This window comes from Gorilla gorilla, chromosome 21 (assembly GCF_029281585.2).
Source record: "Gorilla gorilla gorilla isolate KB3781 chromosome 21, NHGRI_mGorGor1-v2.1_pri, whole genome shotgun sequence".
NCBI classification, from domain to species: domain Eukaryota; kingdom Metazoa; phylum Chordata; class Mammalia; order Primates; family Hominidae; genus Gorilla; species Gorilla gorilla.
In genome coordinates this window covers 47,627,811-47,768,845 of record NC_073245.2, presented here as the reverse complement: position 1 = coordinate 47,768,845, position 141,035 = coordinate 47,627,811, and the positions used below count along the sequence as shown (strand labels likewise).

Here is a 141,035-nt window from a genome sequence, read left to right as displayed (position 1 = left end):
GGACAGCTAAGGACCTGACGGACTCCATTAACCTGTCCATTCCTCACCATCCCTGAGAGAGGCTTCCATCAGAGCTGGATCATCTCGGGTCTGACTCCAAAAGTTCTGCTGTCACTACCTGACTTCGCTTCCTTTCCCCTCTCTCTTGCTTTTCCCCTGCCACAGTCTTGCATCAACATTCGAGACATGATCTGATAAACTGACTGGCTGTTTAGGTACCCCTGGTTCCCTAGGCTGTAGACTGGTGAGGTTGCTGGGCCCTGGTTCTCCACATGGATCCAGAGTTCTGATGGGAAACCCTGATTAGGCTCCAAGCCAGGGGTCTGGTGCTGGCCCTGCTCCAGAATGGCCACTGCTACTTTCGCACCTCAGTGTTCAGTTTTGCTTCCATCTAGGAGACTGCGGAGGACCTGGAGGGATTCCTCTCCGCAGTGAGAGCCAGCGCAGGGTTTGGCATAGAGTGGGATCAGTGAGTGTGACAGGATCAGGTGTATTGAGCACAGGGTGGCGGAGAGCGGCCCCAGCTTTACCCATCAATGAAGAAGTGGCAAGCCCCAATGTGCACTCAGGGCCCTGAATTAGTGGCCTGGGGTTGATCACTCATGAGCCTGGGGGCCATGGTGGCTCCAGGAAGCTCACGCTGAAAAGGTCCATCTGAGCCCTGGGGCTGAACCCGAGAGGCCTGAGGACCACAGTGGAGGAGGGACCCAGGACAGGGCTGTGGGCTGGACATGAGTGAGTTTGGTTTGAATAAACCCTGGTTAACTAGGGGATGCCCATATGGGGCTCCCGAGGGCTCTGGGCCCCGATCCGTCAGTCACAATTGCCTTCAATGAGTGGCCAGGATGAGGCTCTGGCCATGGCAAGGATCACACGGAGACCAGTGAGTACTATCACAATCAATAGATTTATCAACCTGGGGCTGGGGCTGACCGAGGAGGCGGAGGGTGGCAGAGGCTGGGGGACAACCACAGGCCAGGGAGAAAGAGGAGACAGAGGAAGCACCGAGGGTGACTACGTTGTCTTCCCTAGATCAATTTTCTTCTGGATGGCTCGTGCTGAGTGGTAGATGAGCGAATCGATGAGTCCAGCCACTGGGAGAGAGACAAGGGCTGGCACTGGCCCAGCGGGGGCCTTGGCTTTTGACGCTGAGAGCCTTGTCACTTAACTGGCCAGGCCAGCATCTGCCCCTTCACCCCCAACCAAACCTGGGGCACCCAGGCTTTACCCTCCCCACCCCACCCCACCCCACAGCTCACAGATGCCCTGGGCCTCTTACCTGTGAACATGCCCCCAATGATGGCGCACACACCTGTCAGGAAGTGGGTGAAGGACCTGGTAGAAGGAGAGGGTGGGCTCAGCAGGCATCCTCCTCCCTCAGGCCCAGGCCCCCAGAGGCCGCTTTGCCCCCATCCTCACCTGTGCTTCTCCGTCAGCTTCACCATCATGGGCGAGAGCTCATAGAGGACGAAGACTCCGGGAAGGCCTTGGTCGCCCAACAGCCCATTGGCAACCTTCTCATGTCTGGTCACAGAGAACTGATTTGTCCTCAGTACCTGGGGTGGGAGGGGAGCCTGGGCCAGGGCTAGGGCTAGGGCTAGGACCTGGCTCCAGCCACCATCAGCCCCACCCCTGCTCCTTCCCCTTTCCTGTTGAGCCTTGGCCGTGTAGGGAGAGAACACAGCACCGTGCTAGTGGCCCGCACTGCAAGGCCTGGCCCGCCAGACCCCCTCTCCTAGTCTTGGCCTCAGCCTTCCCCTCCAGGTGCCAGCTCTTTACAGTTTACCGATCCTGGCAGCATTTGGTGGGTGTTCTCACGGGGGTCCAGGCTGAGAAGCAGCTCTCCAAAGACGCACCAAGGCTGAACTGACTTCCTCTGCCCTCAGCCCCTCGCGTCCTGCCACTCTGCTGAGATGCTGCTCCACAGGCCAGGGCAGCCTTGGGAGCGGGTACACAGAGACTTGCCTTGCCTAACCCCCAGCCCAGGCAGACCACAGAGAACAGTGAGGCAGGCAGACGGTGGGCACCGGAGGAACGGATAGAAGCGGGGAGGGCAGCAGAAAGAGCAGGCGCTTTAAATCTGACAGCCCCAGGCCTGCACTCTGCCTGGGAGGGCAAACCCCCCACCCTCTCTGTGCCTCAGTCTTTTATTCGCCATGTGAGGACGAGGCAGCTTTCACTCCCCAGGCTGACGGAACGAAATGCAGGCACTCCAGTGCTTGGCACCGCGCAGGAGACTCTGGTAGGGAGCTCCCTGACTCACCTCTCCGTCCACCTTCATGTACACAGTGGGCACCACCTTCACAAAGTACTGGAACATCATGGAGGCTGAGGGGAAAACAAAGCACTGGGTATGGGTGCCCGGCCGGCCTTCTGCGGCTGGGGGCTGCCTCCCGGGCTGGTACCTTGGGGCGCAGTGACATTGGTGTGGTCCAGGGGGTTCACAATGCCTGGATAGTCCTCCCCAAATGACAGGTGCTGGATGTAGTGGGTCATGTTGATCTGCAAACAACACCATCCAGAGCTCATCCAAAGCTCTGATGACAGTAGCAGACAGGGACACCCGGGTCCGTCTGCGGAGATGTGGGAGGAAGGGGAGGCTATGGTCCTAAGGGGACAACCTCCCTGAGATAAGAATCCCCCATTCCCTACCTAGAAACTCCTCCTTCCACAGCCTGCAAACTCCTGGGGTTCCAGATTTTTTTTTTTTTTTTTTTTGAGACAAGGTCTCACTCTGTTGCCCAGGCTGGAGAGCAGTGGCATGATCTTGGCTCACTGCAGCCTCGCCTTATTCAAGCGATTGTCTTGCCTCAGCCTCCTGAGTAGCTGGGATTACAAGCATGAGCCACCATGCCTGGCCAGGTTCCAGATTTCTTAAAATACCAGCTTCACTTGTACGTTAGGCACACAGAGTAGCAGGTGCTGGCTTTGCCTGGAGGCCTAGGCTGGAGGCTGTGAACCCCCAGATGCACTCCCTTCCTGCTCCCTTGTGTATCAGACTCAGACACTAGAAGGATCTTTCCAAAAATGCAAATCTGATTATGTCGTGATCCTGCTTAAAGAAGGCCAACAGCTTTCCACTGTTCTCATGAGAAAGACATGATTCCTCAGCATGGCCTCTGAGTCCGGTGTGGTCTGGTCCCTGCCGACTTCTCCAGCCTCACCCATCCACACCTGCCCCGCAGTTCCTTAGAAGGGCCATGCTCCCGCCTGACCTTGCGCTGAGGCTCTGTCTGTCTAAGATGCTCTTATCCAACCCCAATCTTGCCCCTAGCCTGCTCAGAGTTCAGTTCAAAAGTCACTCTCGCTTAACCCTCAGGCTGGATCCCCATTCAGAACATGGTGTATTTTTCTATATGCACTACCCCATCCCAGGATGTTCCTACAAGGAAACGAAGGCAGCAACCAAGCCTCCCACCCCCACCTGCCCTCCACGGTTTCCATCTGGTACGTACGTTGTCAAGGCCAAAGCTCTGCAAGTCATGGACTAGGAGAGAAGGGAGAAGGCAAGGGAGAAGGCGTCATTAGTAGGAGCAGCACTGGCCTCCTCCTTCTTCCCCCTGGACTGCAAACCACCTGTCTTCTCTGATCCCTCATTCCTTCTCCAGCCTGGCACCTCCTGGTCCTGCTTAAGGACAGCCAGAAAGGGCAAGCCTTGGGCCTGTGTGAGAGTTCATGCCCTCCTCAGGAGTCATTAGAACAGACCCTGGTTCCTCCCTGACATCCACAGGGAACTCTATGCCTTGACTACCACCATGGCCCTGCCTGCATCTCCGGAAACAAAACCCACTGACTATGGGCTCTCACTAACTAGAGCTGACGGCAAATCACTGAACCTCAAAGTGAGGTGGGACCTGAGAATGCCATCCACACTTTCCCTGCCTCCACCCTCAAAGCTCCCCAGAAGAAATCCCATGAGGACCCTGTACCAACTGTTCCAGAACAATTTATTCCTGCCCTCTAGCCTCAATCCCTCCTGCTGCAAGGAACCATACTTCAAAGATACATCCCAGACCTTTGTACAGTCACCCAGCAGCCAGGTCAGAGGAGACCCAATCACAGCCCCATCCAACCTCCCCCCATTCTGGTAGGGCAGGCTGCCCCAGAAGTAGGGGCTTGGCCTCCGTGGGGGCAGGGCCACTTACTCTCCACAGCATGTACTGCAGCATGGGGGAGGGAGGAGAGAGAAGAAAGATTCAGAGCTTCACAATGAGAACTATGAGAGCAAGATATGTTGCAGGAGAGAAGACTGGAACATTCAGCCTCAGCAACACAGTCTGGCCCCAGCTAACAAGCCTCCTTCTGGGCCCCTCCTCAAGAGTGAACTAATCTGGCCAGAGAGGAGCAAGATAGTGGCCTAGGAAGGACAAGAGGCATAGAGCTCAAAGAGCCAAGTTCCTGACTGTGTGGCCTTGGGCAAATCACTTGCCCTTTCTGGGCCTCAATGTTCTCCTTTGCAAAGGGCTGTCCTAAGGATCACGTGGGATCTAAGATGGAAAAATACTTGTAAACTTTACACTGTAAGAGATTATTACCCACCCCAGCCCCAATCAACAAGGATGTTAGAAACTCACTCCCAGGACTCTATTCAGCCAGATCTCTGGCCTTCGGCAACTGTACCTTTGCATTTATACATCCTTCCAAATACAGAGCACCCCTGGCCTGGGGATCCACAAGTCTAACAGTCCCAGGCCAAGAGGCTGCCACTCTGGCTGTGTGTCTACTGAGTGCCCGCCAGACCTTGTGCCAACAGCTTGACACTGATCATCTTCCTACCCTCCCAGCAAGACCCTTTTCTCCCAGCTTCCTCCAGAGTGAAGAGGGGGTCCCAGAGCTCTGCAGGGTCCTCCAGCCCCCACACTGGCCCCTCCCCAACACAGCCCCACCCCCTCAGATTGCCCTGAAGACCAGCAGAGCTACCCTCCAGGGGGCCCATTCTTCCTGTTCACTTCAACCATTCTGAGAGGCCATCTTCATACCCTGGGCTCTGTCACTGTGCGGCTCTGTCCATCCTTTACTGTGACACCAACTCCCACCTTCCCCAGCCCTGCCTTCAACCCCTGGGTTCCTCTTCACTTTCTTGCTTCAGCCTGGCTCTTCCTTTCAGGCACTAACTCCCTGGCATCCCCTCAACGCGCGACTATCTTCTCTCCATACACAACCTCTTCCCTGGCCTAAAGAGAAGTCTTTCTTGCTCCTTACTGCCACTTCCAGATCACTTTCCCTTTATCTGCCTTAAAAATGCACAATGGCTCACATCTGTAATCCCAACATTTTGGGGGGCCAAGCGGGAGGATCACTTGAGCCCAGGAGCCTGGGCAACATGGCAAGACCCTGTCTCTGCAAAAAAAAAAAAAAAAAAATTAGCCAGGCATGGTGGCATGTGCCTGTGGTCTCAGCTCCTTGAGAGGCTGAGGTGGGAGGATCTCGAGTCCAGGAGGTCAAGGCTGCAGTGAGCCAAGATTGTGCCACGGCACTCCAGCCTCAAAAAACAAACAAACAAACAAAAAATCCCCAGCTTTGAAGCTCAGGGCAAAGCAGCCCTATTTGTTTCAGTCACCTAGATATCGATATGGAACCTCCAGAACAGTTTTCCCATGCCATTTTTCAACAGCTTGGGCAACTGCTTGTCACTCTCTCCTGTACTACCTCTGTCACACTTTCTAGTGATTTCCATATCCACGTAGATGATCCTTCCAGTACCCGGGCCTCCCAGTTCCTGGACATCCTTTCCTCCCTGATCTTGTGCTCTGCCTACCTGAGCCACTTGCTCTGTTGGCCATTCCCTAAACTTTGTCATTAACAAAGCCACTTCTGTGACTTCAATTTCAAGCAACTCATGCTCCACCAGCTTTCTAATTTCCTCCAGTTCCCCAATTCCAATAACTTGTTGACACTACACTCAGGACTTGTAGTCCCTTTTTCCTCCTGCCCCCTCACTGGCTTCCCCACATCCTGTCTTTCCTCCTTTCCTAGCTCATATGCTGTGGTCCAGAATCAAGATGAGTTCTTTACATATTTGACTCCCTCACCTTTGCAGGCACCTGGCAACACCAAACCCCAGGCAATTGCAATGTTCTGTTGACTGAGTCCATTCGCACACAGACAACCACGCTGACCGCTCTCTTTGCATTCACAGCCGCGGACTCCAGGGAGGCCCTAGTGCTGCATCAATCCTACTCAATCTCCCCAGTCCACGCACTCTTCCACCCCCAAGTGACCAGTCACATCTTTTCTTCTTTCAAATCTCCAACACCTCCTTCCCTCTCTCCTCATTCTCAACTGAGGACCTTCCTTCCTACAACACGGAGAAGACGGGAAGACTCAGAAGAGACTCTCCATGTACTTCTGCCACCCCAGCTACCACCCTACCTGTACCTACAGAGCCTGCCCTTCCTCCTGGTGCTAAGTTTGGACTTTCCACATGTGTAAGGCACTGGATTCTGTCTTCTTTCTCCTTCTCCAGGACTTCACTCCGGTCACTGTCTCGTCTCTGGAGCATCACTTATGCTCTTTAGTCGATAATTTCCAACAGCATATTAACATTCTGCTACATCGCCCTCCTTAGAAAAGCCTCCCTCGACTCCACATTTCCCTCTAGCTTCAGCTCATGCTCTCTCCTCCCCTAGGCAATTTCCACTATAGAGCTGTCAATACTCGCTCCAACTCCTCCCCCATTCCCTCCCGAACCCACTCTAGGGTGGTCCTATCACACCCTTAAATGACTCAGTCAAGGCTATAAGTGACTGTTGCATGTACATGCCATGGTCAATTCCCGCTCGACATCCAGAAGCATCTGATGTGGTATTTGAAACACCCATCCGTGGCTGGCAGGATGCCACACTCCCGGCTTACACTCCTCCTCCAGTCTCCCCTACCAATTCCCCCTGACACCCTTGGCCTCTAATGTGGGAGGCCTGGCACCCAGCCCTTTGAGCTTCCCTTCTTCTCCATCTGCCCTCACCTCCATTTCATCCAGTCCCACGGCTCTATACACATGCTGATGATGCCAACATCTGCATCTCCAGGCAAGTCCTCTCCCTGAACTCCAGGCTTGAATGGAAAACTTACTTGACACCTTGGGTGTCTAGAAGGACACCCAGATGCTATTGGTCTGAACACGTCAAAAGCCGAATACCAGCTGTACGATCCCATTTCCGAACATCTAAACCTGCCCTGAGTCTCCCTCATCTTGCTAAATGGCAACTCCATCCTTTTTTTTTTTTTTTTTAATGGAGACGGAATCTCACTCTGTCGCTCAGGCTGGAGTGAAATGGCACGATCTCGGCTCCCTGCAACCTCCGCCTCCTGGGTTCAAGCAATTCTCCTACCTCAGCCTCCCGAGTAGCTGGGACTACAGGCGCACGCCGCCACGCCCGGCTGATTTTTTGCATTTTTTAGTAGAGACAAGGTTTCATCATGTTGCCCAGGCTGGTCTCAAACTCCTCAGCTCAGGCAATCCACCTGCCTTGGCCTCCCAAAGTGCTAGGATTACAGGCAACTCCATCCTTCTTACTACTCAGGTACAAAACTTTGGAGGCATCCTTGACTCCTTTTTCCTTTATCCCTCATGCCCATCAGGAACTCTTCTCAGCTCTACCTTCAAAATACATCCAGAAGCCAGTCACTTCCCACCACTTCCACTGCCACTCTGGGCCGTGCCCCACCATCTTTTGCCTGGATTGATCACTGCAACCGCCTCCTAATGGGCCTCTCTGATTCTGTCCTTTCCCCTGCCCAGTCTTGTCCACAGAGCAGCTGGAGAGCTTTTAAGTCAGATCATGCCTCACCTTCTTCAGAGCCCTACAATGGCTTCTCATCTCATGCAGAGTAAAGGCCCGAGTCCCTACAATGCCCCTGCAAGCCCTGCATGATATGGCCCTGTGACCTCTCTTTATTTATTATTACTTTTTGAAATGGAGTCTCACTCTGTTACCCAGGCTGGAGTACAATGGCGCAATTTCAGCTCACTGCAACCTCCACCTCCCAGGTTCAAGAGATTCTCGTGCCTCAGCCTCCCGAGTAGCTGGGATTACAGGCGGGTGCCACCACACCCAGCTAATTTTTGTATTTTTAGTAGAGACAGGGTTTCACCATGTTGGCCAGGCTGGTCTTGAACCCGGCCTCTCTCACTTCATTTCTAAGCATGCTCCTCTGCTCCAGCCACCCTAACCTTCTTACTGTATCTTGAACTTGCCAAGCACATTCTAGCCTTAGGAATTTGCATTTACTGTTCTCTCTGCTTATAACACTTCCTCCCCAGACATCCACATGGCTGGCTCCCTCACTGTCTTCAGGTCTTTGCTAAAATATTACCTCATCAAAGAGTTTTTCCCTGACCTCCATATTTAAAATAGGACCCTCACTGCCCTACCCTAGCCCCTCCCCATTACCATCTTTATCCTGCCTTGTTTTGGTCCATATGACTTAACAGCATCTGATATACCATATACAGATGCTCCCTGACCTACACTGGGGTTACGTCCCAATAAACCCATTGCAAGTTGAAAATATTGTAAGTCGGCCAGGTGCGGTGGCTCATGCCTGTAATCCTAGCACTTCGGGAGGCCGAGGCGGGCAGATCACTTGAGGTCAGGAGTTCAAGACCAGTCTGGCCAACATAATGAAACCCCATCTCTACTAAAACTACAAAACTTAGCTGGGCGTGGTGGCACGCACCTGTACACCCAGCTACTCAAGAGGCTGAGGTAGGAGAATGACTTGAATCCAGGAGGTGGAGGTTGCAGTGAGTCAAGATCATGCCACTGCACTCCAGCCTGGGCGACAGAGTGAGACTCTGTCTCAAAAAAGAAAAAGAAAATATCGTTAAGTGAAAAATGCATGTAATACCCATCATGAAGTTAAAAATTGCAAGCTGAACCATTGTTAATTGGGGACTATTTATATTTTATATACTTATTGTCTATTTCTTTACTAGAATGTTCTGAGGGCACAGACTGTTCACTACTGTACCCTTAGCAACTAGACTAGTAGGTGATTACTAAATATTTTGTGAGTGCATGAATGAACAAATGAATGAGAATAAATCTCATTTGTTCACCCCAACAGCCCTGTGAGTGGGTACTATTATCATCATCCCCATTTTACAGAAGAAGCAACTAAATAGGGCCCAAATATGACATAGCTCAGGTGTGGCAGAACCTGTGCTCCAACCTAGCTCTGCTTCTCCCAAAGCCTCATGCACAGGTCATCGTCGGACACGGGGGGCTACCATTTCAACAAGCACCTACCACAAGCCAGGCTCCGTGCTATCATCTTTAACCTGCACACACACCCTGTGAGATAAGTGCCCTCATCACCATTTTATAAAGTAGAAAACAGGAGTCAAAAAGATTAAGAAACCTTCTCAAAGTCACACAGCCAGTAAGGTCTGAAACTGGTATCTGAATGCAGGCAGTCTGGCTCCTCGGCCTGTGCTCTTAGCCATTGTGCCAAACTGCTGCCCTGAGATGAAGGCCTGCTCTGGCCAAATGGTTGCCCAAGACAAATGAGCAGCAGGCAGAAGAGGACCACTCAAGCTCACCAAGAAGGTGGCCAGCAACTAAATCTCCCCGGCTAGTACAGATCACTCACCGTGCACATGGGACTGCTGGAAGCTCTTCCCAGGGGCAAAGTGGAAGTTTCCGGCCACCTGTAAGGAACATTCTCTCTCATTCACTGGCTGTGTCCTCCTTTTGCCTAACTCAGGGCCTGAGTGGGCCCTCGGTTCCCAGTGGAGCTTGCCCAGCCCAGCTGGCCCTATCTTGTCTTGATCCCTCCTGATACCTTATTGACTTCCAAGAAGCCATACACCTGGCAGCCTTCATTCTTCTGCTCCTGCATCTTCTGGCTGAAGCCCTCTCGCCGGCACTGCTCAATAGTATCTGGGTTCTTGAAGGCCCAGCCTCGACGGCGATATGCCTCCCGCACATCTTCACAGGTGTTACAGCACCTGTAGGGCAGGGAGTGATGGTGAGAGTGTTAAAGAGGCATAAGGCCAGTGCTGGCATCTGGGGAAATAGAGCCCGAGAAGCTCTGCCTGCTAATTAAGGCTCTGCTAGCCTCATCCCTGACCACCAAACATTCTCCAAATGTGTTTCCTCAGTGGCAGAAGGACTGTTTTCTTTTTTTAATTTTAAAAATTTTTTTAGAGATAGGGTCTTGCTATGTTGCCCAGGCTGGTCTCAAACTCCTGAGCTCAAGTGATTCACCTACCTCCGCCTCCCAAAGTGCTACGGATTACAGGTATAAGCCATTGTGCCCAGACTAGGACTGTGAAAAATACATATTCCCATTCTGTTTGAGGCGATGACAAGTTTTAGGACAGAGAGTGGTGACTGCATGACACTGTGAAGATACCTAATGCCACTGAGTTGCACACTTAAAAATGGTTAAAATGGTAAATTATATGTCACATATTTTTCCACAATAAAAAAAAATTTAAGTACACATTCCCAGGCCCCACTCCAGACCTGCTGAATCAGTCTTGCAGAAGTCAGGGTCTGGGAAACAGCAGCAGTTATCAGATACTGAGGGTCTAATAATCTGGGCCGGGCCTTCCACCTCAGTGCTTTACACACAGTATACAGCTAATCCACATGTGACTCTTACGAGAAGATGTTATTATCATCCCTCTTCACATAGAGAGGTTACATGGCTTGACCCAAGAAAACAGGGGTAGAACCCAGGTAACTGGACTCCAGAGACCACCTCTGAACCATTTCTCTAGGTGGAAGAGCAGAGACCACTTCAGCTTCATCTCTAGGTCTGCAGCTCCCAGACAGGGCCTGGTTACAAAGCCTCAGTCACTTGCACCAGGATCAATGACAGAGAAACATACCCCGCCCACCCTAGATTCTTGGTCTGACCTCCCCACCTGCCACAGTCTGACTGAGGCTGAGGCTGAGGCTGACTGACAGATGGCGCCTGATGGGAACCCTGCTCCCGCTCCCCCCCAGCTCACTTGATATCTTCTGCCTCAGCACCATAGCAGCTCTCACAGCGATCAGGGTCCAGGGAGTCAGGGTCAAACACCGTCACCTCGACTTTCCCAAGCTCTAAGGGGAGGGGAGAAGCAGAGGCATCAGCTGGGGCCAGACACAGTGAAATCGGTGGCCCCAGTCTGCACAAGCCCTTTGCTTAGGGATAATAAAAGTTATAATAACTAATATTCATATAGTACATGCTACGGGTCAGGCATTAAGCACTTCTACACACATATCAATTCTTTTAATAAAAGAAACAGTAAGAAAACAGTCAACAGTAAATACTGAACATTAGCTGGGTACAGATCACTGTACTTCACAACCATCATCTCATTTCATCCCCACAATGACTCTTTGAGGGTGGCGGTAATTAACCCTGTTTTATTGAGAAGATGTTGAGGCTCACTGATGAGAAGTGACTTTGCCCAATGCAACCGAGGAAACAGATTTCAGCTAATTCCAACATGTATCCCACTAACCTCTTGCCATGGTGCTTCTCCTCACACCTCTCCCTCTGCACCGGCTCCTTGCCTCACTCTATCACCCCATCATAACTGGTGATTTCAATAATGAATACTGACCTCCCGACTCATGATAATCTTTTGATTTTGCCATCTCACCTCAGCTACCCATTTTCATACTCATACCTAGATCCTGTCACTGCCAATAACTGCAAATCTTCCAAAATTCAACTTCAAGTGTCTGAGTCTTCAACTACTTACCCTTATTTCCCAAGTTCACTATTTAGTACCCGAAATCCACCAATTCTTTGACACTGCTGACACTATCACGTCCTCACTTCCCTCCTGAAATCCCATGGTCCACTGTAATTATTCTCTTGCACATAACCACAACTCCCTGTTCCTCTCGTCTTTCATTTACAAATCCAGCAAAACCCACACCCTGGTTCCATTCAACTCTCTGTACCTACTTCTTTCCTGAAGCTCCCTTAGGACTGCCTGGCAATTCCACTTCATTTCTCTAATCAGTTCACTCTCCCACTCTCTAAGGTGACTTAGACCTTCTCCTCTCTCCTTAGGCTCCCAAAACCCCCTCCTCTTTCTTCACTTAGCTGATGTCCTTGCTTTCAATTTCCACTAAGAAAAGAGAAGCAACAGAACTTCACTTGCTCTCACCACCAAACCCACCATCTCACCACTTTCTCCTTCAGATCCCACTCCATTCCTCAGCTCTCCCTTACAGTGAAACTCCCAAGTCACCTATAGGTAATGTCTCCACTTCCTTTATTGCTCTTTGATCCGATTTTCATCCTCAACAGTATCAAAATTGTTCCTTTCAAAGTCTCCAGGAATCTCTTTGTTGCTAATTTCAATGGTCAATTCTCACTCCTCATTTTACTGGACTATCAGTAGCTTCTGATACAACTGCTCACTCTCTCTTCTTGAAACTCTCTCCACTTGTCTTTTGGGACACCTCTTGGTTCTTCTACGTCAATGGCTAATCCGTCTCAATCTTCCTTCCTGTCCTGACTTTTAAATATTGGAGATACCCAGGGTACAGGCCATAGACCTATCCTCTACCTACATTGACTCCCTAGGTTTTCTTAGTCCAGTTGTTTAAACTACCCTGTACCTGCTGATAACTCCTCTAAATTCTAGACTGGTACATCTAATTACCTTTTAATATCACCAGAGTATAAAATAGGAACCCCAAATTTAACATACCCCAAACCTGAGATTCCTCTTTCCTGCAAATCCTGACCTTACTCTGTGGAAGCTAGTTTCCAAGATGTCCTCAATGATCCCCACTTCCTAGTATTCACACCCTTCTGTAGTCCTCTCCCACAATGAGTAAGGCTGACCTGTGTAAGCACTAGTATATTGCAGAAATGATGGTGTACAACTTCTGAGGCTGGGTCATAAAAAAGGTTACATGTTTTTTTGTTGTTGTTGTTGAGACGGAGTTTCACTCTTGTTGCCCAAGCTGGAGTGCAGTGGCGTGATCTTGGCTCACTGCAACCTCTGCCTCTCTGGTTCAAGTGATTCTACTGCCTCAGCCTCCTGAGTAGCTAGGATTACAGGTGCCCACCACCACACCCGGCTAATTTTTTTTTTTTTTTTGTATTTTTAGTAGAGATGGGATTTTACCATGTTGGCCAGGCTGGTCTTGAACTCCTGACTTCAGGTGATCCAACTGCCTCAGCCTCCAAAAGTGCTGGGACTACAGGCGTGAGCCACCATGCCTGGCCAAAGGTTATGGTTTCTACTTTGTTCTCTCAGCTCACTTGCAAGATCCAAGTGGGGGAAGCCAGTTGCCGTGATATAAGGACACACAAGCAGCCCTATTGAGAGGCCCATGTGGTGAGGCACTGAGGCATCCTGCCAACAGCCCTAGAGCCCTTTAAAAGCAGATCCCCTGCTGGGCGTGGTGGCCCATGCCTGTAATCCCAACACTTTGGGAGGCCAAGGCGGGTGGATCACCTGAGGTCAGGAGTTTGAGACCAGCCTGGCCACGATGGTGAAACCCTGTCTCTACCAAAAATACAAAAATTAGCCGGGTGTGGTGGCAGGCGCCTGTAATCCCAGCTACTCAGAAGGCTGAGGCAGGTGAATCACTTGAAGCTGGGAGGCAGAGGTTGCAGTGAGCTGAAATCGCACCATTGCACTCCAGCCCGGGTGACAGAGAGTGACTCTCAAAAAAAAAAAAAAAAAAGTAGATCCCCGTGCGGCACCAACCCTTCTGCCACAGCTGCCATTGGAGAGCAGCAGCCATGGCTCTGTGCTACCCACTATGGCCGTGTGCCTTGACAAGGGCCACAAGATGACCAAGAACATGAGCAAGCCCAGGCACAGCGGCTGCCGCGGGCGCCTGACCAAACACACCAAATTCATGTGGGACATGATCCGAGAGGTGTGTGGTTTCGCCCCGTATGAGCGGCACGCCATGGTGTTACTCAAGGTCTCCAAGGACAAACGGGCCCTCAAGTTCATCAAGAAAAGAGTGGGGACACACATCCGCACTAAGAGGAGGCAGGAGGAGCTGAGCAATGTCCTAGCCATCATGAGGAAAGCTGATGCCAAGAAAGACTGAGCCCCCTGTCCCGCCCTGTCTCTGAAATAAAGAACACCTTGACAGAAAAAAAATAAATTTAAACAACAAATAAGTAGGCCAGGCACAGTGGCTCATGCCTGTAATCCCAGCACTTTGGAAGGCTGAGGCGGGTGGATCACGAGGTCAAGAGATCAAGACCATCTGGCCCAACAAGGTGCAACCCCGTCTCTACTAAAAATACAAAAAATTAGCTGGGCGTGGTGGCACAGGCCTGTAATCCCAGCTACTCGGGAGGTTGAGGCAGGAGAATCACTTGAACCTGGGAGGCGGAGGTTGCAGTGAGCCAAGATCGCGCCACTGCACTCCAGCCTGGGCGAGAGTGAGACTCTGTCTCAAGATAGACAGATAGATAGATAGATAGATAGATAGATAGATAGATAGATAGATAGATAAATAGAAAGTAGATTCTGCAGTGCCCCATCAATCCTTAGATGACTGCAACCTCGTGAGATACACTAATCCCGAATCACCCAAACAAGCCACTCCTAAATTCCTGACCCAGGGAAACTGAAAAAACACATTTTCATTGTATCAAACTACTAACTTTTGGAGTACTTTGTTACACAGCAGTGGATATCCAATAGCCACTCCTCCCTCCCACCAAAAAAACCTTCTCCTCCAGTCATCTCCATCTCAAGTCATTCATTTGCTCAGGCCGAAAGCGTTGGAATCAACAACCATGACTTTGCTCTCCTCCACTCCACATCCAATCCTATAGCAAATTATGTTGGTTCCACTGGTGTCCTGCATTAATCTGCTGAAACAACGAATGATAAAACTCCCCACCAGAGTAATCTCTAAGGTGTTAGAAATCCCAGCTTTGAGGACAGTTTGCTGTAGTGGGAAACTGAGTTAACGGAGGCATTGGGAAGCCACCAAGATAAAGGAAAGGAAGGTAAAAGTGGGTACCCACTCTGTACTAGGCATTTTACACATATGACTTCATTTGATCTTACAGTTCCATGTGGTTGGTACTACTGTTTTATCACCACTTTCTAGCTGAAGCTCACAGACTGCAGGAGACAAAGCTAGATGTGAACCCAGGCAATCTGACTTGAGAACCTAAATTCTCATTAAACCACCTGCATTCCAAAGGGGAAGAGCATTAAGGGCTGAATTAAGCCAATGGGCTGGGAAAGCAAACACTCAGAGAAGCCTGGGTCCATCTAGACAGTTCTACCAAGGCAAGAGCACATAAGACCTATCTTCAAACCTCTGGTATTCAAACTACCATCTGCAGGTATTGAGGACCTCTGAGAATAATAGCCAGGTAGATTACCTGACTTGATATGTATAGAGGATTTTAGCTCACTCTGACTCTTACTAGCTGGGGGACCCTAGGCAAGTCACTTGACTTCTCTAGCTCTTAGTTGTTTAATGTATCACTATGCCTGCCACAGTTCACTTGCTAGCAGATAGGCTTGGGTACGTCCAGCTTTGGGATCTGAGACCCGGCCCCCTCCCCTGGTTACCATGCCGCTCAGCCTCTGAGCTCACGGGGATGCCATCTTTATCTAGTCGTTGCTTGAACAGGTTGTGTTCCACATCCAGCTGCTGTTCTCCGGCCACATCCATGGCATCAATACTCAGATCTGGAAGCAGGAAAATCAGGCTAAGGTACTGGGACCCTAGCGACAAGCGGATGTGGGTTTTGGAGGGGAAGGGGATACTGGGCCTGTCTTGGGGCAGAACGGGATTAGGAGAAGGAGGTTGTCCTGGGGTCCAGTCCAGAACCTAAGGGTGGAGGTGTGAATCTGGCAGCCCACATGAGAACCCTGGGTCTCTCCAGTCCCACCCATGGTGAGGTACTCACAGGCACAAGGCATGTGCGGAAAAAGCACATCGATGTTGATCTTCAGTTTATCTCCCCGCGACTTGTCCACGTAGAGCTCAGGATGCACCTGGGGCAGCGCTACCTCAGTAAGACTTGGCCCCAAACCTCTCCTTCCCCACTCCCACCCCTAAAGGTCCTACTCCTAGAATGCCAAGCCCCGCCCACGCACTAAGCCCCGCCCCTTACCTCCGTGGTGAGGTAATACTGCAGCTCGGACAGGAACAGTAGCAGCATGAGAAGGCCACTGACAATGGTCACTGCAGGACAAGGGGCGAGGGTCAGAATGGCCTCCAATCCGCTCCCTCAGACACCGGCAGGCCAGTCAGAGTCCAGGAGCCCGGGCTAAGCTCTAGGATGCCCCCCTCCACGCGACCCCGGCCCCGCTGCGGCCTACCGGTGGCGCCCCCGCAGGTCTTGACCCGGAAGTCCTCCAAAGTCTTGGGGTAGGCATCGAACTGCTTCAGCTTCCCTAGCGCCTCCATGGGGACCGGCCGGAAAGGGGACGCCAGCCGGCCCGCCCCTACAGACTCCCTCTTCCGGCCTGGAGCCACGCCCCCTCTTTTTCCTCACGCAGGCGCAGCAAACCGCACGCTTGGCCCCACCTTTAGCCGCGTTCTCTTACAGGCGGCCCCGCCCAACGATGCTGCCACGCCCCCTTGCGCGGGCAATTGGGTCTGGAAGCTATTTCCCGGGCCTCCGCTGTTCGGGGCTGGTTTTTTGAGGACCGGGGTGCGAGGAGTTCTCTGCGGGGTTAGAAATGCTAATAGCACCGTTCGTGTGCCTTGTGCTCGGAACTGCACCAGGTGTTTAAGACTCTTGGAACATCTTGGAATATCCTGGAACAGTGGTTTTTCGAGTGTACCGGACCGGCCGCATCATTATCAACTGATTACCTATTAGAAATGCAAATAATTGATTCCCACCTACTGAAGCCGAAACGCTAGGAATGGCATCCGGATGATTCTGATGTAAAGTAAGGGTGTCCGCCCTGAAAGCAGGTGTGACTTATCTCCGTTTTCCAAAGAGCAAACTGTGACCTGGAGAAGTTAAATAACTTGCCCAAGATCACAGCCAATTAATAGCAGGACCTGCTTCCAGCCCAGTTCTTCTGGACCTCAAAGTACTCTGGGAATAAGGGTCTTTTGGGTTGATTTTACCTAAACAGCGTCCCAGTGCTTCTCCTGAGAGCTGCTTTCTGAATATTACCCTAAATTGCTCTCCAGGCCCTGGGATCCTCACGGACACGCTCTATCCCTCCAGGTTTAGATTCAAGTGATGTGGAGCTTAAGCTCTCCCTGACACTTCCCATTGCAGCCCAGTGTCTCTAGAGGGACAGCTCCCACAGTAATGCAGCTGCAATGAGTAAGATACAAAAGCTCATAGGCTTTCATACAGGAATTCCACTTTAGGAAATAAAAGCACCATGTCAAGGTTAATAGAAAATTTTTAAAAAAGAAAAAATATGTAAGCAGCTATCCAAGGTTAACAGAAAAAAATTTTAATATAAGGATAAAAGTACCATGATCTGGGTGGTTGTTACACCTTAAGATATTGAATCTGTCTCTTAAAGATTTTAAGTGCACCACATCATAAAGATGTATGCATGAGATTGTTCAATGGCAAAAATCTGGAACCAGCCAGAATGCCCACTGATACATTAAATAAATTGAATAAATCACGATACACCCATTCTATGGAATATTAGGCCACTTTTCAAAAGAATGAGGTAGATTTACTCCTTTAGGTATACTAAGAATGTATTTTTAGGGGGGAAAAGATGCAAAGTAATGTGCATTCTATCATTCCATTTTTTAATTAAAAATTGGGCTGGGCACAATGACTCACACCTGTAATCACAGCACTTTGGGAGACCGAGGAGGATAACATGAGGCCAGGAGTCTAAGACCAGCCTGGGCAACACAGCAAGACCCCACTCTACAAAAACTTTAAAAACTACATCTGTAATCCTAGCACTTCAGGAGGCCGAGCCAGGAAGCATCACTTGAGTTCAGGAGTTTGAGACCAGCCTGGTCAACATGGTGAAACCCCATCTCTACTAAAAATACAAAAATTAGCCAGGCGTGGTAGTGTGCTCCTGTAAACCCAGCTACTCGTGAGTCCGAGGCAGGAGAATCGCTTGAACCCGGGAGGCGGAGGTTGCAGTGAGCCGAGATCATGCCATTGCATTCCAGCCTGGGCGACAGAGTGAGATTCTGTCTCCAAAAATAAAAATTAAAATTAAAAAATTAGCCAGGTGTGGTGGCATGCGTCTATAGTCTCAGCTACCTGGAAGGCTGGGCTTGAGCCCAGGAGAGTTTGAAACTGCAGTTGTTACCAGGTTACCTGCAGTTGTTACCAGGATAGAGTTGTCCAGGTTCTTGGCGTGTTGAACAAAACGCATAAAGTAACAGAAGGGCAACGAAAGACAAACAGCAACAGAAGAACGGAATAACAAAAGCATAGATTTATTGAAGACAATTCAGAGCGGCAGCTGGTTAGAGCAAGCTGCTCAAGAGCCTCCTCAATCAGGGTTTGTATTAAGCTAAAGGGACCTGGCAACACCCCTAGGTGCCCTTTAGAAGCCTCCAATTGGCTACACCTATGAAGGATTGGCCTGCGACCAAATCAGAGGCTGAAGTGGAGACTTGGCCCACAGCCAATCAGAGGCTGAAGTGGAGATTTGGCCCCACGATCAATCGGAGGCGGAAGTGGAAACTTCTGTCTTGTTATCATAGGATTGAAGATGTGGCCTGTCTGCTGCCTAGAACTGGCTGAACCCCTTCATTTGCTTATGTCTTAAACCCCGGTTACCCTGATTCCCTGTTCTCCTGCCTCATAGTGAGCTGTGATCACACCACTGCACTACATACAGCCTGGGTGACAGAGCGAGTCTCTCTCTCTCTCTCTTTGTGTGTGTATATATATATAATATATATAACTGTTATATATATTATATATATAAACTGTTATATATATTATATATAAACTGTTATATATATTACATATAAACTGTTAAATATATTACATATAAACTGTTAAATATATTACATATATAAACTGTTATATATATTATATATATAAACTGTTATATATATTATATATAAACTGTTATATATATTACATATAAACTGTTAAATATATTACATATAAACTGTTAAATATATTACATATATAAACTGTTATATATATTATATATATAAACTGTTATATATATTATATATAAACTGTTATATATATTACATATAAACTGTTAAATATATTACATATAAACTGTTAAATATATTACATATATAAACTGTTAAATATATTACATATATAAACTGTTAAATATATTACATATATAAACTGTTACATATATTACATATATAAACTGTTACATATATTACATATATAAACTGTTACATATATTACATATATAAACTGTTACATATATTACATATATAAACTGTTACATATATTACATATATAAACTGTTACATATATTACATATATAAACTGTTACATATATTACATATATAAACTGTTACATATATTACATATATAAACTGTTACATATATTACATATATAAACTGTTACATATATTACATATATAAACTGTTACATATATTACATATATAAACTGTTACATATATTACATATATAAACTGTTACATATATTACATATATAAACTGTTACATATATTACATATATAAACTGTTACATATATTACATATATAAACTGTTACATATATTACATATATAAACTGTTACATATATTACATATATAAACTGTTACATATATTACATATATAAACTGTTACATATATTACATATATAAACTGTTATATATATTACATATATAAACTGTTATATATATTACATATATAAACTGTTATATATATTACATATATAAACTGTTATATATATTACATATATATAAACTGTTATATATTACATATATATAAACTGTTTATATATTACATATATATAAACTGTTTATATATTACATATATATAAACTGTTTATATATTACATATATATAAACTGTTTATATATTACATATATAAAAACTGTTTATATATTACATATATAACTGTTTATATATTACATATATAACTGTTATATATATTACATATATAACTGTTATATATATATATAACTGTTATATATATTACATATATAACTGTTATATATATTATATATATATAACATATATATATAATATATATATATAATATATATATTATATATATATTATATATATTATATATATAACTGTTATATATTATATATATAACTGTTACATATATTATATATAAACTGTTACATATTATATATATAAACTGTTACATATATTATATATATATAAACTGTTACATATATTATATATATATAAACTGTTACATATATTATATATATATAAACTGTTACATATATTATATATATAAACTGTTACATATATTATATATATAAACTGTTACATATATTATATATATAAACTGTTACATATATTATATATATATAAACTGTTACATATATTATATATATATAAACTGTTACATATATTATATATATATAAACTGTTACATATATTATATATATAAACTGTTACATATATTATATATATAAACTGTTACATATATTATATATATAAACTGTTACATATATTATATATATAAACTGTTACATATATTATATATATAAACTGTTACATATATTATATATATATAAACTGTTACATATATTATATATATATAAACTGTTACATATATTATATATATATAAACTGTTACATATATTATATATATATAAACTGTTACATATATTATATATATATAAACTGTTACATATATTATATATATATAAACTGTTACATATATTATATATATATAAACTGTTACATATAATATATATATATAAACTGTTACATATATTATATATATATAAACTGTTACATATATTATATATATATAAACTGTTACATATATTATATATATATAAACTGTTACATATATTATATATATATAAACTGTTACATATATTATATATATATATAAACTGTTACATATATTATATATATATAAACTGTTACATATATTATATATATAAACTGTTACATATATTATATATATAAACTGTTACATATATTATATATATAAACTGTTACATATATTATATATATAAACTGTTACATATATTATATATATATAAACTGTTACATATATTATATATATATAAACTGTTACATATATTATATATATATAAACTGTTACATATATTATATATATATAAACTGTTATATATTATATATATAAACTGTTATATATTATATATATATAAACTGTTATATATATTATATAAAAACTGTTATATATATTATATAAAAACTGTTATATATATTATATAAAAACTGTTATATATTATATATATAAACTGCTATATATATTATATATATAAACTGCTATATATATTATATATATAAACTGTTATATATTATATATGTATAAACTGTTATATATATTATATATGTATAAACTGTTATATATATTATATCTGTATAAACTGTTATATATATTATATCTGTATAAACTGTTATATATATTATATCTGTATAAACTGTTATATATATTATATCTGTATAAACTGTTATATATATTATATCTGTATAAACTGTTATATATATTATATGTATAAACTGTTATATATATTATATGTATAAACTGTTATATATATTATATGTATAAACTGTTATATATATTATATGTATAAACTGTTATATATATTATAAACTGTTATATATATTATAGATATAAACTGTTATATATTATAGATATAAACTGTTATATATATTATATATATAAACTGTTATATATATTATATATATAAACTGTTATATATATTATATATATAAACTGTTATATATATTATATATATAAACTGTTATATATATAATATATATAAACTGTTATATATATTATATATATAAACTGTTATATATATTATATATATATAAACTTATATATATTATATATATAAACTGTTATATATATTACATATATATAAACTGTTATATATGTTATATATATATAAACTGTTATATATATTTTATATATAGTTATATATAAATTGTTATATATATAAAACATAGGCCGGGCGCTGTGGCTCACGCCTGTAATCCCAGCATTTTGGGAGGCCGAGGCGGGCGGATCCCGAGGTCAGGAGATCAAGACCATCCTGGCTAACATGGTGAAACCCTGTCTCTACTAAAAATACAAAAAATTAGCTGGGCGTAGTGGCGGGCGCCTGTAGTCCCAGCTACTCGGGAGGCTGAGGCAGGAGAATGGCGTGAACCTGGGAGGCGGAGCTTGCAGTGAGCCGAGATTGCCCCACTGCACTCCAGCCTGGGCGGCAGAGCCACACTCCGTCTCAAAAAGAAAAAAAAAAAAAACCTAAATAAAAAAATAAAACATCTGTATATATATAACAATCTTAATCTTATATGGGGGAATATGTATTTGTATAATCATGAGAAAAGATTTGGAAGGACTCATGCTACACCTTTGGGGACAACTGGAGGAGGACTTTTCACAGAAGCCAAAGTTTTTGGGTCTCCCTCAGCTAACAGGGTGGCAGAGGACACCTGGGATCTCCCTCTATTATCTGGGCTTCAGATTCCTGAGAGGACCAAGAATTCGATCAGAAATAGGTAATAAGGAATCTGCTGATGGAATTAAGTCTAAAGCTCTGCTACCCTAAGTGTGATCCTTGAACCAGAAACATTGGCCTTATCTGGGAACCTGTTAGAAATGCAGAATCCCAGGCCCCACCCCAAACCTGTAGAATCAGAATCTGCATTCTAACAAGACTCTCCAGATAATTAGCATGCACATTAAAGTGTGAGAAGTACTTTCCTGAAAGGTTCCTTGTTTTATTGCCCACATAGGACCAAAACCAGCAGCACAGGAAAAAAAAAAATCTGAGTGCCTCAAATATTGCACTAAGCCCAGGCACAGTGGCCCATGCCTGTAATCCCAGCACTTTGGGAGGCCGAGGCAGGTGGATCACTTGAGGTCAGGAGTTTCAGACCAACCTGGCCAACATAGCAAAACCCCATCTCTACCAAAAAATACAAAAACTTAGCTGGATGTGGTGGCGGGTCCCTCTAATCCCAGCTGTTCGGGAGGCTGAGGTGCGAGAATCGCTTGAACCCAGGGGTGGGGGGCAGAGGTTGCAGTGACCCGAGACCATGCCACTGCATTCCAGCCTGGGTGACAGAGTGAGACCCTGTATCAAAAATACTTTTAAAAAAAGGCCAGGGGTGGTGGCTCACGCCTGTAATCCCAACACTAGGGGAGGCCGAGGAGGCCAGATTACCTGAGGTCAAGAGTTCAAGACCAGTCTGGCCAACATGGTGAAACCCCATCTCTACTAAAAATACAAAAAATTAGCCGGGCGTGGTGGCGCATGCCTGTAATCCTAGCTACTTCAGGAGAATCACCTGAACCCAGGAGGGGGAAGTTGCAGTGAGCCAAGATCATGCCATTGCACTCCAGCCTGGAGGACAAGAGTGAAACTTTGTCTCAAAATAAAATAAAATAAAATAAATAAAATAAAAATTATTAAAAAATAAAAATAAAAAATTGCACTAAATTCAGATTTTAAAATGTAATATCCATGTATGCAAGCAACACTCAAATATACACACACACACACACACTGTGTCCCTACCCTGTGTTGAGTCCTGGGAAGAGAGAGTTGAATTAGAACAGTTCTTGCCTTCAAGAATGTTACAGTCCTGGCTGGGCACGGTAGCTCATGCCTGTAATCCCAGCACTTTGGGAGGCCGAGGAGGGTGGGTCACCAGGTCAGAAGTTTGAGACCAGCCAGGCCAGAAGACCAGCCTGGCCAATATGGTGAAACCCCATCTCTACTAAAAATACAAAAATTAGCTGGGCATGGTGGTGGGCGCCTGTAATCCCAGCTACTCAGGAGGCTGAGGCAGGAGAATTGCTTGAACCCGGGAGGCAGACGTTGCAGTGAGCTGAAGATTGCGCCATTGCACTCCAGCCTGGGCAACACAGCGAGACTCCGAATCAAAAAAAAAAAAAGAAAGAAAGTTACAGTCCTAATTATGGATATTAATATATCCCTTAATAAGATAGTAAAAATAAAAATAATAGCTAATAATAATAATTTTTTAAAATAGCTAGCATTGGCTGGGCGCAGTGGCTCACACCTGTAATTCCAGCACTTTGGGTGTCAGAAGTGGGAGGATCACAAGTTCAGGAGTTTGAGACCAGCCTGACCAGCATAGTGAAACCTTGTCTATACTAAAAATATAAAAAATTAGCCAGGCATGGTGGTGCGCGCTTGTAGTCCCAGCTACTTGGGAGGCTGAGGCAGGAGAATGGCTTGAACCCGGCAGGCAGAGGTTGCAGTGAGCCGAGATCGCATCACTGCGCTCCAGCCTGGGTGACAGAGGGAGACTCCATCTCAAAAAAAAAAAAAATAGCTAGCATTTATCAAGCCACTACTATGTGGCAAATATGGTGGTAAACTCTTTTTTTTTTTTTGAGACAGACTCTCATTCTGTCACCCAGGCTGGAGTGCAGTTGTGCAATCTCAGTTCACTGCAACCTCCACCTCCCCGGTTCAAGCGATTCTCATGCCTCAGCCTCCCGAGTAGTGGGATTACAGGCGTCCACCACCACATCCGGCTAATTTTTTATATTTTTGGTAGAAATGGGGTTTCACCATGTTGGCCAGGTTGGTCTCGAACTCTGACCTCAAATGATCTGCCCGCTTTGGCCTCCCAAAGTGCTGGGATTACAGCCATGAGCCACCGCACCTGCCCTGTTGTAAACTCTTTTATCTTCACCTATATCATGTCAGTTCATCTTCACAACAACCTTAGGCCGGGCACAGTGGTACACATCTATAGTTCCAGCTACTTGGGAGACTGAGGCAGGAGAGGGAGGATCACTTAAGCCCAGGAGTTTGAGACCAGCCTGGGCAATATAGCAAGACCCTGTCTCTAAAAACAAAACAACAACAAAAACAACAACCTTAGAGGCTAACTGCTATTATCATCCCTGATTAAAAGCTTTGAGTGGCTAATAAGCTAATATCTAAACTCCAGTCTGTTTTATTTCAAAGTGCATAGCTCAAATCATTCAATGACTTAAGATCAAAACTTTGATAAGAGGTGGCACAGGGGACCATGGGAGTCTGTAAGAGAAAGTGACTAACATGCCGGGTTAGGGAATGCTTCCATAAAAAGGAAGAGGAGGGACCCTGGAGTTGGGTGACTGTGGCAGCCTGACCGCAGCTCACCAAGGAAGGAGCAAAGGCAAGGAGAAACTAATACTAACTGAACATGGACAATATGCCCATTGCTGTAATCCATTTCACCCTCAAAACAACGTGGGAGTTAGGTGCTTTTTTTTTTTTTTTGAGACAGAGTTTCGCTCTGTCACTCAAGCTAGAGTGCAGTGGCGTGATCTTGGCTCACTGCAACGTCCGCCTCCCAGGTTCAAGCAATTCTCATGCCTCAGCCTCCTGAGTAGCTGGGATTACAGGTGCACACCACCATGCCCAGCTAATTTTTGTATTTTTTGTAGAGATGGGGTTTTGCCACGTTGGCCAGGCTGGTTTCTAAGTCCTGGCCTCAGGCAATCCACCTGCCTCAGCCTCCAAAAGTGCTGGTATTACAGGCATGAGCCAGCGTATGCGCAGCCTAGGTGCTACTTCGAGTCTCATTTTATAGATGAGGAAGCCAAGAGGTGAACTGACTTTCCCAAGATGGCAGGCGCACGCCTGTAATCCCAGCTACTCAGGAGGCTGAGGCAGGAGAATCGCTTGAACCCGGGAGGTGGAGGTTGCAGTGAGCCGAGATTGCACCACTGCACATCAGCCTCGGCGACAGAGCGAGACTCCATAGCAAAAAAAAAAAAAAAAAAAAAAGTGAAAGTACATCTCAAAGAATTTCTAGAAATGAAAAATAGTCATTTAAGTTTTAAAACCAGTAGAAGGGCTAAACAACCAATTAGGCACAGTTAAAGACAGAAATATTGGCCGGGTGCAGTGGCTCACACCTGTAATCCCAGCACTTTGGGAGGCCAAGGCAGGTGGATCACCTGAAGTCAGGAGTTTGAGACCAGCCTGGCCAACATGGTGAAACCCGGTCTCTACTAAAAATACAAAAATTAGCCAGGCATGGTGATGAACGTCTGTAATACCAGCTACTTGGTAGGCTAAGGCAGGAGAACTGCTTGAACCTGGAAGGTGGAGGTTGCAGTGAGCTGAGATGGGGCCACTGTACTCCAGCTTGGGCAACAGAGTGAGAACTCCATCTCAGAAAAAAAAAAAAAAGAGAGAGAGAGAGAAATATTGAACAGAAAGATGGAGCTGAAAAAGATTACCCATAATGTAATATAGAGAAATAAAATCATAGATGTAAAAGAGAGATTCAGATACTTGAAGGATAGAAAGAAAAACAATCCAACATTTGCCTAATAGGAGTTTCCTAATAGGAGGAAATACTGAGAATAAGGGAGAGGCAATATTTGAAAGAAATGGCTGAGAATTACCCAGAATTGATGAAAGGCAAGAGTTCTCATATTTAGGAAGCCTGAATGTACTGTAACAGGATAAATGAACATATATTCATACCTAAACACCAGAACAGCAAAAGCAAAGAAATGTTAAGATCTGGAAAAAATGGGTAGTGGGGATATGAATGTCATGTAATTGATTCTAGTCTTATTCAATGTATTATTCACTAGAGTATGCTTGGAGTGATGAATGTGTTCTGAGACTAGATAGTGATGATGGTTGCACATAAAAAAAAAGGATAAAATGCAATGAGAACACATGGACACAGGGAGGGGAACAACACACACTGGGGCCTGCCTGGTGGGCAGGCCAGTGGGAGGGAGCGCATCAGGATAGCTAATGCAGGCAGGGCTTAATGCCTACGTGATGGGTTGATAGGTGCAGCAAACCACCATGGCACACATTTACCTATGTAACAAACCTGCACATGTATCTCGGAACTTTCTTTTTTTTTTTTTTTCTGAGACGGAGTCTGTCACCAGGCTGGAGTGCAGTGCCTCAATTTCAGCTCACTGCAACTTCCGCCTCCTGGGTTCAAGCGATTCTCCTGCCTCAGCGTCCTGAGTAGCTGGGATTACAGGCACGCGCCACTATGCCCAACTAATTTTTGTATTTTTAGTAGAGATGGGGTTTCACCATGTTGGCCAGGATGGTCTCAATCCCTTGACCTTGTGATCCCCCTGTCTTGGCCTCCCAAAGTGTTGGGATTACAGGCGTGAGCCACTGCTCCTGGCCTGTATCCTGGAACTTAAAATAAAATTTCATATATATTATATAAAATAAAAAAACATATATATATACACACATATATATAGATAGATAGATTTCTTTTTTTTTTTTTTGAGACAGAGTCTCATTCCATTGCCTAGGCTGGAGTACAGTGGTGCGATCTCGGGTCACTGCAACCTCTGCCTCCTGGGTTCAAGCAATTCTCCTGCCTCAGCCTCCCAAGTAGCTGGGATTACAGGCACACACCGCCACGCCTGGCTAATTTTTGTATTTTAGTAGAGACAGGGTTTCACCGTATTGCCCAAGCTGGTCTTGAACTCCTGAGCTCAGGCAATCTGCCTGCCTCAGCCTCGCAAAGTGCTAGGATTACAGGCATAAGCCACCACACCCGGCCAAAATATTTTTTAAAATGGTTAAAATGGTAAATTTTATGAGTTTACAAAAATTTTAAAAATTATACCAGTTGGCCAGGCACAGTGGCTCATACCTGTAATCCCAGCACTTTGGGAGGCCAAGGCAGGCAGATGACAAGGTCAAGAGATCGAGATCATCCTGGTCAACATGGTGAAACCCTGTTTCTACTAAAAATACAAAAATTGGCTGGGCGTGCTGGCTCGGACCTGTAGTCCCAGCTACTCGGGAGGCTGAGGCAGGAGCATCTCTTGAACCCGGGAAGCAGAGGTTGCAGTGAGCTGAGATCATGCCACTGCACTCTAGCCTGGCAAAAGAGCAAGGCTCCGTCTCAAGAAAAAAAAAATTATAGCAGTTGATGTAAGTGAAATAGCAATAAAACTTGCTATGCATCTTTTCCTAAATGATTTTTTTTTCTTTGAGACAAGGTCTCACTCTGTCACTCAGGCTGGAGTGCAGTGGTGCAATCACATATCACCGAAGCCCTGACTTCCTGGGCTCAAGTATTCCCTACCTCAGTCTCCTCCTCAGTAGCTGGGACCACAATGGCCAATTTTTATATTTTTTATAGAGATAGGGTCTCCCTACGTTGCCCAGGCTGGTAGATAATTTTTAAAACCTTTTTATTTTGAAACAACCATAGGCACACAAGAAATTGTAAAAATAGTACAGAAAATTCCCATGTACCCATCATCCATTTTCCCATTTTATTCTTTATTTTTGCTTTATTTTTTTTTTAGAGACATAGTCTTGCTCTGTCATGCAGGCTGGAGTGCAGTGCTGCTATCATAGCTAGGAATAAAGGCGCACACCACCAAGCCCAGCTAATTTTGTGTGTGTGTGTGTGTGTGTGTGTGGGTGTGTGTGTAGAGAAGGGGTCTTGCTCTGTTGCCCAGGCTGGTCTCAAACTCCTGGCTTCAAGCTTCAAACCCCACCTTGGCCTCCCAAAGTGCTGGGATTACAGGCACGAGCCACTGTGCCTGGCCTTCATTTTCTCTTAATGGTAGTGTCTTACCATATAGTACATATAGTAATTTTTCTTTTTCTTTTTCTTTTTTTGAGACAGAGTTTCACTCTTTTTGCCCAGCTAAAATCACATTCAGTGGCGCGATCTCAGCTCACCGCAACCTCCGCCTCCCGGGTTCAAGCAATTTTCCTGCCTCAGCCTCCCAAGTAGCTGGAATTACAGGCATGCGCCACCACACTTGGCTAATTTTGTATTTTTAATAGAGACAGGGTTTCTCCATGTTGGTCAGGCTGGTCTTGAATTCCTGACCTCAGGTGATCTGCCCAACTTGCCTCCCAAAATGCTGGGATTACAGGCGTGGGCCACCGTGCCCAGCCCATATGGTACTTTTTCAAAACCTGGAACTTGACGTTGGTATGATATAATTAACTAGCCTACAGACCTTACTCAGATTTTTGGGTGAATTGATTTAAAAGCTATACAATATCCAGTGCAGCTTTCCACTAGTTAAAATGAATAATTTTACTGTTCTTACCCCATTGAATAAAATGTTTTTATTTTTTTAAAAAACCAAAATGTTGTTTTTTTCTTAAACTTTAAAAACAACTCAAAAATTTTCATTTTTTTACTATCTTTACAAGACTACAATTGAATTAAGGGGGTGGCAGTGGAGATGAAGAAGATGACTTAGAAATAGAAACGAATTAAAAAATGGATTTCAGGCCAGGCTCAGTGGCTTATGCCTGTAATCTCAGCACTTTGAAAGGCCGAGGAGGGTGGATCACTTGAGCTGAGTTCGAGACAGGGCTGGCACAGTAAACCCCATCTCTACTTAAAAAAAAAAATCAGCAAGGCTCGGTGGCTCACGCCTGTAATTCCAGCACTTTGGGAGGCCGAGGTGGGCGGATTGCTTGAGACCAGGAAATGGAGACCAGCCTAGTCAACACAGTGAAATCCCGTTTCTACCAAAAAAATACAAAAATGAGCCAGGTGTGGTGTTGTGCGCCTGTAGTCCCAGCTACCTGGGAGGCTAAGGCATGAGAATCACTTGAACCTGGGAGGTAGAGGTTGCAGTGAGCCAAGACTGTGCCACTGCACTCCAGCCTGGGCGACAGAGTGAGACTCTGTTTCAAAAATAAATTATATAAATAAATAAGCCTAGCGTGGTGGCACACTTCTGTAGTCCCAGCATCTTGGCAAGCTGAGGTGAAAGGATTGCTTGAACCTTGGAGGCAGAGGCTACAGTGGGCTAAGATTGTGCCACTGCACTCCTGCCTGGGTGACAGAGTGAGACTTAGTCCTAAAAAAAAAAAAAGAATTTGGGTATCATAGGAGTAGGAGGAATTAATAATACATGAGTTCTGGTTTCAATAACTGGGTACATGGTGGAACCATTTATTGAGATAGAGAAGTTTTGAAGCTGGGTGCAGTGGCTCACGCCTGTAATCCCAGTACTTCGGGAGGCCGAGGTGGGCAGATTACCTGAGGTCAGGAGTTCGAGATCAGCCTGGCCAACATGGTGAAATCCCGTTTGTACTAAAAATACAAAAACTTAGCCGGGCTTGGTGGCACGCACCTGTAATCCCAGCTACTTAGGAGGCAGAGGCAGGAGAATTGCTTGAACCCCGGAGGAGGCAGAAGTTGCAGTGAGCTGAGATTGCGCCACTGCACTCCAGCCTGGGTGACAGAGCAAGACTCTGTCTCAAACAGAACAAAAGAGACAGAGAAGTTTTGGGAAGGGTTGGTTTACAGGGAAAATCCTGGGTTCAGTCTCAGGCTTATTCAGGTGAGATGTCTCTGAGCCATCTAAGTGGCAATTCAGTAGGCTGTTGGATATGAGGTCTAGAGACTACAAGAGAGGATTGAGTTGATGTCACACAACTCCAGAGAGGGCATCACACACAAGTATATTTAAAGTTCCGAGCTGGGGCGGGGTGCAGTGGCTCACGCCTGTAATCCCAACACTTTCGGAGGCGAAGGCGGGCGGATCACCTGAGGTCAGAAGGTGGAGATCAGTCTGACCAACATGGGGAAACCCCGTCTCTACTAAAAATACAAAAAAAATTAGCCAGGCGTGGTGGCGGGCACCTGTAATCCTAGCTACTTGGGAAACCGAGGCAAGAGAATCACTTAAACCCGAGAGGTAGAGGGTGCAGTGAGCCGAGATCATGCCTCTGCACTCCAGCTGGGGCGACAAGAGTGAAACTCCGTCTCAAAATAATAATAATAATAATAATAATAATAATAATAATAATGATAATAATAATAATAATAATAATAATTTAAAAATAAAGTTCCCGGCTGGGCATGGTGGTTCACGCCTGTAATTCCAGCACTTTGGGAGGCTGAGGTGGGCGGATCACTTGAGGTCAGGAGTTTGACACCAGCCTGGCCAATATGGTGAAACCCTGTCTCCACTAAAAATATAAAAATTAGCCAGGCGTGGTGGCGCATGCCTGTAGTCCCAGCTACTTGGGAGGCTGAGGCAGGAGAATCGCTTGAACCAGGCAGGCGGAAGTTGCAGTGAGCCAAGATCACGCCACTGCACTCCAGCCTGGACGACAGAGCAAAAACTCCATCTCAAAAAAAAAAAAAGTTCCCTCTCAACCCCTGTTTATTTATCCCATAAATATTTATTAAATGATTCTAAGTCTTAGAGCTGCAGAGGTGAAGAAGAGAGACTAGGTCAGCCCCTGTCCTCATGAATCTTACATCCAGTGGAGGTCATTTCGGTGTCAGAGAAAGGGTAGGGTGGTGGCTTTTTTCAGGCAGGCTAAAGGAGGGAGGTCACAATGTGTACTTTGTGATGAGATCTATGATATAACTGGGATGACAGCAAGGCCCCCACTGAGGTATTCCTTCCCCTCTCAGGACTAGCCACATGCTGTCTCTCTGCCCTGGCCTCTTCCACCCCATGCCCAGTCAGAGACCGTTTTGAGGGTGAGCAAATGGACAGTAAGGCAGGAGAGGAGGGGTTGGAAGGAGGTGGAGGGTGGTGGGATGGGGAGTTGTGGAGGCTGACAGGACAGAGGGAAGCTGGTGCTGTCTGTGGCCTCAGCCCCTCATCCTTACAGGTAGACAAGCCAGTCTACAGCCCACCACGGGAGCCACCGCCTGGGCCAGACATGAAGCGCTGGCAGATTTTTGTCCTGTGGGTCTTTTGGGTGCTCATCCTCTGGCTGATGACCCCCTATCTGGATCTGACACCTGAATCAGCACCCCAGGAAAAACGAATGTACTTGGTACCACGGCGTTGCGACTGCCCTTGGTTCAGTTCCGGGAAGTGTGGCTGCCCTTCTGAGACCCTCAACTACTCCTCCTGCCACCACACAGCCGACGAATGGAACTGGCTTGATGCGTGCTCCAGGAAGACTATGGGGTACCTGATGAGGACAAGAGAGTCTATGACCTCTGACACTGTGCTCTGGTGGTTGGTCAGTGGTCAACACTGGGCCCGGCCATATCCCCCATGCTTCCCGGGCCTCACCCATCTCCCACTTTCCGCCCAAATCCCTGCCCTTGGCCCTGTCTTCACAGCCTCTGGATGGAGATCTCACCCACCCAGCTCTGTTTTCTCTCCCCTGGGCCCAGCCCCCAATCTCCCTCTTGCTGTTTCCAGGGCATGAACTCAGGGAGCGAGCTTGGGAAATTGTGGAGGAAGCTGTTTAAAGGGATTCCCAGGCTCTCAGTGAGCCATTTTGATTTCTATTGTGGGACTTGTGTGCTGTTGGGGCGCCCACAGATCCTGCAGGGCTCCAGCCTTGGCAACGACATCGACCAATACCCCGTGGTTTTCAGGTGGGTGCTGGGGAGAGGGCGGGAGCAGGAAGGTCAGGCCTGCCCCACAGTTCCATCAGTTTCTGCTCCCCTTCCCAAGATGAAGCGGGCCCCAAGTCCAGGGCTTTGAGATGGACGTGGGGAACCAAACCACACACAATGCTTCATCTATCCCAGGAATGCCAGCGACCAGGGCTCCTGGATGCAGCTGGAGATGCTACTGCGGAAGCTCTCTGACCTGGTGTGGACTTCAGATGCTCTAAGTGATGAGGTGATGGAGGAGGTGTCCCCAGACATTCTCTGTGTGGGGGTGAGGGGAGGTCACTGCAGGGAGTAACAGCAGGGGCTCTGGGAAGACCTTCTATTGGCTTACTGGGGACACTTGCAGGACTTTCCCAGGTCTTGTGGCCCAAACTCCCCCACCTCCAATTCTTTCTCAGATTTTGGAAGATGGTCTGGTTCCCTAGTGGAGTAGAAGATAGCAAAGACACGGTGAGGGGGAATAGGAAAAGGGGTAGGATGTGGCTGTGGGTTGCTGTGGGAAGGGCCCCAGGTCAGTTCCCTCCCCCTTCCTCCCCAGGTGCAACCAGGACAACTGGCTGTCTTACCAGGGTCAGGGTCATCCCTGGGGCCCAAGGCTTTGTTCTGTGTCTTGCACAACTGTGCCCCGGCAGGAAAGATTCTTATATCTTCTTCTCTTAAAATTCCTGCTCCGCAATGCCTTCAGCATGGAGTCTAAAGTTTTCTGCCTGGCTTTCAAGACTCTACATGTAGGCCAAGCGTGGTGGCTCATGCCTGTATCCCAACACTTTGGGAGGCTGAGGCGGGTGGATCACGAGGTCAGGAGTTCGAGACCAGCCTGGCCAATATGGTCAAACTCCATCTCTACTAAAAATACAGAAAATAGCCAGGCATGGTGGTAGCCTCATCTCTACTAAAAATACAAGAAATAGCCAGGCATGCCTGTAGTCCCAGCAACTCGGGAGGCTGAGGTAGAAGAATCGCTTGAACCCGGGAGGCAGAGGTTGCAGTTAGCCGAGATTGCGCCACTGCACTCCAGCCTGGTGACAGAGCGAGACTCCATCTCAGAAAAAAAAAAAGACTCTACATGTTCTGACTCCTCCCCTTGCCTCCTGTCTCCCAGGCTCCCATAATGGGCTCTTAGAATTCCCCAGACACATGAGCTGCCTCATGCCTTCTCACGCACCATTCCGTTTGCCTGGAATGCCCTTCTCTTATGTCCTGGGGGGTTCCCCTCTCTTCCTCCAATATCATGAGGAAAAGCGAGTTGACATTCTCTTTTTTGGGATCCTCAGTGACTCTAGGAGAGTGTCCAGAGTCTGTTTCCCGGAGGTGAGCTCCAGTCTCCTCCCAGCTCCCAGGGACAACCTGTCATCCTAGATGCTGAGTGAAGGGAGGCAGGGGTGAGGACAGGAGTCTGCCTGCTGACGCACATGTCCCTCTCTTATCCACTAGGTCACCCTCTTTGGATTTGGATCAGAATAGCAAGGAAAGTGTTTCTATCACTGGAAGGAGGATAATCAGACCAAGGGCTCCAAGGAAATACTGCCCACGTCTAGTGCAGGAGCAGAAATCGAAGTCATCCATCAGCTAGCGTGTGGACAAGCTCACTATTCACACAAGCTCAGCCTAGCTGAGTCCATACAAATCCTATTTCTGGGTGGGTAAAGGGCAGGAGGAAATTGTAAGATCAGTCTGGTACTGAATAAAATCCTGGCCTGATTGTCTTACCTGCAACCACAGTGTCTGGGAGGGATGGGCCAGAGGTGCCTTCCAGATCTCAGGGGCAATATTTGAGTTGATTTCTTTGCCTAGTGCCCTGGATCATGTAGGAGGTATAAGTTTAGATTCAATTTCATGCCAAGTGCAAACCCAGACTTTGAGTTGTTGAGGGAGGCTCTTTACCCACTTCGATTAAAGAAGTAAACCTCCTTGTTTCACCCATGCCGGAGGGTGAGGGTTGTTTTTTGTTTTTTGTTTTTTTGCCCAGCTTTTCACAGAAGGTTTAGCATTTTGAGGTTCCCAGTTTTTTTAGGTGCCTCAGTTCCAATTTGCTTTTTCTTTTTTTTTTTTTTTTTGAGACAAGAGCTTGCTGTGTTGCCCAGGCTGGAATGGAGTGGCACAATCATGGCTTATTGCAGCCTCAACCTCCTGGGCTCAAGTGATCCTCCTACCTAAGCCCCCTGAGTAGCTGGGACTACAAATGCATGTCACCACACCCAGTTAATTTTAATTTTTGTTTTTGTAGAAAGGGGGTCTTGCCATGTTGGCCAGGATGGCCTTGAACTCCTAGGCTCAAGCAATCCTACTGCCTTGGCCTCCCAAAATGCTGGGATTACAGGTGTGAGTCACTGTGCTTAGCCCTTACCGTGTCACTTCTGCAGCATTCCATTGGTCAGATCAAGTCATAAAGTGATCCAAGATCCAAGAAGTGGGGAAATGAACTGCTCTTCCTAATGGAAAGAGCTGAAAAGAATCTGCCATAATAAGACTACCACAGTGTCAAGGGCCCAGTTGTGTTGGCAGCAGTGGTGGCATTCCAGGTGGGCCATTCCTGGGGTAGTCTTTGGCCATGTTTTGCATCTCATAATAGACTGAGCCTGGTTCTCTAGCTTTTGCATCATCCTGTAAACTACTAAATATTTAGCCGGCGAATTGTTTTTCTCTGAAGTTTACCAGTCTGTTGACCAAGACCAAGAATCCAACTGCTACAGTTAACAAAGAATAAAAAATCAGACTTTTGGCTGGGCGCAGTGGCTCACACCCAGCATGTTGCGAGGCTGAGGCAGGAGGACTGCTTGTGCCTGGAAAATTTCTGCATAATTCACCCCTTAATTTGCATGTAGTTAAAAGTGGGTATAAATAGGATTGCAGAGCTGCTGCTGAGCTGCTAACTCTGGGCACACTGCCTATGGGGTAGCCCTGTCCACAAGAAGCAGTGTACCTCTGCTGCTGCTGTGCAATGCTGCTTCAATACAGGTTGCTAACACCACTGGATTGCATCAGGGCAAAGCCAAGAACCCTCTCAGGCTAAGCCCCAATTTTGGGGATTGCCTGCCCTGCATCAGAGGCATCACTCCAGTTTCTACCTCCAACTTCACATGGCATACTCCCCTGTGTCTTCTGTTTCCAAATTTCCCTCATCTTTTTTTTGAGATGGAGTCTTGCTCTTGTCACCCAGGCTGGAGTGCAGTTGCATGATCTCAGCTCACTGCAACCTCTGCCTCCCAGGTTCAAGCAATTCTCCTGCCTCAGCCTCTCAAGTAGCTGGGATTACAGGTGCCCGCCACTACGCCTGGCTAATTTTTTGTATTTTAGTAGAGACTGGGTTTTGCCATGTTGGCCAGGCTGGTCTCAAACTCCTGGCCTCAAGTGACCTGCCTGCCTTGGCTTCCCAAAATGCTGGGATTACAGGCATGGGTCATCGCACCCGGCCAATTTCCCTCATCTTATAAACACACTAGTCATTGGATTAGGGCCCATTCTCATCCAGCATGATCTCATTTTAATTTCATTGTATCTGCAAAGGCCCTATTTCCAAATAAGGTCACATTTATAAGTATCAGGGGTGAGAACTTAAAGATTTTTTTTTTTTAAGTAACACAATTCTACCTCCTGCAAGCAGAATAATGGTGTTTCTAGACATGCAAACTTAGAAGTTTTATCTCCTACACACCCTTTCTTAGAAAGTTACCACGAACAAAAGGCCAGGCGCAGTGGCTCATGCCTGTAATCCCAGCACTTTGGGAGGCCAAGGTGGGTGGATCACCTGAGGTCAGGAGTTCGAGACCAGCCTGACTGATATGATGAAACCCCGTCTCTACTAAAAATACAAAAATTAGCCAGGCATGGTGGTGCACACCTGTAATCCCAGCTACTCAGGAGGCTGAGACAGGAGAATTGCTTGAACCCGGGAGGCAGAGGTTGCAGTGAGCCGAGATCATGCCATTGCACTCCAGCCTGGGCAACAAGAGCGAAATTCTGTCTCAAAAAAAAAAAAAGTTATCATGAACAAAAAAAGGTAGTCTTAGTTCATTTACAAACTCTATAGGAAATATTTATCTAGTTACAATAATGTAAACACTGATAGTAGATTGTTGACTTTTAGAATTAAATGAGCCTGTAGTTCTGTACCATCCAATATGATGGATGAGCACTTGAAATGCGGCAAGTGCAAGTGAGGAAGGAATTTTTAAATTTATTTTAATTAACCTAAATTTCAAAACAATTCAGTTCTTAGAAAACTTTTCACTATGCTTATTGTAACTTGGGTATGTAAATCTGTTTTGACTGTAAAATTTTATCAAATTTATAAATCACGTATTTCTGACAAAACGGTTTGAATTTAGATACACTATAAGTGTAAGATATACACTGGATTGGCCGGGCGCAGTGGCTCAAACCTGTAATCCCAGCACTTTGGGAGGCCGAGGCAGGCAGATCACTTGAGCTCAGGAGTTTGAGACCAGCCTGGCCAACATGGTGAAACCCCGTCTCTGCTAAAAGTAAAAAAAAAATTAGCCGGGCGCAGTGGTGTGCACCTGCAGTCCCAGCTACTTGGGAGACTGAGGCAAGAGAACCATTTGAACCCAGGAGGCGGGGGTTGCAGTGAGCCAAGATCTGGGCAACAGAGCAAGATTCCATCTCAAAAAAACAAACAAACAAAAAACACAAAAAAACAGTTCTTAAAAAGAAAAAGTCGACCCCTGAGAGGTGTTAAGGGCTAAAGGTATCAAATATTCTCTTTCATCAGTATAGTAAATTCTCTTCAGAAGATTCCAGGTGGCCCTTCTTGAACTCATGGGCTCAAGTGATCCCCCTGACTTGGCCTCCCAAAGCTCTGAGATTACAGGTGTGAGCCATCGCCAAGGTGGCCCTTCTGTTTCCCTCTTTGCCTCCTGCTCACCCACCCCAGCCTGGATACAACCTCTCCCTCTGTGCCCTCCTGTTCCCTGGACCCTTGACTACCACACCTCCCTGGTCATCTGGGCACTGGGCTGAATGCCAAGGTGAAGGAGGGGCCTTGGTGGAGTAGGTCACAATGTGGCCTCTGTGATGAGTCCCTGATATCACTGGGCTGGCACAGAAGACCCCATTAGGAATCAGTTTCCTCAGGGAGGCCACAGAACACAAAAAGTGTCCTCTCTCCCTTTCTTTCTGCCTCTAGGCCAGGCTTTGGCAGTTCTGGTAGTGATCAGTAGGTGGCCAGGGAGGCAGGAGCGAGGTTTTGGGAGGAGGTGTAGTGTCAAGGGTTGGGAGAGGGATGGAAGCCATTAAGATGGGGGATGCTGGGGACGTCTGTGGCCCCAGCCTCTTCTCCTTCCCGGTGCCAGGTGTTGGGGCCAATCTACTGTCTGCCAGGGGCACCATCGTCAGGGCCAGAGATCATGATTCGATACAGGAGTTTGGGCCTGGTGGCTGCCTATGTCCTTTCATTGTGGCTGATCACCTCCTTCCTACACCAGCACTCCAGCCAGAAGGACCTCCGTAATATGGCCAAGATACACCCAGGAATCTGCCACTGTCCCAGCAACTTTTCCAGAAAATGCAACTGCTCATCTGAGGTCCAGACATGCTCTGCCTGCCTCCACGTGCCTGGCGAGTCTGACTGGTTTGACAGACGCTTCGACAGTACCGTTGAACCCCTACAGAGGCCACAAGATCCCACGTCCAATGATGCTCTGATATTGTGGCTGGTCAGTGCGCAAACTTGGTCTTTGTCCAGTCCCTGACCCAACCCCAGGTCCTAGCCATCTCTCCATCAAGGCCCCAGGCTCTAACCTTCTTCCACAGGTAGGTGGAACCTGGGTCAAGCCCCTAAATTCTTCCCTCCTATGCTCCTAGGGACTCGAGAGGGTCAAGTCAGAGAAGGAGGTTGAGAATAAGCAGCAGCAGCTGATTAAAGCACCTCACCTGTGCCCACTGGGCCATGTGGTGTCCAACTGCCGGGTCTGTGCAGTGGTGGGAAACTCAAGGTCTCTACGGAGCTCTGGCCTTGGCTTCAGGATTAATCAACATGAAGTGGTCCTCAGGTGGGTGCAGGGTAGGAGGTGGAGACCAAGACCAAGCCGAAGCCTTTTCCTCCTCTAAATGACCATCCTAACTTCCTTTTCAGGATGAACCAGGCCCCTGCCCGAGGCTTTGAGGCAGATGTGGGGAACAGGACCACCATGCGCATTATGTACCCTGGGATTGCCAGCCCTCAGGACCCCGGTACCCAACTGCTGCTGCTTCCGTTGAATTCATCTGGTCTGGAGTGGTTCATAAGTGTACTGCATAAACAGACAAGCATGTGGAAGCAAAAAAAACCCTGGGTATGTCAGGGAGGGAGGTCACTGTAGGGAGTGACAGAGGTAACTCCAAAGAGACCCTGGCTGGATACTGGGGCACCCCCAAGGCTTACTTAAGGCTGAAGTCTCATTGTCAAATGACTCTGAAATCCTCCCAAACCTCAATTTCTTTTTAGATTTCAGACGGTTCAGGTTCCTGGTGGAACCGAAGACAGCAAAGATAAGGTGAGGGTCCCAGGAAGGAAAGGGGAAAGTGGTAGGACAACATGATAGTGGGTAGCCATGGGACAGGCTTCAGGTCAGTCCCTTTCTCCATCTTCCTAGGTGCTGGTGATCAGCCTCTACTTCCTCAGGTATATCCAGGAAAGTTGGCTGGAGAACCATGGTCAGTATCCGTCCTTGGAGTTTGTGGCTCTGTTGTATGCCTTGCATACCTGTGACCAGGTAAGATATCTCCTGCAACTCACAGACTTTCACTCCTCTGCCACTCAAAATTTCTGTCTTCTTGGCTGGGCATGGGGGCTCATGCCTGTAATCCCTGCACTTTGGGAGGCTGAGGCGGGCTGATCGCCTAAGGTCAGGAGTTCGAGACCAGCCTGACCAACATGGAGAAACCCCGTCTCTACTAAAAATACAAAATTAGCCAGGCGTGGTGGCACATGCCTGTAATCCTAGCTACTTGGGAGGCTGAGGCAAGAAAATCGCTTGAACCTGGGAGGCGGAGGTTGCGGTGAGCCAAGATCATGCCACTGCACTCCAGCCTGGGCAACAGGAGCAAAACTCCAACTCAAAAAAAAAAAAAAAAAAAAAAAATCTGTCTTCCCAGGGACTTCCCTTTAAATCTAAAACTTTCTGCCTAGCTTTCAACACCCTACATGATCTGAGCCCTCTCCTCTCTCCCTCTCCTCTCTCCCAGATTCCCGCACTGGACTTCTTGGGGTTCTCCAGACATACCAGCTGCCTCACGCCTTCTCACACCTTGCTCCCTCTGCCTGGAATGCCCTTCCCTTGTCTCCCAGGGGAATCCTCTCTTCTCTCAATATATAATGAAGAACAACTAGTTGGTGCTCTCTTTTCTGGGCTCTGGGGTCACTATGAGTATTTAGAGTCTGTCTTCCTTGAAGAAGGTGAACTCCATTCTCCTCCCAGCTCCAAGAGGAAGCCTGGCACACTAGTGGTTGAGTGAGTGGTGCTGAAGGCATGATAGGTGTTCCATGGGGGCAGGGCAGGATCCAGCCCGTTACACCACCACCATCTTTTGTCTTATCCAATCTCTCAGGTATCCTCGTTTGGTTTTGGGGCAGACATTGCAAAAGGTGGTCCCATTACTGGAATGACAAATATTGGTTTGAGAACACCATGCAAAATTTCCCAGCAGAATACCAGATCATCTTGAAACTGCAGTGTGAGAGGAAGATTGCTGTCTACGGCTGAGATGTTTCCAGTGGAGTCCCCAGGAGGCTTGACAGGTAGCCAAGGGGACCTTGTGGTGTCAGAGAGGGACTAGGGCTTCAAGCAGACCCTGGATGGAGATTACTCTGCTACTGAATAAAACCCTAGCTTATTTCTCTCTCTGGATTTCTGGTGGCATTAAAGGGCTACATTCTATTACTGATTCTGTCTTATCACCATGTGACTCTCTTATGCTGTATCTTACCAAAAAATAAATGAGAAAAAAGTGAACCCTGAAGTTGAAAACACATCAAATGGACCTAACTATATTTAACTGATAATATAAACACCAGAGAAATAATTTATTTCAAGTTCCTTAAACTCAACACCTTGATTGTATATTCTTTGTAGGATAGTCTCTGTGGACAAAAAGAACTAAGAAGAAATTTTAGGCCAGGCGCGATGGCTTACACTTGTAACCCCAGCACTTTGGGAGGCCAAGGCGGGCAGATTATGAGGTCAGGAGGTCAAGACCAGCATGACCAACATGGTGAAACCCCATCTCTACTAAAAATACAAAAATTAGCTAGGCGTGGCGGTGTGTGCCTGTAATCCCAGCTACTCAGGAGGCTGAGGCAGGGGAATCGCTTGAACCTGGGAGGTGGAGGTTGCAGTGAGCCGAGATCGCACCACTGCACTCCAGCCTCAGTGACAGTGACACTCTGTCTCAAAAAAAAAAATTTTTTTTTAAACTTGACTCAGTATTTTCATTATAGTGTTCGTATTATTATTATTATTTAGAGACAGGATCTCACTCTGTCACCCAGGATAGAGTGCACTGGCATGATCATGGCTCACTGCAACCTCTGCCTCCTAGGCTCAGGTGATCCTTCCACATCAGCCTTCTGAATGGTTGGCACTATTGGTGCGTGCCACCACCCTCAGCTAATTTTTAAATTTTCTTGTAGAGTTGAGGTCTCACTATATTGCCCAGGCTGGTCTTGAATAAGTAAATAACTACTTATATTAACAACATTAGAAACTAGACACAGGCCAGGCGTGGTGGCTCACGCCTGTAATCCCAGCACTTTGGGAGGCCAAGGGAGGTGGATCACTTGAGGTCAGGAGTTCAAGACCAGCCTGGCCAACATAGTGAAACTCCATCTCTACTAAAAATAGAAAAATTTGCCAGGTGTGGTGGAGGCCGCCTGTAATCACAGCTACTTGGGAGGCTGAAGTAGGAGAATCACTTGAGTCTGGGAGGCAGAGGTTGCAGTGAGCTAAGATTGCACTATTGTACTCCAGCCTAGGTGACAAAGTGAGACTTCATCTCAAAAAAAAAAAAAAAAAAAAGAAACAATACAAAATTGGGCAGGTGGACAGGTTAAAAACTCTGTGACATTAAATTCAATCTGGAATTTTTTTTTTTTTTGAGACAGTCTCACTCTGTCGCCCAGGCTGGAGTGCAGTGGCGCGATCTCGGCTCACTGCAACCTCCGCCTCCCGAGTTCAAGTGATTCTCCTGTTTCAGCCTCCTGAGTAGCTGAGATTACAGGCGCGCACCACCACGCCCAGCTAATTTTTGTATTTTTAGTACAGACAGGGATTCACCATGTTGGTCAGGCTGGTCTCGAACTCCTGACCTTGTGATCCACCCGCCTCAGCCTCCCAAAGTGCTGGGATTACAGGCATGAGCCACCGTGGTCGGCCCAAACTGGAAATACTATGAACTCGATTTTCAAACTTTTTATTGTGACAAAATAATACACAAAATTTACCATTTAAAAGTTATCAATGGCAATAAAGTTCAGTGGCATTAAGTATGTTCACATTGTTGTGCAATCATAACCTCATTGAACTAACAGTTTACAAAGTACATTTTCTCCCTCTGTCATCTGAACAGCCATAACACCCCATTAGCAACGATCAGCCCTGCAATCCAGATTATGTTTTTTGTTTTTCGTATTTTTTTTTTTTTGAGATGGAGTCTTGCTCTGCCACCCAGGCTGGAGTGCAGTGGCACGATCTCAGCTCACTGCAACCTCTGCCTCGTGGGTTCAAGCAATTCTCCTGCCTCAGCCTCCTGAGTAGCTGGGACTACAAGGTGCACACCGCCACCCCCGGCTAATTTTTTGTATTTTAGTAGAGACGGGGTTTCACCGTGTTGCCCAGGCTGGTCTCCAACTCCTGAGCTCAGGCAATCCGCCTGCCTCAGCCTCCCACAAGTGCTAGGATTACAGGCGTGAGCCACTGCACTCAGCCTGATTTTTGTCTTCTAAATACTTTTTCTTCACTAAAAGATTCTAGGCCTAGATAAGTACAAGAACACTTGGACATTAGATTTGCGGCAATTTGAGCATCAAAAATAGCAACTGTCATGATTGAATCATAGTGAATATATAAAAAGCTTTGAGCTCATAATGATACTCAAAGAGAAAGGGAAAACTGGCGGTGGCTATTACCTCAACCCCTTACTCCGAAAATTGGTAATTAAAGGTGTGTGTTGAGGGAGCATTTATCCTGCCTTTTTGGTAGAAACAGTAGTTCAGGGTAACCAAATAGCCTCAGTAAATGAGTTTCCAGTTACTGTGTATCTAAAACAAATATCCACCGCATGCTACCCCCTTGGCTGCTCAACTACCACACACAACCTAACAAAATGCAAATATCCCACATAAACCGACCTCCCTGACACATTGTGGTGTACCAGGTGTCTAGGAATGAGGTAGCTCAGAGTCAGGATCTCAGAATCCCCAAAGGTGTAGGCAGTGCGGCCTCGTGTCCAGATACTGGACCCGTTATGGCACCACATAGACAAGTTACTATTTTAGAGGAATAAAGTGAGCCAGTAGAAAAACATAGTCTAAAAAAAAAAAAAAACCCGCTGCCTCTGAAGAGGAGTTTGAGAAGAATGAGGTGGGAAACTGCTATCTTCTTTTTATTTAATTTCCTTTTTTTTTTTTTTTTTGAGACAGTCTTGCTCTGTTGCCCAGGCTGGAGTGAGTGCAGTGACATGATCATGGTTCACTGCAACCTCGACCAACCTGGGCTCAGGTGATCCTCCCACCTCAGCCTCCCAAGTAGCTGGGACTACAGGCACATCATCACACTGAGCTAATTTTTATATTTTTTTGCCTAGGGTTGTCTTGAATTCCTGAGCCCAAGCAATCTGCCTGCCTGGACCTCCCAAAGTGCTGGGATTACAGGCGTGAGCCCCCAAGCCTGGCACTGTTTAACTTAATTTTTTTTTTTTTTTTTTTTGAGACAGGGTCTCACTTTATCACTCAGGCTGGAGTGCAGTGGTATGATCTCGGCTCACTGCAGCCTTGACCTTCCAGGTTCAAGCGATCCTCCTGCCTCAGCCTCCCAAGTAGCTGGGACTACAGGCACGCACCATCATTCCTAGCTAAAATTTCTTAACCACGTACATGCACTTGTTTCATTTTAAATAGATGACAAGAAAGTCTACCAAAGAAAAAAGTTTGGATGCATGGGAAATTTATTTTTAACCCTCTTACGTTTTCCTATAGATTCTATCCTCAAGAGGAACCAAAAAGCTCTTGCTTTTCTCTCCCTGCCTCCAGCTTGACAACCCTATGCTGTGAATAGGCAGCTCCTCTCTCAGATATACAACATGCCAGCTTTGGCACAGGGTGGTGCCCCTTTTCATTCTTATCTCCATCACCCTTGATTGCCAAGCCTCCCCTTGGCAGCTGGACCCTGGGCTGAACGCCAAGATGAAGGACTCTATTGGGCATCGACCCCTTCATCAACCCCAGGGAGGACACAGGACACATTGAATGCCACCTCTCCTCTTAGCTTTCAGCCCAGCCTTTAGCAGGGCACCCTTGAGGACTGAACAGGTCCAGAGGGAGGCAGGAGCTAAGGTGCTGGAAGGAGGTGTTCTGCGGACAGTTGAGGAAGGGATGGAGGCCAACAGGAGAGGGGAATGTAGAGTCTGTGACCATGGCTTTCCACTTTTGTCAGTGCCCGGTGTCTGAGTCAGCATGCCACTTGCCATGTGCTCTGCCCTGTGGGACAAGAATGTAGCCTTCAATGGGGGGGTTTGAGCTTATGCTCACCTGTGGCTGACGTTTCTGCTGTCTGCTCAGAGGTCTAACCTGAATGAATGGATAACACCTGCCATTGCTTCTGGATGTACCCCTGGACTCCACACAACCCGTGCATCCAACTGGCTTGACACTTTGAAAGGGCCTTCAAGCCCTCTCTTTGTCCAAGATGCTCTGTTTGACTCTCCCTGGCCTCACTGAGAGCAGCCAGTGGGTCTCTTCTGCACAACTGGGTCATTCTGCAAACTTTCATCTGTGTCCAGGTTCTGTGTGCCTAGAGGTGAGCTCCTTCTCAGAGCTCCCTGTGGAGCTTTGTTTAAATGAGTATTTGCCAAATGACTGAATAGCTGGGGCAGGAGCAGCAGCTAGCCAATCTCATTCACCAGGTAATGGAGTCAGGCAGACAAACTTCAGATGGCCCTTATACAGGGAAGAGAGTTATAGCCAAAGGCTCCAGCATGAATCATCAAACCACATGCAACAGCAGAAGCCGAGGCCATCAGTCAGCTAGAATGGGAGACCACTCCTGGCCAGCAATCTGACCTGCAGGGCTGGAATGTTCATAGATACGGGAGAGGTTTTGATAGGAAACCAAGACAGGAGGTGCAAGGGCAATGTGTGGATTATTAATCTGGCACTGAGTAACAGCCTTCCCTGATTCCCTCACCTGAACAACTGGTAGCAATTAAGAAAGAATCACATTTGAGTATGAATTCTCATCCCCCTCCCTGGCTCTAAATAAATGGCCATGTGCTGGGAATAGGGGTTACCCACTCTCTCAGATGACACATCACACAGCCTTGGCAGAGACTCATCTCTCCTCCTACCCCTGACCCATTCAATTATTTTACCTCTAAGCCCACCCACCTGAGCCAAGGTTCAGGCCCTATAAGGGCATATATAGAGCTGGTAGTATTGCCAATGAAAGGCTAAGAAGAGGTCAGAGTGTCCACCCTGTGACCAGGCTACTGATGTAATGAGTTGGGTGAGATCAACTGGCCAGGAGCACAGTCCAACGAAGTCTCACCTCTCATCCTCACCTCCAGCAGGGTAGAGGGAGTAAAAGGGCCTCAGGACCCCATGTTTTTGCCCTTCAGCCTCCCTTGCCTGCTTCTTAAGTGTGGTGAGCAGAGTTGAGCTTGCACTCCTCCTCAGCTGTGCCCAGAATCATGTGGAGGGCTCTCTTGGTTTGGAGCACACTGGCAGCTCTTGCTTCTTCCTCTTCCCTGCCCCTGTCCCCTGGCCCCATTCCCCCACTCTGCAGGGTACTGGGTCAGAAGGCAGGAGGTGAGCTATTGCAGGGTGGACAGCTGAAGGTATCATCTACCCCAAGGCCAAACTAAAAAAACCAGGAATCTGTCCCATGGGCTGAGATGAGGCCTGCAGGCAAAGCCTCAGGCCTGGAGGTCAGCTCACTGCTTTTGTGGCTGGGGTTTCCCACCCCACAGGTACTTCTAGAAGTTCTGCCACTGGCCCCAGAGCTGCAGAGGTTCTGTGGCTGCTCAATTCAGCCCCGCATCTACAAAGCCTGCCTTCACCAGCATGGTGTGTCTGCCTGGTTTGATCAGCACTTCAGATGGGCCCTGAAGCCCCGATGCAACTGGAGACCATGCCATCTCCAGAGGCTGGTGGATGCTCGGTCCTGGGCTCTGGGCTGCATCCTCTCCTTGATCCCTTCCTCCGCTGGGCCTCCAGTTGCAATGGCTCCAGCCTTTCCTTGGTACTGGAACCAGGGGTGAGTGATAAACAGTCTGTGTTCTTCTCCATAGGCACCAATGCTAGGACACCTAACCCAATTCCAGCTGGTCAAGAAGCTACTCCAACCGATCCCCAGGTCACAGCTAGACCCCGAGCTCCGACTCTGCCAGTCCTGGGCCATGCGTATTTGGAATATAGGATAACCATCACTGAGCACCACACTGTGCTCAGGTGAGGGCAGGAGGGTGAGGGTGGGAAGCAGCACCACTCTGTGAGCCCCAGTGCCTTCCTATCTCTGTAGAATAAAACAGGGCCTATTCTGGGCTTTGAGAATAACGTGGACAACAGAACTCCCCTGCACTTAAAGCACCCCGAATACTCATGGCCTGCATGAGAACACCCACATGCTGTGGGTGTCGAAGCCTCCAGACCTAGTGTGGACTGCAATGGTTTTATCAGGTGGTATGACCAGTGGGGATCCCAGACCTGCCGCAGACAGCCTTTGGCACTTTGGTGTCAACATTGATCTTGCCCTCCCTGTGCAGCCTGTAACTGTACACTCCCCACCCTCCTTATCTCAACATACACCACCAGCTTCTCCTCCTTTAATGGGTACATTCATGCCAGGCAGTTTTTCTGCCTTCAGGGTGCTGGCAGTCCCATGTGGGAAGCAGAGCAGCAAAGGTCCTTGGGTTGGGAGGTGATGGTCACTGCTCTAACACACAAAGCACGTGGGATCCTTGAGAGAACAGGGGCAGCACCCGCCAGACCTCAGCACTCCCCGGAAACAAGAACATTGCCCAGCCTCTGACGACTCTTGTCCCCTCCTGCTTTCAGGCCTTTCCAGCCAGTACCAGCTTCTATCAAAGCAGACAAGATTAGGAGGGGGGGAAAAAGTTTTCTGCAAGAAGATAATCTCTGTGGCTGAGCTCTAACCTCTACTCCTGCATGTTCTGGTGACCAACTGCACCTTCCTCAAGTACATCCACGAGAACTGGCTGGACTGCCAGGGACTCCTCCCGTCCGCTGGATTCACCATTCTGGTTATACCCTGCCACATGTGACAAGGTCAGGAAAGGAGGCTCTGGCCTCATGCCCTTAGGCAAAGTTGGGTCCCCCCTGGATGACACATATTCCTTCCTTCACACTTCCCCACTTCAGGTCTCTTTGGGTCTGGAGCTGATGAAAACAGCAGTTGTCACCATTATTGGTGGGACACTCCAGAGAGGTAATCCTGCTACTGGGCAAGGAAAGTGTACTTTAGAAATCCGGAGCGGAAGATCATCCACAGCTTGAGTGTGAGGGCAAGAGCACGGTCTACACTTGAACTGAAGGCCAACCCTGCTCTGAATATCTGGTGGGGAGGGGAGACCCTAGGCCGAGGTCTATAATGGAGCTGGGGGGCTCTTGAGGGTTGGATGGAAAGAGAAGAGCAAATACAGATTAGTCTAGTCCTGAATAAAGACCCTGCTTGGCAGCCTCTAAGATGTCTTTCAGCTGCTGGAACCTCTGAGGCCCAGAAGGTATGTGGGGCCTGAGGCCCTGGCTCGTGACCTACAGAAAATGATGCTGAGAAGAAACTCTAAGGTAAAAAACAGGGACCCTCTGTCAGCCCGAGCCTGAACCAGGGCTGGAGGATTTAACAAGTGAACAACCAAGAGAAGTCTTGTCTCTGACAACTCCTAGCATAAAAATGGCCTAAAGGGCCGGGCGTGGTGGCTCATGCCTGTAACCGCAACATTTTGGGAGGCCGAGGTGGGTGGATCACCTGAGGTCGGGAGTTCGGGACCAGCCTGACCAACATGGAGAAACCCTGTCTCTACTAAAAATACAAAATTAGCCGGACATGGTGGCACGTGTCTATAATCCCAGCTACACAGGAGGCCAAGGCAGGAGAATTGCTTGAACCCAGGAGGTGGATGTTGCCACTGGTGAGCCGAGATTACGTCACTGCACTCCAGCCTGGGCAACAAGAGCAAAACTCTGTCTCAAAAAAAAAAAAAAAAAAAGGAAAAAGAAAGAAATGGGCTAAAAGCCAGGTAAGGATTTTGAGCTACAGGGAATCTGACTGGAAGTAGGGACCAGGACAGCATTTCTGGGGCCCCAGATCTGTTTCTGGGGTTTCAGAAGTTTTCACTAAGCATCTGTTGCTGAGCTGCATGTGTAGGTTTCTGGAACAAAGCTCTAGTCGCTGTGAACAGCCCCATTTCCACTCTGTGTGGTGCAATGAGACATAATGGGGCTGAGCCCCAAATTAGGAGGTCTGGGTGAGTGGGTGCTGCTCTTACCCCTCCCAGATTCTTGGCTAGGTCTCAGTTCCATCCCCAGGCTTAGTAAAGAGGAATTCCAGATTATGGTGGGAGTGCCAGAGGAAGGTAATGGCCTGCTTCTTTAACGAAAACTGTTCTGGTTGGGCATGGTGGCTCACACCTGTAATCCCAGCACTTTGAGAGGTTGAGGTGGGAGGATCACTTGAGCCCAGGAGTTTCAGGCTGCAGTAAGACGTGATTGTGCCACTGCACTCCAGCTTGGAAGACAGGATAAAACCCTGTCTCTTAAAAAAATTAAACAATTTTTAGGCTTTGAGGAGGTTGCCTGCAATAGGTCTTAAGCCTGTGAGCTGGGTTCTGTCCAGCCTCCACTAGGACCAGTCCATGGGTGAGAAGTTCCGCCATAGTCCATCCTTCTGACTGGCTTGACACATGGTTGGACTACAGGCGACCAGATCAGTTCCAGCTGATATGCCCAGGAAGGGACATCTCAAGGACATTCACCCAGAGTAGAAGAGGAATGAGGCCATGTGGAGCTTCTGAACTCAGAGACTCTGACTTTAGCTAAAGGTCAACGCTGTGTTTTTGAGGCCCCAGAACTTCTTTTAACCCTCCAAAATCTCCCCGCTCAACCCACCCAAGCTCAGCCCCAACCCCCTGCCACAGTCAGACCAGTCTTCTCACTGTGTGCTTGGCAACACCTCCAACCCCACTCCATCCTTCAAGGCCAGTTCGTGCCTCCCTTCCTCAGCCCCTGGAATTTCTACAGTTCTTCTAGTCAGTACACAGAATTGCCTCTGACTCATAAATGAGTGTTAGCCTGTTCTCATCAACTGGACTGTAGGCTGTCTGTGGACAGGGGCTTTATCTTGTGTGTTCTCTGTAACCCTTCCCTATCACAGTGCATGGTGTACAATAAATGCATGCTACCTCAATAGGAATCTTTGGCAAGTTCTTCCCTGATAAACTCCCTTGATGTGGTGCTGCCACCCAGCTGCACAAGTGGAGACAGCAGCAGAAAATGAATGCAAAGATCCCAGGGTTTATTGTTGAAGGAGAAGTTGAAGGAGGTGGTGAAGTGCTAGGAAAATAAATTCTAGATGAGAGGCAGTACATGTCCCTCAGCCAGGGCGAGGCACCCCTCTGGGTGATTCCATAGGGAGCAAGCAAATGCAATTTGCCTCATTCCCAGGTGAGTTGGGGCCCTCCCCAGGGTTGCAGATTTACTTCCTCTTCCTGGGAACACCTGACGACCTGGGGCTCCTGGGTGCCTAACAGAGCCAGGCTTTTCCTTTGGCAAACCTGTAGGTGTGCAGAGGGGCCATGACCCATGACACAGTCTTCTGTCTGTGTGCTCCTGGCTGTGGCTGCTACCTGGAGGCGGCTTGGGTAGTGCTGGGGCTGGGGTGTAGCAGGACTGGCCCTGGGGATGTCAGACTTTGAGTCAGGGACTCATCCAGCCTGCGGGTCTCTGCCTCCAGGACAGTGGCCTCAGGGGCCTGGGCCACGGCAAGAAGTGAGTGTGAGAGGCTGTGGTGCAGGCCTGCTAGCTCACGGCTGGTCTGTGCTGAGCGGGTGATGTAGTCCTGCTTCTGCTTCCGCTCCAAAGTCAGCTGAGCTTGCAGCAGGACCACCTGGTGGGCAGGAAAAAAAAAAAGGGAGAGCAGCTGAGGGCCCTGAAGTTGTCCCAGCTCTTCCTGCTCTGCATTCTCTGAAGCTCGTTGGCTGAGCCTCTGAATCAACTCTACCACATACACGAATCTCAGAAACAGGCTTTAGAGAGTTTAGAGGAAGGGCCCTTAGGAATTCTAGAATCCAGTGATTCTCAATCCTGGCTGCACATGTGACTCAAATAGGGCGCTTGAAAACCACAAAGCTATTCATCAACTTCACTGAAAGATAATTTACATGTGAAAAATGCCCAATTTTAAATGTACATTTTGATGAGGCTGATAACAATATATACTCAAGTATAACCACTATCTGACTTTTTTTTTTTTTGAGACAGAGTCTTGCTCTGTTGACCAGGCTAGAGTGCAGTGATGCAATTTTGGCTTACTGCAACCTCCACCCCGTCGGGTTCAAGTGATTCCTGTGTGTCAGCCTCCTGAGTAGCTAGGATTACAGGTGTGCACCACCACGTCCAGCTAATTTTTGTATTTTTAGTACAGACAGGGTTTCGTCATGTTGGCCAGGCTGGTTTCAAACTCCTGACCTCAAGCGATCCGCCCGCCTTGGCCTCCGAAAGTGCTGGGATTTCAGGTGTGAGCTACTGCACTTGCTTTGACTTTTTAATAAAATAGAAAAACATTCTGAGTTTAATAGAATTCAAAGTAATAGCTTAGGTCTAGCTACAGAGTCAGGCCCTGCCAGTAGTGACTACTGATTTCTGAAATAGGCTCAGAAATAAAAAGGTAACACTTATGATTCCTGCACCTTGAAAGGGAGAGTGGACTTTTAGTTGAGGCCTAAGAGGCAGGAAGGCTCTTCAAGTCACTTCTCTGCGAGTGGCGGCTTGAGCTGAGCTGTGTGGCCTGGAGCCTGTGCTGGTGCCTGGCTCCTCTGTCTGGGGCACTGGCAACAGTCTTGGCTGCGAGGGCACCTCTGAGGGCAGGGAGGCCAGGATGGCTTCCCTTGCTCCCACCTGTCCTCTTAGAATCTTCTGCCTGCTCCTCAGCCCTCTTCCTACTCCTTTCCCTTTCTAAGTATGGATTTGGAAGTCGGGGGCCAGGATCACGCTTTCTTCCCCACTCCCACCCTAGGCATACGAGAGATGGGGTTGGGACTGGGACTATTTTTGCCTCCCATGGAGACTGAAGTTCTCTGAAGGCAGGAACTTCCCCTCTCCCTGCTGGAGGTGCACAAAGGGCCTGAGTGCAAGGGAGGGAATATGGGCTTAGAAAATCCAGAACATACCTCTTTCTGCAGTTCAGCCACACACTTGGCATCTGAGTTCTTCTGTCCTCTCCCATCCTAAGGAAGACAAACAGCACTCTTGTTGGAATAGGCCTTCCCACTCTGGGGTTTCTGCAAGTTTCCTTGCAGAACCTCATCACAATCTTAGGGGCCTGGGCAAGGGCTATGGGCCAGAAGCATCTGAACTCAGACTGGACCTCTATGGGGCAGCAGGCCCTGCAGCAAGGAGAGGCCCCACACCAGCATAATGGGCAACGCCATGGAGACCTGACACAAAACATCCAAAAGGCCTGGATGGCATTTGCTTCTCTGAGGCATGTTTTAATTTAACAGAAGTACACCATGTATCTGCTCTGTGCTAGCCCTGGGCTGTGAGCTAAGGATGCAGAGAGGAAGACACGGTGCCTGCCCTTGAGAACTTTCAATAAAGGACAAGGGATGGAGATCTAGTGCTCAGCCACCATAAACAGCGCCTCCCTGTCAGGCTGCAAGCCTGTGTCTGTTGGCAGGGATACCTCACCTAAACGAGTGGTTTGGGGAGTCTTCCCCAAGCCTCTTACCCAAAAAAGGGACACTGGCTCCAGGAAAGACCATGGACCCTAAGCCTGTAAACTCAACATTGTAAAAAGGTCTAAGAGATCAAGCTGTGATCAAGCTCCTAGGCTCCTCAGGAGCTGGCAAGCACCACACAACCCCCATACACCAGGGATCCTAAGCAGAGCCTCATGAGCCCCGCTCCCGGGCCAGCCTGTGGCACTGGTCTGGGAGTGCACAGATCTAAGTCCCTCAGAAGGCAGGGCCACTAGCCACCCCAACCCCCACCCCAATGTTGGGCCTCCTTCTCAGGGCAGGGACAGACTGAGCTGTGCCAAGCAGGGCAGAATGCAGTCAGGAGGGGCTCTCTGGACTAGCTGAAGTGCTGTTGGCCCGGGATATGCAATGAGGAGGGCTGAGTTTCTGGTGGCTGGGGTTGGGCTCTCTAAGGCTGCAGTTGAGGAAAATGAGTAAACCTGCTGTGTGGGTGAAGAAGCTGTGGCCTTGCTGATCTCTAGGGACCCTGCCTGGGCCGCACGCATGGCCTCCCTCTTCAGCTTCCTCCGTTCTCGCTCCACCTGCCAAGGTGCAAATAAGAAATCAGGGCTCGGCTTGGCTCTGTGGCTGGAGCAGAGCTGCCTTTCTCCAGACGTGGCCAGTGCCTGTGCAGGTATATGAGGGGACAGTAACCATGGGAAGAGAACTCCTGGCTGAGGAAGGCACAGCTAGGGCAGGCCTCAGTGCAAAGAAGTGCTCCTGAAGCAGAAGAGGCAGGGCCAGCCTCTCAGACCTCTGGAGCAAAGGCCAGCAAAGTTCTCCTGCAGTAAGTACTGTAGGCTTTGTGGGGCATAGCAGGGAAGCAGCCATAGACAATGCATGGCTGTATTCCAATAAAACTTAATTTTCAGGGCTGGGCGTGGTGGCTCACACCTGTAATCCCAGCACTTTGGAAAGCTGAGGCAGGCGGATCACGAGGTCAGGAGTTCAAGACCAGCCTGGCCAACATAGTGAAACACCATCTCTACTAAAAATACAACAATTAGCCAGGCATGGTGGTGCATGCCTGTAATCCCAGCTATTCAGGAGGCTGGGGCAGGAGGATTGCTTGAACCCGGGAGGTGGAGGTTGCAGTGAGCGGAGATCGTACCATTCCACTCCAGCTCTAGGAGACAGAGCAAGACTCTGTCTCGGGAAAAAAAAACAAACTTAATTTTCAGAAACAGGCAGCAGGCTGGATTTGGCCCACAGGCTGTAATTTACTGAGCCTATGCTCTAGGGACCACACGAGAAGTGGAGATGCATGCCCACTGGACAAGAAGAGGGGTCACCTGCTCCAAGGTACTCCGCAGCTGGACATTGTGGCGCTGCAACCTGCTCCTGTCAATCTCCAGCCGGGCCACTGCTTGCTGCAGGTGTTCAAGCCTTTGTCTCCATGACTGCTTCTCCATTCCAGCAGGACTAGGCTCAGCCTCCACTCCTGAGACCTGTGGGAAAGACCTGTGAATCTCACCTGGGCAGCCCCTAAGACAGGCAGGGAACAGATAGAGGACACACAGACCAATCTGGCAGGTTTAAGCTTCAGGAACCCAGTTCCCAAGGGAAGGGGACAAACCCCTGGACAGGAGCTCCCTGCTGGGTCACCTGTTCCCCCAGAGCCCCCAGCTCACCTCTCCCAGCTGCACACCCTGCTCCCCTCTGGACCCCAGTTGTGCTGTGCTGGTCACACCTGGGCTGTGTAGCCGCTCCTTCTCCAGAGCCTGTCTGGTGAGCTCCAGTTCATCCTAGGGTACGGAGGTATGGAGCAAAATCACACCTTGCCAACCTCATATCCAGACCAACCCATCCTCCACACAAACAGAGGTTCAATGTTCTCCTCAGGCTTTTGTCTTATTTTTCCTAGAGGCTCTGAGTCATTCTAGTACAGAACCTTCATTTTACAGATAGGTAAAACAAAGGAGCAGAGGGGCTCTTCTCAAAGATATGCGGTGAGCTAGCAAGGAAGCTAGGATCAGAGCCCCCAGCTCACTTCACATCTCCTAGAAGGCTGAGCAATGACTCAGAGCACTGATGTGCTGTGGGAACAGCATGGACTCTCGAGTCACACAGGGCTGGGTGCCCTGTGGAGTACCCAGTGGCCCATATAGCCACTCAGTGGCTATATGACTCTGGTCAAAGCACAAGCTCTCCCCAAACCCCAATTTCCTCATTTATAAAATGACTACATGCACCATGAAACATGGATCAAGTCCTTAGGTTAAGTCCCTTTGGATAAGTTGGGAAGCCTCATGCTAGATACTTTCTAGGTGCCCTGTGGTTCATAAATGATAACAGTCAAGAAGAGATGAACAAGAGAAAACAAGCGTACGCAGGTGGATGTGGGTTGCCTGGGAGAGAGGAAGAGCTTGGTGATAGAAAGCCTGCGCTCTAGAGGCAGATGACTCAGACCTCATTCCAGTCCTGCCATTTATGAGTTTGTTTTTTTGAGACAAGAGTCTCACCCTGTGTGTTTGGAGGTGGCAGTGGGTGAAGTGACTCTAACCAGAGTTATGTTATTGAGTGAATACTGCTCAGTAACCCAAGAGTATGGGTGGGAAGTGCCCTCCTGCCCAATTACATACCTTACTTTTGCTGTGCCTGTAAGAATGGGCCTGAACATAGGAAAGGAGGTCCACTTAGTGCTTTCTTCCTAAGCAATTCATACGTATCATGCCATGTCATACCACCAATGCCTATTTTACCGATGAGAAATTGAAGATCAGAGTGAAGGCATTCACCCGGGGTCACACCGCTGATAAGCCGCACTACTGTATTTCAAACCCTGTGAACTTTGGAGTTCACAGATGGACCTCCTTCTCCTCATATTGCCCTTCACCAAGAGCAGAGCTTTGTGAGTTCCCAGAATGAACTCTCTGGGGGACTGTGTGTCTGGGGTTCTCTGGGGCCCAGTCAAGGGACCAGGATGTAGAGTCTATTTCCCTGGAAAATTGGACTGGGCGTCTTTTGGAAAAAGAGATGATGCCTCTCTCTGTTGAGCCAACTTGGCTTTCCTGTTTGCCTGCTCTCTGCAGGTCTTGTGCTCAGTACAGGGGGTGCAAAGGTGACTAAGACACGGTGCTTGACCTTGAGGTTAAATAATACACCCTGAAGTCCTCTCCTAAGCCCACTTCCTCTCTCACTCAACATTCTGCCTACAAGAAACCCATTTGTTCTAACTGCTGATGACTCCAAAGTGTCTCTGGCTTCAACTCCATCCTTCAACTTCAGACCATTTTACTGACCTGCCCACAGGCTCCTCCCTCCATTTCCAAACTGACCTCATCATTCATTCCACTCCTCTTTCTCACACCTGCTTCTCTTCATCTTCATGAACAGGAACCTGAGTGTCATCTTTGACTCCTTTCTGCCCTCTCTTTATTCCTCCCACCTCTTAGCCAATCAAGTCCTACCTCTCAGACCCACCCAAATGTCTCCATTCACACTTTCCATCTTAGGGCACAAGCTCTCCCCTGGACTTCCCAGTACAGCCTCCCAGTGGGTCTCTCCAGACCTGCTGTTGCTCCACACGGCAGCCTGAGCAATCTTTGTGAGCTGTATGTCTGATCACATCACTCCCCTGCCGCAAAAACTTCATCTGCTTCCCACCACCCAGGTCCTCAGCATGACTTGTAAGCCCTGACAGGTGTGGCCCCTGCTGTCTTCCGGTCTCTTCCCAAATCCTCCCTCTGTCCCATGCAACCTGAACCATCTACACAGATACTACACTTGTTCTCGCCCTCTTTTCCTCTTCCTGTGAATGCTCCTCCTCAACCTGTGCTTGGCTAGTTCCTTACTGGTCCCTTCACGTCTTTTTTTTTTTTTTTTTTTTTTTGAGATGGAGTCTCGTTTCTTTGCCCAGGCTCGAGTGCAGTGGTGCGATCTCGGCTCACTGCAACCTCCGCCTCCTGAGTTCAAGCAATTGTCCTGCCTCAGACTCCCAAGTAGCTGGGATCACAGGCATATGCCAGCACACCTGGCTAATTTTTGTATTTTTAGTAGAGACGGGGTTTCACCATGTTGGCCAGACTGGTCTCGAACTCCTGACCTCAAGTGATCTGCCTGCCTCGGCTTCCCAAAGTGCTGGGATTACCGGCGTGAGCCACCGTGCCTGGCCCAGGTCTAATCTTAAACACCACTTTTACCAGAAAGCCTTTCAGGACCCACTCCCAGGAAAGGGTGGCCATCCCTCCAGCATGCCTGGGGCATACTAAACTTCCCCCATTAGGCACCAACCACACTGCATTATCATTGTTTACCCACTAGACTGTGAACTCTGTGAGGGCAGGGACTGTGGGGGTCTTATCCTCTCTGTATCTCCCGACTAGCACAGTAGCCTGAATCCCACCGATGTTGAGGTGCTCATGATCTCAGCTTTCTCATACCCCTGAGGTGCCACACGGCCCAGGGTAGTGGGCAGTCCCTGAGCTCAGCCAGACAGGGGTGTGTCCCCTGGCCCTTACTCCCCATGGAGTGACTTACCTGCAGCCTTTGCTGTTCTGAGTCCCGCTCCAGGACAGAGGCTTGTAGGAACATGGCTACCTCCTGCAGACTGTTGACACTGGCCTTGGTCTGCGCTAGGGACAGTGCCAAGTCCTGGGCCTTCTCCCTCCACTCAATCTCCCTGGCTTCTGTCTGTCTCAGGGCTGCCTGTAGCCGCTCCAGCTCCCGCTGCAGCCTGGGCTCTAAAGAATCAAGTTTTAGAGATTGTTCCTCCATTGGGGAGGTTTTGTGGCTGTGGGGTAAGGCTTCCAGGTTGTTCCTTTGCTGGGTCTCCCTCAGCTCCAGAATCTCCTGTTCCTTTTGTGCTAGAGTCAGCTGTAGCTCCCTTACACTCTGATGAAGGCCCCTTATCTCTTCCTCTTCTCTCTCCTGCCCCAGATTCTGCTTCTCTTGGATCATATTCTCTTGGACCCTCTGGGCCAGAGACTTCTCCAGCAGCTGCTCCCGTTCCTGCTGATGTCTCAGCTCTTCATCCCTCTGGGCAAGTGCCTGCTGCAGCTGCTGCACGTCCTCCTGGTATCGGAGATCCTGGTCCTGGATCTCACCTTCTCGTATCCTCAGAGCCTCCTCCAGCTGCCGAGTGTGTGCCTGGCAGGCATCCAGGGAGGCTTGCAGGGTTGCAGTGCTGGCCTCCAGACTGCGGCTCAATTCTGCCTGCTCGAGGAGATGCTGCTCTTTCCCCTGCAGGGCAGCATGAACCTTGCCAAGGGCCTCCTGCAGAGCCTCAGCCCGGGCCCAGGCAGCCTCCTCCTGATGCCGGGAGGACTGACTTTCTGCCCGCAGAGCTTCCAGCTCCTGGTCCCGTTCCTTGAGCACTGCCTGGGCCTGCAGCCAGCTGTCCTGCAGGGCCCTGGTCTCCACCTCATGCTCCTGTGCCTGCTCAGCACACTGCTGCTGGAGGGCCAACAGAGCTTTCTCCTGTTCCCGAGACTCAGCCCTTAGGTCTCCCAGCACCTCCTCCAGGGCCTGGACCCGCCGTCCCTCCACTGCCAGCTCTTCCTTGAGCCTTCGTGCCTGTTCCTTGTGGTCCTGAAGCTCTCCGTGACGCTCCTTCAGTGTCATATGGGCTTGCTCCAGAGCTCCCTGGAGGGCGTCTGCCTTTTCCTTCACCCTCTCCTCCTGTCCCTGGGCCTGCTGCTGTTCTTGCTGCAGAGCCTCCAGTTCCTGGTCCCTCTGGGCTAGGGCTCTCTGGGCCTCATCCAGTTGACTCTGAAGTGACTGCTCCTTCAGCTCCCCTTGTTCCCTGGCTTCCTGCAGTTGCTGCTGCAGGACCACTATTTCCTGCTCTCGCTGGGACAGGAGGAGGCTGGTCTCACCTACCTTCCTGTGCAGGCCCTGGAGCTGCTGCTCCAGCTGGTCTTTGAGCTCCTGGAGTTCGTGGATATGCTCCTGCTGACATTCCACCTCCTTCTCCTTATCACGCAGGATCAGTTTCATGTGCTCTAGGCTCCCGCGCTGTGCTTTACTTGGGCCCTTCCCTTCCTCTGCCCGTTCCTGCATCAGCTGCCTCTGAGTGGTCAGCTCCCGGCCTCGCTCTCTCAAGGACAGCTTGATCTGTTCCAGGTCCTCCTCCAGGATCTTGGTCTGCCGGGTCCTCTGATCCTCGAGAACCTGAATCCTCTCCTTCTGCAGCATCAGCTCCTTGTCTCTCCTCTCCAGATCCTGAGTCAGATGCTCTTTCTGCCTCCGCAGCTCCTCGATCTGTTCTCGCTGAGACTTCACCTCCTGGTCCCTCTCCTGCAGCTCTCTTGCCAGAACGGTGCTGTGGCTCTCCAGGTCATGGATCTGGCTGCTTTGTGCCTGCAGCTCCTGGCTCCTTTCTTCTAGGTCCAGCGTAAGGTGGGTCAAAGCCACTCTCTGGGTTTCCCTCTGGCCCTCCAGCTCCTTGATCAGTTTTTGCTGGCACTCCATCTTGTGATGGTTTTCCTCCAGTTCCAGGGCCAGGCATTCCAGAGTAACCAACTGCTTTTTCAGATCCTGAACCTGTCCTCTCTGGGACTCAATCATTTGGTCTTTCTTCTCAAGTTCTAGAAGCTGATGCTCCAAGACGTTCCTCTGAGTCTCCCGATCCTTCTCGAGCTCTCTGATCTGCTCCCTCTGCACAGTCAGCTTCTGCTCTCGCTCCTGGACGGCCATGGGCAGATGTTCTAAAACAGACCTACACTTCTCTAGCTCCTGAATCTGTTCTTGCTGCAGATCTACCTCTTGGTTCCTCTTCTTCAGGTCCAGAGACAGCAATTCCAAAGCAGCCTTCTGCATTTCCCGTTGCTTCTCCAGTTCCTGGATTTGTCCCTGCAGAGTCTCCACCTCCTCTTCTCTTTCAGCTAGGGTCTGGGTCAGGAGGGCCAAATTCTCTTGCAGAGCCTTCCCTTGGGCCACCTTCAGTTCGCCCTGCTCTTGCAGAGCCTGGGCTCTCTCACGCTCACTCTCCACCTCCTCATTTTTCAGCTTCAGTGCTGAGCGAGCCGTTCTCAGGTCTTCTTCCAGGATGCCAGCAGCACTTGCCTGAGCCCTGGCTTCTACGACAGCTGCTTGCAGGTGTTCCACCTGGGCTGTCAGGTTCTCCTTGGCTGCCTGAAGTAACTCTCGCTCACCCTAGAAGACAAGATGAAAAGCCACTTTAGACTACACTTCCCTGCTACTGTCACCCCAACACCGACCCTTCTCTTTCTTATTTTGTGGCACTAGCAGTGATAAGGACTTGGGCAAAAAAAAGTGGTGGTATATTCCACTTAAGCTGATACTGTAAAAGGGCATCCCTACCACCTTCCAGGACTCTGCTATGCCCAGGGGAGACGCTGGTCCTTCAGGACAAGGGGCAAAAATATCAACCTCAATTCAGAAAAAGCAATTGAAGGAGGATTCACTGGAACCTGAATAATGGCCCCCAGGGACATGGAGACAGCCAGAGGAACTGATAGACTTGCTGAAGGAAGTGGGACACATGACCACAGGCCAAGGTGGGCCCAAGGGACTACTCCTGAGGCAAACCCCTCCCTGAAACCAGTACCACTTTACCTGGGCTTCCATTCGCTGTAGCTCTGCTCTCCGCAGGCGACTCTGTAAGGATGCCATAGTTTCATGTAGTTCCATCAGCTCAGATTCTAGGGAGTTCTGCTTTCCTTCCCACTTGGATTTCTCTTTGAGAAGAGGAGAGGAGAGGAGAGGTAGTGGAGTAAGACCCATGTTTGGGATATAGAGGGATATAGAGGCAGATGGAGGATGGGGAACAGATTCAAAGGGAAGGAAGGCCAAGAAGGAGAAAATTATATCCAGTGTCCTAGAGATATCAAGGACATCAAGAGCTGGCAGATGCCAGCTGCTTCTATTTGCCTGGCAGCACTCCCTGCTGCTGCCAGCCCCAGCACTGCCTGGTAATCATCCCAATATGTCCTCATCCTCATCACAGAGAGCCTTGACCCTCAATTCCAGACAGGGTTGAGCCAGATGACACTGGAGGTCCCTTCTAGCCCCCAATCCTATAATTGTGCAGGAGCTCCTAGAGACCCGGGTGGCTCTGCTGGTTGCTCACCATTTCTGCAGCAGGCGTTGGAATCCCATTATTTTTGTGGCTCTCAGGGAACCCTCAAATGGCTTCAAAAAAGGCCCAGACCCAAGGTGTCCTCTTCTCTTTTTTTCTTTTTTTGAGATGGAGTCTTGCTCTGTCACCCAGGCTTGAATGCAGTGGCACAATCTTGGCTTACTGCAACCTCCACCTCCCGGGTTCAAGCGATTCCCCTGCCTCAGCCTCCCGAGTAGTTGGGATTACAGGTGCCCACCACCACACCCGGCTAACTCTTCTCTTTTACAGTAGAAACTTGAGCTTCAAGACCCTTCCTCTCCTATCCTTTGTAAGGAGTCATGACACTTTCCAGTCCTTGGCTGGCACATGGATATATCCTCCCCAGATCCCCTCTCCTTGCTTTCTCCCAAATAAGCTCATAATCCCTCAGCTACCAAAGGCTAACTTGGAGGACACAGTTGAAGATGATAAAAATAAGTAACATGGATGACAAAAGATGCAGTTTTATAATGTTCTTACTGTCCTGGCCCTGGGTCTCCAATTTTTTTAATTTTTAAATCTACAGAGACAGAAAATGGAAGCCCAGCCATTTCCTTCTTTCAGTTCATCAAATCTGTTCCTCCTAATCTCTTCTTCCAGGATGGGCCTCAAAGGCCAAGCAAAGCTGAAAAAATAGTTCAAGGGGGTCAGCACCCCTTTGGAAGTGCATCTAGATCTCACCTCACATTTCTGGGTAAATAATGGAGTGCAGCTGGGCGCGGTGGCTCACGCCTGTAATCCTAGCACTTTGGGAGGTCGAGGCAGGCGGATCACTTGAGGCCAGGAGTTCAAGCACTCCCTGCTGCTGCCAGCCCCAGCGCTGCCTGGTAATCATCCCAATATGTCCTCATCCTCATCACAGAGAGCCTTGGCCCTCAATTCCAGACAGGGTTGAGCCAGATGACACTGGAGGTCCCTTCTAGCCCCCAATCCTATAATTGTGCAGGAGCTCCTAGAGACCCCGGTGGCTCTGCTGGTTGGTGAACATGGTGAAACCCCGTCTTTATTAAAAATACAAAAAAATTAGCCAGGCGTGGTGGCGCATGCCTATAATCCTAGCTACTCAGAAGACAGAGGTTGCAGCGAGCCGAAGTCGTGACATTGTACTCAAACCTGAGTGACAGAGTGAGGTGTCGTCTCAAAAATAAAATAAAATAAACAGAGTGGCTGCTAGGCCTGTGCCTGCCACTTCTGGGCTCCCCACCTATCCCTTCTCCCTCTCAATCTCCCTGCCTGTCTTGAGCTTCTCACCTTCCTGATTCTGGGAGAGCTGTCTCTGCAGATCCTGCAACTCTGTGTGGACCTGGCTCTTCTCAGCCTCAGTATCAGTTAGACGCTCTTCCAGTTTCTGGACCTGATCCCTCAGAACATCCTGGGAAAGGAAGGGCATGGCTAAACGTGAGTTCCTCATCTTCCACAAAACAATGTGGGGCTCAAGCTCTCTCCTCATTCTCAGCCTCTGTGGTGGGCCGCCATTGTGGACCTACTCCCAGATTGCCGGGTTACTTCCTCTGAACACGTGTATTTAGCTCCCTGAAGTGATGACAGGCTCTGCTCCACTTGGATGGAGTGTGAGAATCCATCCCCTTCTGACCTATCTATGTCTTTTGAAACAGAGCTCCTGCTCAAAGTTAGCCCAGGGGTCACCTCTTCCCTCTCAACACTCCTACTTCAAAGCTCAGCCCAAAGGTCATCTCTTCTTTCCTTCTGACCCTTCCCAAATCAGGATGAATTGCCCCCTACTCCTAGTTCCAACAGTGCATCACTTGCGTCTGTTATTGATCCAATTAATTCTCTCAGTTCTGCTTTCCAGTAGAATGCAGTTTGGTTCCTCCACCATGTCACAAGCCTTCTTTAGGCAGAGACCAGGTCTTTCTCCTTTTTGTATACCCAGCCCAGAGTGGCTGACATATGGATGACACTCAATTTGTATTGACTGATAGGTTCACTGTGAGGTGGAATTTATGAGCTCTTTCAGACCTAGGCCTAGAACACGCCTATAAATGCCAACCTCAAATCTCAGTGGTCACTGATTTCTAGGGTTTCTCTTGGAAGCCTGGGTACCTAGAATTAATTCATAGCTGAGTGGAAAACGATGGAAAACAATGCCATACATCTGCCCAGGGTATGGGCAGGGTTCACTTTTGTCGTTCAACCTGGAGTGCAATGGCGCAATCTTGGCTCAGTGCAACCTCCACCTCCCGGGTTCAAGTGATTCTCCTGCCTCAGCCTCCTGAGTAGCTGGGATTACAGGTGCCCACCGCCACCTCTGGCTAATTTTTGTATTTTTAGTAGAGATGGGGTTTCACCATGTTGGCCAGGCTGATTTTGAACTCCTGACCTCAGGTGATCCACCTGTCTCAGCCTCCCAAAGCTCACGGCGTGAGCCACCGTGCCTGGCCTACCCAGGGTTTTTTGGTTTACAGGGCTCATTCAAGATCCTCTCTCATCTAATCCTCAAAACCCTGAGCAGGCACTATCTGCCCTACTCTGCAAGGGAAAACAAGGCCCAGGAACTTCAAATGCTTCATTTGTGGTTGCCAGGTGGTAAGTGATAGAGGTGAAACTCATCCCAACTTGATCTCAGGAATAAAACAGGTCAAACTGCTTCACACCTCTTTGCCTCATGCTTTTCGAGGGATGTAAAGAGTTCGGGAAAGGGGAGCAGAGAAACATACCCGGGTCTGTTGAGTCTTCCACAGGTCTTGATGAAGCTTGTGGAGGGCAGATGCTACTGCCTCAGCGGAGAGAGCAGTCAGCAGGGGCCCTCTCTTAAAGAGGCTCCTAGCTCCATTCTGGTCTGAAAAAATAAGGAAAACCTCCTTACCTGGCTGCCACTATGAAAAGAAACAGCCAGACCTCTCCAGACACAGCCCTGTCCTTCCTACTGGTCCCTCCTCTCCGCAAAGAACCCCTTTCTCAGCAGTTTACTCATCACATATTTTCTCCATAAGTATGGGCCAGGCACTATGGTGGGTGCTAGATTAATGCGAGCTATCACTTATTATGCACTTAATAAGTGCCAGGAACCGTGTAAGTGATTCACATCTGCAACCTCATAACTCCTTGGTGAAATTATAAGGTAAGTACTTTTAACATCCTCATTTTGTAGTTGAGGAAAATCAAGCTCAGAGAGGACAGGTGACTTGCCCAAGGACACATAGCTAGCAAATGGTAGAGCTGGGGCTTAAACTCAGAATTAATTCCCAAGTATGTAATCTTAACCCTGAAGCAATATGGTCTAACAAATAGCATTCCTCTCCCTTTCCCCTGGGAGCCAGGCCTGGCTTTGGCCCAAAGGACCTAGTTCTGGGGAGGCTGTCTCACCTGGCTCAAGGCCCCAGAGGGAAGGAGCAGAGTCTCCCCCACCACTCAGCTCAGGCCTGCTCTCACAAACAGACCCCAGGGCCTGCTGCAGGACAGAGTAGAGGCTGGCTAGCTGGGCCTGGGCCTGGGCCTGGTTCCCGGGCTGCTGCTCTGCGGCCAGCGCTTCTAGCTGGCTCTCTGTGCTGCGCAGTCGCAGCTGTAGTTGGGCTGCCTTGGCTTCCTGGGCCCACAAGGAGGCTCGCAGCTGCTGCTCCGTGATATGAGACGCCTCCAGCTCCTCCAGCAGCTGTGCTTCCTGGGCCAGAAAGTCAGCCTCCTTTTCCTTCACCTCTTGCCTTAGTAATTCCATCTGTCAAGGAAGAATTTTACATAATATAAGCAGGAAGCAGATACCCTCTCCTCAGGCCTTCCCAGGCCAGACCCCACTCAATCCTTGTACAAACTCTGATCAGGGCTGGGAGGATTTCAGCTCAGCTCTCAGGCAGGTAGAGGGGCTCTGAAATGAGTGTTACCCGAGATCTAACACCTGGCTGCCTGCCGACTACTGAACACATGGGCCCAGGCTGCTATGCTAATGGGCTTCAGCCCTGGCTTCCTGGGCAGATAGGCTGGCTCCTTGCTATGATCAGAACTCTGCCCTGAAACCTCGACGCTGCGCCTAGTAAGACCAGTCACAATAACACAGCTACCATGTATTGAATGCTTATTGTGTTCCTGACACTTTATATATTCCTATAATGGTTACAGGAATTAGGAACAATTATTGTTCACCCTTGTTTTATGGATGAAGAAGCTGACGTTCACACAATTAGAAAGCTTACATTCAAACTCAAGACTGTTCAACAGTCAAACCTGTGTGCCCTTAACCCCTGCAATCCACTATCTGGCTCTTACACCCCATTCCTTCCCTCCTAGTTCCATCTTTTCTCTGTATACAATATCTGGGCTTCTGATGGGGGCAGACTGAGTCCCTGGAAGTCTTGCTGCTGCCTGCCTGATCTGGAGTATTTCTGGTTGCTCATTCTCCCTGCTACATCTTGCCAACCAGACCCAGCATACTTTGAAGCGGGTGTGCTGGAACCAGGCCTGCAAGGGCTACACCCCTGTGTGCACTTTGCTGTGGGCTGTCAGGTTTCCCACAGGAGCCATGCCCATCTCTGGGTCAGATTCCCAAGCCCCTGCCTTGTCTAGTCCTGGCTTCCCCCTCCTGTAGGGGTGTTGAGGCACCAGCCTATCCTGTAATCAGGAAAAATAGATGGGTCCTCTCCATGAGAGGACTCAGAGCAATCAATCCACCGCTTCAGAATCAGGCTTCTGCCAGGGATGCAGAGCTCATAACCAGAGTGGGAAGTACCTGAGCACTGAGCTCTTTCTGTTCTCCCTGGGCCTCCTGCATGTCCTGGCGCAGGGCACTCAGCTCTTGTTGTCGAATAGAGTCAGCTTCTTGTAAAACAAGGAGTCTCTGTTCCTTTTCCATCAGTGACAGAGTCAGGCTAAAAAGAGAGGGGTCAGAGTGCTGGGCCATTCTCTTAGGGAATGAAAAATTACCTTCTCATCTGAGTATTCTAAACATAGCATTAATAATCAAAATAGAAATAGTAATGATAATGATTATGATGTAACAATAAAAGCTATCATTTATTGAGCACTTACTATAATAAGTGCTCCTAGGTACTTCCTGCAGATGATGCCCCATTTCAACCTCACAGGTTTTTTTGTTTTTTTTTCTATTGAGACAGAGTCTTGCTCTGTTACCCAGGCTGGGGTGCAGTGGCACGATCTTGGCTCACTGCAGCCTCTGCCTCCCGGGTTCAAATGATTCTCGTGCCTCAGCCTCCAGAGTAGCTGGGATTGCAGGCATGCACCACCATGCCTAGCTATCAACCTTATTCTTCTCTGGCAAATTTCACATATACCTTATATTAGTACCTCACGATCAACATGTCCAAATCTTCCCCATCCCTTTCCTCTCCTCCCCTGTCCACCCAATCATCTCCTACTATATTCCCTAGCTCAGTGAATGGCACTTCCATCCACACGGTGTCCTAACGTAGAACCTTGACTACTCCAGAGTTCTCCCTTCAACCTACCTACATCCAATCTATGATTATATACAATTGATTCTAACTCCCTTAACATCCTTTAAACCTCTTCTCTTCTCTCCTCCTCTTCCCCACTACCCTACCTTGGTTTAGCTTTAGGATCTCTCATCAGGACAACTGTACCAGCCTAACTTGTCTTCCTGCCTCTAGTTTCACCACCAAAATAATGTGTCCCTTCTCAAACTGTGTCTTTTTTTTGTTGTTTTTTGCTTTTTTTGAGATGGAGTCTCGTTCTGTCACTGAGGCTGGAGTGCAGTGGTGTGATCTCAGCTCACTGCAACCTCCACCTCCTGGTTCAAGCAATTCTCCTGCCTCAGCCTTCCAAGTAGCTGGCATTACAGGCACCCACCACCACGCCCAACTAATTTTTTTTGTATTTTTAGTAGACATGTTGGCCAGGCTGGTCTCGAATTCCTGACCTCAAGTGATCTGCCCACCTCAGCCTCCCAAAGTGCTGGGATTACAGTCGTGGGACACCGCACCCAGCCCATCCCCTTCTCAAATTCCCACAGCACTAAGAATACAAGCTGCTCTTCACTCTGAATGGTCTTCTTTCACTCCTGATGTCTCATGGCATTACAATCCCTTCAAATACATCATAAGTTGGATTGTATCAATTTCCCTGCTTAAAATTCTCCAGAGGTTTCCTATGAAACTCAAACTACTCAAACTACGAACTCCTTGCTGTGGCCTACCGAATCTTGAATGCTGTGGACCTGCCCAGCTCATGCCACTCTCCTCATTCACCAGGCTCCAATTACAATCCAATCAGGCTCCAACCACTCTTTCAGTTAACACTGTGAACTTTTATCTGCCTCACGGCCTTTGCATATTATTTCTCCTCTTACAGAATAGAACTCCCCCTCACCCTTTTACATGGGTAGCTCCACTTCATGCTGAGTGCTCAGTTTAAATGCAACTTCCTGAGAAAGGCCTTCCCTAACAACGGTTCTAAAGTCTCTTCTCTCTCACCCTGTTTCCTCCATGTGTCATAACCTGTAATAATTTGAGTTATTATTTGATTAATGTCTTCCCCACAAAACTATAAATTCTACTGGGGTAGGGACCATACAGTCTTGTTTATCACTGTATCCCCAAGCATGGTGCCTGGTGCATAACGGGCGTTCTCGAAATATTTACTAAATAAATGAAGTTCAAGCTTTGAAGACAGGAACCATGTCCTCTCCACATGGCTACATGTACATCCCAGAGTTGCAGACATGAAAGGCAAGGTGGCCTGAGCAAACAACTGTCAATATCACAGTGACCATGGCAGCCAGACAGACAAAAGCCACCTCCATGGCCTATCTAGCCTACCTGGCTTTCTCTCTCTCCAGCTCCTTCTGAATTCGGTTATACTCCTGGGTCTCTCTCAGCTTCTCCTGAACCTCCTGCTCCACCAGCCTCTGGGAGTCATCCTGGGCCACCAGCTGAGACTTCAAGTCCTCCACCTGGAAAATTAAGGGCATGAAGACCAAGATGGCAGGGCAGGGGGCCGGTGGGAAGATGCTCCTCACCTAGGGCTTCAGGGTCCTTCGAGGTTTACCATAGTCAGTGGCCATTTCCAATGCTCTGGTGATTCCACCAATCCCTACACACTGTTCTTAACCACCCCCTTCCTCAATACAATTCAGCCTGGTCATCTGCCTCCCAGCCTCACATATGCTGCATAGAGGCAGGCACAAATAAAAATCTTGGCTGGGCTGGGTGCGGTGGCTCACACCTGTAATCTCAATACTTTGGGAGGTCAAGGCGAGCAGACTGCTTGAGACCAGGAGTTCGAGATCAGTCTGGGCAACATAGTGAGACCCTGTCTCTATAAAAATTTAAAAATTAGCCAGTGTGATGGCACACATCTGTAGTCCCAGCTACTCAGGGGGCTGAGGTGGGAGAATTGCTTGAGCTTGGGAAGTCAAGACTGCAGTGAGCTATGATCTGCACTTCAGCCCGGGCGACATAGTGAAATCCTGTCTCCCCCACCAAAATGAAGGAAAAAAAGGCTGACTATAACTACTCCCAAAGGCAAAACATGTATTGTGATTGTTTTTTTAAAAATGAAAAGTCAGAACATCATTTGATATAGGATTCTGAGGAGAAGCAACCTAGTATGTAAAAATATTAGATTTTTGGCAAGGACGGAAAGAACAATTGAAACTGAGACAGCCAGGGAAAACAAAAGCTCTGCGACCATTACAGAGAAAGAGATTACTATCCCAGGGCTCTGCCAGGCACATGCTCAACTCTGAGCACCCTCTAATTTTCCACTCAGTACTGTGGCCCACCCATCTACCCTCCCAAACCAGACAGCAGGGCCAAGGTTCTCCCTGTCCTGCAAGAGGAAGTGGGAAAGCCTGGCTGTGTTGGGGAAGGACCATGGGACTGGGTGGGGAGGAGGAGGGGACCTGCTTCTGCAGGTCCATCTTATCCTGCAGCAGGGAGCTGCTCTCTTCTTGGAGGGCAGCAAGGTCATCTCTGTGCTGCCGGGCTGCCTCCTTCAGCTCCCGTTGAGCCTCCTGGAGCTGGGTCTGTAGTATCCCAGTGGTCTCCTGAAGAGGGATAAGAAATCATTGAGTAGAGGAAATCTGTGTCATAGAAATACTGGTTTTTTTGGTGGGGTGGCAAAAGCTGAGGCAGGAGCCAGCAATCCACATTGTTTCCACCTCACCTTCTCACTTCCTAGTCCCTCTCCTCCCTCACAAAGTGCACTGGCTCACCCAGGTTTCTTGGTCAGAGTCCATGAATTGGTAATAGTCTCTCACCTAGACCATGGGAACAGTCTCCTAACCATATCCCTACTTCCACTTGATGCCATGATCCCCTAAAAACACACACACACTATTCTCTACTCAGGAGAGTAGAGAATACATACACATATATGTATATACATATGTATACGTATATATAGATAAATCATATCCCATCCCTGCTTTTTAAATACCACCCAACTGCCCAGGCGCGGTGGCTCATGCCTGTCATCCCAACACTTAGGGAAACCAAGGTGGGTGGATCACTTGAGGTCAGAAGTTTGAGACGAGCCTGGCCAACATGGTGAAACCCTTTCTCCACTAAAAACACAAAAATTAGCCAAGCATGGTGGCGGGCACCTGTAATCCCAGCTACTTGGGAGGCTGAGGCACAAGAATTGCTCCAACCTGGGAGGCGAAGGTTGCAGTGAGCTGAGATAGTGCCACCGCACTCTAGCCTGGGTGACAGAGCGAGACTCAGTCTCAAACAAATACATACATACATACCATCCAACAGTTTCCCATTGCTCTTAGAACAAAATCCAAGCTCCTACAATGGCTGACACAGGGCTTCTGGCTACCGCTCCACTCGCCCCTGAGTTTATCAAGCTGGAGCCACACTGCCTCCTTTTTGTCCTTGAACTTCCCAAGCCCTCTTCTGTGTCCCACGGCCCTTGCGACAGGTGTTTCCTCTGCCTAAAGTGTTCTTCACATGGCAGGCATTTCTTTTTTTTTCAAATGGCTTGAGATATAACTCATATACCATACAATTCACTCATTTAACGTATACAGTGTAGTGGGTTTTAGGATATTCACAGAGTTGTGCAACTATCATCGCAATCAATCTTAGAACATTTCCATCAATCCCAAAATAAACCCCGTGCCCATTCACACTCAATCCCCATTCCCCACCCCATTCCCCATCATAAATCTGCTTTCTGCCTCTATAGAGTTGCCTATTCTTGGTGTTTCATATAAATGGAAGCATATCCTATAAAATATATGGCCTCTTGTGTCTGGCTCTTCCACTTAACCTGATGTTTTCAAGGTTCACCTATGTTGTATCACGGAGCTGGTTTCTTTTTAACCTTCAAGTCTCAGCTCAGATGTTACTTTCTCAGTGAGGTCTTCCCTGACCACTAAGTGCAAAGTGAACCTCCTTTGAATCACTCTCAGTTGTATCATTCTATTTCCTTTATAGCACTTATCACAAACTGTAATAATCTCATTTACTTTGTGTCTGCTCATTTGTCATCCATTTCTGCCACAGGAATGTAAGTTCCTTGAGAGCAGGGGCAATGTCTGTTATGCTGACTGCTGTGCCACACCTTTTTTTTTTTTGAGTCTCGCTGTCACCAAGGCTGGAGTGCAGTGGCGTGACCTCAGCTCACTGCAACCTCCGCCTCCTGGGCTCAAGCTATTCTCCTGCTTCAGCCTCCCAAGCAGCTGGGATTACAGGCAAATGCCACCACACACAGCTAATTTTTGTATTTTTGTAGAGATGAGGTTTCACCATGTTGGCCAGGCTAGTCTCGAACTCCTGACCTCAACTGATCTGTCCGCCTCGGCCTCCCAACGTGCTGGGATTACAGGTGCCCGCCACCATGCCCGGCTAATTTTTGTATTTTTAGTAGAGATGGGTTTCACCATGTTGCCCAGGTTGGTCTTTAACTCCTGACCTTAGGTGATCCACCCACCTTCGCCTGCCAAAGTGCTGGGATTACAGGCGTGATCTACCCTGCCCAGCCTGTGCCATACCTTTATGTACTTGTCATGTGTCAGCACTTAGCACAGGGCCTGGCACATAAGAAGTGCCCAAGAACTCTTCATGGTCGAATGGGTAAATGAGTGCCCCTTTCTCCCCTACTCCCGAGACCACCCTCCATACCTGCTCCTTTAATTTCTGGACTTTCATGTCCTGCCTCAGTCGTTCCAGTTGTTGGCTGGCATCTGCTAGCTCCTTCTGCGTCTGCAGCAGTGTCTCCAGGAGGGATACTCTCTCCTTCTCTGTTTCCAGCTGCATCTGTGGAGGGGTAGGGGGGTAACAGTTTGTGGGCCCAGGGTTACCATGCTCACCAACGAGGCCACAAGCACATCCCAGCTGCCCTAGGGCTCTCCTAGCAAATGGGAAGGGGCTGAGGGCAAAGGAAGATCTGAGCCCATGGGTTCAGAACAAGGAAGTGCAAAGATTACCACTGGTTTGCAAGCTGACAGGATGTGGTACATGTCAGCCCTCCCTCAGGAAGTATGACATACTGCCGGAACTGTGGCTAATGGTGCGGACCACCCTGCTCACTGGTAGCAAAGTGGGTAGCTACCCTCTCTTCTGGAAGCCCCTCTGCAGCACTCCTCTTGGGAGTGGAAAAGGAAGTGGTCAAGGTAAGGAGATCGCTGATTGGACGTGCAGCTCCAATCCTCCTAGCTTCCCACCTGGCATAGGGCACTCTCTGCCTGGGTCCGTTCTTCTTCCCTCTGGGCCTGGATGGCCTCCATTTCTGTCTGCTGCTCCTTTAGCCTCATTTCCAGCTCCATTTTTTCCCTTTCTAAGCTCTCCAGAGCCTTTGCCAGCTCCTGCTGGTGCCAGGAGCGCTCCTTCTCCTGGCCACATGAAGGAAACACCATTAGAACCAAATGGGTGAGGAGGGGAGGCAGGAGTACTGGATTGGAAAAACAAAGTCTCTCTACTACTCACTAGTGGGGTGACCTTGGTACCTCTCTAAGCCTGTTGCCTCATCTGTAAAGCAAGGCTAATAGTACCTGCCTTATCTATCTTACTAAATTTCATGACAACCAAATGAGATTCATTTTAAAAAATAAAATTATATAATACATGTGGAAGTACCTTCCAAACTGCAATTGTCCCTTATATATGCTACAAGTATCTGGGTTTTAAAATGTATTTCTATTTTTAATTTTTTTTGGAGACGGAGTCTTGCCCTGTCACCCAGGCTGGACTGCAGTGGCATGATCTCCGCTCACTGCAACCTCCACCTTTCAGGTTCAAGTGATTCTCCTGTCTCAGCCTCCCTAGCAGCTGGGACTACAGGTGCCCCCCACCATGCCCGGCTAATTTTTGTATTTTTAGTAGAGATGGGGTTTCAACATGTTGGCCAGGCTGGTCATGAACTCCTGACCTCAAGTGATCTGCCTGCCTCGGCCTCCCAAAGTGCTGGGATTATAGGCATGAGCCACTGTGCCTAGCCTAGGCATTTTTATTTTTAGAGATGGGGTCTCACTATGTTGCCCAGGCTGGACTCGAACTCCTGGGCGCAAGTGGTCCTCCTGCCTCAGCCTCCTGAGTAGCTAAGACCACAGGGGCATGACACCACACACAGCTCCGTATTTGTTATCTTTAAAGCAGCCACATTGTGGTTGACAGTTGTAACAATGAACTGAGGCGGCCAATTCTGGCTGTCTGCTGCCTGCTCTCCTCTACTCAGAGTTGCAGAGTTAGCCCCTGAAGAATCAGGCCTGGCCCAGTGAGGATGTCTCCCTGTATTATATAAGAGCATTAGGATAGGGGTGCTGCTTGTCTTAGCGGTCTTCCAGCAACCAAAGCTTTCCCAAGCTCTCTGACTAGTTCAGGACCCTCTATTAGGTGTACAGGATAGAGGTGAAGGGCTCTGGAGTTGGGCTGCCTGGGTGGAAAATCTTTAATCTAACACTACTGGCATGATCTCAATTTCTAAACAACTCTGTGCCTCAGTTTCTTCATCTATTAAAATGGGGATAACAACAGTGTCATTCTCCTCAGGTTGTATTGAGGATGGAGATAAGTCGTGTGAATCACTTTAAATGTGCTTAGCACACAGAAAGCGGGCAATACACAACAGCCAGCATCATCATCACATTAGTATTCCCTGCACTTTTCCTTTAAAATGCTTGTAAGTTTGTCGTTGCTTATTCATGTAATGGGAATGCCTCTAGTGTTTCAGCCTTCCCAGTGTCATCCTGTGCAGCTTTCCCCCTCATTCACTACACCCTGGCTACACACACCTGCCTCCTTGCAGGTCCTTGAGCACACTAAACACTTTTTTTTTTTTGAGACAGAGTCTCACTCTATCGCCCAGGCTGGAGTGCAGTGGGGTGATCTCGGCTCACTGCAACCTCTGCCTCCCAAGTTCAAGTGATTCTCCCGCCTCAGCCTCCCAAGTAGCTGGGATTACAGGCGCCCGCCACCACTCCCAGCTATTTTTTTTTGTATTTTTAGTAGAGACATGGTTTCACTACGTTGGCCAGGCTGGTTTTGAACTCCTAACCTCAAGTGATCTGCCCGCCTAGGCCTCCCAAAGTGCTAGGATTACAGGTGTGAGCCACTGCACCCAGCCAACATGTTCATGCCTTAGAGCCTTTACTCGTGCTTCCTTCTACCTGGAAAGCCCTTCTCCCGCCTACTCCATCATTCCTCACGCCTAAACTAACACTTCCTTGGTGAAGCCTTCCCAGACCATACAATTGACAGTGGTCTGGCTGGACGTGGTAGTTCACGCATATTATCCCAACATTTTGCGAGGCCAAGGTAGGATGATCACTTGAGCCCAAGAGTTTGAGACCAGCCTAGGCAACATGGTGAAATCCCTTATCTACAAAAAATGCAAAAATTAGTCAGGTGTGGTGGTTCACTCCTGTGGTCCCAGCTACTTGGGAGGCTGAGGTAGGAGGATCACTTGAGCCCAGGAGGGCCTTGAGGGTGAGGCTGCCGTTAAGCCCTGATCACACCACTGCACTCCAGCCTGGGCAACAGAGCAAGACCCTGTCTCAAAAGAAATAATAATAATAAAAAGAAAAAAAAGAGGTCTTCCTTTGTTCTTCCTTATAAAACCCGGCAATGTGTAATGTCAGTTACAGGACAGTCATGAATGACAAATTATTTTACCCTCTTGTTCAAAAAGCCAAAGACAGTGGGTATAGCTCAGTGGCAGAGTGTGTGACTACAAAAAGCCAAAGCCAACTGTAAAAATATGAAAAAGATGAATGTTAATAGCAGTTGCAAGTGTTAAAAAAACTGATCTATTTGCTCTATGTGAGTTAGAAGTGTGTTATAGCTACAAGAAGAGCTAATTCTGTGATGTGTAGGAAGTAACAGTCCAGCATTGCTGGTATGACCATGAACAGAATATTCTGCCCAGTTCAAAGTGCCACCTTTACACCACTGGGACATGAGTAAGTTGTAACATGCCTAGAAGAAAGCAACCATGTTGGTGGGGTATTTCAAGCAAATCTAAGGCTCATTTGTTCCTGGTAATAGGTTTTGGTTCAACATGAATTTCCTAATAACTAGATCTATTTAAAATAAATGGGCAGCCAAGTGATGGAATACAATAGCAGCTAAGCAACCATTTGGAAGGGACATTACAGAGGTGGATAAAGCAGAAATGGTTAGGAGTTTGGGCCCTGAATCCCTTTTCTACTCCTTATTAGCCATGTAACCGTGACTTCTCTTTTTATATTTTATTTATTTAGAGATGGGGATCTTGCTATGTTGCCCAGGCTGGTCTCGAACTCCTGGCCTCTAGCAATCCTTCCGCCTTGGCCTCCCAAATTGTTGGAATTACAGGTGTAAGCCACCACGCCCAGCCCTGAGTGACTTCTCTATGCATTTATTCACCTTTATTGTGTGAATAAAGCATTCAGCATGGTGCTTGGCATGGGGAAGTGCTTAACAAGTGTCCAATATCATTACTCTTAAAGGGGAGACAAGACAGTAAGTAGATGGAAGAATAAAGAATACAACTGCCAAGAGTGTTTCTTTTTCTTTTTTTTCTTTGAGACAGAGTCTCACTCTGTTGCCCAGGCTGGAGTGCAGTGGTGTGATCTTGGCTCACTGCAACCTCCACCTCCCTGGTTCAAGCAATTCCCCTGCCTCAGCCTCCCAAGTAGCTGGGATTACAGGTGCATGCCACCACGCCTGGCTAATTTTTTGTATTTTTAGTAGAGACGGGGTGTCACCACGTTGGCCAGACTGGTCTCAAACTCCTGACCTCGGGAAATCCGCCCACCTCGGCCTCCCAAAGTGCTGGGATTACAGGTGTGAGCCACCACGCGCAGCCTCCCAAGAGTGCTTCTAATTGCCAGGATTCCAGGAGAAGGCAGTCACTGTTAAAACGAACAGGCTGTCGAGAGTTTTAAGAGGGCAGTTAACCTGCTCAATCATAGAGAAACAATAAAGTGGGACAATCAGAAGTCAGGAGGATTAGCCGAATGACAGAAAAGGAAAAGAGAGAAAAGGCCCTTTCATGACCCAGATACGGCCACTATAGTCAATCCTTTTAGGGAAACCAAGGCCACGTAGGTAGCTGGCTTATCATTCAGAAGTTTTATAGCATCTTTTATTTATGGAGTTTTCAGTACATGGTATACATCTGATTCCTGCTAGAATCAGTGTTCATTCAACAAATACTTTTAAGCACCGACTATAGACTAGGCACAGAATTCCAAAAATAAGCAAACTTCTGGTTATCATCTTGCCAATAAGCCTGCCTCATAATAACAATCAAATTACAAATACACATAAAGCACAAGTCAACTTCCATTTCCAGATACTTGATAAACAAGATCTCTGAACCCTCCAGCTACGAAATCGCAAAAAATGCTGGATAAAATATTAAATATGTATTTTAATGTATCACAGAACCAGCAGGAAATAATAAAAATTCCACAGAAGCCAAAAGCAAAGCAAGACTTGTGGTGTAGGCCAGGTGTGGTAGTTCATACCTATAATCCCAGCAGTTTGGGAGGCTGTGGCAGGAGGATTGCTTGAAGCTAGGAGTTCGAGACCAGCCTAGGCAACAAAGTGAGATCACATCTCTACCAAAAAAAAAAAAAAAATTAGCCAGGCATGATGGTGCATGCCTGTAGTCCTAGCTAGTCTGGAGGCTGAGGCAGAAGGATTGCTTAAGCCCAGGAGCTTGAAGCTTCAGTGAGCTAGAGTTGTACAACTGCACTCCAGCCTGGGCAATAGCAAGACCTTGTCTTGAGGTCAGGAGTTCGAGACCAGCCTGGCTGATGTGGTGAAACCCAGTGTCTACTAAAAATGCAAAAATTAGCCAGGTGTGGTAGCATGCGCCTGTAATCCCAGCTACTTGGGAGGCTGAAGCACGAGAATTGCTTGAACCCAGGAGGCGGAGCTGAAACAGCACCACTGCCTGTGCAACAGAGCAAGACTGTGTCTCAAAAAAAAAAAAAAAGTAAATCCACTATCTTTCACCCAATGCAAATGTAATTCAGAATTTAAAATAAAAATAAAAATAAGCCAGGTGGCTGGGCGTGGTGGCTCACGCCTGTAATCCCCAGCACTTTGGGAGGCCAAGGTGGGCAGATTACCTGAGCCCAGGAGTTCAAGACCAGCCTGGGTAACATGACGAAACCCCATCTCTATAAAAAAAAAACAAAACTTAGCCAGGCATGGTGGTTCATGCCTGTGGTCCCAGCTACTCAGGAGGCTGGAGAGGATCACTTGAGCCCGTGAGGTAGAGGCTGCAGTGAGCCATGTTTGTACCATTGTACTGTAGCCTGAGTGACAGAGCAAGACCCTGTCTCAAAAAAAAAAAAAAAAAAAAGCCAGGCAGACGCTGTAGTCCTAGCTACTTAGGAGGCTGAGGCAGGAAGATCACTTGAGCCTGGGAGTTTGAGGCTGCAGTGAGCTATGATTGTGCCACTATACTCTAGCCTGGGTGACCAGAGCAAGACCTTATCTCTAAACAAAACAAGCAAACAAACAAAAATCTGGACTGGGGTTAACAAATTATAGTATGTGGACCAAATCTGGCTCACCACCTGTTGCTCTGTGGCTGTGAGCTAAGAGTGGTTTTTACTTTTTTTTTTTTTTTGAGACAGAGTCTCACTCTGTCACCCAGGCTGGAGTGCAATGGTGTGATCTTGGCTCACTGCAACCTCCACCTCTCAGGTTCAGGAGATTCTCCTGTTCAGCCTCCCAAGTAGCTGGGACTACAGGCATGTGCCACCACACCCAGCTAATATTTTTGTATTCTTAGTAGAGATGGAGTTTCACCATGTTGGCCAGACTGGTCTTGAACTCCTGACTTCAGGTGATCCGGCCACCTAGGCCTCCCAAAGTGCTGGGATTACAGGCGTAAGCCACTGCGCCCAGCCTTTACCTTTTTTTTTTTTTTTTAAAGAGATAGGGTCTTGCTATGTTGCCCAGGTTGGTCTCAACCAATCATCCTGCCTCAGCCTCCCAAAGTGGTGGGATTATAGGCACGAGCCACTGCACCCAGCCTTTACATTTTTAATGGTAGAAAACAATAATGTTTTGTGACATGCGAAAATTATATGAAATTCTCATTTCAGTATCTATACATAAAGTTTTATCTGAGCACAGTCATGCTCATTTGTTTATATATGGCTGCTTTTGCACTACAATTGCAAAGTTAGATAACTGTAACAGAGACCATATGGTCTGCAAAGCCTAGCATATAGTCCTTAACAAAAAGCCAGACATGGTGGACTGTGCCTGTGGTCCCAGCTACTCAGGAGGCTGAGACAGGAGGATCCCTTGAGCCCAGGAGTTCAAGATCAGACTGAGCAACATAGTGATAGTCCATCTCTAGAAAGAAAAAAAAAATGCCTATCTCTGGGCTGTAGTGACCTCAGCTTAAGGGGGAAAAGGCAAAAAGAAGGAAGACATGGGGAGGAAGGGAGAAAAAGAGAAACTGGAGGGATGTGGAGAGGGGACAAAACAAAATAAACTCTATAGAAGGAAATTATCAAGGAAATATGCTTATCTCAACTTTGATACGGGGTAGGAAAAAAGTCTCCTCTGAGAATTCATAACCACAAGCTGAGCTGCACATGGGGTCTGGGCCTGACTGTGGGTCAAAAAACTTTAAACAGAAAATTTACTTTAAGGTGGTCCTGGGATGCTAGTCCTCCAGCTTCCTGACAGAAGCACAAATCCTCTGAGGAAAAACTCCTTTGCCTCAGGCCTAAAAAGATTCCCACAGAAAACCTTCCTCAGAACAAAGGTCTCTGGGGGAAAAAAGAAAACATAAAAAGAAAAAAGAAAAAAAAAAGGAAAATTTCCAAAGACATGAGCTCATAGACAAGAATCACAAAAACACAGGGAAACAAGCCCATGAGTAAGAGCCAACAGAAACAACAAATTACAGAACTAGACCCCAAAACGTTAATTAAAAGTTATTGGAATTACTAGACAGGACACAAGTATGTTTCATATGTTTAAAAGAAGGGACTGAAAATACAAATTAGGGAAAACAGACTGAAAAAAATGACCAAGAAGATATGAAAAAATAACCAAATAAAATGTCTAGAAATAAAAAAATTAAAAAGTCAAATTTAAAACTTGGTGAATAGAATAAACATCAGATTCGACACAGCTGAAAAGGAAAATCAGTAACTAGATGAGAGATCTGAAAAAAATAATCCAGAACACAGCATACAAAGAGAAAAGTAAACATGTAAAATGCAAGAGGCAGTGAAGATACATGAAGGATAGAGTAAAAAGGCTTGACATACAACTAACCAGAATACAGAAAGAGAGAAGAAAGTAGCAAAAGAGCCAGGTATGGTGGCATGCACCTGTAGTCCCAGCTTATGTGGGAGGCTGAGGCAAGAGGACAGCTTGAGCCCAGGAGTTCGAGACCAGCCTGGACAACATAGCAAGACCTATCTCTAAAAAAAAAAAAAAAATTAAAATTAAAATTAAAAAATTAGCTGGGCATGGTGGCATGTGCCTGCAGTTCCAGTTCGTTGGAGGCTGCGGCAGGAGGACTCACTTGAGCTCAGGAGTTTGAGGCTGCAGTGAGCTATGATTGTATCACTATACTCCAGCCTGGGTAACAGAGCAAGACCCTGTCTCTAAAAAAAAAAATAAAAAAAATTAAAAAAAAAATTTTTTTTTTTTTTTGAGACGGAGTTTCATTCTTGTTGCCCAGGCTGGAGTGTAATGGCGCGATCTCAGCTCATCGCAACCTCCACCTCCCAGGTTCAAGCGATTCTCCTGCCTCAGCCTCCCTAATAGCTAGGATTACAGACATGTGCTACCACACTTGGCTAATTTTGTATATTTAGTAGAGACGGGGTTTCTCCATGTTGGTCAGGCTGGTCTCGAACTCCTGACCTCAGGTGATCCGCCCACCTCAGCCTCCCAAATTACTGAGATTACAGGCATGAGACACTGCAATCGGCCAAAACAAAATTTTTTCTAAAGAGTAAATAAATAAAAGCAGGACAGTAGGAAAGAGGTAATATTGAAGAGGTAATATATAAGAATTTTCCAGAATTGATATTTCAACATGAAATCTTAAATTCAGGATGTCTAAGAAATTCCAACCAAATAAAAGAAATACACATCTAAACACAAGAAATTGCCAGGTGTGGTCTCACGCCTTTAATCCCAGCACTTTGGGAGGCCGAGGTGGGTGGATCACTTGAGCCCAGGAGTTTGAGACCAGCCTGGGCAACATGGTGAAACCCCATCTCTACTAAAAATACAAAAAAATTAGCTAGGCATGGTGGTACGTGCCTGTAATCCCAGCTACTCTACAGACTGAGGCAGGAGAACTGCATGAACTCAAGAGGTGGAAGTTACAGTGAGCCAAGATTGCACCACTGCACTCAAGCCTGGGTGACAGAGCAAGACTCTGTCTCAAAAAAAAAAAAAAAAAAAAAAATATATATATATATATATAAATAGCCAGGCACAGTGGCTCACGCCTGTAATCCCAGCACTTTGGGAGGCCGAGGCGGGTGGATCATGAGGTCAGGAGATCGAGACCATCCTGGCTAACATGGTGAACCGCTGTCTTTACTAAAAATACAAAAAATTAGCCGGGCGTGGTGGTGAGCGCCTGTGGTCTCAGCTACTTGGGAGGCTGAGGCAGGAGAATGGCGTGAACCCAGAGGAGGACCTTGCAGTGAGCCAAGATTGTGCCACTGCACTCCAGCCTGGGCAACAGAGCGAGACTCCGTCTCAAAAAACAAACAAACAAAAAAATAATAATAAACACAAGAAATTGTGGAATGATTAAAATGAAAGCTAACTTCTCAATACCAACAATGTTGAGAGAAAATAATTGTCATCCTAGAAACTTATTTCTGAATTTTTTACTTAGTGAATCAATCTATCTATCTATCTATCTATCTATCTATCTATCTATCTATCTATCTATCTATTTTTTAACCCTGAACAAAGCCAGAAACTATCTTTCAAGAATAAAAGTAGGCTGGGCATGGTGGCTCACCTCTGTAATCCCAACACTTTGGGAGGCCAAGGGCGGGTGGATCGCTTGAGCCCAGGAGTTTGAGACCAGCCTGGGCAACATGGTGAAACCCCGTCTCTACCAAAAATAAAAAAAAATTAGCTGGGTATGATGGCATATGCCTATAATCCCAGCTACTTGGGAGGCTGAGGCGGGAGGATCACCTGAGCCCAGGAGGCCAAGGCTGCAGTAGGCCATGATCACATGACTGCACTCCAGTCTGGGCGACAGAGTGAGACCCTGCCTCAATAAAAGAATAAAAATAAAATATAAACATCTTCAGACAATTAACTACCAACAGACCCTTACCAAAGAAAATCCTACTTCAGGCAAAAAAAAAAAAAAAAAAAAAAAAAAAAAAAAAAAATCTGAATAGAAAGTCTGACATGCAAGAAGATATGGTGAACAGAAAAGGTATCAATTCATTGTATCTGAACAAATATTGACTGTATAAAACAATAAAAAAATCATAATTTGTGGTGTTAAACTAGTTAGAACTGAACACACTGAACAAAATAGCCTATAAATTTGGGAGGAGTGAAACAAGTAAAATGTTCTTTTTTTTTTTTTGAGACAGGGTCTCACTCTGTCACTCAGGCTGGAGTGCAGTGGTGCTCAGCTCACCACAGCCTCAACCTCCTAGGCTCAAGTGATCCTCCCACCTCAGCCTCCCAAGTAGCTGGGACTACAGTGTGTACCACCATGCCTGGCTAATTTTTGTATTTTTTTTTGTAGGGAATGGGGTTTTGCCGTGTTGTCCAGGCTGGTCTCAAACTCCTGGGCTCAAGCAATCTGCCCACCTCAGCCTCCCAAAGTGCTGAGATGACAGGCATGAGCCACTGTCCCTGGCCCAGGTAAAATGTTCTAAGACCCTTGTATCGTTCAGGAAAAGGGTAAAACTACTGAACCTTGAGATTTTATTAAGTATATGTTTAAAAATATTAAAGGTAACCACTAACAGGATTTTTAAAATAAAGTATATATCATCCACAGTTGTAGAGAGAAAAAAGAGGTGAGAAAAGAATACAACTTAATCACCCAACTTAATCCTCTAAAAGAAGTTAAGAAAGGAGATTTCCCCTCCCTAAAAGATATAAAAATGGCCAGGCACAGTGGCTCACAGCTGTACCCTGCACTTTAGGAGGCTGAGGCAGGTGGATCACGAGGTCAGTTTGAGACCAGCCTGGCCAACATGGTGAAACCCCATCTCTACTAAAAATACAAAAATTAGCCAGATGTGGTGGCCCACACCTGTAATCCCAGCTACTTAGGAGACTGAGGCAGGAGAATCGCTTGAACCCAGGAAGCGGAGGTTGCAGTGAGCCAAGATTGCACCACTGTACTCCAGCTTGAGGGACAGAGTGAGACTGTCTCAAGGAAAAAAAAAAAAAAAAAAGATATAAAAAAGCAAGACAAATAACATAAGATGGCACAAATAAATCCAAATACACCTAAAACCACAATCAAACCAAATGGACTAAATTACATAATTAAAAGACAAAACACAGTTCTGAACTGCACAAGAATGCATCCAAGATATTCCTCTCCCCCGTTTTCATCCTGAGGCCAGTTTAATAATCCTAAATCCCAGGGTCCACTCTCAATTCTCTGTACACATCAACACAACAACAATAATAATGGCTAACACATATAGGGAGCCCACTATATGCTAGGAACTACTCTTAGTGCTTTTCCTATATTAACTCATTTAATAGCAGGAAGTTGGATTTTACAGCTTGGTGACAAAATTTCACTCATACGAGCAGCAATAACTGGACCAAGAGGCAGCAGGTGGAACACTCATGGAAGGGAGGCCATACCCGGCCACATCGACCACTTACCCATTTCTCCCGGAGCTGGTTCACCTCTTCCTCATGGGCTGCCTTCTGCTGCTCCAAGGCAGTCTTCCCTTCTTGCTCAGCCTGGGCCAGCTGTCTGGCTGCAGCATCCCGCTCCTGCTCTGCCTGACTCCGTTCAGTGTCCAATTCCAGCTTCAGGCACCTCACTTCCCCTAACATGCCAGGGACAGGATCAGGCCTCTGCCCCCTCCTTTTACCTAATAAAATTCTCCCTCTCCCCTGACCTCATGAGCAACTCCCATCTCAGAGGCCCTGCACCCTGCTGGAGAAGGATCTCTAATAGTCTCCCACCATCTTCCTGCCTTTCAACATCTCCATGGAATGGAGTGCACCCCATCCCAGTTGGGTTCTCACCTTGGATTACTTCCTTGGCTTGAGTGACAGTTTGAATCTGGACCTCCAGCTGCCCCTTGGTGACCTCTATCACAGAATTTTGTTGTTGGGCTTCAAACAGACTGCTCTCCAGTAGCTCCTTGGCTGAGCTGTGAGGTTCAAGAATCAGAAGAGTTTCTTACCCATCAAGCCTCTTACCCTTCCTCAAGAGGAGCTGGGTTCTAAGTATTGGCTACCTGGAGAAGTTAGGGGGGCAATTATAAATTCATAATCAATTTAGGACCTGCATACTTATGGCAGGGAGCTTAGCTTCACGCCTTTGCCTTGCAAAGCTCTCTCTGTGCTTGGCTGAACTGAGTCTGGGCCCTACCTGAGCCCCTGTAGTTGTTCAGCGAGGTCCTGCCGGTCACGCTCCACGGCCTGCAGCCGCACCTCTAGAGCCGCTTTCTCTCGTACTAGGGCCTCCTTCTCCTGGACTGCCCTGGCAAGCACTTCTTCCTGTCGCTTTGCCTCCTGATGTAGCTGCTCCAGCTGAGTCGTGGCTGCCTCCTGCTGGTGACGTGACTGAGGGGAAGAATGTGGTGAGAGATGGAGCAGAGGCTGGATTCCCCTGGGGCCGCTACCACCAGGTTAGGGTCATTGGCTCTTCAGAGATTCTGGACCCAGCTCTGTGAGCCCGGATTGCTTACCCAATAGCACGTGGCATTTATCTATTTCCCTGATCAGCCCACAGAGCCCCCAGCCCAGGAAGAATGCTCCCCTGTGAGCAAGACCCTGTGCTAGGGACAGCAGAAGACCTGCCCCTAAGGAGGTTTTGGCCTTGAGAAGATGCACACATAATACCGGGAAGAAAGTCATCAATGTCCCGAGAAAGGGACTCTGTGAAGGGAGAGTCTGTACAATTATTAGGACAATGAGAGGTTTTGTAGAGGAGAAAGATGACCTTTGAGCCAGGTTATTCATTGGCTCAGGAAAAAAATTTACTTGGCCCCTGTTATGTGGTAGGCACTATGCTAAAAGCTGGAGGAATAAAAACAAATAAGATATAGCTTTGCCTTCAAGGAGCTTTTGGTCTAATGGTAGAGACATACAAACAGATAATTATAGCATGAGGAATGTGGTAGTTAAAATAAGCATGAGGTGCTATCAGAGTATAAGGAGAAGCTTCTAATTCAAACTGGGTGGTGTGAAGTAGTGGAGAATCAGTGAAGAATTCTTTTTGTTTTTTTGAGCAGTGTCGCTCTGTCGCCCAGGTTGGAGTGCAGTGGCGCAATCTCGGCTCACTGCAACCTCCGCCTCCCAGGTTCAAGAGATTCTCCTGCCTCAGCCTCCTGAGTAGCTGGGATTACAGGCATGTGCCACCATGCTGGGCTAATTTTTGTATTTTTAGTAGAGACAGGGTTTCACTATGTTGGTCAGGCTGGTCTCGAACCTCTGACCTCGTGATCCGCCCGCCTCGGCCTCCTAAAGTGCTGGGATTACAGGCATGAGCCACTGCACCCAGCCTCAGTGAAGAATTGTTATAGGCATTCTTTTTTAAAATTGGAAGATATACTGCAAACTAGTAACACTGGTCATTTCTAGGAAGTAAGACTTTTTCACTTTTCAGATAATTTCTGTAGTGTTTTAATTTTTTATAATGAGCATGTATTACACCTAGACATGATGGTGTCCATTTTGGCTTCTCACCTCACTTAGTTTCTTTTGAATTTCTTCCTTCTCTTCTTGGATGTCCCTGAGATCTGCCTGCAGCTCAGCCCCAGCCTCCTCAGCTTTCTGCAGCTGAGCCTCCAGGTGAGTATTCTTTTCCCACAGGGCTTCCCTCCTCTTCTCTGCTTCCGCCAGGTCCACCTGCAAAGCATTTCTCGCCTGCTCTGCGGCCTCCATTCTGCTGCACACAGACTGGTTCTCCTCCTCTAACTACTGGCCAAAAAGGGAAGGGAGTACAGGCATCAAAGACAAATGGTTAGTTTAGGAATCAAATGTTAAGACTGAAATCCAAGTGAGATATGAATCTATTCTCCAAAGATGAACAAAGGAGTGTTTATAAGATGGGGGAAAATCCATTCATTTGATCTAGTGCCTATATTCCAGGTACTAGATGGGCTGGATGCTGGGGACGGAGATATGCAAGGCAAAGTCCTGCTCTCAAATAATTCAGAATAATGGAACAGAGAACACTCAAGGAAACAGAGATTGCAAGGAGGTTCCCTCGCTATAATTATAGGTTAAATTTATAACCTATAGAAAAGATTCTTTGGGACTTAGGCTCTTCAGCAGATTCTTTTCTGGTGATTGCTATTATCTCACCCAACAGGATTAACAACCTAGACTTAGGCCGGGCATGGTGGCTCATGCCTATAATCCCAGGACTCCAAGAGGCTGAGGTGGATGGATCACCTGAGGCCAGGAGTTCAAGACCAGCCTGGCCAACATGGTGAAACCCCATCTCTACTAAAAATACAAAAACTAGCCCAGGGCAGCCAAGTGCGGTGGCTCACGCCTGTAATCCTAGCACTCTGGGAGGCTGAGGCAGGTGGATCACCTGAGGTCAGGAGTTTGAGAACAGCCTGACCAACATCCTAAAACCCTGTCTCTACTAAAAATACAAAATTAGCCAGGCATGGTGGTGCATGCCTGTAATTCTAGATATTCAGGAGGCTGAGGCAAGAGAATTGCTTGAACCCGGGCTGCAGAGGTTGCAGCGAGCCAAGATCGTGCCACTGTACTCCAGCCTGGGCAACAAGAGAAAAACTCCATCTCAAAAAAAAAAAATTAGCCAGGTGTGGTGACACATGCCTGTAATCCCAGCTACTCAGGAGGCTGAGGCAGGAGAATTGCTTGAACCCAGGAGATGGAGACTGCAGTTAGCTAAGATCGCACCACTGCACTCCAGCCTAGGTGACAGAGGGAGATCCATCTCCAAAAAACCCCAGCAAAAACCTAGTCTTCCTTCCAGAGGACATGGGCCCCTTCCCAACCTTGGTGTCTTACCCTAAAGTCCAGAGGTGGTTCTGCTGGAGGTGTGGGAAGGGAATATTTATAATGGCTAACCCCAATCCTTAGTCTTTGCTCTCCTCTGCATTGTAAATGTTCCTTTTGCTCATTTAAGACCTACATTTGGGAGCTGATCCGTCTTGCTCTCAGTTAGGGCCCAGCCCTTCTGTGGGGACCAGGAAAATATTTGCTCACCTGGAGAAGCTGCTGGTTCAGCCCAACTTTATCTAACGCCAAAGCCTCATTTAAGGCACTGAGCTTGACAGCTGCAGCCCGAAGATCAGCTACTTCTGTCTTCAGGGTGTTTTCAGAATTCGACAGCTCTGCAATTGACTGCTCTGCCTAAAAAACAAAAAGGGTTAAAGAGTTTCATATTTCCAATTTTCCTGGAACAGTAAACAGTTCACATTCCCAACACTGCTGCTTTTTGGTACAGAGATCAGTTAATACTCCATTCCCTCTCCTGCATTCTAAACAAGTTTTCCCTTCATTCATTCATTAAGGAGTGAGACAGGACCTCACAGTATAGAGATACCAATGTTAGGATAGAGAAATGACTATGATTGTAATGATGCCACAGAAAATGTAAGCACAAAGTGCTCTGGGAACTAAAAAAAATATTAATATAGTTTGGAAGAGTCAAATATGCTTGGTAGAGGAGTTGACGATTAAGTTGTGTACTGAGAGATGAGGAACAGTTTGCGCATAAAGGAGGAGGAAAGAAGTAGTGCAGAGAAAGGGAAAAGTATACGCAGAGTATTAGAGTCATGAAGAACATGGAATAACTGAGAAGGCAATTACTGCTGTGGCAGGAGCAAAGGATATGAGGTGTTAGGATGGGTTTTGCAGTAGAAGGGGAGGCTAAAACACACTTTGAGGCACATGACAAAAAGCTTTGAATGTGGCACCACAGAGCTAGAAAGCCGTTGAATGGTTTTAAGAGACTGACATAACCAGGTATATATTTTAGAAAGCCCGTTCTAATTCCAATATAGAGGGTATGTTGGAATAGAGAACCCAGAAGCAGACTAACGATTGAGGAAAGATGAGGGATCCTGGCTTGAAGGTGAAGAATGAGGCAGGCTGCATGGGAACACACTTTCGAAGCCGCCCACCCAGCAAGTGAGGAGAGGAGGCCACGCACCCTAGCCAGCGCTGAAGTCACTTCCATTTGCTCTTGCCTCAGTAACTCCCCTTCCAGGCGACTTGACTCCAGGGCTTCCCGAAGAGTGATCAGTTCACTGAGTGATTCTGACTGTTTGGCTTCCAGGCCCATCAGCATCTCCTGACTAAGATGGGAAAGAGAGGGGTCTAGAGGAACTCTTAGGGATGGGCCATAACCCCAAAGGTAACAGGAATATAATCACCTTTGCTATGCAACAGAATGAGGATGGTCTATAAACACTGATAAGGAAAGATTTCTAAGACATGTCAAGTGAAAAAAATCAAGGTGCAGAACAGTATATACATAATACACTACCTTTTATGCAAGAAAGTGGGGGAAGAAAGAATAAATGCCCATATTTGCATGAAGGAGCACTGGCAAGATAAACAAGAAGTCAGCTAAAATGGTTGCCTAAAGGGGGAAGGGAAATGGGATGGAGAAAGCACAAATGAGAGTGAGACTTCTCTGTGTATCTTCTTAGCTCACTGAAGCCTCAAACTCCTGGGGGCTCATGTGATCCTCCCATCTCACCTTGCCGTGGCTACAGGCACATGCCACCACATTCAGCTAATTTTTTGTTGTTAGGGGTTGTCTGCCCTTCTCCTTGGTACAGGGAGATCATTCTTAGCACAAGTCATGACCCTTATGGCAGCCCTTCAAGCTTCCACTATTCATGCCTACCAGGTACAAGGAACTGGGGCACAGGAGAGGAGGGAAATACAGCAAAGATGAAGATATATCCCTGCTCCCAGTTATTAAAGACCTACCATACGCCAGGTTCTATGCTGGCGTTTTCCAAAACATTGCTCTCATCTTCCCAGCAACCCTTCAAGGTAAATATTATCATCATCATTCTACAAATAATCTGTCCATGTGACAGAGCCATAATTCAAACCAAGCTTCTGCCCAGCTCAAAGTCCTTGCTTTTTCTGTGACATCATATAGGGGAATTTACAGATTAGCTGGGGCCATTGATTCTGGATTTCCCTTTCTTGACCAGCTAGCACATTTCCCACTACTTCCCTGTATAAGTCTTACCCTTTAGCCAGCCCAGCCTACTCTGAACATGCCATGAACCTTCCTGCCACCTTTTCTTTGCTAATCTGTTCCTTGAGCTCTTCTCCCACTCTCTGCTAACCAAATAGGTAAAGGCCCAGCTCAAAGTCTACTCTCTCCTCCATAAAGCATTTCCTAGTCTTCAATAATTAGCTGTCACTCCTGTGCTCCCAAAGGACTTAGTCTGAAACTCTATTTAACTCATACTTCATCCAGCCTCATGTCACAGTGAGTTGTCTGTCTTCTGGCAAGTTCCCTGAAATCAGGGCTTTTGTCTTATTCACTTCTGTATCCCCCTCAGTGTCTCATCCCATATGGGTGCTCAACTAAGACTTAACCAACCAGGAACTTTCCATATTCATCTTTCTGCAAAGGAAGAAGCAGCAAGCTAATCTGAACCCACTGCATGCCAGACTTCTACATACTCTACTTTGTAACAGAGGGGAGTAGGTGGGGAGGGTGTAGAATTGAAGGAAGACCAGGGCCCAGCGAGGAGGAGACTAGTCTCACTTACAGACGCTCCCTCTCCCGGACAGCCAGGTGCAGCTCCTCCTGCTGTTCCTCCTTCTGGCCCTGGGCAGAGTCCCCCTGCAGCTGAAGCTCCACATTTACCCTTCGCAGGCGCCATGCCTCCTGCTCTAGCACCTCCAGCTGCTGCCGCAGCTCTTCCCTGGCCTTCTGCAGCAGCTCTCGCTCTCTAGAAGAAGGGAATCAGAGATGAGCAGAGACCATAGGACCTAAAATTCTTTCTGGAAGCGGGCATCACAGGGCCAAAAGACCCTGTTTCAACATCCCATCTTCTGTTTCTAGTGTGAAACTTTTTTATCATCACAAAGACTCCAACCCCAAAAGCTTGTTTTGGAGAAACAAGTGAAACACAGGGCAAAACAGCCCTGAGTCTCAAGGAGAACAGGATCAGCACCCCAGAAACCTGATGGGAATGGGTAAATGGCTGGATGATGACTGAGACTGAGACCAGGCTGGGAGGGTGGGATGAACAGCCCGTCTGCTCACTTGCTGAGAGAGTCCACCTCTCCCTGGAGGTCCACAGTCTGCGCTGCCAGAGTGTCCCGCTCCCCAGTGAGCTTCTGCAGCCGCTGTCTCAAGGCTTTGCCCTCTTCCTCCCACTGATCATGCTGCTGTTGCAACAAGTTCACAGCCTCCTGACAGCCTGCAAGCTGCTGCCTTAGGTCCTGTGGAGGGAGAGCAAGAGAAACCAGATGATGAACAAGGGCAAAGGAGGGATGTCAGAACCCCGAAAGTGGGGCTGGAGAAGGGGGTCGGGGGCTGGTGCAACAAAAGCTGAGAAGGGAGATGCAACTATTCAAGAAGACAGGCCATCAGAGGTCATTGGGCTTCTGTGGCTCTAGATTCTTAGAGTTCGTCATCTCCAAATGTACAGTGGCATGGGGGAGTGGTAAGTGTGCCTAGGACTCTCAGAGTTGAAGAACGTTGACCCAGTAATCTCCCAGGGCTCTGGTTCCCAATCTTTGCATACTGTTATGCAAAGATTGTACACAAAGTGAAGCACGCCATTGGCGTGGAGGATGTGCCTGCTACTCACAAGCACAATTCAGCAGACAGAGGCAGATTTACTCTGGGATATTGACAGAACACCTCATGACTGGTCAAAAAAGTGAAAGGGATAGTCCGGGCTAGGGAGGTATCTGAGGCACAAACCAGTTTAGACACACACCCCTGTGACTGAGGTGGAATGCTGAGGGTTCCTACCTGCACAGCCTGGCGTCTCCGAGTCAGCACTGAACGCACCAGAGTGAGAGCCTTGTCTGCATCCTGGTAATCAAACTGGGAGAAGATACTAGAGTCCAATTCCAAAGAGTTCTCATGACCAGAGCCTTGGGCTATATTGTCCCCTTCTTCCACCATGACCTGAAACCCAATACAGCAAGGTCACCACCCTACTGACCAAAGCCTAGAGTCTATAGAGGGACTTAACCCTATAGCCTGGACAAACCTGATGTTTTCCTTCTCAGGTCCTCTCCCTTGGGGGAAGGAGGGGAGTATCTGAGCATAAAAGTCTGGTTCCTTCAACTCTCCACCTTTGGTCACCCAAGTCTAGGACTAACAACAAGGCTAGAACACTGTCTGAGGTAACAATAAATGAGAAAATGAAAGAAGAAACGATTGAGATATTGAATACCAGAATCGAGCCTCCAGCCTGAGAACTGCAGCTAGAAACAGGAAAGAGGGCCTGTCCCATCAGGTAGTGCTAAGACGTGAATGCTTAGCTATCTCTTAGGGTTCTGGTCTTCAAACACACAAAACTCATCCCCACAAGACTTTAAGCACCCGAACCTCAGAGACTAGAAATCTAGGCAGGGCTGAAAGGACATGGAGACCTGGGGAGTGGAGGCATAACCTGGTTACCATGAACAGGAGGCTTCCCAGTACCTGGGTTATATCCTTGATCACCTGCTGTAAAGACAACTTCTCCTCTTGCGCATTCCTACTAAGAGATGCTTCATGTTCCATTAATTCTGTGTGATTCGTCTCCTGAACAGGGAATAGAATAGAGCCTCAGAGCCAAACTCTCAAAAGTGAATTTATTATTCCAGGACCCCAAACAACCAAAGTCTCATTCTGTCTATTCTATCAGTCCCACTTTTTCCCTGACCATATGTCAATGCTAATGTTGTCTGAAGAGTCTGAAGACAATGTGATGTGGTGATTACAAGTTTAGATTAAGTGATTACGAGTTCCAAATTGGACTTCACAGATTAGAATTCCTGCTCTATCACTTACTAGCTTCTATCACTTACTTCTTTTTCTTTAAAATAGAAATAATTAACAGCAACAAGTTGTTTTGAGGCTTAAATGAAAAATGCATGTAAATTATTCAATATAGTGTCTGGAACAAAGCAAATGTTCAATAAATGTAAACTATTATTAGATAGGGGATGGGTGCTGTCTCTGAACAGTAAATGGATGCTTGAGACCTAATGCTAAACCAGAGAATCCTCTAGCCCCAAAGCTAAACATAATCTTGAAGACTCAAGAGTTCCTCTCTTCCTTCCTATTTGTGTTAGTGAAGACCTAAAGACACAGACTTGCAACTATGTTTTATTTGGCTTATACAAAATTTGAATCAACATTTATAAATGGAAAGATTTTACATAAAAATATAAATTTCTGGCTTCTCCCAAAAAGTTAACAAATGGGCCACACCCAGCCCCCATTCCTACATGGAAACGATTTACTGAAGTTGAATGGTGGATGCCTCATCTAGATGAGACATTTATTATTGAGGGTCCCACAATCCCTATTGCTCCTCATGGCTTCCTTAATACTGAGCTCAAGTGTCCCCTGCAGTACTGAAAACTAAATACAACAAACAGCACTGGAAAACCAGAATTCTTACAACTGAACCCATTTCATTTATTTACATTATCTGAGTCCCGTGGATATTCTGAATTGGCAAGTTCCTGAAAAAAAAAGAGGGAATCAGAAAGCTACAATTCCTGTTGATCTCAGCTTGGATGAGAAGACTAGGGGTGTGCATATGAATAGGGGTTCAGGAGCCACCTAAAATCAGAGATCTGAAAACTTATAGAGATGAAACATGGTATTAAGCCAGAGGGTTCTAACATCCAACCTTAGAGAAGCCCTCTGATAACATCCCTGGCAGATGTTAAGCCAATGACCAAAACCTTACTCCTTCACAAGACAGGCTGTTCAACTACTGAACAGCTCTAGCTGTGAGCCAGAATCTATTCCCCTATTAACTTCTAGCTATTGACATTGGTTTTGCCCTGGAAAACATTAAATATGTAAACTCTCTTTTCTCTTTTTTGAGACGGAGTTTCACTCTTGTTGCCCAGGCTGCAGTGCAATGGCATAATCTCGGCTCACCACAACCTCCACCTCCCAGGTTCAAGTGATTCTCCTGCCTCAGCCTCCCGAGCAGCTGGGATTATAGGCATGTGCCACCATGCCCGGCTAATTTTTTTATTTTTTTAGTAGAGACGGGGTTTCTGCATGTTGATCAGGCTGGTCTCAAACTCCCGACCTCAGGTGATCTGCCTGCCTCAGCCTCCCAAAGTGCTGGGATTACAGGCGTGAGCCACCGCGCCCGGCCCTTCATAAACTCTCTTTTCCCAGTGTCAGTCCTTCAGATATGTGAAGGCAGCTATCATGTCTTCAAGGGCCTTCAACGGGCCTCAAGCTCTTTCTTCTCCCGGCTAAACATTGCCATACTCCTCAGTTGTTTCCCATGTGACTAGATTTTAAATCTCTCCACATATCCGCTTCCTGGTAACTCACTAATTTGCCAATGTGTCTCTGAATGTATGTGCCAATTCTCTGGTAAGGACACACTGCATACATATGCCATTGCAATTTCCCCAGGAATACAGTAGGGATAGTAGACAGTCAATAGTATTTATTCAATGAATAAATGAATGAGTTAATTAATTTTCAGATTCAGCCAAAATTTATTTTTTAGCTTTAGAGGATTTCATCACGGAATATGTAACTGGTATCCTAAACTATCTGTCCATAAAGCACAAGGAATCTACAAGCCCATGCCCAACTCCTTTCCAGAGCAAAGGATCATGTACCAGGATCTCCACTGTCTCTCTCAGAGCCTTTATCATCTTTTCATGATCTTCATTTTGCTTCTGAGACTGGGTCAACAGAGCAGAGAGCTCGGTCACCCTAAAGAGAAGAGCATAGCACTGTCACCAGAACAGCCCATGGATGTGGACAGAGCTACGATGCAGCACACCCCAGCCCCAGCCCCAACCCCAGCCACTCCCAACTGCAGCCTCCCCCAAATCCCTTAGGCACCCCCAGCCCGTCTGCACTCCCTGAATACCACATGATGCTATAGCCTTGAAGTGGGGAAGCAAAAAACCACTCAGACACATGCAGGGATTTACCACATCTCAAGGCTGGAACACGTGTTTGGGGGCCCAAGAGCTGAAGGAAAGCCCTGGCCCAGGCCCTTCCAGGCCTCGCTTAATCTTGAAGTCAAGCACCCTGAAGCCAATAAGAACATCAGAATTGCACTTGGGATAGTCCCAAGGTCCCTCCAGCCCGAGGTTCTGACTCTGATAGGGAAAAAGGAAGGGCAATTTGGGGAAGATTATGTTCAACCTTCTTGATATTAATCTCAAAGTCCAGCAAAATCACCAAACACTTAACACTGTATCTTAGAGCTTACTGCTTGCTATTATGTGAGTGGCTAAATAAATATTTCTTGAATGAATGCTATCTAAAAGTTTAAATTTTTTTCCAATTTTTTTTCCAATTTTTTTTTTGAGACAGGGTCTTGCTCTGTTGCCCAGGCTGGAATACAGTGGTGCAATCATAGCTCACTCTCAAGCAATCCTCCTGCCTCAGCTTCCCAAGTAGCTAGAATTATAGGTGCATGCCACCACATGGCTATTCTTTTTTTATTTTTACTTTTAGTAGAGACAAGGTCTCACTATGTTGTCCAGGCTGGTCTCAAACTCCTGGGCTCAAGTGATCCTCCTCACTCAGCAAAAGTCTTAATAATTTTATTCTATACCATCTCTAAGAACCTTAACGCACTGTATGGTCATTTGTTTAAGTATTGCATCACTCAACAAACATTCATTGGCCAGCCACGGTGGCTCAACCTGTAATCCTAGAACTTTGGGAGGCCAAGGTGGAAAGACTGCTTGAGCTCAGGAGTTCCAGACCGGCCGGGGAAACATAGTGAGACCCCACCTCTACAAAAAAATTAAAAAGTTAGCCAGGCATAGTGGTGCGTGCCTGTAATCCCAGCTACTTTGGAGGCTGAGGCAAGAGAATTGCTTCAGCCCAGGAGGTCAAGGCTGCGGTGAGCTGTGTTTACACTACTGCACTCCAGCCTGGGCAACAGAGCTAGACTCTGTCTCAAAAAACAAAGAAACAAAATGTATTGAGTGTCTAGTATATGGCAGGTGAAGTAGAAAGTACTATAAATAAAAACTTACGAAGACATGGCCTGCTTTTGTACTTCTCAGTGCCTCCAAAAGCAAAAACAAAACAAAATAGCCCTGCATTTTATGTATGTACCTCCAACAGGTGAAGACACAACCCTCGTCATGGGCATATATGAACTTTGTCCTGAGATTCAATGGGGCTCTCTGCTCATTTCCCTGCCCTTCTACGTCATTATTTTTTAAAAACCTACTTCATTATAATCCAAAAAGTAAAACAGCCTCACCAAAAAAAGAAGGTAGGGGAAACGAAATCATCAGTGAGATCAATGCTGTAATAAGAGGTCAAAAGACTACAAGGGCACAGTAACTTAGCAGGCTACTGAGGTCAGAGAAGGCTTCATAGAAGAGGTGACATTTCGGCGAGTTGCAGTGGCTCACGCTTGTAATCCCAACACTTTGGGAGGCTGAGGCAGGTGGATCACTTGAGGTCAGGAGTTTGAGACCAGCCTGACCAACATGGTGAAACCCTGTCTCTACTAAAAATACAAACATTAGCTGGGTGTGGTGGCGTGTGCCTGTAAACAGTCCCAGGTACTTGGGAGGCTGAGGCAGGAGAGTCACTTGAACCCAGGAGGCAGAGGTTGCAGTAGTCAAGATCATGCCACTGCTCTCCAGCCTGGGCGATAGAATGAGACTTCGTCTCAAAAAAAAAAAAAAAAAAGAGGTAATATTTGAACTATATCTTAGAGGCTAAGGCAGAGAGAGAAGGGAGGGAGGCATTCCGGACTAAATTCAGCAGGTACAAAGACAGGGAGGGGGAAGAGCTTGGCTGTTCTGGGAATGGCAAGCACTTTGGTGTTGATGGAGGATGGAGTCATAGCTAGCTCCATAAATCAACAGGAAAGAAACTGGGCTAAAAGACAGGCTGAGGGCAGAGGTCAGTACAAGCCCCAACTGTGGCATCAGGTTTCAAAGTAGATTTCCTTGGGCACATCTTCTTCCCCCTCCATGGTAGGAATGTTCCTGGCACCTCCCCTGCCTGTCCCTAACCCTCTAAAGGAGTCAGCTCTCTCTCAGCGAACCCTTCCTGGGACCCCAGGCCATCTCACCGGTCCTGAAGTTCAGCCTTCTCCAGATCCCCTTGACTCTTCAGCTGTATTAACTCCTGGCTCCTTTCATGGGCTTCCTTCTCCAGCTCCTGGGTCTTGGCTAGTAGCAGCAGCAGCTGGGCCGGCTCCCGCCCATCCATTCTTCCAGATCCGTTGGGTTCCCGAGACTGTGCTCCCACAGTCAAGCGCAGACAACAGGTCAACAGAGACCCTGAAAGCCTCACATGCTCAGCTTTTAGCTCCGTCAGATCTCTGAGTACAAGCAAGGAAAACAGCAGACTCCACTAGGAACCAGGGAAGGAGTGTGGTGATCAGGCCCAGTGAAGCCTGAGGAGCAGGGCTGGGAAAAATCATCTGCTTCCAACACTACCAACTCCCCCACCCACCCCACCCCCACAGCTGATCCCGCTTCTATAGCAGCCCACTGTTATTAGTCCAGAATTGGTAGGGGCAAACCTCCTCCCTTCTTCTCCCCACACTGACCTGTCAGTAGCTGACTTCATTTCCAGGAAGTGGCGTCGGAACGTCACAACCTCCCGCCATAGACTGAGAAGGCGACCGTGCTCCCCTTTCAGGTAGCCCTTGAAGAACTGTGTGTTCAGAAACCCAGGTCATACCCAAAGGCAGAGGGCTATCTTTTGCCAACACAAGAGTCTTGGATTCCTCCTGACTACTGAGGTTAGGAAGGAGGGACTTACAGGAGATAGTTTATGAATGGGTATCTATCCAGGTTATGGTGAAGGGCTTAATAAAGTTGGCAGTGGGATTCGAGAGGTCAGAGGGCCTAGGATGGTATATCGCCTTCCTCTGGGCCAGATTAGAAAAGGATACACGGTAGCTGCTTAACAAATGGGATCTATTACCACAGACTTTTCTAAGGAGGAGTCAATGATATACATAAACCACTGAGCACAAAGCAAAAATGCAGGAAACATCTGTTTCCTTCAGCTGGGACCTGAAAATTCCCCAGGGCCCATAACTGCTCTTTCTTTCCCATTCAGTTTCATATCTACCTCCTTAGCATCTAGATATGCAAGACCTCCAGACCAGGAATCAGTAAGCTTTCAGATCCATCAAAAACCTAAGCTCGTCACTGCTGCAGGAACAGAGTTGCTCTGAGTGTCATGCTACCTCCCAGCAGAACCTAGACTAGGCGGGTAGTGGCAGGTCTAAGCTGAAGGCCCAAGAAGGCTGAGGCTGCCAGCATGCGCAGGTAAGGATGGTCAGGGACTTTAACAGCAACAGCTCAGTTTTCATCCAAGTCCTGAAGTTAACCCCTTCCAGTACTGACCAGGGCAGCATCCAGAATACACAGGCTTCCTCTCACAGTTCCAGTCCCCGTTCTTCCTACCTCCTGCTCCATCTGCCACTGGCTCTCCTTCCTCATTAGCTCATCCCGGGCCCGGCTCCAGTCCACTGTCAGTTTTTCCACATCTTCCCTAAGGGCTTTATTCACCACGTCAGCTTTTTCCATGTGCAGTCGAAGCTGGGTGTTCACCTCTGCTAGACTCTCACACCTGCACTGGGGAGGGGTAAAAGTGGGTGCAAAATAAAGGTCTAGTCCAACCCTTGGACCTCCTGGGAGTAAGATGGTAACCACTGAAATTTTCCATTGCGGGAATTAGAGGGCTATGGCTGAAGTCCACATTAGCCCTCAGGGCAGAAGTTTCTCATCAGCCTTCTCCACCAACTGGCCAATCACCCAGGTCAGAAAGTTTGGGGTCCATCACCTCTGTTGCTCCTCCTCCAATCGGACCAGCAGCTCATCCAGGTTTGGCTCCTCCACATTTTCCCACCTCTGGGGGATTGGTCCCTGCGCCAGACAGAGACAAGCCTTACTTACCTCCAAAGAGAACATCACTCAGACCAGTTCCCTAAGGCTCCCTTCCATGGCAGTCCACTTCCTTTTTATTCTTTCTCCCCTTTGTTAGCAATATGCTTCTATTCTTAATCACTGCCTCCCTCACTCCAAAAGTAAACTGATGACCTCTCCTGAAAGATGGCCTTCGGTAGTAAAAAGAATCTTCAACCTAAGAAGTGATGTATCTTTCACTAATGGCCTTAACTTCCACTACACTAATGGTTTGACCTTGGGAAGTGACTTAACTTCTTTCATTTTTTTTTTTTTTTTTGGAGACAGAGTCTCACTCTGTCGCCCAGGCTGGAGTGCAATGGCACAATCTCAGCTCACTGCAACCACCGCCTCCCAGGTTCAAGTGATTCTCCTGCCTTAGCCTCCCAAGTAGTTGGGATTACAGGCACCTGCCACCACACCTGGCTAATTTTTGTATTTTTAGTAGAGATGGGGTTTCACCATGTTGGCCAGGCTGTTCTTGAATTCCTGGCCTCAAGTGATCCACCCACCTCAGCCTCCCAAAGTGCTGGGGTTACAGGCATGAGCCACCACACCCAGCCTGTGAAGTCACTTAACTTCTTGGAGCTACAGTGTCTCCAGCTACAAAATGAAAGCGGTATGTCGTTCCCTTCAGAAAGTTGCTGTGCAGGTTAAGAGACACAATTATAGATGCTCCTTGACTTATGCTGGAATTTCATCCCATAAATCCATCATAAATTGAACATAAGTTAAAGGTGTGTTTTCAACTTATGACGTTTTCTTTTTTTCTTTTCTTTTTTTTTTTCTTTTTTGAGACAGTCTAGTTCTGTTGCCCAGGCTGGAGTGCAGTGGCATGATCTCGGCTCACTGCAACCTCCGCCTCCTGGGTTCAAGTGATTCTCCTGCCTCAGCCTCCCGAGTAGCTGGGATTACAGGCACGCACCATCATGCCCGGCTAATTTTTTGTATTTTTAGTAGAGATGGGGTTTCACCATGCTGGCCAGGTTGGTCTTGAACCCCTGACCTTGTGACCCACCCACCTTGACCTCCCAAAGTGCTGGGATTACAGGCATGAGCCACTGCGCCTGGCTGACATTTTCAACTTATGATATTTTCAACTTAACAGTGAGTTCGGGCCAGACGCAGTGGCTCACACTTGTAATCCCAGCAGTGGGAGGATTGCTTGAGTCTAAGAATTTGAGACCAGCCTGGGCAACATAGAGAGACCCTGTGTCTACAGAAAATAAAAAAAATTAGCCAGATGTGGAGGCATGTATCTGTAGTCCCAGCTACTTTTTGGGAGGCTGAGGTGGGATGATCGCTTAAGCCCAGGAGGCTGAGGCTGCAGTGACTCATGACTGCACCAGTGCACTCCATCCTGGGTGACAGAGTAAGTAGGACCCTGTCTCAAAACAACCAACCAACCAAACAAACAAAAACCAACCAACCAAGCAAGCAAAACAACCCCAAACAATGGGTTTATCCAGCTGTAACCCCATCATAACCCAAGGAACATACTGAATGCATATAGCTTTCACATCATCATAAAGTTGAAAACTTGCAACCATCCTATGTTGGGGGGGACCATCTGTATATGACAGTGCCTCATGCTGCCTGGACTGCATTGAGGGTGCTCAATAAGTTTTGGTTCTTTCCTTCCTCTGAGAGAACTTTTCTGAGGAAAATGTGAGGAGGTACTGAGAGGCAGCTGGAACAAAGGCAAATAAATGGGTTTTTCGAAGCCAGTTCTAATAGCACAGACATCCCTTTGCTGCAGACATGCTGTAGGCTCGCAAAGGCCTGCATCTTTCTAAGAGAAACACTGACACCTGCTGGAGGAAACATGCACTTCTTCCTGCTAATCCCACACTCCTTCCAATCTAATTTACATTTCGTCCTTTGAAAACCAAGGGTTGGAATCTGACAGGCCAGCTAGGTTCAATGAAGATATCAGTGTGATAAACCTCTCAGAGGCTGAGAAAGAGAGACTTCTACCAAACACCTCACTTGTACACTCCAACCTCCCTCAGTCAACAAATGAAACCTAACAAGTATATTCACTGAGGACCCAGGGGGTGCAGAGTGCTCAGCCTCACTCACTCCAGTGGCTTCTAGCCGCTTCTCCAGCTCTTGGCACCAGCTTCGGTACTGCAGCACCTGCAGCAAAAAGAACAGGCCCTGGGCAATGAACACAGCTGGCACAAACAGCCCAAAGTAAAGGCCCCTGAGGATCTTAGGCAAACTTGCTATGAACAGGGGAACTGGGTGGTGACAGTAAGGTAAGGCCATAACATCTTATAGTTTCTATTTGGGCATTTTTTTCTTTTTTGAGATGGAGTCTCACTCTGTGTCCCAGGCTGGAGTGCAGTGGCACAATCTTGGCTCACTGCAACCTCCGCTTCCCAGATTGAAGTGATTCTTCTAACTCAGCCTCCCGAGTAGCTGGGATTACAGGCATGCGCCACCACACTCAGCTAATTTTTATATTTTTAGTAGAGACAGGGTTTTGCCATGTTGGCCAGGCTGGTCTCAAACTCCTGACCTCAGGTGATACACCTGCCTCGGCCTCCCAAAATGCTGGGATTACAGGCATGGGCCACCATGCCTGGCCTTCTTTGGGCATTTAAATAATACTTTCTATATGAGTGAGACTCTGTCTCAAAAATAAATAAATAAATAAATAAATAAATAAATACTTTCTATATGCCTTTTATATCACAGAGGCAAGATCATGGGCTTTGGCTCTAGACTAGCTGAAGAAACCTGGATAAATAACTTAACCCTTGTGAATTTCATCTTTAAAGAGATATATTAGCCAAAAGTGGTGGTGTACACCTGTGGTCCCAGATACTCCAGAGGCTGAGGCAGGAGGATTGCCTGAGCCCAGGAGGTTGAGGCCGCAGCGATCTGTGATCATACCACTGCACTCTAGCCTGGGCAACAGAGCAAAACCCTATCTCAAAAATAAAATAAAATTAAAAGGATATAATACATACCTCATGGAGCAGTTGTGAGCATCAAAAGAGAAGCTGTACATGAAAGCTAGAAGGTCTGGGTCTTATCTCACCAAGCTAGATGTAGGCCACTCCCACCACAAGACTCTGCCTCCTGCAACCCTTATCTCACCTCAGCACCTAGCGCTGGGGGCTGTTCTCTTTCCCCTCCCCAAAAGGGCAGCTGCCTCACCTTGGCCTGCAGCTTCCTCACAAGGGTTGCTTGTCTCTGCTGGGCCTCCTGGGAGTTCTTCAGCTTCCGCCAGGAGGCTGCCTGATTCTCTGCCATCTGCTGCTGTAGTGCCAGCACCTGCTCTTCCAGTACCAGCTGCAGCGACTGGGGCTTCATGTTGTTCAACCCAGGGCTTCTTGTCTCCATGAGGGCACCAGGTGGTAGGCCCACAGGTGCCTAGGTAGCCAGAGGGTGTTCACGCCCAGCAGGGTCTCTAACCATTGCCATGCCACTTCAACATCCTCTTGAACTGGGGACCAAAGCACATAGTCAAATTGAAAGGACTGTTCTTTTACTATATACAAGACTCCTCAGAACCTTTAAAATACTAAAAGGGACCCTCATCTCTGAAGGGCGCTATGATGAGCATCATTCCCCAAATTTAACTGACCATGAGACAAGCTCACAGGACTAGTGTCTCCTGGCATGAATTTCGGAACTCTGCACTAAACCAAGAGCTCCTGGTTTATCACTGCATCCTTAGTTCCTGGCACAGTGGTTCACAAACATTTGTTGAATGAATCGCTGAAGGTGTTCCTAGTCTAGCAGGGGAAATAGACACAAACTATTACAATACATACAATGTAGCATGTGAAATAATAAGATAATATGAGAAAACAAAGGAAGAGAACTTAACCCAGCCTGGGAGCCTGTGAACTGTGTGAATCATCATCACCATTGTTAACACTTGCTGAGTGCTTCTGGAGGGCTGTTGCTTTAAGTGCTTTACATGCATTACGTCATTTTGTTTTTACAAAAATCTTGAAACCTTCCAATGCCTTCCCATGACACTTCACCAAACGTACTATTATAACTCTTTATATATAGATGAGGAAACTGGGGCTTAGAAAGGTTAAAAAACTTGTGCCAGGCCACACAGCTGGCATATGGTTGAGAGAGATTTGAACACAAGTAGTCTATCTGACAAAGAAAAGGGGTAGCAGGCATTTCAGGCAAAGGATCCAAAAGAGAGAAGGAACCAGTGGCAGCAGGATGGCCAAACCCCCTCACCCACCAGGAGCTGGGCCAAAACAGGGCAATGGGCCACCACAGGCAGAGGCGGCCAGCCTAATGGTGACCTTCATCAGAGATACCCAGGACAGGGGAAGGCATGGTGGTAAAGAAGAGTTCTGGGTGTTAGTCCAAGCTCTGCCTCCAATGGGCTCCGTGACCTCAGATGTGCTACTTCCCTCATCCAGAAATGAGGGTATCATGACCTCTGAGTTACTTAGGCCTCTAAAACACACAATTATCCCATAACCTGGGCCAGAGGAAGAGTTCTCTCATTTTATTAACCCTAAGACTCTCACCAGCAGGGCTAAGGAATATCCGTATTTTCAACTACCTATCAACAAAATGGTATTTACAGCGAATGCAAACCTAACATTTGCACATACAGTAGAAAGTTCAAGGGCCCCAAATCCCTTTAATGCACCAAACTATTGATTTCCCACATCCTGGCTCAAATGCCACGTCCTATCATGTCCTCCCAGATGAACCCAGGAAGAGTTAATCACTTTTATAGCTATATACACAGAGAGAATACATATGTTCTGATGTCTACTCTACATCTTATCATCATTACTTGTCTATTTTCTCTGCTAATCCATGAGTACCTCAAAGGCAGGAGCTGTCTAATTCATTTTAATTGTAACTTGTCAACAATGTCCAGTGAAGAAATGCATGTGAGCCTCACTCCTGGCAGAGCTAAGCCATAGGCCAGAGATGACAAATCAGTGCCCTGCTAGCTCTTTTCAGCCATTGTGTGGCCCACATAATAGTTTTTAAGAATTCAAATTAGGTGCCAACATTTATCATTGGGAGAATGTACATAAAATCCATATTTCTGGCTCCTTTTGGAAAATCAGAATACCCAGTGATGCTTGACCCATATTTCAATAAGGCAACAACCAGCCGCACAGTTGAATAGTGCCTGCCCGTTTAGACAGGGCACGTGCTCCGTGCAGTTGAACAGCGCCTGTCTCCTTTAGACAGGGCGTGTGCTCTGCACAGTTGTATAGTGCCTGCCCCCTTTAGACAGGGCATGTGCTCTCCAGTTCATCGTGGCCTCCCCTATGCACACACCGATTCTCTCCCTCACAATGATAGCATATTTCAGTTGTCATTTATCATTGCAACTGTGCTACTGTTTCTGTTATAGTAGCACTATAGAGGAAAACTCGGCTTACTAATTTACATTACCTCCTGAACAACCGAAGATACTTGAGTTTGCAGAGCCTGTACTAGGCAGTAAAGAAAGTGCATAAAGTAGGGAGAATAGAATGGCACCAATAAAGGCTTGGTGGCACCAGTACTCCAGGCCTCTTCCTAGCCTACGAACCAGGGTAATACAACCTTTCCCCATACTATTACACCCTCCTTTTCAGCCTTTTTGCCAAGGCTGTGTGACCAACTCACCATGGTGCTATGAAATGTTGGCTCTGTTGAGTTCAATGAAGCTCAATCCCTCTCTGCTGGTTGGAGGCACAGATCTTCCAGGAAACTGTTCTCTTATCCCAGGATTTCTGCCAACAACTCTACCTACAATAATGTAGATCCAAGTTACTTCAAGGGAACTGAAGAGCCTTTTCTCTCCTAGTACTGTGAGGGCTGAGCCGGGCTTTTGCATGCAGTGGGACTTTATGAGGTCCCAAAGGCCCCCTCACACTTTGTTGAATCCCTATCCCAAAACATTAGGTTGAACCATATGAAATTGCTAATATTATCCTATTATTATTATTATTTTTAGAGAAAGGATCTAGCTCTGTCACCCAGGCTGGAGTACAGTGGTGCAATCATAGCTCACCGCAGCCTCAAACTCCTGGGCTGAAGGGATCCTCCAGCCTCAGCCTTCAGAGGAGCTGAAGATGTGTGCCACCAAGCCTTTTTTTTTTTTTCCTTTGATAGAGACAAGGTTTTGCCATGTTGCCTAAGCTTGTCTCGAACTCCTGGTTTCAGACAGCCACCCCCTGGCCCAAGCCTCCCAAAGCAATGGCATTATGGGTGTGAGCCACCAAGCCCAGCCTCACTCATTATTTTTTATCTACAAAAATGGCAATTTCACATCATTCAACCTAATATCTCTAATAAGCAGTCCTGCCACACATAGTTCCATGAATTCTCATCAAGTTTTCTTTTAGGATACGGCTGTCAGTAACTTGCAAACATGATTTGGCAAGGTGGTATTAGTAATACTTAAGCAAATAAAGGAAATTATATTAGAATTATATAATTATTTTACTTTAGCAGATAATTAAAAAATTTTAAAGCTATTTAGAAATTTAGTCCAACCCCCCTCATCTTGCAGATAAGGAAACTGAGGCTTGTAGAGATAAAGCAACTTCATTTTGTTTATATTTTTATATGCCCCACTTATCTCAAAAAATGATTTGCATGGCCAGGCGCAGTGGCTCACACCTGTAATCCCAGCACTTTGGGAGGCTGAGGCAGGCGGATCACTTGAGGTCAGGAGTTTGAGACCAGCCTGGCCGATACTGTCCAGCCTGGGCGACAAGAGCAAGGCTCCATCTCAAAAAAAAAAAAAAAAGAAAAAAAAAAAAATTTGCATTATAGCAAATATACCATACTAAAAGGGGAGACTGGGTGCAAGGTGTACAGGAACTCTCTGTACTATGCAATTTTTCTGTAACCCTAAAATTGTTGTAAAAAAATAGTTTTAAAAAATGATTTAAAGTTTTTTAAAACCAAAACAATCCTCATAAAACTAAAATTTATTAAAACAAGAATAAAAGAGAAGAGACAGAGAAAAATTATCTCAGGAATCTTTCTGAAGTTCAGATTTCATTCTGAGCTTCCTCAAGACACAGTTCAGCATCCTTTTACGAACACACTGCCATATCAGATCTGCTAGGAATAAACTAGCAGAGCCCCCAAAGGGAAAGTAAATTTCAATGTGCCTGAGAAAGGGAAAAGAGCAGTAGCTGGCAAACTGTAACAAATTGGATTACATCTAAATAAGATAATGAGTGTCAGTGTACTTCTAAGCTGTAAACCACTGAGCCAATGTTATCGTTACTGCAGGAAAAAGGGAAAGATTCATTTCTTTTGTACATTAATTTATCCCATAAACACTCATGAATTTCAACTCAGTATCAGGAGTCTGCCACAGTGGTACAGAAATGAACAAGACCTACCTTCCTACTTTTGCTAAGGATCAGACAGGGAAGACAGCACCCTTACTAAAGACCAACAGCCACCTGTGAACCTGGAGTGGAAAGTGACAGAAGAGTGAGATAAATTATGTATTTGATCCTCTCTCATCCAAAATACTACAAAAGGAGTATTTAAATAAAGTTTAAAAGAGAAGCAACACTACCCCCTAAACTTGGAATAGAGGCATAAATGCTACAAGGACTAAGATGTAGAATGGTATTAAATAGAATTTGTCACTTAAAGCAAAAACAGAAAAATACTTGAGGACACAAACATTTTATTTACTGAGAAAGAAACTACAGTATAGACATTTGTGTACAGAGATAATTTGTTTCTTACTCCTGAAAAAAACAAATTAGCATGCAGCTCCTTATTTAAATCTCATGTGGGGCCTCTCTGTTGCTCTCCTCCAACCTCTGGCCTCTCCCACTCAGTCTCCTTTGCTGCCTTTTCTCATCTCCCCAATATCTAAAGTTTGGAAACCTCAAGGCTTCAGACCTCTTCTCCATCTCCAATAATTTCCAAGGTAATCTCATCCAGTGTTTTGTTTTGTTTTTGAGACAGGATCTGGCTCTGTTACCCAGGCTGTAGTGCACTGGCATGATCTCAGCTCACTGCAACCTCTGCCTCCCCGGTTCAGGCAATTCTCATGTCTCAGCCTCCCGAGTAGCTGGGATTACAAGCATGTGCCACCACGACCAGCTAATTTTTTTGTATTTTTAGTAGAGACAGAGTTTCACCAAGGTGGGAGGATCTCTTGAGGCCAGGAGTTCAAGACCAGCCTGGGCAACAAAGAGAGATTCCCATCTCTATTAAAAAAAAAAAAAAAAAAAAAATTGCTGGCTGTGTGGCATTCACCTGTAGTCCCAGCTACTTGGGAGGTTAAGATGGGAGGGCTGCTTGAGCCAAGGAGTTCGAGGCTGCAGTGAGCCGTGATCACGCCACTGCACTCCAGCCTGGGACAAGATGCTCAAATAAATAAATAAATAAATAAAATACTATCACCTCTCCACATAACACTAGTACTTTTATTTGCCTTACCATGCTTTTTCTGTCCCTATCTAATTATTATGTAATATACTTACCAAAATGCAAATTCCACAAGTGCAAAAGCATTGTTTTATCCAATGCCGTATGCCCAGCTCCTACCTAAAACACAGCCTGGTTTATAACAAGTGCCCATTATTACTGACTGACTATTATAGGACATTGGGTAACATGATCCATATTATCACCAACGGTCTTGCAAAAGGCTAACAGCTCTATTACCTATATAAAAAGCAAAAAAACAGGCTGGGTGTGGTGGCTCACACCTGTAATCCCAGCACTTTGGGAGGTTGAGTTGGGCAGATCATTTGAGGCCAGGAGTTCGAGACCAGCTTGGCCAACATGGCAAAACCCCATCTCTCCTAGAAATACAAAAATTAGCCAGGCACGGTGGCGGGCGCCTGTAATCCCAGCTACTCAGGAGGCTGAGGCGGGAGAATCGCCTGAACCTGGGAGACAGGATGTTGCAGTGAACCGAGATCGCACCACTGCACTCCAGCCTGGGTGACTGAGTGAGATCAGGTCTCAAAAAAGAAAAAAAAAAAAAAAAGTGGGGGGAGGCATATAACTTATAGCTTGGTCAGTGGCAGAGCAATGACTGAACCCCAATCTGATTCCAAATTCTACACTCTCTCCATTACATTAGCTGTTAAAGCATGAACATTACATTAGTTAAAGCATGGACTACGAACTCACAGCTCTGTGAGGGGCACTTCTTAAATAGTGAGGGATAATGACACCTATGTCTGCAGCTTTCTGATCGAAAAGGAGCAAAGAAACATAGAAGAACTAAAGGAACAGAGGGCGTACCAGTAGCCTTGGTTTTGTTGTGACCTCTATAAATTTGGGAACACCAGTTCTAAGCCTTCCCGGTAAAATACTGATCACAAGCCTAGCCTCCAATAACTCCCAGGGCCAAACTAAAGATCAATTCAACAGACGTTCATTAAACCCAAAGACAATCTAGTCAAGTCATCAAATGCCCTGGGGACAGTTTCCCAGCTCCATCCACTTATTAGTTGTGGGACTACTGGCAAATTACTTTTTCTATGAATACCTCAGTTTCTTCATGGGTAAAACGTGAAGCTATAGAAAGAACTCACCCCATAGGATTGTTGGGAAGATTAAATAGGCCTTTGGCTGAGCGCGGTGGCTCACACCTGTAATCCCAGCACTTTGGGAGGCCGAAGCGGGCGGATCACCTGAGGTCGGGAGTTCGAGATCAGCCTGACCAACATGGAGAAACCCCGTCTCTACTAAAAACATAAAATTAGCTGGGTGTGGTGGCGCATGCCTGCAATCCCAGCTACTTGGGAGGCTGAGGCAGGAGAATCGCTTGAACCCGGGAGGCGGAGGTTGAGCTGAACCGAGATCGCGCCATTGCACTCCAGCCTGGACAACAAGCGCGAAACTCCGTCTCTAAATAAATAAATAAATGGGCCCTTATGTGTAATGCATTCAGTAGCACCTGACAATTTGTGACCATTCCGTACAGTTAAGCCATGACTATTATCATCACGTGCTAGGCCCTGGGATCTAGAGATGAAAAAGGCAAGGCATAACATCTAACGAACGAGCTTACGGTGTCAACGAGGGGCCGGGAAAGTAACTCGGTGCACAGCAAGTGCAAAAACCGAGAAGCGAATGCAGCTGCGCCTGGAGAAGGCGGCTGAGAAGTGATACTTCAGCAGGGTCCTGAAGAATGGGAGCTCCAGAGTCGGGTGGCGGGTGGGACTGGGCTTTCGGATAGATTACGTGCAAATCCGCCAGGACACAGGGAGCGAGGGGCGGGGGGGCGGGAGAGCGCGGCGCCTCGCCCTCCCAGCCCGGGATTGCGGCTGCTGGACACGAGGGTCGGGAAGCTCTCCTTTGGCGGCGCCGACTGGAGCTTAGCGTGCTGGCGGCAGCAGGAAGCTGAGGCAAGCGGGCCCCGGGCCCTAACGACGCGTCCCAGCCCCTCTCTAGGCCTCGGGTTCCCCCCGGGTAACAAGAGGCCGCTGCCCGAACGGGATTCCCTCAGGCGCCCTAGACGGGCGGGTCTCCGGGCCTCGGACGGTTAACCCGAGCACCTCCCGCCTGCCCCTGAGGCCCCACCTCACCGCGCTCGGCTCCCGCAGACGCCCGGCTAGTTGCTCTGCGATTGAGCTGCAGCAGCCGCTGCTAAGGCCCTGCCGGGGACGGGGGCGGAGCCCACCCCGAGGCAGAGGGCCAGGCCCCGCCCCCCAAACTCCCGCCCTTTGGGAGGGGCCCGCCCCGCCAAGTCCTGCACCAATAGGCAGACTGCGCCGGCGCAGGGCCTCCCGCAGCCGACTTACTAGAAAGGCCCTGAAGGAAAGGGAGTATTATTTTAAGAATTATAAGATCCCTAGCCAGAAATGGGGACGGTCAGGGTCTCTGGATTCGCGAAAGGGACATTTCGGAAGCAGAAAAGGAAAATTGCCCTCAATCATTTCGCTTTTGGCTTCAGTGTTACATATAGCGCATGTGCAAGGTCACCTGGTTTTAGGTGCGCCTGCGCACAGCTCCACCTACAAACCAGACTACAATTACAACTGCGCGAGAAACAAAGGGGCTAGCTGCCACTGGTTAGCGATAGTACTGGCAGCGCGACCAGTTTCTGAGGGTTCACCTTGCTGCTCAGACGCTCCGAGCAGCTTCAGGCAGCATAACACTTACAGGCGAGTTACTTACTCAACACTCGGTTTTGTCTGCGTGTCTCTGCACAGAGTGTTACCTTTACCTGACTTAATCCGTCCCGGAGCTGCAGTTCTTCTTAAGCCTGACTTCTAGAGAACTTTTTCTTCCCAATAGGACCCATGCGTTATTCCCGTAGCATTTTGTGTATAAATTTTTTTTTTTTTTTTTGAAATGGAGTCTTGCTCTGTCGCCAGACTGGAGTGCATTGGCATGATCTCGGCTCACCGCAACCTCTGCCTCCCAGGTTCAAGTAATTCTGCCTCAGCCTCCCGAGTAGTTGGGACTACAGGCGCCCGCCACCACGCCCGGCTAATTTTTGTATTTTTAGTAGAGACAGGATTTCACTATGTTGGCCAGGATGGTCTCGATCTCTCTTGACCTCGTGATCCTCCCGCCTCGGCCTCCCAAAGGGCTGGGACTACAGGCGTGAGCCACCGCGCCCGGCCTTGTGTATAAATTGTTAATGCACTTTCTTAGAGTTGTAAACTCCATTTACCTGCCTCACTCTTGCACTCAGTGGTTCTCAATTTTTAGTAGGAATTAAAAACAAAACTGGTAAATGCAGACTCTTGGATTCCACCCCCAGAGAATCCCTAAACCGGGGGTGGAATCCAGGAATCTGCATTTTAGAAAGTACCCAGGGTGATTCTGATACATTGGGAACACGTTTTAGGAAGCGCTGCATGAGATTGTGAGCTTGAGCGTAGAGACTGTAATTTGGTCATCTGACTATAGCGCTCAGCAAAAGGCCTGGTACAAAATAGGTGCTCAATAAGTGCTGAGTGAATGGGTGAATGAGTGGATAGCTCGAGTGAAACAGCAAGGCTTCAGGTTAATCCACAGCCAAAGGTAACCTGAGAAAGGAACGCTTAAAAGCTATATTTTATCTTTCTCCTGTAAGAACACAAAAAAGATCTTAATAGCTAATTTGAGAAATAGAGAAAGTGGAGAGTAAAAGGGGAAGGAAGGACACGGATTCTGAAAGGCAAACTGTCTAGAGAGGGGAAAAGGAACATCTCCAGGCACTAGACAGAGAAAACGATGCAAAGAAGCAGTGGTGTGGGATTCCATCCTAGGGAAATAATCCCACAACAGGCATTGTGCTTGAATGTTCACTGCAACAATATTTGAAATACAAATGAAACAATCTAAATATTATGCACATCAAGCTCTTTTCTGCCTCAGGGCGTTTGCATACACTATGCCAGCTATCTAGACCACTTTCCCCCCAGCTCTTGGCCTAGCTGGTACCTTCCTGTCCTTCAGGTCCCAGCTTAAATGATACTTCCTCAACTAGGTCTTCCCTGACCATGCTATCTGAAGTAATACCCTATACTTTCTAGGATAGTCTTCTGTTTCTTTTCTTTTTTCTTTTTTCTTTTTTTCTTTTTGAGACGGAGTCTTGCTTTGTCGCCCAGGCTGGAGTGCAGCGGCGCAATCTCGGCTCACTGCAAGCTCCACCTACCGGGTTCACGCCATTCTTCTGCTTCAGCCTCCCCAGTAGCTGGGACCACAGGTGCCTGCCACCATGCCCGGCTAATTTTTTTGTATTTTTAGTAGAGACGGGGTTTCACCGTCTTAGCCAGGATGGTCTTGATCTCCTGACCTCGTGATCTGCCCACCTCAGCCTCCCAAAATGCTGGCATTACAGGCGTGCGCCACCGCACCCGGCCGTCTTCTGTTTCTTTCATAGCACTTTCCATTTATTATTTTGTTTTCCTATTAACATTCCCTCCAAAATTTAAGCTTTGTGTGGATAGGAGACTTATTCCTGGGATTTAGCACAGTCTTACACACATGGTAGGTATCAAGTAAGTATCCATTGAATGAATGAATCAAGTCAGCCCTAGTGTTACAAAGTTTAATGACATAACATCCATTAGCAAACTAGACAATATTTTTTAAGACTATGAGGAGTCGGCCAGGTGTGGTGGCTCACGCCTGTAATCCCAGCACTTTGGGAGGCTGAGGTGGGCGGATCACCTGAGGTCGGGAGTTCGATACCATCCTGACCAACAGGGAGAAACCCCATCTCTACTAAAAATACAAAATTAGCTAGGCGTGGTGGCACATGCCTGTAATCCCAGCTACTCGGGAGGCTGAGGCAGGAGAATCACTTGAACCCAGGAGGCGGAGGTTGCGGTGAGCCGAGATTGCACCATTGCGCTCTAGCCTGGGCAACAAGAGCGAAAGTTCATCTCAAAGAAAAAGACTATGAGGAGTAAACAGGTTTCAGACTACCAAGATATACCAAACCAAATAGTAATCTTTGATGTTTGTAAAGGGGGATTCATTCCCTTATTTATTCATTTACCCAGTGGACATTTATTGAGCATTGATTATGTTCTAGTATTGAATAATAATACAATGTAGTAAGGACAAGTTGGAAATTGTATTAAAACATAATAATGTAGTACAACTGGATATTATCTGAGCCAAAGCCCAAAGTGGAATTAGCTGGTGTGTGAAACAGGGACGGGCAGGGGTGGGTGGGAATGGTTTTGAGATGAGACTTCCACCTCAGATCATCAGGCATTAGATTCTCATGAGTGTGTAACCTAGATCCCTTGCATGCACAGGTCTCAATAAGATTTGCCTCTTATGAGAATCTAATGCTGCTGCTGAACTGACAGGAGGTGGAGCTCAGGTGGTAATGCTCGCTTATCTGCTCAACACCTACTGTGCTGCCAGGGTCCTAACAGGTCACAGACTGATAGTAGTCCATGGCCTGGGGGATTAGAAACCCCTGCCCTAGTGGTTCTGTAGGCATAAGAGTACACCACATTAGTCTTACACAACCTGCAGATGGCTGGGTGCAGTGGCTCACGCCTGTAACCCCAGCACTTTAGAAGGCCAAGACAGGTGGATCACTTGGGCCCAGGAGTTGGAGACCAGCCTGGGCAACATAGTTAGACCTTGTCTCTACAAAAAAATAAAAAAATGAGGTGAGAGGATTGCTTGAGCCCAGGAGGTCGAGGCTGCAATGAGCCGTGATGGCCCTACTGCACTCCAGCCTGGGTGACAGGAGTAAGACCCTGTCTCGAAAAAAAAAGAAAAAAAAGAAAAAAAAAAACAGAAAAAAAAAAAAAACGCATTCTGCAAACTGCGTGGAGCATTTGAGACGTACAAACAGGTGTTCCTACCTATCACCTGGCTTGGGGCCCAAGAGTCCTATAAAGACTTAAACCAGACAATTCAAGTCTGATCATGTTCAGACCTGTCTGATGAACCAGACTGGGGAGTTCTCAAAGGAGGCTGGATTGGAGGGAAAGACAATGGATGAGTTGAAAGAAAATCAACCCTGGTCCCTGCCAGGTGAGGGGAACGGTTTCTTCCTTTATATCCTAAATTCCATCTCTAGAAATATGCCTTGTACTCAAACCCTCTCTGAGGGCTATAATATGGATCTTTCCTACACCCAGCCTTGCTCATTATTTATACATATTCCTCCTAGCCCATGCCAAGAGGCTGTCTGGACTAACTGAATTAAAATATATATATATATATATATATATATATATATATATATATATATATGTGAAATTTCAAAATGAGGTGCTAAATCACTGTACATATATATTTGTGTATATCTATATCTATATCTATATATCTATATATATATAGAGATATCTATATATATTTTTCTGTTAGCCTAAAATCTGTTTGAAAGTTCCTAAATCCCTTATCCCAATATGAAGGGGTCTGCAGGTGGAGGATAGATAATTTGTGTGGAGATATTTCTGGCTATGAGTCCCCATTCCTCCTTGGGGAAGATTAAGAGGACATTACTTTTAACCACTCAAACCAAGTGACTGGGAGAGGGTGCTTCCATGAGAATCTGAGATGCAGAATCCATACCATTGCAGTTAGGGAGTATCGTGACCAGGATATGCTTCCTGCCTGTGAACTCTAGCAAGAAGAGACAAGCCTGCTGACTATTAGGTCCTGTTCAGTAGGGCTTCCTGGAGGTATAAAGGGACCCCAGGAACAAGAAGCTAGACAAATGGCCATTAATAGATGCCTTTGCTAAGGGAACTGCAGGAGAGGGGCCAGTAGGGAACCCCTGAAGAGTGTATAAAAGCACCCCATGATGCTTTGATGATGGATAGAGATGGCTATAAACATCTGTGAGGCCCAGAAAGCACTAAGCCAGCTATTACACTAGTTCAAAGAAGACTTTTCCCACCCCCATCTTCCTCTCCATGTTAACATGGAGACATGTTGAGTGACTGAAGTGAGCTGAGGATGACAGAGGGGGAAAAATAGAGGGAAAAAAAGTCAACCATTTTCCTCTTTCTTTTTCACTGCAAGGTAACAGTCTGGAGCACCAAAACGATAGTCTCTTGCTGCTGTTCATCTGAGTCCATTCTTTTTTTTTTTTACGGAGTCTCACTTTGTAGCCCAGGCTGGAGTGCAGTGGCACGATCTTGGCTCATTGCAACCTCCGCCTCCTGGGTTCAAGTGATCCTTGTGCCTCAGCCTCCTGAGAAGCTGGGATTACAGGCGCCCGCCACCACCACACCCAGCTTTTTTTTTTTTTTTTTTTTCAGTAGAGATGGGGTTTCACCATGTTAGCGAGGCTGGTCTTGAATTCCTGACCTCAAGTGATCCGCCCACCTCGGCTTCCCAAAGTGCTGGGATTACAGACGTGAGCCGCCATGCCCGGCCCATTCTCTCTCTCTCTTTTTTTTTTTTTTTTTTTAAGAGACAGGGTTTTGCTCTTTCACTCAGGTTGGAGTGCAGTGGTTTGATCATAGCTCACTGCAGCTTGAACCTCCTGGGCTCAAGCGATCCTCCTGGCTCAGCCTCCCGAGTAGCTAAGACTATAGGCCTGTGCCACCAGTCCTGGCTAATTTGTTTAAAAATTTTTTTGTAGAGATGGGGACTCACTGTGTTGTCCAGGTTGGTCTTGAACTCCTGGCATCAAGCAATGTTCCTACTTAGCCTCCCGAAGTGCTGGGATTATAGGCTTGAGCTGCTGCGCTGAAGTTCCATTCATTCATTATTTTTAAAATATTGATTGAGCACCTACTGTGTGCCAAAAGTTGAGTTATACACTGGGAGGGACCCAAAGAACAATAATAAATGAACTCTGTCCAGAGCCTCTGTTCACAAACTCACATGGCAGGCAAGCAAGTAAAGAAATAGTTCACACACACACAGTGTAGTAAATTCTATAAAGAGGGAGCAGCTGGCTACACAGCATCAGGACACTATGACTTGTTTGTGAAGGATAAAAACGCTAAAATTAGCCAGGTGTGGTGGTGCACTACTGTAGTCCCAACTATTCTGGAGGCTGAGGTAGGAAGGATCGCTTGAGCCCAGGAGGTCGAGGCTGCAGTGAGCTGTGTTCAAGCCACTGCACTCCAACCTGGGCAACACAGCAAGACCCTGTCTCAAAAAAAAAAAAAATGCTAAGCAGACAAGCCAGGCATGGTGGCATGTGGCTGTAGTCCCACCCACTCAAGAGGCTGAGTCAGAAGAACCTCTTGAGCTTAGGAGTTTGAGACCAGTCTGGGCAGCATAGCAAGACCCCATCTCAAAAAAAAATGCTAAGCAAAGTGGCAGGGGTGGGGTGGTGGCGGGGATTCCAAGCAGCATGTGCAAAGGCACAGCAACATGCTAGAGCATGGGATGTGTTAGGAATGCCGGACACTCCTCTTGCTGATGCCACCATTTGGTTGAATTGTGTCAATCTCCCTAGTTGGATTCCCTTTGTCAGCTGGATATTTTCTCCCTGGTCCTGACCCCGCCTCAGTAGGCAGTTCTTATTCCAGTCCTAGCCCCCTCTCACTGACTAAGTCAGGCTCGAAGTGACCAGCGTACCCAAGCTTGAGATTCTTGAAGTGGATGACATCTTTTCACTATCACTCAGGGCTTGGGCAATAAAGGATGTCCAGTCACAGTTCCCACAGGACCAGGTCCTCTCCTTCCTCAAAAATGGGCCCTTGGTCAGGCGTGATGGCTCATGCCTGTAATCCCAGCACTTTGGGAAGTGGAGGCAAGTGGATCGCTTGAAGCCAGAAGTTTGAGACCAGCCTGGCCAACATGGCGAAACCCTGTCTCTACTAAAAATACACAAATTAGCCGGGCCTGGTGTCGCGCACCTGTGATCCCAGCTGCTCGGAAGGCTGAGGCACAAGAATCGCTTGAACCTGTGAGGAGGAGGTTACAGTGAGCCAAGATTGCTCCACTGCACTCCAGCCTGGGTGACAGAGTGAGACAAAAAAAAAAAAAAAAAAAAAAGTCGGGGGGGCCCTTAACTATATATATATATATATATATTTTTTTTTTTTTTTTTTTTTTTTTTGAAAAAAACGAAAAGTCCCGTAGCCGGGACTACAGATGTGCACCACCGCGTCCAGCGTCCAGCTTGCCTTATGTTCTTGAGCAACCCTCTTTCCCTTTCTGAGCCTCAAATTCCTCAGCTGCGATATGGAGATAATAGTACTTACCAGCTAGGGTTCTTATACACAAAGTGGGAATTAGAATTAGATGGAGGGAAGGAGGAGTGGAGGAGTCCAGCAAGGATCTAAGATTTCTGAGCTCAAGGACGACAAGGTTTCCAGTGATTAGAGAGGTTTCCTGTGATTAGAGAGATTGGGGTGTGAGGGGAGAGGGGAACTTTCTCTTTTAACTTTATAAACTTTGGTATTATTTGAATATTTTTACAATGAACATGATTTAATTTTATAATCAAATATATTTGGTATGAATATCATGCATCGATAAAAAGGTGTTTAAATTTTTTTTTTTATTTTATAGAGACGGGCTCGTGCCATGTTGCTCAGACTGATCTCCAACTCCTGGGCTCAGGCAGTATTCCCGCCTCAGCCTCCCAAAGTGCTGGGATTACAGGCATGAGCCACCGTGCCCTGCCTAATAAAGTTTTTAAAAAGCCGATATTACTATATTGTGTGGAAAGTCATCTAAGAGACTGATCAGAGTTGTTGCTTCTGGGGAGGACTGAAGGACCCAGGGTCTGGGGTGGGAGGAAGATGTTTTCTTTTGCATTCTTTTCTACTGTTTGAATTTTTAAAATCATGAATTCATATTACTTTTCTTCCTAATATGTATGACTTTTTAAAAGTTTTAGAATTATTTTAAAAATAAAAATATTTTCTAGAATAAATATGTAAAACATGTGGTTATTTTATTCACAGCCCTCTACCCACAACAGACAGACACACGCAACACTCACATACAATTTCCAACTTCAGATTGTAGTACAGGTATTTGCAGTCCAGGGAAGGAATTTGATTGACTTATGGACAGAAGGCCCAGAGACACTCAACTCTAGCAAGGTGCAGCTCCCGAGTAGACCAGCAGGGGGAGCCCTTGAGAGCGCGTCCTGAGCAGTGGCCACTGCTGCGGAGTTTAGAAAAGAAACCAGGTTTTCATTGTTAAATTCCCACCTATGAGTGAGAACACGCGGGAATTGAACAATAAGAACACTTGGACACAGGAAGGGGAACATCACACACCGGGGCCTGTTGTGAGGTGGGGGGAGGGGGGAGGGGTAGCATTAGGAGATATACCTAATGTAAATGACGGGTTAATGGGTGCAGCATACCAACATGGCACACGTATACATATGTAACAAACCTGCACATTGTGCACATGTACCCTAGAACTTAAAGTATAATTAAAAAATTAAAAAAAAATATGTAACAAACCTGCACGTTGTGCACATGTACCCTAGAACTTAAAGTGTAATAATAATAAAAAAGAAAAGAAACCAGGTTTGCGGCGCGGATGAGTGTAGGCAGAGGCGGCTCTGCTCTTGCTGGGGTTCTCAGGGGTTGGGACAGGCAGGCCCCACAGATTAGAAGGAGCACAGATGAAAAGGGAAGGGACTCTGGGCTTTCCTCCCTGCCAGGTCCTAACCTGTAGGGTGGTCAGTCCTCTGTTTACGTGGGAAGGGCACTGGATTCAGAATTAGGGGCTTGGGTTGAATTCTAGCTCGGTCGTCTTTAGCTATGTGAACTTGTGCCGATCACTTAACTACTCAGAGACTTAATTTCCTCATTTATGAAACAAGGACAATATTAACAGCGGAATCTTTTTTAAAAAAACAAAAAACTGTAATTTATGATTAGCCAGGTGCAGTGGCTTGCACCTGTAGTCCCAACTACTCAGGAGGCTGAGAAGGGAGGATCACTTGAGCTCAGGAGTTCGAGGCTGCGGTGAGCCGAGATCGCACCACTGCACTCCTGCCTGGGTGACAGAGTGAGACCCTGTCTCAAAAAAAAAAAAAAAAAAAAAGCAATAAATAAAATTATAATTTATGAAGCACATACTGTATTTTGGTCATTGAAAGGTGCTTTACATATATAAACACATTAATTCTTATAACCGCTCTGTGATACAAGTTTATTGTTGTTGTTGTTTTTGAGACGGAGTTTCGCTCTTGTTGCCCAGGCTGGAGTGCAGTGGCTGGATCTCAGCTCACTGCAACCTCCACCTCCTGGGTTCAAGCAATTCTCCTGCCTCAGCCTCCCGAGTAGTGGGATTACAGGCATGTACCACCACACCCGGCTAATTTTGTATTTTTAGTAGAGATGGGGGTTTCTCCGTGTTGGTCAGGCTGGTCTCGAACTCACAACCTCAGGTGATCTGCCCGCCTCAGCCTCCCAAACTGCTGGGATTACAGGCATGAGCCACCATGCCCAGCCTATTTTTTTATTTTTTTGTTTTTTGAGATGGAGTCTTACCCCGTCGCCCAGACTGGAGTGCAATGGTGCAATCTCAGCTCACTGCAACCTCCGCTTCCCGGGTTCAAATGATTTTCCTGCCTCAGCCTCCCGAGTAGCTAGGATTACAGGTGCCCACCACCATGCCCAGCTAATTTTTGTATTTTTAGTAGAATCAGAGTTTCACTATGTTGGCCAGGCTGGTCTCGAACTTCTGAATTCGTGATCTGCCCCGCCTCCGCCTCCCAAAGTGCTAGGATTACAGGCGTGAGCCACTGCACCTGGCCAGTTTTTTTATTTTTATAGAGACAGGTCTTGCTATGTTGCCCAGGCTGGTCTGGAACTACTGGGCTCAAGCAGTCCTCCCATCTCAGACTCCCAAAGTGCTGAGATTATAGGTGTGAGCCAAGTATGTTTTTACTGGTTTGCCCAGCTAGGTATATCGTCATTATTCCCATTTTATACATGAGGAAACTGAGGCAGGGAGAGATGAAATAATTTGCTTGAGATTACATAGCTGATAAATGGGGGGAGCCAGGATTTGAAGGTGAGTGACTTAGCTCTTAATCATTATTTCACTACTCTACTGCTTAAAACATCCCATTGGGTTCCCAGTGCACTAAAAGTAAAATCCAGGCCAGGACGGTGGCTCACACCTGTAATCCCAGCACTTTGGGAGGCTGAGGCGGGTGGATCACCTGAAGTCAGGAGTTTGAGACCAGCCCAGCCTGACCAATATGGTGAAACCCCACCCCTACTAAAAATACAAAAATTAGGCGGGGCGCAGTGGCCCATGCCTGTAATCCCAGCACTTTGGGAGGCCGAGGTGGGCAGATCATGAGGTCAGGAGTTCGAGACCAGCCTGGCCAACATGGTGAAACCCTGTCTCTACTAAAAATACAAAAATTAGCCGAGCATGGTGACGGGCACCTGTAATCCCGCTATTTGGGAGGCTGAGGCAAGAGAATCGCTTGAAACCAGAAGGTGGAAGTTGCAGTGAGCTGAGATCGCACCATTGCACTCCAGCATGGGCAACAGAGCAAGACTCTTGTCTCAAAAAAAAAAAAAAGAAAAAGAAAAGAAAATCCAGCTCCCTTTCCAGGGCTTATAAGGCCATACAAGATGTGGTTCTGGCATGATCTGACCTCACCTCCTGTCACTGCCCCCTTCGCTCACTCTGCTTCAGCCACACCAGCTCCTCCTTACCTCAGATGTACCGAGTGCATTCCCGCCTCAGGGCCTTTGCAACTGCTGTTCCCTCCACCTGGAATGCTTGTCCTCCAGACTTCAGTATGTCTCATTTTCTCACTACATCTGGGTCTCTGCCCAAACATCACCCCCTCAAAGGGCATTCCTTTCTAAAATAGACACCTCTTTGACCCTGCTTAATTTTTCTTCACAGCACTTAGCATTCTCTTACGTGTTTGTTTGTCTGTCTCTTCCACCAGAATGTGAGAAGAGACAAACAAACGCATAAGAGAAATTTCAGACAAAACACTTGGTTTGTCTTGTCCATGGCTAGATACCCAGAACTCGACCTGGGGCGCATCCCATGGTAGGCACCCAATAAATGTTTGCTGAATAGTTAAGTAGATAAAGAAATGAATACCCAACATCACCCAATTGGCAAATGGCAGAACTGGAACACTGCATTGTCTGGTCCCAGCGCCTGTTCTCTCAGCTGCTGTGCTGTGCAGGACTGACTCCCGGAGAGATCTCGGGAGGTTCGGATAGCATCATGAATGGGAAGCCATTTTGAAAATTGACAAGTGCTTGAAAAAGGGATTATTATTATTATCACTCAGTTCACTGTTTACTCATCTGGAGACACAATAAAAAAGGGATAATAATAATCTGGCCGGCCGGGCACAGTGGCTCATGCCTGTAATCCCAGCACTTTGGGAGGCTGAGGTGGGCGGATCATTTGAGGTCAGGAGTTCAAGACCAGCCTGGCCAGCATGGTGAAACCCTGTCTCTACTAAAAATACAAAAATTAGCCAGGGGTGGTGGCGCATGCCTGTAGTCCCAGCTACTTGGGAGGCTGAGACAGGAGAATCACTCGAACCTGGGAGGCAGAGGTTGTAGTGAGCCGACATCATGCCATTGCACTCCAGCCTGGGCAACAGAACTAGACTCTGTCTCCAAAAATAATAATAATAATAATAATAATAATAATAATAATAATAATCTGGCCTACTGACTTTATAAGGATGGTTTATGGAACAGCAATGAGACAAGGGATGGGGAAACATAAAAGCAAAAGGCTCTACATGGCAGAAGGGGCTGCAGAGATTACTTCCATGTCAGTGGCTTCCCAAGGCTCCCATCCTCTACCTCAAGTTTGACATTAATATTGCTGACAGGAGAGGGGGAGGTTGGGGGACACGGGGGACCCAGGGACGCTGTGTCCCAGTAATTAAACATGTCGGGACTGAAGCACTGCCAGCGGCAGCATCTGGTTGCAATTACCAGAGGGAACCAAAGTGATTAGTCACCTTTATAGTGAGAGCCAGGCAGGAACCCTGGGCTCCTCTCTGGAGAGGACCTTCTAACCAAGCTCAGAGTCCCCTTTCCCTGCTCCCAGCCCATTTCTGGGAGTTCCCTGGTCCTCAAACAATAGCCCTGGCCTCGAGACTCCTCCATGTCCCCAAAGTCCCAGCCCACTGGGTTAGACGTTGACTGAAAGGAATACTGTAACTTTCCCCAGTGCCCTATGACTTCTAGTGTTTCTAGGGGCCAGATTAGGCTTTTTTGGTATTAAATGTGTTGAAGCCAAAATTAGATTTAAAAAATAATTTAACCTTTCTGAACCTAAATTTATTTATCTTTAAAATGAGAGTATTGGGCCAGGCATGGTGGCTCATGCCTGTAATCCTAGCACTTTGGGAGGCCGAGGTGGGCAGATCACTTGAGGTCAGGAGTTCGAGACCAGCCTGGCCAACATGGTGAAACCCCCGTCTCCACAAAAATACAGAAAATTAGCCGGGCGTCTTGGTGCGCATCGGTAGTCCCAGCTACTTGGGAGGCTGAGGCAGGAGAGTCACTTAAACCCGGGAGGCAGAGGTTGTAATGAGCTGAGACTGAGCCACTGCACTCTTCACTCTAGCCTAAGTGACAGAGCAAGACTCTGTCTCAGAAAAAAAAAAAAAAAAAAAAAAAAGACAGGTATCAAGAGTTACCTTCGGGCTGGGCACGGCGGCTCATGCCTGTAATCCCAGCACTAGGGGAGGCCAAGCCACATACAGAGACATTGTGGTTGTTCAACTCGTTCATTTATTCACTCTCTGAGCTTACAAAATGCTTTTTTGTGGATCACCTGAGGTCAGGAGTTGGGACCAGCCTGGCCAACACGGTGAAACCCCATCTCTACTAAAAATACAAAAATTAGCTGGGCGTGGTGGTACACATCTGTAATCCCAGCTACTCAGGAGGCTGAAGCAGGAAAACCCCTTGAACCCGGGAGGCAGGGGTTGCAGTGAGCTGAGATCGCGCCACTGCACTCCCGCCTGGGTGACAGAGCGAGGCTCCATCTCAAAAAAATAAAAAAAGTTACTTTCGGCCACGTGTGGTGATTCACACCTGTAATCCCAGCACTTTGGGAAGCCAAGGCGGGCAGATCACTTGAGCCCAGAAATTTGAGACCAGCCTGGGCAACATGGCGAGACCCTGCCTCTACAAAGAATACAAAAATTATCTGGGCATCGTGGTGTGCACCTGTAGTCCTAGCTACTTGGGAGGCTGAGGTGGGAGGATCACCTGAGCCCCATGATCACGCCATTGCACTCCAACCTGGGCAACAGGTAAGACCCTGTCTCAAAAAACAACAGTGAAAACCACTACCTTCATAGCATTGTCATGAAGACAAATAAATGCAATGGAGTACAAAACCCAGAGTCTAGTTGACTGGAATAAGTGCTTAAAAAAAAAAAGCTATTATTGGCCGGGTATGGTGGCTTACGCCTGTAATCCCAGGACTTTGGGAGGCCGAGGCAGGCAGATCACAAGGTCAGGAGATCGAGACCATCCTGGCTACCACAGTGAAACCCCATCTCTACTAAAAATACAAAAATTAGCCGGGTGTGGTGGCACGCACCTGTAGTCCCAGCTACTTGGGAGGCTGAGGCAGGAGAATCACTTGAACCCGGGAGGTGGAGGTTGCAGTGAGCCAAGATCATGCCACTGTACTCCAGCCTGGGTGACAGAGTGAGACTCCATCTAAAAAAAAAAAAAAAAGCTATCATTAACAATTGCCATTAATAGTTGATCACTTTATGCAATTTAATTTTATTTATTTATTTATTTATTTATTTAGTAGAGACAGGGTTTCACCGTGTTAGCCAGGATGGTCTTGATCTCCTGACCTCGTGATCCACCTGCCTCGGCCTCCCAAAGTGCTGGGATTACAGGCGTGAGCCACTGCGCCTGGCCGCAATTTACTTCATTGAATCTCCAACAAGAGTCCTGTGAGGTAAGCACTATCGTTATCACTGTTTAGAGTTTCAGAGAGGTTTAGAGGCTTCCCAAGATCACACAATACATAAATAGCAGAACCAAGCTTCAAAACCAGGTCTGTTTGTCTCCAGAATCCTTGCTCTTTATCAAGCCACGTACAGAGACATTGTGGTTGTTCAACTCATTCATTTATTCACTCTCTGAGTTTACAAAATGCTTAAGAAGTGGCAAGACAATTCTTCCCTTCAAGGAACTTAGAGTCTAATGGGAAAGGCAGGTTATGTCCACAAATAACTACACCTCAAAGTAGAAAATGATGATTTTTGTAAATAAGGGACAGTTAGAGATTAATTTATTCATATAACACGTACTGAGAGCTGCCGTGTGCTGGGCCCTGTGCCAAGCACTGGGTATAATTCAGAGATAAATATGGCACAGTCTAGTCATAATCTAATGGGAGAGACAGGTATGTAAAGAAATTATTATAGTTATAAGGAATTAAGTTATGATTTTAAAATATGACAAAATACAGAGTGGAAGAAACAAACTGTGTTGGGATAGGGGGCAGAGGCAGAGACTGAATAAACTTTCAGCTGCCAAAAAATGTAAAAGAGCACAGAAAATGTGTGATGGCAGCTCAGGGGGAGTGTGCATTTTCTGGAGGATGCAAGGAGGCTTCATGGAGGAGGTGGCACATGGGTTGGCACTTGTTTGATGGGTAGCTTTTAGTAGAGGGTTGAACCAGAGACAGCCTGGAGGCCTAGAAGCCAGTTATAGGGGAGAATCATAGCGAGGTAAGCAATGAGGAGGACAGGGCAGTGATGGAGGTGGTGAGGAGGGAGTGAAGGGAGGGATGCCAGAGAGGACTGGTTCAGTGGGAACAAGTCTGTTTTTAATTTTTTTATTTTATTAATATTATTTATTTATTTACTTATTTTGTGTGTGTGTGACAGACTCTAGCTCTGTCACCTAGGCTGGAGTGCAGTGGTGCGATCTCAGCTCACGGCAACCTTTGCCTCCACACCCGGCTAATTTTTTGTATTTTTGGTAGAGATGCCTGCAATCCCAGCACTTTGAGAGGCCAAGGTGGGTCGATCACTTGAGGTCAGGAGTTCGAGATCAGACTGGCCAACATGGTGAAACTCCGTCTCTACTAAAAATACAAAAAATAGATAGGCATGGTGGTGTGCACCTGTAGTCCCAGCTACTCGAGAGGCTGAGGCAGGAGAATCGTTTGAACCCAGGAGGTGGAGGTTACAGTGAGCCAAGATCGCACCACTGCACTTCAGCCTAGGTGACAGAGTGAGACTCTGTCTCAAAAAAAAAAAAAAACAAAAAAAAAAAGAAGGAAGCCTATCTGACTATTGCTTCTCCCCCGCCATCCTTCTTACAGTGTGACAAGTGTTGTAGAGAAATGTACAGAAGGGGTAATTGGCTCTGTCTGGGGACGAGGAAAGGCTTCCCGAAGGAGGTAAATTTTCAGCTAAACTTCTCAGGATGTGGAGTGCTTCCTCCAGTTGTGGGAGAGAGAGAGGAGGATATTTCAGGTGAAGCGAACAGCTTTCCCCGCTGACCCTGTGTTAAGTTGCCCAGGGGCTTTACGGCGAAGGTTCCCCAGAGGAAGGGATCTTCCATACTTCAATGAGGCACTTTAAGAAACCCTTGAGTTCAGCTGGAATTCAGACCTTCCAGAGCTACCAGAAAAAACATCATGTGGGAAATTGTGCTGGGCGCGGTGGCTCACGCCTGTAATCCCAGCACTTTGGGAGGCCGAGGCGGGCGGATCACGAGGTCAGGAGATCGAGACCATCCTGGCTAACATGGTGAAACCCCATCTCTACTACAAACATAAAAAATCAGCCAGGTGTGGTGGCAGGGGCCTGTAGTCCCAGCTACTGGGGAGGCTGAGGCAGGGGAATGGCGTGAACCTGGGAGCCAGAGGTTGCAGTGAGCTGAGATCATGCCACTGCACTCGACAGAGCGAGACTCCGTCTCAAAAAAAAAAGCGTCATGTGGGAAATGGCTTTTCCAGCCTCCTGTAGGGGCCGCTGCTGCCCCAGACTCAGCCAGTCTTTTCTAAGAAAACTCAGAGGACGTCTCTGCCGGGGTGGTGGTGGGGTACACCCTGGACCTGCCGCCATCCAAGGAGTGAACTTAAGGGCGGCAGTGCCCCCAAGCCTGAAGAATATGCACTCAGTCAATGGCATTTGGGGGTAGGGAGGGGGTGTAGTGGGCAATGATATTTTTCAGTCTCTGGGTCACCACAAGTTTATTAAAATAAAAGAAAATGTGGGTAAATGCTGCCATCTGTGCTGTCCCTACTCCCCATACACACACACAGGCACACACACACACAGACACACATAAACACACACACACACACACACACACACGCATAACAAATCAGGTCCCAGACTAGATGCAGGAGTTGAAACTGCTTTAAAAACACTCTAAGGACTTAACTACAAACCCACACTCCCCATGCTTCTGGGGCTTAAGATCTTTGAGCTCATTCTTCAGCATCTCTCCTCGGGAAAGTGGGGTGGGCTGCTCCATGAGGTGGAGGTGAAGACCCCTGAGTCTGCCCTGTGGAGGGGGAGGCCCCCTAAGCCTAGAGTCCTGCTGCGGGGCTCTGTGCCAGGAGCCCCCGTGAGCCATGGCCTCGAAAGGGCAGCGGTGATTTTTTTTCACATAAATATATCGCACTTAAATGAGTTTAGACAGCATGACATCAGAGAGTAATTAAATTGGTTTGGGTTGGAATTCCGTTTCCAATTCCTGAGTTCAGGTTTGTAAAAGATTTTTCTGAGCACCTGCAGGCCTGTGAGTGTGTGTGTGTGTGTGTGTGTGTGTGTGTGTGTGAAGTATTTTCACTGGAAAGGATTCAAAACTAGGGGGAAAAAAAAACTGGAGCACACAGGCAGCATTACGCCATTCTTCCTTCTTGGAAAAATCCCTCAGCCTTATACAAGCCTCCTTCAAGCCCTCAGTCAGTTGTGCAGGAGAAAGGGGGCGGTCGGCTTTCTCCTTTCAAGAACGGGTTATTTTCAGCTGCTGACTGGAGACGGTGCACGTCTGGATACGAGAGCATTTCCACTATGGGACTGGATACAAACACACACCCGGCAGACTTCAAGAGTCTCAGACTGAGGAGAAAGCCTTTCCTTCTGCTGCTACTGCTGCTGCCGCTGCTTTTGAAAGTCCACTCCTTTCATGGTTTTTCCTGCCAAACCAGAGGCACCTTCGCTGCTGCCGCTGTTCTCTTTGGTGTCATTCAGCGGCTGGCCAGAGGATGAGACTCCCCAAACTCCTCACTTTCTTTCTTTGGTACCTGGCTTGGCTGGACCTGGAATTCATCTGCACTGTGTTGGGTGCCCCTGACTTGGGCCAGAGACCCCAGGGGACCAGGCCAGGATTGGCCAAAGCAGAAGCCAAGGAGAGGCCCCCCCTGGCCCGGAACGTCTTCAGGCCAGGGGGTCACAGCTATGGTGGGGGGGCCACCAATGCCAATGCCAGGGCAAAGGGAGGCACCGGGCAGACAGGAGGCCTGACACAGCCCAGGAAGGATGAACCCAAAAAGCTGCCCCCCAGACCGGGCGGCCCTGAACCCAAGCCAGGACACCCTCCCCAAACAAGGCAGGCTACAGCCCGGACTGTGACCCCAAAAGGACAGCTTCCCGGAGGCAAGGCACCCCCAAAAGCAGGATCTGTCCCCAGCTCCTTCCTGCTGAAGAAGGCCAGGGAGCCCGGGCCCCCACGAGAGCCCAAGGAGCCGTTTCGCCCACCCCCCATCACACCCCACGAGTACATGCTCTCGCTGTACAGGACGCTGTCCGATGCTGACAGAAAGGGAGGCAACAGCAGCGTGAAGTTGGAGGCTGGCCTGGCCAACACCATCACCAGCTTTATTGACAAAGGGCAAGGTGAGGGGGCGGGGTGGCAGGGGCACGGCTCAGAGGGAGGGGCATCTGCATGAATGGAGGGGCTTTCAAAGCCCTGGCACTGCCCTGGTGGGAGACACTGTGTGCATCTGGCCCGGGGTGGGTGTCTGGGGACACTGACACATATCTCACACATAGCAGATCCTAGGCTGCCCACACATCAGGGCTGGAGGGCACCTAGGAAGCACCAGGTCCAACGCCTGCAAGGTGCAGAGTGGGTACTAAAGCCTAGAGAGGAGACAAGACCTGCCAGTTCGTGGCAGAGTTGGAGACCAGATTCCGAGACTTGATTACTCAGTTGTGCATCTGTACCTGCTGGGCTGGCCGAACTTTCCAAGCTCCAGAGGTTTGTAGGCGGTCTCAGACGGCAGAGAAAGAAATGAATCTTGAGGTCCCCATGCTTCTGCAACTTTGCCCTCAGGCAAGGGGATAGAGGAGGCAAGAGAGGTGCACACAGTAAATGGGGCATCTTGGAGTCATGGAATGATGTTCAGATACATGGGGAGGGAGCAGACCCAGGGCCTAACTCGCAGTATGACCTTGGGAAAGCTCCTTCTCACTTGGGGTCTCCGTTTTCCCATCTGTACACCTATATGGGGTTGGACAGGGTGGTTTCTGAGAGCCCTTCCAACATGAAAACTTTAGGTCCTGTCCTGAACATGCCTCATTCTCCTCATTAACTCCAGAGACTACCTGCTCCCCTCTGTCTCTCTCTGCCCACCTAATGTTACTGTTGCAGCTTTTCCTCTCCACTTGCTGTGTGATCTAAGCAAGTCCCTCCCCCTCTCAGGGCCTCAGTTTCTTCCTAGTGTGAAGAGGGAGGTGGGCTGTTGGTCGCTCAAGTTGCCTGCAGCTCATTTGCTCTGGTCCTAGGCTGGCAGGGTGGGGGAGGGGTCAGAGGGTGGGAGAGGCTCCTCATTAGAGCTGGCCTGGAGGGGGCTGCCAGAGGGCGGGGGAGGCACAGAGGCAGCAGGTCTGGCTGAGGTGGGGGAGGTGGTCTGGCTGCCTGCCCAGCCAGGGAAAGCTGTGACCCCTTGGGGGCTCATAAAATAAGTCCGTGTGCCCCCCAGCACTAAGGGAGCTTGGAGAGGGGGAGATGGGGAGTTTAAAGGCCTAATTAGTCACCTTCTAGAGCACTATATGAAAGCTCCCCAATGGCAAATTGCTATTTAGGAAGGAGGGCATGCTGATTCGGAGATACTACTGAGCTTCTCACATACACATACATAGCCTTATGTTTATACACACATGCTGAATCACACATGTACATGCATGCTGACACACACACACGTGCTGAATCACACACGCACACACATGCCGAATCACACACATATGCATGTACACACACACCTTCTTACATACACACACAAGATCAATCATGCATATACATATATATATGTGCTCTTCAAATAGTCGCACAAGCCCAATCATTTATACATATAATGCGTCATTAACGTATACTCTTTCATATTCACACATGAACCCAATCACACACATGCATACAACAGTAACACACGCACATGCTCAGGAGAGTAAGACACATAGGCAACAAAATCCTTGCACTGGGAAGCCAGGAAAATTGGTCAGTGTGGACCAGCTTTGTCATTAACTTGCTGTGTGACCTTAGTCAAGTCACTCCCCATCTCTGTGCCTCATCTGCATAACAAGAGCACCAAGGTCTCCTTTAAGGGATGGTGGAAGCAGCTGAGAATTTGAGCAAGTCATCTAACTTCTCTGAACCTTGGGATTCTCCTCTGGAAAAGCGTGTTTTTTTTTGTTTTTTTTGTTTTTTTTTTAGCCAGGGTCTTTCTCTGTTGCCCAGGCTGGAGTGCAATAGCGAATTCACGGCTCACTGAAGCCTTGACCTCCCTGGGGTCAATCAATCCTCCCACCTCAGCCTCCTGAGTAGCTGGGACTACATGTGCACACCACCATGCCTGGTTAATTTTTGTATTTTTTGTAGAGACAGAGTGTCACCATGTTGTGCAGGCTGGTTTCGAACTCCGGAGCTCAAGCAATCCACCCACCTCAGCCTCCCAAAGTGCTGGGATTATAGGTGTGAGCCACTGTGCCCAGTCAACAGGAGTAATTTTAATGCTCACTCCACCTATCTCACAAATGAGACATCACGTTAGCTCATGGCTGGGAGAGAGATAGGTAGAAGGCAGTTACAAAGCTGATAAATCTCTGATAACACGTATATCATGACACAAACACCAGAATCACGCAAATCATCCCCAGCCACATCTACAGGTGAACACCCCTACTTGGTCGGCTATGTAGGAAGTGCTCTCATTTTCAAAAAGGCTCTCAGTGGTTTGGCTCTTGGCTTCTGTCAGAATGGGGCAGAGGTGAAAGAAAGCTCTCTGGACGGGGAGAGAGCTGGGGCCTTCCCCCGCAGCCTCGAAGTGACTGGCTCCCTTGGTGAGGTTGCAAGGAATGACTTCTGGGTGTTCTCTCTAGATGACCGAGGTCCCGTGGTCAGGAAGCAGAGGTACGTGTTTGACATTAGTGCCCTGGAGAAGGATGGGCTGCTGGGGGCCGAGCTGCGGATCTTGCGGAAGAAGCCCTCGGACACGGCCAAGCCAGCGGCCCCCGGAGGCGGGCGGGCTGCCCAGCTGAAGCTGTCCAGCTGCCCCAGTGGCCGGCAGCCGGCCGCCTTGCTGGATGTGCGCTCCGTGCCAGGCCTGGAGGGATCTGGCTGGGAGGTGTTCGACATCTGGAAGCTCTTCCGAAACTTTAAGAACTCGGCCCAGCTGTGCCTGGAGCTGGAGGCCTGGGAACGGGGCCGGGCCGTGGACCTCCGTGGCCTGGGCTTCGACCGTGCCGCCCGGCAGGTCCACGAGAAGGCCCTGTTCCTGGTGTTTGGCCGCACCAAGAAACGGGACCTGTTCTTTAATGAGATTAAGGCCCGCTCTGGCCAGGACGATAAGACCGTGTATGAGTACCTGTTCAGCCAGCGGCGAAAACGGCGGGCCCCACTGGCCACTCGCCAGGGCAAGCGACCCAGCAAGAACCTTAAGGCTCGCTGCAGTCGGAAGGCACTGCATGTCAACTTCAAGGACATGGGCTGGGACGACTGGATCATCGCACCCCTTGAGTACGAGGCTTTCCACTGCGAGGGGCTGTGCGAGTTCCCATTGCGCTCCCACCTGGAGCCCACGAATCATGCAGTCATCCAGACCCTGATGAACTCCATGGACCCCGAGTCCACACCACCCACCTGCTGTGTGCCCACGCGGCTGAGTCCCATCAGCATCCTCTTCATTGACTCTGCCAACAACGTGGTGTATAAGCAGTATGAGGACATGGTCGTGGAGTCGTGTGGCTGCAGGTAGCAGCACTGGCCCTCTGTCTTCCTGGGTGGCACATCCCAAGAGCCCCTTCCTGCACTCCTGGAATCACAGAGGGGTCAGGAAGCTATGGCAGGAGCATCTACACAGCTTGCGTGAAAGGGGATTCCAATAAGCTTGCTCGCTCTCTGAGTGTGACTTGGGCTAAAGGCCCCCTTTTATCCACAAGTTCCCCTGGCTGAGGATTGCTGCCCGTCTGCTGATGTGACCAGTGGCAGGCACAGGTCCAGGGAGACAGACTCTGAATGGGACTGAGTCCCAGGAGACAGTGCTTTCCGATGAGACTCAGCCCACCATTTCTCCTCACCTGGGCCTTCTCAGCCTCTGGACTCTCCTAAGCACCTCTCAGAAGAGCCACAGGTGCCACTGCCTCCTCAAATCACATTTGTGCCTGGTGACTTCCTGTCCCTGGGACAGATGAGAAGCTGACTGGGCAAGAGTGGGAGAGAAAAGGAGAGGGCTTGGATAGAGTTGAGGAGTGTGAGGCTGTTAGACTGTTAGATTTAAATGTATATTGATGAGATAAAAAGCAAAACTGTGCCTAAAACTGTGGCAAATTTCTTGTTTACTCCAGGGGACCCAGTGACCCCTTGAAGAATTACTGACCCGGGGCAGGGAGGTGGGTTGCTTCATGTATAAACTCAGTTTTCAGAGCCCTATCCCCACCCCCACTCCTGGAAACTGAAGCACAATGGGACAGAGAGTACAGCTAAGCAGGGCCAGTGCTCACCTCTAACCCCATTCCTGTTCCTTCCAAAGGCCCCTGGGTCCCGAGCTCTATTTGCTCCATTGGGGCCTGGCAGCAGAATTGTATTTTCTTCTTGAGATTCCTTAGTCAAGTTTGTTGTCTCCAAAATAGATCCCTAAAAGGGAGGGAAATTGGGGATTTCGTTTCTTCTAAAATCATTCCTACATCATCTACCAATATCTGCCTGCCCTGCTACCCCCATACTCACAGAATTACCTGGGCACCATTGAAAGAGTCCTTTATTTCTCCCCTGGAGAATCTGGACTGCCAAGGCTCTCTTTCTCCCTGTTGGGGCATCTCCTCTCGCCACTGACCACTGTTCCTCACATGACCATGTCTGTGGCCCTGTTGCCCTCCAGCTTGACACCCTCACTACTCCTCACTGCTCACCCATCAGCCCCCAGCTCCAGAAACAGAATCGGAGTCCCCTGCCTTTATATTACACATTATATAAATACATAATTATACATCAGATAAATAAACTCCCCACTAACCTCAGACAGACAAATGCCAGGCACACCCTGACAATGTTTCCTGCTTGGGGCTTGGCCCAGAGTAAATGCTCACTTCCTTTTCTCAGCTGGAATCTTTGGGGAGGCACAGGGCACAGACTTTTGGGAGGGGAACATAGCCCTCTGGTGGGGAGACAGGCATATGGGTGCCTTGGGCTGAGGACTCCAGTTCTACCTGGCAGAATAGACACAGGGAGAACCAGGAGCAGTCTAAGCCTCCACTTCCCACCCAGGGGGCTTCAACATTTCCCCTACCTCCCTCCAGCTGGGTCTTTGATTCCTGGGGCTCCTCACCAAAGCTGTTTCAACAGTAGGGATTCCTACCCAGCTATGGGCAGACCTTGTGCCCTTTCCCTCTAGGCCTGAAGCTTGGGCACAGTGCGGGGGCAGCCTACCTTTGAGCTGCCTCCTTGTTCTGGAGGCTATTACCTCTCTCTGAGGGGACAGACTGAGCCTGGAGCCTCCCCTCGCTGGCTGGGCTTCGTTGTGTTTGGCTAGTGGTGGGCCTGGCAGCTCTGGAAGTAAAGAAAGGAGCTGCCGTGGCAGACAGAGCTGTGGTGTGTGTGAGGGGAGAATGGGCCTGGAAGGGAGGTGCTGGGGAAGCCAAGGAGTGGGCTGGGGATCCAGGGAGAACAGTGTAGAAGCTAGAGGGCCAGAAACCCAAGGGCAGAGAGATGAGATGAAGGGGTCACAGGTGGGGCTGACTCCCACAGGTATTATTTCTTGGGCTGCGTGTCCCTGGTTTCTTGGAAAGTTCTGACCGAACTGGAGCTTCTCTCTGCCTTAGCCCGGTCAGAGAGGTTCATGTCATCTGAGCCACAATGCCCCTCCTACTGAAGGCCTGGGCTCCCAGTGGACTGTTTGGATTGACACGCTAGGAGTTTCCTCTACCACCACAACCTGCCCTAGTGCTCTCTTTCAGACTGTGGACCCTCCTGCCTTTTCCCACCCAGGCTCTGGGGATGTGATCAGGTCACCCATCCTAACCACAGGATCTGTTCAGCTGCCTCCTTGGAAAACACTCTGCCCCAGCCACCCACCTCCAACCGCAACCATAACAAGCTGCAAACTGGTACTGTTCATTCTTGCCCCAAAGGGTACAAGGCATCTATCATACTCGAGAGTTCACAAACACTCTCCACCCATGGTCACTTAGCTCTGAAGGCTGCACACTTTCAAAATTTCAGTTCTGTCACTTAGAGTTAGAGGCCTTGGGCAAGTAACTTAATTCCATGAACCTTGGTTTCCTCATTTGTAAAAAAAAAAAAAAAAAAAAAAAGAGGGTAAACAATATGCTTATTTCATGGTGCTAACTGCAAGGATATGAGAAGCACTCAACACAGGAGCAGGCACAGAGGTGGCACTCAGGATGTGTTAGCTGTTATCATTGCCATGCCTTGCATAGTGAAGCAGGTAAGGTAAGAACTCTCCACCCTCACTTTTTACAGATGCGGAAGCTGATATCCAAAGAGGCAGAGTGATAACTACAGCTTCCTGCAGGTCTGCATTCTTCTTCTTCTTCTTTTTTTTTTTTTAAAGACAGGGTCTTTCTTGCTTTGTTGCCCAGGCTGCAGTTCAGTGGAACAATCATAGCTCACCTCACTGCAGCTTTCACCTTGGCCTCCCAAGTACCAGGACCACAGGCGTGTGCCACCACATCTGGCTAACTTTTAAACTTTTTTTTTTTTTTAAGAGATGAGGTCTCACTATGTTATCCAGGCTGGTCTTGAACTCCTGGCCTCAAGCGATCCTTCTACCTTAGCCTCCCAAAGTGCTGGATTACAGGCATGAGCCACCGCACCTGGCCCTTAGTGTTCTTCTTTTTTTTTTTTTTTTTGAGACAGAGTGTCCGTCTGTCGCCTAGGCTGGAGTGCAGTGGCACAATGTCAGCTCACTCACTGCAACCTCCGCCTCCTGGGTTCAAGAGATTCTCCTGTCTCAGCCTCCCGAGTAGCTGGGACTACAGAAGAGTGCCACCATGCCAGGCTAATTTTTGTATTTTTAGTAGAGATGGGGTTTCATCATGTTCGCCAGGCTGCTCTTGAACTCCTGGCCTCAAGCAATCCTCCTACCTTGGTTTCCCAAAGTGCTGGGATTACAGGTATGAGCCACTGCGCTGGGCCCTCAGTGTTCTTTATACCATTCTTGCTGCTGCTCTCTGGGCCCTTGACTCCACTAACTGCAGTCCTGGCAAGCTGTTGAATCACCTCCCTGGGTCTTGGCTCCTTGGTCTTAAAAGTTTCTCCTTGGGGACACACAGCGCTGTTAGTTTCTTGCGAGAAATAGCTAAGCAGAGTTTAAGGCAGTGAAAATTGAGAGGCCCATGGGGGAGAAAAGAGAAGAGGCTTCCAGTGCTCTGTCCCCCATCTCATGGCCCCTCCACATCTCCCAGGGTCACAACAGGAGAACCTGCTTTTCTATTGCATGGAACATACAACCTCGGGAAACCCCTCAGACTTCTGACTCCGCAACTAGTTCTGACCTGAATACAGATGTAAGAAAGTATAGTGGGGAAGTGTTAGTCACACAGGCCTGGGAATCAGGCAGACCTGAGTTCTAGTCCTGGTTTTACCGCTCTCCAGCTGAGCTACTTTGGGGAAGTTCCTTAAGCTCTCTGAGCCTCAGTTTTCCTATCTGTAAAAGAAGGATAATATCAAATTTACTGGGCCTAGGATTCAGGAGAGGGAACATTCATTCATTTCACCAATCATGGATCCAGTCACTCATTCATTAATCAGTGACTATTTATTGAGAGTCAACTATGGGCCAGACGCTGTGCTGAGGATAATAATAACAATCACCGTTGTTAATGTTTATCAAGGACTTATTGCATGCCAAGTACTTGTGCTTTACAGGAATTCTCTTACCTTGCAACAATCCTGTCCTCAAAATCTGTGCATAAATGGAAGAAGACATAAAGATTCCAAAAGATGTTAGGATAAAATAGGCTGAATCAGAGGAGATAAAATAAAAGAGAGAAAACAGTGAAATTATCCATCTGAATTCATGAAACCAACTGCACAGGTACAGAATGTAAAAAAACATGATTTCACAGTTTCAGATGGGGAAGAAATGGTGCTGTAGGTGGCTACGAACTCAGTGGAGCTAGCTGGAGCTAGCTGAATATAATGCGGTGGCCTAAATGCTAATACAATTGTGGGCTTCATTAACAGACACGTAGCACAAACCCAAGGAAATTGTGGTTTCACTCTGTTCAGTGACCACAGTGAGAGGGGCAGAGGAGGACAGAATAGTAAGGGGCCTAGAAACAATGCCTTGTGAGATTCAGCTGAAGAAACTAGAGATACAGAGATAAAAAAAGAAAAGGAGGAAGAGGAAGAGCAGAGTGATGACAACTTAGAGCAAATGATCACAGCTTTCAAGACCGAAGGACTGGCCGGGCGTAGTGGCTCACATCTGTAATCCCAGCACTTTGGGAGGCCGAGGCAGGCAGATCATGAGGTCAGAAGTTTGAGTCCAGCCTGGCCAACACTCCCGTCTCTACTAAAAATACAAAAATTAGCCGGGCATGGTGGCATGCACCTTAGTCCCAGCTACTCGGGAAGCTGAGGCAGGAGAATAGCTTGAACCCAGGAGGCGGAGGTTGCAGTGAGCTGAGATCACACCACTGCACTCCAGCCTGGGTGACAGAGCAAGACTCCATGTTAAAAAAAAAAAAAAAAAAAAAAAAAAAGACTGAAGGACTACCATGGGTAAAAGAGAAGTGATTGGTTTGTGTGGCTCCAAAGCACAGATCTATAAAGAGAAGTAAAGGATAGCCCATTGCTGCTGTGTGTTCAGCAGCTCCTGGTGCCAGGCACTGAGCTAAATGCTTTTGTCCTGACTTCATTCATTCCTTACAACCATCCTGGGAGATATCTACTATAATCTCCATTGTACAGATGAGCTACTATGCTGTATTCCTCCTTAGGCAGAAGTCAGATGAATTTAAAGGAGAGCTTTTTAAGTCTAAAGATGGAAAAGGCAAAATACTAAGTTCTCCATGGCAAGAAGAGTTTAGGGGTGGGTGTGGTGGCTCACATCTGTAATCCCAGCACTTAGGGAGGCTGAGGTGGGAGGACTCCTTGAGAACAGGAGTTTGAGACCAACGTGGGAAATATAGGGAGACTCTGTCTCTAAAAGTTATTTAAAAATTAGTTGGGCATGGTGGTGTGTGCCTGTAGTCCCAGCTACTCAGGAGACTAAGGTGGGAGGATTGCTTGAGCCTGAGAGGTCGAGACTGTAGTGAGCTGAGATCACACCACTGCACTCCAGCCTGGGCTGGGCAACAGAGGGAGACCCTGTCTCAAAAAAATAAAAAATAGGCCAGGTGTGGTGGCTCACGCCTGTAATCCCAGCACTTTGGGAGGCCAAGGCAGGTGGATCACTTGAAGCCGGGAGTTCGAGACTAGCCTGGCCAACATGATGAAACCCCGTTTCTAACAAAAATAAAAAAAAATTAGCTGGATGGGGTGGCGCACACCTGTAATCCCAGCTACTTGGGAGGCTGAGGCAGGAGAATCGCTGAACCAAAGAGGTGGAGGTTGCAATGAGCTGAGATCATGCCACTGCACTCCAGCCTGGGTGACAGAGTAAGACTCCATCTTAAAAAAAATAAATAAATAAAAATAGAAAGCAAAAAATAAAAAAAGAGTTTAGATAACGACTTGGGAAACTGGAAAAGGGATTTGAGCTTGGTTTAGAGGAAGAGAAAGAGCAGTGCAAGAGAGGGAAGTTGACTAGATAAACACTAAAGATCCCTCCAATCCTGCACATTGAACATAGGTTTGAGCTATGGTGTCAGACAGCCTGAAATTAAACTCCAGCTATGCCTCATTCTTGCTGTGTGACCTTGTGCAAAGTCACCACAGCTATCTTTCCTCAAGTTTCCTCATATGTCAAATGGAGACAATAATAGTTCTTATATCATGGAGCTGTTGGGAAGGTTATATATAATGTTCATAAAAAGTCCTTTGAAGAATGTCTGGCCTATAAACTTTACCTGTATTTATTGATAATGGGGGAGTCAAGGCCTGCAAACATGACATATTAAATAATAACAAAAGAAGTAAAGAACATAGCCTAGCCGGGCGCAGTGGCTAACGCCTGTAATCCCAGCACTTTGGGAGGCTGAGGTGGGCGGATCACAAGGTCAGGAGATTGAGACCATCCTGGCTAACACGGTGAAACCCTGTCTCTACTAAAAATACAAAAAATTAGCCGGGCATGGTGGCAGGCGCGTGTAGTCCCAGCTAGTCAGGAGGCTGAGGCAAGAGAATGGCGTGAACCTGGGAGGCGGAGCTTGCAGTGAGCCGAGATTGCGCCACTGCACTCCAGCTTGGGCGACAGAGTGAGACTCCGTCTCAAAAAAAAAAAAAAAAGAATACAGCCTGGGCCAGGAGTTGTGGCTCACTCCTGTAATCCCAGCATTTTGGGAGGCCAAGGTGGATGGATCACATGAGGCCAGGAGTTCGAGACCAGCCTGGCCAATATGGCAAAACCCCATATCTACTAAAAACACAAAAATTAGCCAGGCGTGGTGGTGCACACCTGTAGTCCCAGCTACGTGGGAGGCTGAGGCATGAGGATCGCTTGAACCCGGGAGGCAGAGGTTGCAGAGAGCTGAGATCATGCCACTGCACTCCAGTCTGGGTGACAGAGTGAGACTCTGTCTCAAAAAAAAAAAAAGAATACAGCCTGTGCAACATACTGAGACCCTGTCTCTGAAATAGCTGGGCCTGGTGGTACACGCCTGTAGTCCCAGCTATCTGGGCAGCTGAGAAAGGAGGATCACTTGAGCCAGGAGTTTGAGGCTGCAGTGAGCCATGGTCATGCCACAGCACTCCAGGCTAGGCGACAGAGTGAGACCCTGTGTCTGAAAAAAGAAAAAAAAGTAAAGAAAGAAATAAAGAATTACGTGAGAAATACATAATAGTTTAACTCAGGTAAATAAGAGAAAGAAGATAATTAAATGTTCACATGACAAGTGAGTGGAACAATGGAGAAAATGGTAAGAAGGCTTCACGGAGGATAAGGGACTGAGCTGGGTCCTGAAGATTGAATGAAACTTGAGTGGAGTTTGTCTTGATCGATTTTCTGTTGCTGTAACAGAATGCCACAGAATGGTTAATCTGTGATGAACAGACATTTATTTAGCTCACAGTTCTGGAGGCTGGGAAATTAAAGAGTGTGGTGCTGGTATCCAGTGAGGGCCTTGTGCTGCTTTATCCCATGGGCAAAGGGCAGAAGGTGGAAGCGAACATGTGAAACAGAGAGAGGCATCCGGGGCTGGATTCGCTTTATAACAACCCACTCTTGGCTGGGCGCAGTGGCTTACGCCTGTAATCTCAACACTTTGGGAGGCCAAGGCAGGCGGATCACAAGGACAGGAGTTCAAGACCAGCCCTGATGGGGTTTAGTAGAAACCCTTTCTCTACTAAAAATACAAAAATTAGCCGGGTGTGGTGGTGCGCACCTGTAATCCCAGCTACTCAGGAGGCTGAGGCAAGATAATCACTTGAACCCGGGAGGCGGAGGTTGCAGTAAGCCAAGATCATGCCACTGCACTCCAGCCTGGGCGACAGAGTGAGACTCCGTCTCAAAACAAAACAAAACAAAAACCCACTCATAATAACTAACCTGCTTCTGTGATGACAACATTAATCAATTCCCAGTGACTCAGCTCTCATGACCCAATCGCGTTCTTATTAGGGCCCACCTCCCAACGCTATGGTATTGGGGATTAAGTTTCCAACACATGAACTTTTGGAGGACACACTCAAAATACTCAAGCCATAGCAGGGTTGGAGGAAGACATGTTCAGCGTAGGGACTATATGAGCAAATGAATAACATGAGTTTGCAAGGTGCAGAGGACATATCTTCCCATCCTTAAAATCATATCATGTTGATGATTGGTTCCACTGACTCTGTGAAGGATGGCTTCAGCTGGGAGCTGCCAAGTCCCTTAGGTTTGCGCACTTGAGGCTGTCCACTTGCCTTCTGAGAGGTGCTGACTTGGAGAACAGAGAAAACCCAACAGCCAGGGCCTCAAAGATTAGACATATTGCTTGAGAGTTGGTGAGGAAAGAAAACAGTAGTAAAAACTGGTACTAGGAACTCCATGATATATGTAATATATTTTGGATATATAATATATTTTACTATATGGTAATACTCATATAGTAAAAATGATCCTTGAAGATTCTTTTAACTCTCTCTTCTCTTAACAAGTTTAGTATGACCATTTTTCCTCTCCAATAGGAAAACAGTTTCTTTGATTAAGGCCTTGTAAGCAGCTGGCTTGCACGTAGGGGCCATGTTGTAAGAAACATTTATCCTTTTTTTTTTTTTTGAGATGTAGTTTTGCTCTTGTTGCCCAGGACGGAGTGCAGTGGTGTGATCTTGGCTCACTGCAACCTCTGCCTCCCAGGTTCAAGCAATTCTCTTGCTTCAGCCTCCTAAGTAGCTGAGATGACAGGCGCCCGCCATCATGCCCAGCTAATTTTCGTATTTTTAGTAGAGACGGGGTTTCACCACGTTGGCCAGGCTGGTCTCGAACTCCTGACCTCAGGTGATCCTCCTGCCTCAGCCTCCCAAAGTGCTGGGATTACAGGCGTGAGCCACCGCACCTGGCCAGAAACATTTATCTTTAAATAATAAAATCACATTCAGCCCAATGAGATGCATACTCTATGAAGGAAGGAACCAAGACCAGCCGTGGAAACAGCACAGATTCATGTTCTCATCTCAAGCACTGCTAGCTGATTCTTCTTCCTTTTCTTTTTTAAAAAAATTGTGGTAATAAACACATAACAAAATTTACCATCTTAGCCATTTTGAAGCGCATACTTTATACTGTTAACTATATTCACATTGCTGTGCAACAGATCTCTGGAACTTTTTTATTTTGCAAAACTGAAACTCTATACCCATTTGAGCAGCTTCCCATTTCCCTTTCCACCCAGCCCCTGGCAGCCACCCTTCTACTTTTTGTCTCTATGAATGTGACTACTCCAGGTACCTTACATAAGTGGAATCATAGAGTATTGGTCTTTCTTCTTTTTTTTATGTTTTCCCTAAGAAGTCAAGTAAGTCAAATGGGTACATAATGTGACTCCATTGTATTCGTTGAATGAATGAATAATAACTGCCTTCAAAAGGAGTTTATAGTCTAGTTATAGAGACAGGAATGCAAACAAATAATTTCCATTATTTTTTCTTTTTCTTTTTCTTTTATTTTTTCGAGATCGAGTTTCGTTCTTGTTGCCCAGGCTGGAGTGCAATGGCACCGTCTTGGCTCCCTGAAACCTCTGCCTCCCATGTTCAAGCTATTCTCCTGCCTCAGCCTTCCAAGTAGGTGGGATTGCAGGCACCTGCCACCACGCCTGGCTAATTTTTTTGTATTTTTAGTAGAGATGGGGTTTCACCACATTGGCCAGGCTGGTCTCAAACTCCTGAGCTCAGGTGATCCGCCTGCCTTGGCCTTCCAAAGTGCTGGGATTACAAGTGTAAGCCAACGTGCCTGGCCATATTTTTACTTTTTTTTGAGACAGGGTCTCCCTCTGTGGCCCAGGCTGGAGTGCAGTAGCGCTATCTTGGTTCACCGTAACCTCTGCCTCCTGGGCTCAAGCAATCCTCCCATCTCAGCCTCCTGAGTAGCCAGGACCACAGCTGTGCACCACCACGGCCAACAATTTATTTATCTCTTTTTTGTAGAGACGGGGTCTTGCCATGTTGCCCAGGCTGGTCTTGAACTCCTAAGCTCAAGCAATCTACCCGTCCAGCACTTTGGGAGGTTGAGGCGGATGGATCATTTCAGGCCAGGAGTTTGAGACCACCTGGCCAGCATGGCAAAACCCTGTCTCTACTACGAATACAAAAATTAGTTGGGCATGGTGGCACATGCCTGTAATCCCAGCTACTCAGGGGGCTGAGGCATAAGCCTGGAAAGCGGAGGCTGCAGTGAGCTGAGATCGTGCCACTGCACTCCAGCCCGGGCGGCAGAGTGAGACTCTGTCTCAAAAAACGATAGAATTTAATGCCTGCTTGGAAATGGTTTCAGTATATTCAATATCATTCACCCCTTCCTATTTTGCCATGTTTAAGAATTGATTTTAAAGTCTTAGTAAGATATGTAAAATGCAAGACAAGATAAATCAAATGTGAATCAATAGGAAAAGAAAACAAGGGAACAAAATGAAGCCAAGAATGGGGCTAAAATGTGGATCATATTGATCTATATCTGCTACAGGTGAGCAATACCTAAGCTGTCTAGCAACCAATACAAAGCAAGAAAATAGGCTATTACACAGGTTATTGCATCTGAGTTAATCAAGCATTGCTCAGCAAATTGTACAGCCATTCTTGAAAACTAATGTAACAAATATCTTCAATTACATTATTACAATAAACACAACAATAAGATGCATAAAAGATTTCTTTTTCTTTTTCTTTCTTTCTTTTTTTTTTGAGAAAGAGTCTTGTTCTGTCACCCAGACTGGAGTACAGTGGCGTGATCTTGGCTCACTGCAACCTTCTTCTCTCAGGTTCAAGAGATTCTCATGCCTTAGCCTCCCGAGTAGCTGGGATTACAGGCACATGACACCACACCTGGCTAATTTTTGTATTTTTAGTAGAGACAGCGTTTCACCACATCAGCCAGGCTGGTCTCAAACTCCTGACCTCAAGTGACCGCCAGCCTCAGCCTCCCAAAGTGCTGGGATTACAGGCATGAAACACCGCGCCCGACCAATAGAATGGTTTCTTAATAGAATTGTCTGCACTGCACTAAGGGGCAAAGAAAACAACTTTGTGTGGGGGCCGATAAGACACAGAAACCAGCCCTCTGCTGGGTTAATTGATAGGTAAAGGGCACAGACTGTTCCTCAAAGAGAAACAGACATTATAACAGATCCCATTGGCAAATATTGTCCTGTAGTCATAGAGTAGATATATTCTGAATGTTCTAGAACAGTTTCAGCATAAAATTTGTCTTTTTAATAAAGGTCATTTGGCCAGGCTCAGTGGCTCACACCTGTAATCCCAACACTTTGGGAGGCCGAGTCAGGTGGATCACTTGAGGCCAGGAGTTTGAGACCAGCCTGGCCAACATGGTGAAACCCTGTCTCGACTAAAAATACAAAAATTAGCCAGGTGTGGTAGTGTGCACCTGTAATTCCAGCTACTCAGGAAGCTGAGGCAGGAGGATCTCTTGAACACCAAAGGTGGAGGTTGCAGTTAGCCGAGATCATGCCACTGCTCTCCAGCTTGGGTGACGGAGTGAGACTCTGTCTCAAAAAAATAAAAAACAAACCATGATTTATGGCTGGGAAAGGTGGCTCACACCTATAATCCCAGCATTTTCAGAAGCCCAGGTGGGAGGATCGCTTGTGTCCAGGAATTTGAGACCAGCCTGGGCAACAGAGCAAGACCCCATCTCTACAAAAAGTAAAAATAATTACCTGGGCCTAGTGGTATGTGCCCGTGGTCCCAGCTACTTGGGAGGCTGAGGCGGGAGGATCACTTGAGCCGGGAGTCTGAAGCTGCAATGAGTTGTGATCATGCCACTGCGCTCAGCATGGGTGACAGAGGGAGACCTTATCTCTAAAAAAAAAGGTGATTGGCTGGGCGTGGTGGCTCACACTTGTAATCCCAGCACTTTGGGAGGCCGAGGTGGGTGGATCACCTGAGGTCAGGATGCACTATCAACATAACTTGCTGATCAAGACCAGTCTGGCCAACGTGGTGAAACCTTGTCTTTACTAAAAATACAAAAATTAGCCGGGGGTGGTGGCAGGCACCTGTAATCCCAACTACTCGGGAGGCTGAGGCAGGAGAGTCGCTTGAACCCCGGAGGCAGAGGTTGCGGTGAGCTGAGATCGCGCCATTGCACTGCAGCCTGGGCAACAGAGTGAGACTCCGTCTCAAAAAAAAAAAAAAAGGTGATTTATTAAATATTTAACTTTCCTAAAGATTTTCATATAGATAAATTTGTAAATCAGCATAAGTTCTTGATAGACAATGGCTTTTCGTTTTACGAAAGCACAATCACTTTATTTGAATGGAGGTGGGTACCTTCAGCTTGATTGCACAATCTAATGGGATTGGGACACTGCCCCCCTTCCCTTCTTCTTTCTGGCTTCCTGTAACAGTTTTTTTCTCCAGGGAAAGAATGTATCACCTTACCTCTTCCAGGGAGGGACTCTTGATCCTTGGCAGTTAACAGAGAATAAAAGAGGTTTCCTTATTTGAAGCTAAAATGAAAACAACTTGGATAGCTTTCCAGTTTCATACACAGTGAAAGCAAGCTACAGCAAGCCCCAAAATTGGGGTCGCATTAACATCTCACCTTGCCAAGCCTAAAGAGCATGCTGGAAGTAAACTACGCTATGATCTACAATCTATTCTCAGTAAACCAGCTAAGAGAGCCCTTTTAAAACATGTCACTGCTTTGCTTAAAATAAAATAAAATGCAAACTCCTTATCATGGACCTTCAAGGCCCCCAAAATCTGGACTCTGCCTGCCTCTCAGACCTCATCTTTTTTTTTTTTTTTTTCCTGAGACGGAGTCTCGCTCTGTTGCCCAGGCTGGAGTGCAGTGGCACAATCTCCGCTTACTGAAAGCTCTGCCTCCCGGGTTCACACCATTCTCCCGCCTCAGCCTCCCGAGTAGCTGGGAATACAGGCGCCCGCCACCACGCCCGGCTAATTTTTTCTGTTTTTAGTAGAGATGGGATTTCACTGTGTTAGCCAGGATGGTCTCGATCTCCTGACCTCATGATCCACCCGCCTCGGCCTCCCAAAGTGCTGGGATTACAGGCGTGAGCCACCTCGCCCTGCCTCAGACCTCATCTTTTATACTGCAACCCTCACTCATTATCTTCCAGTCACACTGATCTTGGCTTTCCTTTTGTCCTCAAAATCATCAAGCCAATTCTTACCTCAAAGCCTTTTCATGTGCTATTCTTTCTGCCTGAAATGCTCTATCAACATAACTTGCTGATCAAGTCAGTTGTAGTAGTCCAGGTGAGAGAAGATGTTAGTCTTACCTAGGAAGGAGGCAGTGGAGATTGGCGAGGAGCAGATAGAATTCATATGTATTGGCCGGGCATGGTGGCTCATGCCTGTAATCCCAGCACTTTGGGAGGCTAAGGCAGGTGGATCATGAGGTCAGGAGTTCAAGACCAGCCTTATCAACATGGTGAAACCCCGTCTCTACTAAAAATATAAAAATTAGCCAGGCATGGTGGTGGGTTCCTTTAATCCCAGCTACTCAGGAGGCTGAGGCAGGAGAATCACTTGAACCTGAGAGGTGGAGGTTGCAGTGAGCGGAGACGCACCATTGCACTCCAGCCTGGGTGTCACAATGAGACTCCATCTCAAAAAAAAAAAAAAAGAAGAGGAAGAGAAGAGACACAGAGACAGACACCCAGCAAGAATGTCATGTGATAACAGTGGCAGAGATTGGAGTTATGCAGGTGCAAGGTAAGAAATGCCAGGGATTGTTGGCAATCTCCAGAAGCTAGAAAAGGCAAGGAAGCTTCCCCTCCTGGAACCTACAGATAGAGCGTGGCCCTGTCAACACCTTGATTTCAGACTTCCAGCCTCCATAACTACCAAACAATACATTTCCATTGCTTTAAGCCACGCACATTGTGGCACTTTGTTATGGCAGCCCTAACAATCTAATGTAGTTATAAATGGTGGTCTTGAAGAAGGTGGACAGAGTATAACTTAATAAAGGTTGAAAACCATATTTAGTGCTACCAATATAATATTTGCATGATTTTCTTCAATAGTACTCAAGAATCCGGAGGCAGGCATGGAATAAATAGACAATTGGAGGGTTGAGGTCTTTCT

General features: G+C 47.3%; 5 protein-coding genes, 1 non-coding gene and 1 pseudogene across 25 annotated transcripts; 5 read left to right on the top strand and 2 right to left on the bottom strand.

The window, feature by feature from the left end:
- Positions 1-888: 888 nt before the first annotated feature.
- On the bottom strand, positions 889-17,217 carry ERGIC3 (ERGIC and golgi 3). 6 transcript variants are annotated; one of them, XM_055373404.2, is made up of 14 exons: positions 16,286-16,445; positions 16,078-16,148; positions 15,871-15,958; positions 15,530-15,649; positions 10,964-11,057; positions 9,787-9,952; positions 9,595-9,652; positions 4,146-4,160; positions 3,456-3,487; positions 2,406-2,502; positions 2,264-2,328; positions 1,420-1,574; positions 1,280-1,335; positions 889-1,094 (listed from the first exon to the last, which is right to left on the bottom strand). In XM_055373404.2, the coding sequence occupies exons 1-14, from the start codon at positions 16,371-16,373 to the stop codon at positions 1,015-1,017; spliced, it is 1,185 nt and encodes a 394-aa protein (XP_055229379.1). In that variant the 5' UTR covers positions 16,374-16,445; the 3' UTR covers positions 889-1,014. The 6 variants fall into 6 exon arrangements, with proteins under 6 accessions (XP_055229379.1, XP_018872726.1, XP_018872727.1 ...); XM_019017181.3 differs by having other exon boundaries at positions 1,420-1,556; XM_019017182.3 differs by lacking the exon at positions 4,146-4,160 and having other exon boundaries at positions 1,420-1,556; positions 16,286-17,217.
- On the top strand, positions 13,717-14,036 carry LOC109024369 (large ribosomal subunit protein eL36-like; annotated as a pseudogene).
- A 14,200-nt stretch (positions 17,218-31,417) lies between the features above and the next one.
- C21H20orf173 (chromosome 21 C20orf173 homolog) lies at positions 31,418-34,121 on the top strand. Of its 4 annotated transcripts, XM_063702287.1 has the most exons (6): positions 31,436-31,548; positions 31,668-32,027; positions 32,213-32,391; positions 32,548-32,641; positions 32,811-32,862; positions 33,847-34,121. In XM_063702287.1, exons 2-5 carry the CDS (start codon positions 31,719-31,721, stop codon positions 32,835-32,837), a joined length of 609 nt encoding a protein of 202 aa, XP_063558357.1. In that variant the 5' UTR covers positions 31,436-31,548; positions 31,668-31,718; the 3' UTR covers positions 32,838-32,862; positions 33,847-34,121. The 4 variants fall into 4 exon arrangements, with proteins under 4 accessions (XP_055229378.1, XP_055229376.1, XP_063558357.1 ...); XM_055373403.2 differs by lacking the exon at positions 32,811-32,862 and having other exon boundaries at positions 31,418-31,533; XM_055373401.2 differs by lacking the exon at positions 32,811-32,862 and having other exon boundaries at positions 31,435-31,548.
- Positions 34,122-37,479: 3,358 nt separating this feature from the next.
- LOC101131594 (CMP-N-acetylneuraminate-beta-galactosamide-alpha-2,3-sialyltransferase 1-like) lies at positions 37,480-40,096 on the top strand. 2 transcript variants are annotated; one of them, XR_004069197.3, is made up of 7 exons: positions 37,480-37,588; positions 37,725-38,087; positions 38,236-38,423; positions 38,507-38,705; positions 38,858-38,906; positions 39,006-39,125; positions 39,961-40,096. XR_004069197.3 is itself a non-coding variant. In XM_055373400.2 (6 exons), exons 2-5 carry the CDS (start codon positions 37,779-37,781, stop codon positions 38,903-38,905), a joined length of 744 nt encoding a protein of 247 aa, XP_055229375.1. In that variant the 5' UTR covers positions 37,480-37,588; positions 37,725-37,778; the 3' UTR covers position 38,906; positions 39,006-39,197. The 2 variants fall into 2 exon arrangements, 1 of the variants encoding a protein (XP_055229375.1); XM_055373400.2 differs by lacking the exon at positions 39,961-40,096 and having other exon boundaries at positions 39,006-39,197.
- Positions 40,097-49,133: 9,037 nt separating this feature from the next.
- Positions 49,134-106,010, bottom strand: CEP250 (centrosomal protein 250). Of its 11 annotated transcripts, none has more exons than XM_055373394.2 (35): positions 105,874-106,010; positions 102,714-102,784; positions 100,978-101,100; positions 98,521-98,809; positions 97,435-97,491; positions 95,231-95,313; positions 94,852-95,017; positions 93,984-94,090; positions 93,501-93,752; positions 91,060-91,156; positions 88,895-88,996; positions 88,214-88,372; positions 87,497-87,675; positions 86,997-87,179; positions 85,406-85,550; positions 84,457-84,603; positions 82,954-83,184; positions 81,635-81,828; positions 81,286-81,413; positions 80,914-81,083; positions 70,263-70,430; positions 69,721-69,855; positions 67,491-67,634; positions 66,406-66,539; positions 64,341-64,479; positions 62,987-63,335; positions 62,338-62,459; positions 60,911-61,031; positions 59,116-59,237; positions 56,077-58,692; positions 53,229-53,342; positions 52,890-53,045; positions 52,038-52,139; positions 51,028-51,084; positions 49,134-49,745 (listed from the first exon to the last, which is right to left on the bottom strand). In XM_055373394.2, the coding sequence occupies exons 4-35, from the start codon at positions 98,704-98,706 to the stop codon at positions 49,482-49,484; spliced, it is 7,329 nt and encodes a 2,442-aa protein (XP_055229369.2). In that variant the 5' UTR covers positions 98,707-98,809; positions 100,978-101,100; positions 102,714-102,784; positions 105,874-106,010; the 3' UTR covers positions 49,134-49,481. The 11 variants fall into 11 exon arrangements, 10 of the variants coding, with proteins under 10 accessions (XP_055229369.2, XP_018872423.2, XP_055229371.2 ...); XM_019016878.4 differs by having other exon boundaries at positions 105,879-106,010; XM_055373396.2 differs by having other exon boundaries at positions 105,362-105,976.
- A 1,001-nt stretch (positions 106,011-107,011) lies between these two features.
- Positions 107,012-107,123, top strand: MIR1289 (microRNA mir-1289). The gene has a single exon (NR_106495.1). It is a non-coding gene; the product is annotated as a microRNA mir-1289 (primary transcript).
- A 15,409-nt stretch (positions 107,124-122,532) lies between these two features.
- Positions 122,533-127,462, top strand: GDF5 (growth differentiation factor 5). The gene is made up of 2 exons (XM_055373393.2): positions 122,533-123,544; positions 126,026-127,462. The coding sequence occupies exons 1-2, from the start codon at positions 122,914-122,916 to the stop codon at positions 126,898-126,900; spliced, it is 1,506 nt and encodes a 501-aa protein (XP_055229368.2). The 5' UTR covers positions 122,533-122,913; the 3' UTR covers positions 126,901-127,462.
- Positions 127,463-141,035: the final 13,573 nt, after the last annotated feature.

Bases quoted from the DNA above. Each gene is read 5' to 3' on its own strand.
- LOC101131594 (XM_055373400.2), top strand. From the start codon at position 37,779: ATGATTCGATACAGGAGTTTGGGCCTGGTGGCTGCCTATGTCCTTTCA. The intron at 38,088-38,235 runs GTCAGTGCGCAA...CTATGCTCCTAG, and splicing joins ATGCTCTGATATTGTGGCTG to GGACTCGAGAGGGTCAAGTC. The intron at 38,424-38,506 runs GTGGGTGCAGGG...CTTCCTTTTCAG, and splicing joins CAACATGAAGTGGTCCTCAG to GATGAACCAGGCCCCTGCCC.
- C21H20orf173 (XM_055373403.2), top strand. From the start codon at position 31,719: ATGAAGCGCTGGCAGATTTTTGTCCTGTGGGTCTTTTGGGTGCTCATC. The intron at 32,392-32,547 runs GTGGGTGCTGGG...CATCTATCCCAG, and splicing joins CAATACCCCGTGGTTTTCAG to GAATGCCAGCGACCAGGGCT. The intron at 32,642-33,846 runs GTGATGGAGGAG...CTTATCCACTAG, and splicing joins CAGATGCTCTAAGTGATGAG to GTCACCCTCTTTGGATTTGG.
- ERGIC3 (XM_055373404.2), bottom strand. From the start codon at position 16,373: ATGGAGGCGCTAGGGAAGCTGAAGCAGTTCGATGCCTACCCCAAGACT. The intron at 11,058-15,529 runs GTAACCAGGGGA...CCCTCCCCTTAG, and splicing joins CTCAGAGGCTGAGCGGCATG to AGCTTGGGAAAGTCGAGGTG. The intron at 2,503-3,455 runs GTACGTACCAGA...TGTTGTTTGCAG, and splicing joins AGAGCTTTGGCCTTGACAAC to ATCAACATGACCCACTACAT.
- CEP250 (XM_055373394.2), bottom strand. From the start codon at position 98,706: ATGGAGACAAGAAGCCCTGGGTTGAACAACATGAAGCCCCAGTCGCTG. The intron at 97,492-98,520 runs GTGAGGCAGCTG...TTTTTGCTGCAG, and splicing joins TGAGGAAGCTGCAGGCCAAG to GTGCTGCAGTACCGAAGCTG. The intron at 81,414-81,634 runs GTAGGGCCCAGA...TGAACCTCACAG, and splicing joins GAACAACTACAGGGGCTCAG to CTCAGCCAAGGAGCTACTGG.
- GDF5 (XM_055373393.2), top strand. From the start codon at position 122,914: ATGAGACTCCCCAAACTCCTCACTTTCTTTCTTTGGTACCTGGCTTGG. The intron at 123,545-126,025 runs GTGAGGGGGCGG...TGTTCTCTCTAG, and splicing joins CTTTATTGACAAAGGGCAAG to ATGACCGAGGTCCCGTGGTC.